We start from the raw sequence: 113,658 nt of genomic DNA, 5'->3' as shown, positions 1-113,658 counted from the left end.
GGAACAGAGGGAAACTCTGGATGGTACAGCTTTGGGCAATCTCTGGAACTCTTCTAAGATATGCAATTATATCCACCAACACGTAGGAACAAAGTCTCAATTCACTTCACCTTCACCAGTAGGTAGGTTTCAATGGTAGCCATGTTAGTCTGTATCAACAAAAACAACGAGGAATCCAACGAGAAACTGCAGAACTGGAATTAATTTGCAAACTGGACACCATCAAATTAGGCCTGAATAAAGACTGGGAGTGGATGGTCACTACAAAAAGTAATTTTCCCCTCTGCTGATACTCACACCTTCTTGTCAACTGTTGAAAATAGGCCACTTCCACCTTAATTGAATTGGCCTTGTTAGCACTGACCCCCCACTTGGTAAGGCTACTCCCATCTTTTCATGTGCTGCAATATTTATACTGCATTCTGTATTTTTCACTCCATGCGTCTGATGAAGTGGGTTTTAGCCTACAAAAGCTTATGCCCAAATAAATGTGTTAGTCTCTAAGGTGCCACAAGCACTCCTCATTGTTTTCACCTGTAGAGGGAACCAAAGAGCTCTCATTCCAACAGCATTGCTAGCTCAAGGACAATACACTCATCTGTTAGCGTTGGTTTAAAAAAAATCCTATTTTATAGCAGAGAAAATTTTGAAACAAAACAATTTTGTTAATAAAATCTTCCAGACAATCTTGATTTTTCAACAAAAAAATTAAATGAAAATTTTCATCTCATTTCAAATTGAAATGTTTGTTGTTTTGTTTTTCAAAAAATAAACTGAAATGAAAATTTACATGAAAAACTAAATTACAGATTTTGTTTCGTTTCGGTTTGAGTATTTTTCACTGAAATACTGAAAATATAGTTGAAATCGAACTGTTTTTACCAAACATTTCAATGAAACTGCATTCTTCAATGCAAAATCATTTTAACCAGCTCTCTATTCTAATCTATCTGTGCGTACTATTTATAGGGTGTCAAGCTGAGCCTTCCAGTGACCACTCTATGAAAGCAGCAGCTCTCCTTCTCCCTCCAAAGACAATGTACAAACATGTCCCACAAACTGCAGAGACAGAGATATCATGAAATCATAACTGGACTCCTAGCAGCTATTAATGGAGGAGCTGTGCAGAGCAGAGGGTAAGGGAAGGTAATTGAAAACACGCTGCATTCTTGAGCCCAGAGGGGAGAGCTCTGTGGATTGTCAGCACCTAACAGACAGGGCTGTTTTTTACCCTGACATGTTTTAACACCTGGCTGTTTGGAGTGGGGAGGAGAAGACTGGATTGTCTAATAATCATATGCACTTCTGGCCTTTGAAAGTTACAGGGGCACTGTTCTCCTTTCTCAGAGATGATCTTTGAGTTTATAGCTTCCTTTCTTAATTCTAAAATTGTGCAGGGGCTAGGCTAGAGCCTGGGGAACTTACCTCCCCTTCTGCAGTGACTTCTGCAGGTAGGTTGGGGGGCCAGCGTGGGATCGACCCTGACATCACTAGCACAGCCTGGCTCAATGTGATTAACGAAGCAGTGCTTTTCCAGATCAGTAACCAGAGTTCCATTCCAGTCTGAGCTCCCATTAGACAGGAGTTTGATGGGGAGGGTGCCAGCGGGGAAGGGGATAGCACGGACAATGAGCAATGCCCCATACACGCAGGGAGCCATCACTGAATCTCGGCAGAGAACATCACTTAGTTTCAAGCCTGACTGTTTCACTACTGTGAAATGCAAACCCAACACATATAAGGGTAGGAACCCGATACATAGAATGGCTAGTGGTGACCACCATTATGGCTCCGGGGATCCTGTCCCTGCTCAGAGGCAATTCAGGGAAAGAGGGGTCTGAAAGAGAGGAAAACCTCTAGGTCACACTAATGACCAGTAGCGGTAACCAGCCAGTGGTTGGGTTTGGGCCAATAGGAATGAGTTCATGGGCTCAGTTTTTCCTAATGGAGCGCTGTTCATGTGGCTCCGTAATACCCAGCACGGCTGGCGCTCGCAGGCGAGGATACAACCGGTCTGGAAACTGAACAACTCTCTCAGCCCACCAAGCAGCTCAGCACGGTTCTGGAGCAGTGAGGGGAGGAGCTTAGATTGCCACTGCCTCTAGGCTGTGCCCTTTCCGTGAGCACAGGATTTCTCAAGTCCAGCACAAAACCCACTTTTTAACCACGAAACATGGAAAAGGAGAAGAAATTCAGGGTAAGCCAGAGGGAGTGACAGCAGCATCCTGGACACAGGCTTTCCTGTGAGTAAAGGATCAGCCTTGGACTTTGGATTTCCGACTAGTCCTTGTTTACCCAGCTCCAGTTCTGAAAGTGCCTGTTCATCGTACAAACATCAAGAGTGCTGGCAAGGCCGAGGGGAAGCAAAGTTCAGCTGCAGGGAATGCGAGAGGAAGGGCGGTCCTGCAGCTCCCCTGGCAGCAGCTCAGGTCGTTAAAGCAAACGGTTCTGATCTGCAGCAGGGCGGGAAGGAAAATGGTGGGGGAATCCATCACCTAAAGCCTGGGTCGCTATGTGCTCCTGGCCTGGCCATAAAAACTGGGGCTGGGCAGAAATCCGAGCCCTCCCCACCAGCCACGTTAAAAGCTGCTGACTGACCCCCAGCAGTGCACATTCACTACAGCACGTCCAGGGTTGCAGGACCATCGGGGAGATTATTGTGTCACCAGGTTATACTACAACCGTCTTCCCACAGCGCCACACGAGAAGAGACTCAGCAACGGCCTCGCTGAAGGCTCCAAAGCCCCTGCACTCTGGGGCCTAGCCCAGCAGCGCAGGCTGGAGGAGGATGGGTTCAGGTTCAGTGTGCTCTGTGGTCGACAGCGAAGCACTCATTTCCCTGGATCCACTCGCCCCTCCTAAAAACAGTACCTGCAGTGTGTGCTCGGTTAACTCCCTCCTGTTGACTCATTTACGGAAGTCAGGTTTCAGACACAACCCACTACGATGTGCTCCTAACAGAGGGGTTTGTTTCAGAGAGCTCCACTGTGTTGTGGACCATCTTTGGGTTTGGCACACAAGCAATATATTTCATCCGTAGATCAGGCCAGTTTTCTATTGCTTTTTCCCATCTGAACCATGCTAACTCTGGTGCTGTTCCTCTGAGGAGCTCCAAGCACCTTACAAACATTGGTCAAACATCACACCACCCCTGTAAGGCAGGTAGGATTATCCCCATTTTACAAAGGGGGAAACTGAGACTCGGTTACCCAGAGTCACACAACACACCAATGACAAAGCCAGGAAGAGAACTCAGGTTTCCTGACTCCTCATCTCCCCACTTTAATCACTAGACTACACTCTCTTTCTTCAGAAACACTAATTCTGTTTTCTGATGCTAATTTAAAAGGGCTTTATTCTATTGCTCTAGATTAAATTCCTTAAGCAGATCTCTCCCTCAGAGAGCTGTTTTTCAAAAGTCCGCTCCGATGCACTTGAATGTTTCCATCATGCAGCCTTTATTGTCCCCCTTTCAGCTGTGAAATAGCACTAATCTCACACAAGCAAACTCACAAATCAAGCAAGTTCAGACACTGTCATCCAGAAGTCCCCCTGTACTAAAATTAGGAAACCATAAGTGGCTGCCTCTTCTTATAGGAGGGTGTGACCAAGCAACTCCCCAGCCAATCAGAGCCAAATTAATTCTGCAGGCATGAAGCAACTGAACTTGTTTATCATTTTGACATCTGGCACCAGAGCAAAAACTTGCAAATCTTAAACTGCCTTCACACAAGGAACTTGTGACACAGACAGCTGCAGCCTCACAGCCCACAGGCTGGGACTACCTACTCTCCCTACAAAGGGTACGGAGCCTGGATTGGAAGAGAACACAGTAGAAGGGCCATGTTGGGTTTTCAACGTGCATTCAGGTTGCTTAATGCAACAGTGAGGAAGCAGATTGTTCCCAGAGCAAATATTGTTTCTGGACCACCAGAGGAGATTGTCACTCCAGCTGTGAGTAACCTTTTGTTTAAGGGAATAGTGATAATCTGTTATAGTAAATGTAGCAGTTTATTGTGTTCTGGGCACTCAAAACTGATTACAAATATAGCTGATAGCATTGGGATCTCCTAAAATGACAAGTATCTCCTGTGTGTGATAGCAAAAAGGGGCTTTGCTGGAAAGGAAAATATAAATAATGCAGGGAGAAAGTAAAATACTGACACATTTTTTTAAGAAAAGGAGAAACTTAAGTGAGTGTTCCTTGGGGTGGGGATAGGAGAAGCTGCGACTCATGTTTTTCCATTTGTTGAATTTCATTTGGACATGAAAGTAAAAGTATAAAGAAAGAGGGAAATGATGAGTTTCACTCAGGAATAAAACCAATCCTTTTCTTACAAATGGCCAATCAAGTCACATGATGGATCAAATTCTGCTCTCAGTGACCGCTCTGAAGTCAATGGGGCTGCATGGCTGTAACTGAGGTTGACTCTCTTTGATTCCCAGGGATTATTTTTCTTTATACTCTACTTTCTTCTCTCATCAATCAAATGACAGAAAAGGCCTCTTTTCATCTTGTGCTTACAACAGTGGGCAGGGCAGAGACGTTCAGCTTTGGGTGCGAATGCCCAGCAGGCCTGAGTCTATAACAGGCCAAACCACAATCCCACTTCTAATCGCAGGGAGAGTGGGGTCCAGACCTGCACTGTATGGCTTGGGCCCATCTCTGCTCCACTCAGGGCCATCACAGAAGCTAGTGCTGCTCCTGATTTTGATAGGAAATGTTCTTTCCCTGCAGAGACAATTCCCTGCTTTGTGAACTGCTTTGCATAGTTGGTAAGGTGAAGGCCCCAAACAAAGGCCTCTGATCCTGTAGAGATCTCCATGTGTGATACTAAAATCAATGGAACATTGCACAGATGCAGGGATCTGCCTACATGGAGCTCACTGAGGGATCGGGGACAAACTGTGTGAACGGACACAAAAATCTCTCTCTACTTTTTACTCAACTTGAACCTGTCTGGCATCTACCGGGTTAAAAAAAGAACCCTCTTTGGAGGCTGTGACAGTGGTTAAGTCAGAATCCATTGTTGGTCAGATTGGTTACACGTACCAGGAAACAGGGGGGATCAGTCACCTGCAGGCAGACTTATGGCGTCACTTTAAACAGACAGTGGCAGAAACTAAACTCTGTTCCTTCCATTAAAATAACCCAGCTCCCTGGTTTGCGGAGCCTGCCAGGAGTGCCATGTTCAGAGGTGAACCTGGGCGCCTCTTTCTCGACGGGCCAATAATAAAAAGAAAGTTTAAAAAAAAAAAGTGTTATGGAAAGACGCTGTCTCATTCTGGCTATAAAAAACATTCCCCTTGTTGGGGGCGGGGCAAGGAGGGGGCATACTGCAACCACCTACTGAGATCTAGTGACAGGGCATCTGTGTGTCTCATAAGAGCTTGTGTCGCAGTTTGCTTCACTCTACTCGTTTTGTTTTTATTTGTATAGATACCATCTAACCCCTCCCTCTCTCTGTCAGATTGCCTCTCTTTGCTTCCAAACCAACCCCCATTTTAGTCAAGCCTTTAAAATGGGAATTTCCCCAGTTGAAATTGAATCGGCTACCGTCAACGTGTAGCTATGCAGAATCCCCTGTTGTTTTCCTGCTTTCTTCTCCTTTTCCAAGAGATTATGTGTGAGCAGGGGGGTACGGGCCTATACTAAACTCAAGAGAGTCCAATCCTGAGGCGCTGACTTGCTACTCAGTTCCCCATTCCTTACTCAGGAGCCTCCGAGAAGCTTTGCCAGAGTAAGGTCTAAATAAAAATGGAATAAGAGCCTCAGACTTTGATCCGAAGTTTTAGTTTATTAATATGCTTTGCTTTCAGGAACAGAGCACAAGGGCTTAATGTATGACAGCTGTATGTACAGTTAACTTAAGACTGTTTGCAGCCAGCGCAGATAACTTGTTACTAGGTGAAACTTTGTCCAGGCCATTGCTACTGTTCTGGGCACCTCAAAGTGATTTGAAAGTCAGACTGATTGTCACTGTGCCCTTCGGGAATGCATTATGTGCAGGCCGTGACCTTCTTGCTGAATTTGAGGAGCTGGCGGGCTCATGGCACTGATCAGTGACCTTGGAAGGCTGAGAGTGAGCAGTTATTGCTGGGTTGTTTTGAATACGTCCTACACCTGGAACCTTGCGGAGACATTAGACCGAGCCCTGCCTGCGTGGGATGAATTTTATGGCCTGGGATTTCTTGAACTATGGGAACTAACCAAACCAGAACAGGGAAGCTCGGCTCTATGCCAGCAGGGGGAGCTGGGAGGAGCCCTGTTTTTCAAAGCAGGTGCTTACGAGCCATGTTGTTCCAAACCAGGTCCCAGCTAATGGCAGGATCTGGACTAGGGAGCTGGGTTACTTTGATTTTCATGCCCAAACCGAGATGCAGAAATACACAAACATGCAGTGACAGAAATAAATTGACGTATCAAACCACATTTAGTCTCGATCTAGTGGGAATGAGTGCATTTACCCATAGCTCCTCCTCCCCTCCCCATCTCTCTAGTAGGCCGAGGCTGCGAACCTGTTCCCACGTTCCCTGCACACCCAAACTTCTGACTGAAGTCAGTAGGAGTTTGGGGTGCACACAGAATGTAGACCCACTGGAACCAGCTACACAGGCTTGTTACAGTTTGAACCCCTAAATCCCAATAAGATGATGTCCCATCTCTATACTGATCCATGACACATGGGCGGCTGCAGAAGACCCTATATGACCTCTGGTTTCTCTCCCATTGGCAGGATCAAGCCATTGCGCTGATTGTGATGTTTGCAACCGTCCTGATCCCATCGGGCTGGATTCTGGCACACATGGAGGACTACAAGCACAAGCCTAGCGAGTGAGAGACAGGGGGAAGCTGCATGCAGCCTAGTTTAGGAGAATGGGAAGAGAAGACTATTGAACAAACTCCTTCATGGCAATCTGACCTTTGAGGATTTTATAATTAAAACACCATGAAAAAACATAATGGGCTGAGCAGGTCTTTGTTTGGGTAGAAGAATTGGATTGTATCTGCTGGTTAGGGTAGACCCTAATCTGTACTACACCCAGCACAACAGGACCCAGTCCTGATGGAGGCCTATAGGTGCTATTGCAATACAAATTTTCTCCTCTTACAGCAAACTCTGACTAGGGAGCTTTTGATTTTCCTCTTAAGCCGGACATTTCATGCATCCCCACTCACCAACTTTACAGTGTAGTCTTAAGTCAAGTCCATGATGAACAAGGTTAGGAAGCAACTTACTACGCTCAAGTGCACTCAAGGTGCAGGCCCAGTCATGGAACTGCAACAGAGCAGAGATACTGGCAAGAATATGCTACATGGCCACTCACGGTTCAGGGGGACTGGAAAGCTGTTAAGCAGGGGCTGCTTCTCAGGGGTGCTGCACATCCATAGTTCGCAGACTTTAGCTGTTGTAGATGCTCTGCATACCTGAAAAATCAGGCCCAGATCCACAACGTTATGTAGGATCCTAACTTGCACTGATATCAGTGGAAGTTAGGAGTCTAAATACTTTTGTGGATATAAGCCACGTCATTTCTCCCCCACTCCCCCAAAATAGCTAACGGGGAACTGGGAGAATTAGTGCCAAGCAAACACAGCCAAGGCTGTTCCAGGGAAGCCGATTGCAAGGGTAATTCAAAAAGGGGGCAGTAACGCTTCTATCATTACACCTAATCACATTCAAACAGGGATTAGTTTCTTTAGTGAATATCATGTCTACGGAGCCTACCAGTTATTTGAAAAGGTTAATACAATAAAAGCCCATGGCTCACTAGGATAGGGGAAACTCCCTAACCCACTTCTGTGGTTTCCCCTGCATCCCTATCTCACACCAAACCTAGCCCTCTCTCCACACTATTGAAAGGGCTGTAATGAGGTCTCCTGAGCTCAATAGGTTCCTAATTCTCTCTTGAAGCAATGAAGTATTGCAATTAAATCTAAACTGCCAAGTGATACATTAACTCTGCTTTATGATGGTTGCTCCATTACTCTCTACTTTGCAGTGGCTCTTTGTCAGCATCAACTAGTGCGGTTCTACCTTATTTTTAAAAGCCCTCTACTTAGCCCAACCCTGAAATATGATAGAAAATATATTCCTAAGCATGGTTATTTGCTCCTTACCTGTACATCATAGACTAAATCATGAGAAGTGGCAGTACATAGTGAGGGTGTCTTCGGAATGAGGTTTGGGAGAAGTCTTAGGTACATTAATGACTTGGAGCATAAATAGGGGAAATTCTCAGATGGCACAAGGTTGCGAGGAGGAAATGGACTATGATATTTGCAAACATCACAGAATTATTTCAGTTGCTAAAACAAGGGAGGATTCACAGACTCTCCAAATAGAGTTTGACAGAATGGGGTGGCTAGGGAACATGATGGTAGATGTGAAAACAAGGGGCCACATGCTGAAATTAAATAATTTAGAACCTATAACAAAGGAAATGCTATTTATGCAGGAATTCCCTGCCAGGAAAGGTCATTGAACTAAACAGAGGTCAGAGTAAAAAGGATTAAGTCATTTTATGACCAAACTACAAACTCCACAGGAGAAACTGGTATAGGCTGACATCTAATCAAGTCTCTCACCTTCAGATCTTCTCTACCTCTGTTCACCATTGTTGCACTGACATGCACCCTATATTGTGGTGCGCTTGTCACGAGTGTGAGGAAAGACTTGAAGACCATATGCAGAGCTACAACCGTAGGAAATCCCACTGTGCTGGCTGGAGCCTTTGCGTGGTGAAGAAATCTGACGTATATACTTTGATGAAATACAGGCACAAGCACTGGTGAATAGCATGCCAGCTTTCAGAATAAGCCAGTCCTAGGATACTGTCCCAAGCACATGGTGCAAGAATATAAGTATTGGATCTTACTGTTTAAAGCTAACTTTATAAAGCTTTCTGGAAGTTTATCACTACCATTTATTTTTCATTTGACACCATCTGTTCAACTGATGGGTGGAAAAGGGGCTCAGCTGCTGTCTGCAGCAGCAACCACTGATGTCAGTGCCGCACCCAAAAGAGCACCAACCACCTAGCGGAGATTAAAGACCTGCTTGGGTATCAGCCTGACTAGTGTTTATGCTCACATGCCACATACTTTGGCGCTTGTACTATCATAGCCAAGGGCAGCAGGCAACCATCTCCTTGATGTGGAACCTGTACCCCACCCCCACAATTGCGCTGTTCATTCCCCCAGCTGAAGTAGCTGACTCTTGGTCTTCTCCAACTCCTCCCAAGAAAGGTGTTTTTTCAAATAGACTGGTCATGGGCCCCTTTACCAGCTCTCTCTCCTGGCTGTATGAAAAATCCACCACTCTCATGAAAGACCCAAGCCTGCCATACTACTAGGAATACTATGGAAAAGTGACTCACTAAACACTAGTCTAATAGCAATGGACAGTGCCAGAATACACAGGCAGACTAAACCAAAGCAATGAAGCTTAAAGCTGTATTAGAAAAACGTTCATTACCTGCAGCCTGGTTCTGTCACCTTTCCTCACAGAAAGTTGCTACTCCACGGGAGTACGGGTGACAGAGTCAGAGATGTTGAGAAACGTGTCAGAAACACAGCTCCTAACAAGACAGGACCTTGGATGCTGCTCTTGGCAGTCACCAATGTTTCAATTCATTGTTCAGATGTATTGATCTGTAATGAAGACTACACCTGGCATGCTGTGTACGATCTTACGTTATTCAGTTAGATTGTAAAGTTCCCCCTTAAACAGGACACAACCCAAGAGTTAGCACAAGAGCACGTGAACAGAACTGTAGAAGAGGGAAGGCAGAGAAGTTTATTCCAGCAATACTGCTGCACCACACTTCATAATAAAGTGTTCATGAAAGACGAGAATAAACCCAAAAAGGATATAAAACCAAATGCACTAAATTAATGATTTTATTCCTGGCAAACCCACTGATGGGGTGAGCAGCTCCCTTTACTGCCAACTGTGGAGGTGGGGTGTCTTGGTAATGCTGCCTTTGGGCTGCTGGGAGGAGGGGCTACTGGTGAGAAAGTCTTGCTCCCCCAAGTCCAATCACCACATCAGCAATGCCTGATAGTGGGAATATGGCATCTCTCTCTCTAGCACAGTTTAGGACAGAAGCACCCATCTACTGGGCTAATGACTCTACCATGTAGCTACCACCAGCACCCTCCAGTGCAATAGTTTGACACTAAGACTGATTCAACCACCATTACGGAGCCCTTATCCCCCTTGGTGACAGTAGGACAGGAGCTCCTATGGTCAGTGCCAGCAGACCGTTGGCGCACAGGGAATTCCTGACTTAAGCACCAAAGGGTTACACAGTAAAGGCCACTTACTCCTCTGTACAAGCATCAAAAAGTAGTTCTTCCCAACCTCCCCTAGCCCCCCCTTTAATATAATTCTGTACAGAGTCAGTGGTCTGAGCACCACCAGTTTCAGCAGCAGCAAGAGTTATTCGCTCAGGCAGTGCAAAGTCTTCTATGTTAGGATATCGTGGGCTTGGTGCTCCACCAGCATTTCCATGCTCCTCACATCTGTGCACCAGAACTCCAGACGGTCCTTCATCCCCTTGATCTGGAAAGCAAATCCACAACAGCTTTAGGAGCCTGGACATAGAAGGGGAAAAGCAATTGCACCTGCCCAGGAATGGGCACTAGAGTGAGACCAGGCATGCTGCACACTGAATTCAACTAATTTGGAGCAGAAGATTTTTCACCACATCCATTGCATTTAAAGATGGAACATGAAAGCTAAGGGGACTGATTACAGGCAGGGCCCCAGGAAAAGCACTATCAAGAGTGAAACCAATTCAACATGGGTAATTCAACAAAATTACCAATTCAACAAAATGGACTGTGAATTTGGTAGGGCCCTAAACATGGGACATTAAGATCCCAAACTTGACTTCAAGATATGGTGTGACAGGACCCCAAGATTCTAAGTATGTGGGTTTCTGAGAAAGCTTTTAGAAAATGAAGGGAGGAAATTTTAAGGGAGAATAATTTTAAGTTTTGTAAAATGAAGCAGTCCATCAGCTGTGATAGTGTGTCATTAGGACAGCAGTGTGCATTTCAGTTTCACTCAAAGCAAAGTCCAACATTATTTCCCTCTCCCCAGCCAAGTGTTTTTCATGGTTTAAAGGTTTTTAATATCTGGGAGAAGCTATTCAAAGAGTTCTTAACACCTTCTTGTTACATGTTTGTTATGGGAAAAACTAATTAATCATGGAAGTGAGGGATGGTACAGACATAAGGTCTTCTAGCCCATCCCCCTCTTCAGGCAGTGTTGTTATCTATAGCATTTACTAATAGGTCATAGGCCCCAAAATGATGAGGTACCAACCCTGGGAGACTATTTAGCTCTTAACCTTTCTTCCAAAGTCATTCCCTGTTAGATGCAAGGTCTCAGGTATAGAGAATGTGCAACAATGGCATAGTTATTAATCTGAAACCTTAAATTTAATGAAGCAAAAACTTTACGTTAACCCAAGTTTCTGTCAATTTATATACACAAGTGCGCATGTGTGATGTGCTTATTGTTTGCATGGCCCTATTCTCAGAATCTCAAAGACACTTATTCCATCCATCATGTTCCCAAGGAAGGCTTGCGAGTACAACTGCAAAGCTTAGTTATGGATATCTGGGTTGAAATCAAGGTCTTGTTATTTTGTGAAGGTTAAGCACTACAGGAGAACTTTTCAAATAGTGTTTTCCTCTGGAGGGGGAACCTTTGCTAACTCTCTTCTCCAAACCACTGCAAGAAATGGGCAGAGTCAAGGTCTGAGAACTACAATCTTATTAACAGCTCTCATGTCAGTATTCAGGCCAATCACAGATCGAAAGGAAGGTGAGTTAACGTTGGTTAAGTATTTCAGCTGACATTACCTGCTGTAAATCCAGCACACGCGGTTGGACCCAAGTCATGTGCACTTTCTTATCCACTTCATCAATACTGCCCTTTACTAACCCTACTGAGAGCGCCTTCATCACCAGCAGTTCCACCTGAAGAGAAGAAAAAGGGATTAAGAACCAGTCACTTTTCCCAGACTCCCAATTCTTTTAAATTGAGTTATCTTATAAACAGTCAGACTACTGTTCGCCACATGACAAAACTAAACTGAAGAGTGGCGCAAGGCAACTATCTCCACGACAGATCACTCTGACCAAGCTGGGCAGCATTCTATACAAACATCTGGAACCACAGGAATTAAAACTGTGCAAGCTTGTTCTACTAAGGAACGCAAGGGCCACCTGTATCTGAGACAGAGGGCAGGAGATGGCAATTCATTCTTCCTCTACAGCCAGAGGATTCTTCGCAGTTAATTTGTGAACATTAATGCGGTGAATTTCTTTTCCTCACTATTTACAACATATAGAAATGAACCTGTTCAGCGGATACTGTTAGGAATTTCACATGCAAGTTACTTATTGTCATCATTAGCATTAACACAACTCACCTCATTCACGGTGACTTTGGCACTTTTAGCAATCTCTTCAAAAGTGAGCTGTCTGTGATTGGCTGGTCGGGTGAAAGTCATCTAAAGGCAAGCAGAAATTCAGCACTCTTCAGACTTCTTCTCCGAAGATGTATGGCGTCTCCCTAGTACTGTCCTCCAGAAGCCACAGGGTATGCCACAGGGTATGCCAACACAGCAATTAAACATGGCGGGCCCAGGTCAGCTGACTTTAGCTTCGGGGGCTCAGGCTGCAGAGGCGTAAAATTGCTCTGCAGATGTTTGGGCTGGGGTCCGAGCTCTGGGACCCTGCAAGGGGGAGGGTCCTAGAGCCCAGACTCCATCCCAAGCCTAAACACCTACACAGCTGTTTTTAACCTCGAAGCCCAAGCTAGCTGACCTGGGCTGGCCGCAGTCATACCGCAGGTCTTTTATTCCAGTGTAGATGTACCTGCAGACTCAAACCTCATCTCTACCTGTGAAAATCAGAGGCTCTGATAACAAAGGGCCAACAGCAGCTAGCTCTCCCTCTATTTTTAGAAAAAGACTGCTTTATTAAAGACGGTAAAGTAAGTAGCAGTCAGTTTCCCGCATCTACCTCTCCAAACAGTAGGCTCCCTAGGAAACAATTGCTCAAAGAAAGATTCTAATCCTGAAGATGGAAATTCTCCATCCACATCACGTTATTGGCACAACTGCAAGTGCTTAAGGACCGCTAGATCAGTGGTTTTCAAACTCTTTCTGGGGACCCAGTTGAAGAAAATTGTTGATGCCCGCGACCCAATGGAGCTGGGGATGAGGGGTTTGAGGTGTGGGAAGGCCTCAGGGCTGGGGCAGGGGGTTGGGGTGCGGGCTCTGGGCTGGGGGTGCAGGAAGGGGTTCCAGGAGCTCAAGGCTGAGGCAAGGGATTGGGGCGCAGATTTACCACCAGTGGCTCCCAGTCAGCGGTGCAGCCGGGGTGCAGAGGCAGGCTTCCCGCCTGTCCTGGCACCGCAAACTGCGCTGCGCCCTGGAAGTGGCCAGCAGTACATCTGGCTCCGTGGGACTCTCGCCTGCAGGCACATCTCCCCCACCACCAGTTCCCATTGGCTGGGAGTGCGGAGCCGATGACCGGGGAAGGAGCCCCATGCCTAGAAGCCAGACCAGCTGCTGGCTGCTTCCAGTGCACAGTGTGGTGTTGGAACAGGTAGGGACTAGCTTGCCTTAGCTGGGCAGCACCGTCGACGGGACGTTTAACAGCCAGGTCGGCGGTGCTGAGCAGAGCAAGGCGACCCAGTGCCTTGCACGTCGCAACCCACGGTTTGAGAAACACTGCACTAGACTCTCTCATAATGAAGCACTTCATGTGTAAAACAATTAACTAAGCTCCATCTGTCTGAAGTATAAGTCAGCCTGTCAAAACTGCAGCTTTTGAGAGTGAGTCAGAGATTGTGTCATAAGACTCCGCATACCCATTGGTGACAATGAAACCAGGCCTTGTACATGGACGGAATGCCAGGACAAGAATTTCTGTGTCTTAGATGTTAAAGGATTTCCTTGCATGAGGCGGGTTTTCAACCCTTATCCATTTCAGGCGAGAATTTGGGCTGTTCTTTAGGCAGCTCTAAAGTTATGTTGGGACATGCTTTAAGAACCATCCCTTCAGATGCTGTCTTTGAAAACAATCTTTTTGGCTCTTGCTGTTTCTTACTAGTATTCACTGGCACTTTCTTCCAACAGTACTTGTCTTTGAGCACCACCAATAGGCAAAATCATGTAATGCTGCCATTAGTGATTTACATCTAAAGAGCAACTATATAAGAGAGCAGTAGACTGAAAGCACCATGCACACAGCTCTCAACTCACAAACAATCTACTTGGACACTACAGGGAAGTTAATCATGGGGCTGCCTTCCAGACCCATCCAACTGACAAGGGGGGTGCCCTATCAGGGTCTCAGCTTGCAGCTTACCTCCATGAGGCACAGCAGCTGGATCTTCTTCAGGAGAAGTGCTTCATTTGCAGCCAGGTCTGGCTGTGAGATAACAAAAACATTAAGCAGCTGTCTATGAATAAAAGTTAATTTTTCTTCTTGTTTCTTCTTCTTCTTCTTAAGTTACATCTTATGTACTAGAAACGAATCACACAGAAGGTAAATACTCTCTCCTATGTCTTGCTTCTGTGCTAAAAAGCCCCGGATTCAAACCCAGTGCTGGCTGACCATTCCATATAGTGGTAACAAGGAGATGGTGTACTGTTAAATGCTATCCTCTGCATGATATGCAAAATCATGGTCCTTAACTAAGGGCTGTCTAGATGGACAATAAAGATCTCTGGGAGCTATTGCCATATTGACAGCTTCCTCCATAATCACTGAAATATTAGTATTTGACAATCATTATTTTGCAGGTGTTCCGGGAATGTGAGAGGCACTCTTTAGTGTTTTCCATAGCACCTTCATAATGATATTTAAGTGTGCCAGGTAAGTTAGATTGGCACAGCAAGAGCCTCAGGAGACCCCATGAAATCTGCTCGTTTCCTTGGTTACAAAAGACACTTCTCTTTCTTCCATCCTTTATATCTACCTTCATATATTTATTCTAATCAATCTAGTTATGATGGGAAGGTGCTGTTAGAAACGTTATGGAGATTTTACATGGACGGAAGTCAGGAAAACTAGAGTTTTGGGTTGTATATTATCCTTATCTGTCCCTTTGTACTCCCACATTATTTTATTATTCTAGCAGATGTCTATGCATTTATCAGGGCACTATGAAGTTGTGTTGTTTCCCACATCACTCACTCACCTGCTGGCCCCAGGCTGTCTTCTGAGCCTGGAATTTCTCTACATTACCACTATTGAAGGCATAAAGTGTGTCAATCAGCCACTGTCTGTCAGTGGTTCTCAAGGACTCCAGTACAGGGTGCATGAGCTGTGATAAATAAGGCAGGACAGCATTATTGACAGACTATAACCAATTTCCACCATTCAACAGCTGAGACAACCCAGAGTCTACTTACCAGCTCCCCAAAGTTATAAACTCCTTCTCCTAGGAGTCCTGCCAGCCCCAAGGTAAAGGCTCTCTCCTGCTGCTCTGACACTGCAAGGAAGAATAGTGTGTGTAAAGCGACAGCTTCAACCCTATTGCTCCTTCCCTCTTTCAGTATGTGTATATGATCTCTTTCAGATTTTTTAGTCATCATCAACTCCACATTTACTCAAGACTGCAAACATGATCAAATCTAATCTTAATCCATGTGAAATGCAGTTCCATGCCAATACTGGAGGCTGCAGGAATTAGTGTGTGACAGAAATCCACTCCAGTGCAGCCTGAGGGTCTGAACTACTTGAGGTCACTGACCACCTCAGTGATCTGCTTGCAGCAGAGGCCCCCCCGGTTGGAAATTCAGAGGAATACCATCACGTACCATACCAGTGACGCAAAGGAGATCAGAAGAGTTGGGAAACGGTCATTTACTCTCCCCTACCTTACTGACAGTCTCCCCACCCCCCATACATCTTGGGTACAGTAGCCCTGAGATGAATGAGCAAGCAGAATTCATCTCTCTGGGTGGACTCTAGTAGGTTAATGATGGAGTTATATAATGCAGCAATGTTGAGGAAAGCTGGACTTCCCTGCATGTCTACAGCTGGACTACACTGGTGGAATAGACCAGGACTGAATGAACATGGAAACTACAGTTCCCTATATCTGGCACAAGGAGGCAGACTTACCTGGCAGATCCTTGACATCAATACAGCCCAGGAACCGCAGTGCATCCTTATAGTAAGAGGCATGATTCCCAATTGTCTGGTAGTATTTGCTGGAAAGGTCGTAGAAACGGCTGTGAACAGATGTCACCCCAGGGAGATTGTTCAGCATCTCCTCAACATCCTCTATGGTCTCCTAAAGAAAGGAGAAAGTCCAACTCTTGACACACAGACATTTTATACACACCTGTACCTTTCACCTCCACCACTCACTATTTTAGTTAGTCTTGAAATTTACAGCTTATCACAAATTATATTCACATGTTTGGTACAGAAATCCCATCCAGAGTGAATAAGATGAGAGTGCAGCTGAGAACATTAGTAACAGCATTTGGAACAAAGCAAACAACTCCCTTTCTCCCAAAAAGTTTCATTCATATTTACAAACACTGGTCAGTGAGTGTAATTCCTAACTCTTGAAACTTCATATTTCTATTGATACTAAAGCATGAACAACTGAGGGATCCCCATTCAGCTCACGTTGGTGAAAATAATGTATCGTAACTTTGCCTAATAATCATAGAAATGTAGGGCTGGAAGGGTCCTCGAGAAGTCATCGAGTCCAGCCCTCCACGCTGACAGGATCAAGTAAACTTAGACCATCACTGACAGCGTTTGTGCAACCTGTTCTTAAACACCTCCAATGATGGGGATTCCACAACTTCCCTTGGAAAAAACCATCTGTTCAAGTGGGTTCCCTCTTACCCAAATACTCCAATCCCCACTTATTATAAGGTCAGTAAGCCCCCCAAAAAAGTTCAACCAAGAAGCTAAATAGAGATATACTGTACTTCTTAGCTATTTGCCAAACCACATTCATGATGCTAAATTCGTAGAACCAGCCCTAAGTTGCACTCGGAGACACAGAAGGGTTAATTCAAGGGTTTTTCTAGCACTTCGCAGAGGCAGTTGCTGATTCACACCAGCTGAGGATCTGGCTCCATATGGGTCATTAGTGGTGATAGTCATACACTAGAAGTATATGTCACTAGCATCTCAGCTAAAGGAATAACACTGGCTATTACTTCTAGTGTTATCAGAACTACACAAACACTTTCCAGTCTTCCAAATAGAGCTGGATTTCCAAGACACCTGCCCATGCTGCCTAAGAGAGGTTACAGAAACTTAAATTCACAAAATTCAACAACAGACACAGAAAGAGAGGGGCTGCCTCTAAAGGCTAAGCAAGTGCTGAAATAATGGGTATCCAGAGGAACTGAGTACACTCAAATGGACAGAACCTAAACGCCAACATAATCTCACCTTTGTGACCTGTAGGTCGCCAATGTTTAACTTCAGAGCCCCGATGGCTGTTTTACATAAAATCACAGCCTCATCACTGCTTTTCACCTGCAACCACAACACAGTTACACATCAGAAAAACATAACTGTTCCAGCCACACAGGCAACTACGGACAGTTAAAGCACAACAAGTGCTAATTTACTTAGGTTGTGTTTCTTGCTGTGTTCCCAAATCCATGTTGGCTTGTTCACAGTGAATTGTATGAACTGAAGAATATGCCTTCTCCAATATATACACAGACGTAAACATATCTACCAGCACAGACCTACATATACATGCAAAATGCAGCAGCTATTTTACTTAACTGTGCCAAATAGGAAAAAACTTGGATTTCACGAATACCTTTTCTCGAGTCTTTTCCAGGAAAGTAAGGGCCACGTTAGGATCTAACATGGAGGAAGGAGGAAACCATATTAAGGATCCAAACAGCAGAATATTTTAACCTACCACAAGAAAGTACCTTGACTGGCTGCACAGAACTCAGAGCCAGATTCTCAGCCAGTAAAAGCCATTATACTTCCACTGAAGTAAACGAACTATGCTGATTCACACCAGCTGAGGATCTGGCTCCATATGCATCAGCCCTCTCTCCAGCAAGGTCCCTTCTGCAGCAGTAATTTCAACATTAGTTGTAAAATTCTATGAGTTTATGCTTTTTACTTTCAATATTGTGCAAACCGGTTGCCTCATTTTCACATTGAAGCTTTGGCTGTTGCCATCAGCCAGTTAAATTGTAGGCCTAATAGTCCTAAAAAGTCACCATTAATACTAGAAAAGTTACTCACCTGTCATCTGTCTAACTACATGAAGAATGATCTCTACCAAGGACAAAGGATTCACCCTGAAATGAACAACACAGCATCAGAACAGTTAAAATTAAGAGTGCACACGCTACAAACATATGTACAAGTAGTCAATCTCACCTGTGTTCAAACTCACTGATGAAGTTCTCATAAAGCTGTAGGCGGTTAAAAAAAAATTGTGACAGCCAGTTAGTGACAGAATATTTCATTCTAGTGAAATAGGCAACTTGCCCATTATTGCATATAAACTCCTCCCTCAAAGTAGTTTTGTACCCATAGGTGGAGAAATTTAAAATGTACTGACAATAGATTACAGAAGCCAAAAATTGCTCATCTTATGAAGACCAGTCTCCAGGATCTCCTCCCAACTGTGGAGAGTGATTCACCAGTTAATAGATTCATGAGACAAGACTAGTCTCTACCAAGAGGGGGTTACCTAGGTCTGTTTACACCTCTTTGTTGTGAGGGGTCGCTATCCACTAAGTAGCCATATAGTCAATAAAAGCCTAGCTATTTCAGGCTTCTCTACACACCCCACTTGAAACATGCAGAGCATGTCCAAACTCTCTGGGCTTTCCTCGCAGATGTCAATGTCTTTTTAGTGAATCATAATTTGTTATAAAAATGCAAAGAAGAGGGAAATGAGCAGAAATGAATCACAGGAGTACCTAGGTTCATGTAAGTTCAGATATTTGTGTGTTGCATTCTTAAAGATGACATGCCTAAATTGGAAGAGAGGAATGAAATCTGCACTGATACCTGAGTTTGTGAACTCTCAGGAAAACCACTCTGCGCACACACACTGTTAATCCCTTTGTTGCCAAGACTGAAGAAAAGCCTTTTTAAAAAAACACAGGTGAACCAAACTAAGACCTGTGAAGACCTGAAACTCATCTCATTCCATTCCTCACGTTACAGCGCCATTATTTAAATCTAACCCATTTCAAGCTTTAGAATGTTTGTAAAACATGGTCAAATTATGCCCAAAGCCTGCATATAAGATCCAATCCATAAACTTCTAATACTAATAAACTGTATCTATTTGTTGACATTTTAATACATATTCAGACCCTCCCAAATAGATGGGGTGCGGTTAGGAAGTTTTAAAGCATATTTTCCGATTCCACAATATTTAGGCAGGCCTTTGCACACCTATTTTATATCAGCCCAAGAATGTTCACACTGTCATCTTTGCACTGACACTTGCTTAAGAATCAACCTATTCACCTTGATGAGTCCATCTCCTTTAGCAAAGCAGGGGTCCTGCACAAAGTCCAACACCTGCAGAGTCAGCTGGTGCCAGAGTCTGAAAATACAAAAACAAAGAGGCCCCTGGCATCAGCAAACATCAGTACAATAAGCAAAATTATCAGACGGCCACCTACTGAAATACAGAGACAAACGTTATAAAACGTTATAAAACTAATTTCAATTAATCCATAAGGACCAATATAAAGGATCATTTATGACTCAATTCAGCACTAGTTCTGAAAAAGTTAAAGACCTCAACTGGCCAGGACCAGCAGCCTGGTGCTAATAACTATTCTAGACTAGACTTCAGTTAAAAAATGTGTGTTCAACCTTTTCCTCATGTATAGTTCAGAGGGATAGTAAAAATTGAGTGCAGCTTTCTTCAAAAGCTCTCATAGCACATAAGTAGTATGGATCAACCCTCAAAACATCCTCCAAGGGAAAATATTACTTTCCTCATGTTGCACATGAAGAAACAGGCAGCAAGAAGTCACAGGGAAACACCAATCTCTTGCCTATTTCAAAAACCTGTCAATTATTTTTAAAAAGTTCAAGTATGGTTTCATGTTCTACATGCATTTCTCAATCTGTGACAATTTTTGTAATTTCAACAATCATATTTTCCTATATTTCTCTGTTGTTGCTGTGAGCAAGGCCACAGAGAAACAAATCACTAACAGAGAAACAATGAAACTGACTATGCATAAAGTGCGGTCAAACAAAATAAAACTGAAAAAGCATCTCAAATTGGCTATAATTATCCTAGGTGTTTTTTGTAGCTACTATAGGTTAAAAGGTATCAGATAAGTGTAGCTTTTAAGTTAAAGGTGTCTCTTCAATAAGACATTAACTAAAGAGTACTGGATGGCATTACTACGAGGGGGACTGTATTTCTTGAGTACCACCATTTCATGTAACCCAGCGGTTCTCAAACTTCATTGCACCGTGACCCCCTTCTGACAACAAAAGTTATTACACGATCCCAGGAGGGGGAACTGGAGCCCGAGTCCTCAGCAAGTCTAACTACCAGCCCTAGCGACCCCATTAAATTGGGGTCACGACCCACTTTGGGGTCCCAATCCTCAGTCTGGGAACCCCCACAGCGTAACCCATTTCCAGGGGAGATGTCGGAGCAAAGGTGCACGTCTGAGGCTGCACTCAACCCCCCAAGTACGTGCACAGGGGCGTGGGGTGGGTCTGCACAGAGGTGCAGGATTTGCTCCCCCGGGGGGGGGTCAGACCCGCCCCCCCCGCAACACCAGCTCATGGGAGCAGCGCTCCAGCCTCCCAGCACCGGAGCAGAGCGTGATCCCTGCACCCAGCGGCCGCCAGGCCCCATCCCACCCCAGGCGGCCACCCTACACCAGGGAGCCGCCCTCCCCCCCAGTGCCGGGGCCCCCCGGCCGGCTTCCCTTGGCCCGCGGCGCCCCGGCCCGCTCACTTCTTGGTGTAGAGCTCCTCCAGGCGGTGCCACACGGCGGCCTGGCCCGGCCCGGAGCTCTGGCTCTGCTGCAGGAAGCCCGGCACGTCCTTCATGATGGCGGCGGGCGGGGCGGGGGGTGAGACCGGGGCGGGGGGGGGAACGAGACGAAAGGACCCCAAGGAGCAGGCGTCCAGGCCACCCCGCCACTACCGCCGGAAATGCACACTCACTTCCGGTAACGAACCCCCGTCGCGTGCGTGCGCGCGCGCGCGGCATGGTGGGTACCGTATGGCCCCGCGTAGTGCAGCCCCGAAACCCCGCCCCCCACGGGGGGGAGCCGCTGCGCGGCCTGGGCCTGATGGCTTGGTGCGAGCGTAGGGGTGCTGGCCGGTAGCCATGGCAACGGGCGCGGCCTAGGCCTAGGCCCTGCAGCGCGGAGCCGTGATGGAGCTGCGTGGAGCGGCTCTGACCCCACCCCGCCCCCCAGACCCAGGGAACATGCCGCGGGCTCGGGGGGACACAGGCAGCCCAAGCCAAGGGGGTGGGTGTTTCCATCCCCCCAGCCTATCTCCCCTCCCAGCACCATCACGGTCAGCAGCTCCTCCACGTGCCGCCATGGCAGGGCCTTGCGCCAACTGCTCTTGGCCAACGCTAACTCGTGGCCCGTCCGCCCAGCGCGGTGCATCGGGGCGCCATGGCATGGGGATGCCATGTGTGTCCCAGCGCCCTGACCTTTCGGAGATCTCCAGACCAGCCGGGACCATCTCACTGCACGGGTTTGGGGCTCTCGGCACTGTATCGGTTTGGAGCCCCCATTGGTTCTGTTTAGGGTAGCAATGTTTCTCAGAAGCCCCTGAAGGACGGTGCACCCACCAGTGCAAACAGACAAGGGGTCACAGACCTGCCCCCCTAAAAAAAATAAAGCTGAGCTGCTGTGGGCGGCCCTGTATGTGCAGCCTTACCAAAGCTGCTGCTTCCAGATAATGCTAGAGCCCCACTTTTTTCAGACCACTTTAAGCACATCACTAAAGGACCACATTCTCATCTTCTATCCCTGCCCCCTGCTGTGAAGGCCAACCATTACCATGAAGATAATTGAAAGTCATACTAAAATAAACAAATTACACTGTTTTACTTGAAATTCCAATTTCCCCCAGCTTTTGGGGAGATGACCACACAGAGACAGTTAGTTGATTTGTCCTCTGTCCCTTCCTTTGCTAAAAAGGAGGAAATCCTAGTGCATTTATTAACAACTCAATGGACGAAGGGGAGAATACACTAATGACAGCCGTGGACAAATACAAAGATGCTTGAAAGGGCAGCAAATACTGTTGTATGACCGAATTAAAATAGAGTAAGAGCTAAATAAATTTTAAAAATGGCATAAAATCAGTAAAATGTGGTGCAGCAATTTCACATAGGAATAATCAAATACACAGGTTTACAGTGGGAAAATGATGGCTCAGCAGTAGAATTGCAGGTGGGGATCTCTGACTAATTTCAGTGGATGATAAAATAGATGGGAACCAATGCAAGGGGAGCTATTGGGGCACTGATAAATGGATCAATAGGCTGGCTAATTTCAGGCCTAAATTAGGAATGGTAACACTGATATCTGAATGGTAGGAACAGTGCCCAATTGCTGGAGCTGTCTCCTTTTAGATTAGATAACATCAAGGTTCAGCGCACGCATTATCGTGAAAGATCCATGGCACATTTTGAAAGATTTGGTGTGAATTACAATGTCCTGGACACTTTCCTCTTCAGGATATCGCCTCTTGCTGGACCTATATTCGGTATTGCCAACTGTACATGTTCAAAAATCATAAGCTGGGCCCCCAAAATCATGAGATTGAAAACACACCATTTTGGTTCTTTTTAGTTGCCTTCTGCTTTTGGGGCCTTTAGGGTGCTCTCAGGTCAGATTTTCAAGCCTTTCTCCACTACCATGAGGGCTAGAAATGTGTTTGTCTGTTTGATTGATTTTAAAGCTGAATTTTCCCCTCATCACTTGTCTCCAGCAGCTGGGACTGCTGAAATACCCCAAGACTCGCAATAAAATCATAGTCATTCCTTGACCTAAAAACACTGTTGTATAGTGTAGCTAGAGATGAAGCTTGCTGTGCTCTACTCCATTTCAGTGGATGATCCCTCTATACACAGTTTGTACAAGGGACAGCTAAGTGACAGCAACTATGAAAATACAGGTTTCAGAGGAACAGCCGTGTTAGTCTGTATTCGCAAAAAGAAAAGGAGTACTTGTGGCACCTTAGAGACTAACCAATTTATTTGAGCATGAGCTCACGAAAGCTCATGCTCAAATAAATTGGTTAGTCTCTAAGGTGCCACAAGTACTCCTTTTCTTTTTATGAAAATACAAGCTCTGGTTATGCTCCTGTGAGCTGCGGTGTGCTCTTCTATTACGGACATTGTGGTAAAGCCTTTCAGCTGTTTTGCCTGGCTCCGGACCACCTTAAGCAAACAGGTGCTTTGCCCTGTGCCCTAGATCCCCCTTCTCCAGCCTCCAGGTCACCAGTGCAGCCAGTCCCGGGGCGACACAGGAGACAGTGACCGGAGGGCCCTGCGCCCGGCAACTAGACAGTCGCTTATCCAGTCGCCGGGGGCTGTAAAGGGAAAAGCAGGGAAGCAGCCACAGCAGCCTCCCTCGTTCGCATCCACATCGCCCAAGCCTCCACTTTCTGCGACAGGGCCCGGGCAGGGGCATGAGCCTGGGGACGGGGTTACGGTTCAGAGTCGCGGCTCGTAGAAATGTGTTTCCTGCGGCGAGTCCTCAGGGATTCACAGGTAAGCAGCATATTCCGGGGGGGGGGCAGGCGGATTTGGGAAGACTTCCGAGGAGAGGGAGGGGAAGGGCAGGGTGAGTTGGCTGGCAAAGTTCAGAGGTGCCTGGGGGAGAGCGGAGTGGATTGGGCAGCAGAGTTCAGAGGGGATTGGGGAGAGCCAAGTGCAGTAAATGAGCTTGGAGTGTGTGGGGCGGGGAGCTTGCTGGCAGTTTGGGGGAGATCAGTGTCAATGACATACTGTGTATGGCAGAGTGGATGTTAAATCTGTAGCCGTACCTGGCTGGTCTCAGGCTTTTCACCTGAGACTCAGGCTTTTCAGGGGGTTCTCAGTGATAGAGCCAGGCGCTGACTTTGCATGGCATGCCAAGCTACCAGCTTTGCTTGTACCAAGTGTGGTGTTAGGAGTGATGTTGGAGGTGCCCTCTTTTAGATGAGATGTAAGAGTGATAGAGAGACAAGGTGAGGGAGGTAATATCTTTTACTGGACCAACTTCTGTTGGTGAAAGAGACAAGCTTTTGAGCCACATTGAGCTCCTCTTCAGGTCTCTCTCACCAACAGAAGTTGGTATCACCTCACCCACCATGTCTCTTTAATGTCCTGAAACCAACATGGCGACAGCTACACTGCATGTAAGAGGGATGTCACTCGTAATGCCATAATTCTTGGTAAATGCACAGAGCTGACTGTTCTTGCTATAACTCTGGATAGATTTCTTTAAATCGGTCACCCCTGGCTCTGCCTTTCTAAGGGACCATTGTCAGCTGGTCTAGGTTGTTATCTTTTGTTTCAGCCTGGAGGAATCTCTGGATATGCAGTCAGAGAAATCATCCCAGGAGGCCCGTTGGCTCCATGGGGGGCAGAAATCTTCCCTTAGCTTCCTTGGGATCTGGCTTCATCCCCACAAGTGGAACTTCCCTGCAGAGGGAGCCTCTGGAATGCCATGGAGAGATGGCAATTGCCTGTGGAGCGAGGTACGACTGTTTTCTCATTTCATGCTGTTCCCTGTTACTCTCGAGCACAATCCTGATAATTCTCCACAAACCAAGGCTCTGTTATCTCATGGACTCATCAAACTCTCTCACTGTCTCAGAAATACCCACTCCCAGGAAGGAGGAGATGAGGCTGTTATAATTAAATTCACCAGATACTGTAGAGAATGCTGAGAGCCTGAAGATGAGAACAGTGTTTACCATCTAAATGCACAGGCTCTCTGTCTCTGCGAGCCACACTGGTGTAGTATCTGCTGCCCTGGGAACTCTTTGTGAGTGGATCAAACAGCAAAGAGGCTTTGAAGAGAAATATCGGCCACTGCTAGAGATGGGACATGTAGTCTTGTGCTGAAAAGCCCATGCTCTTGTGAAGACAGTGTCCAACCCATGGAGGCCACATTCAGTGATTCTGTGACCTAATAATTGCCACCACGAGGAGTCACCAAGAACTTCTGGGCTCTGGTCTCATGTCTGGATTTTGCCCTGATCAGAGTCAGTGCCCTAAGTGACGGGTTGGGTCACAGAGATCCTCTTGGGACTGCCACCTGATGTGCTGAGACTATCTCTGAGCCCGTTTTCCTTGCCAGCGTGGGACTCCAGAACCCTGTCTTGGTGAGCCGGACATGCCAGCCTGCTGCAAACCCAGACCCAGACCTGAACCACGTCCCCCAAAAGCTGCTGACTTAACTGAAAACAGCTTAAGAAGCGCTCCTGTCTCTAGCACCCAGACACCCAGCTCCCAATGGGATCCAAACCCCAAATAAATCCGTTTTACTCTGTATAAAGCATATACAGGGTAAACTCATAATTGTCCGCCCTCTATAACACTGATAGAGAGATATGCACAGCTGTTTGCTCCCCCAGGTATTAGTCACTAACTCTGGGTTCAATAATAAGCAAAAGTGATTGTATTAAGTGTAAAAAGTAAGATTTAAGTGGTTCCAAGTAATAACAGACAGAACAAAATAAGTTATCAAGCAAAATAAAGCAAAACACGCAAGGCTAAGCCTAATACATTTAAGAAACTGGTTACAGATGAAATCTCACCCTCAGAGATGTTCCAATAAGCTCTTTTTCACAGACTGGACTCCTTCCTAGTCTGGGCCCGATCCTTTCCCTTGGTACAGTCCTTGTTCCCGCTCAGGTGGTAGCTAGGGGATTTTTTATGACTACAGCTCCCTTTCTTCTGTTCCACCCCTTTTTATAGCTTTGGCACAAGGCGGGAATCTTTTGTCTCTCTGAGTCCCCACCCCTCCTTCTAAATGGAAAAGCACCAAGTTTAAGATGGATTCCAGTACCAGGTGACACAGTCACATGTCCTGTGAGACCCCAAGCCTTCATTCTTCCTGGCTTGACTCACAGGAAGGCTTGCAAGTAAACAGAGCCATCCACAGTCAATTGTCCTGGTTAATGGGAGCCATCAAGATTCCAAACCACCATTAATGGTCCACACTTTGCATAATTATAATAGGACCTCAGAGTTATATTTCATATTTCTAGTTTCAGATACAAGAATGATACATTCATACAAATAGGATGACCACACTCAGTAGATCATTAACATATTTTAATAAAATCATATGGACTGCAGCGTCACACCCTGGATGAGCAAACATCACTTAGGTTGTTTGGGGTAATAGTCTTCTCATGTGATGGATTGTAGATTCTCATTTCCTCTTCCGCACTTAAGGCTGAGCAGTGATTCAGTTAGGTGTCTGCCATCTGCACATGGACTCTACTAAGCGGGGGATCCTGGATGGGATTCAGGGAGGGCCGAGGTTTCTTCAGTCCTTAAAGTGGGCAGCCCTGTCAGAGCAGCATGAAAACACAATCCTAAGTGCTTTCTGGTTGCCAATCAGGATACAAAAGGGGCTCCCGTGTGCATTAGCCAAGGGGAATCGTATACTAATTTGGAGATTCAAAGATCCTTTAACGCCAGAGCCTTGTCTATAATCCACCCAAATACACCCATGATTGTGCTGTGAGGCTTAATGTCTTATTTAGGTTGAAAACATCTTTGGGGTAGAGACTGACATTTTGTTCTGCATTTGTACAGCACCTAGCACAATGGGGTCCTGGTCCAGGACTGGGTGCTAGCACAATAAAACAATAGATAATAAATGTCTGTTAAGTGCCTTGATATCCTCGTATGAAAGGGGCTGTAAGTGCAAAGGAATATATTGTGCTGCTGGGGGCTTCATACTAACTGGTACTATGTTTTCTCGTCTCAATTACCGAACAATAGCACATGAACCTGCAATTGAAAGATCAGCTCCTGGCTTCCTAGGAAACACTTGGGATGTTTTTCTCCATCTGAGCAGCTTGAGTCCTTTTGTTACCTGCTGCATTTCCTTTCTGCTCCTAGCAGGATCCAGGGAGCCAGACCGGTCTCCTTATCCACTGCTGCCACAGGCTTTTTTGGGATCGGCAGAGGAGGAGACGGCAGTGGGAACCGGAAGCTCACTCTGCAGGACGTGGCAGAATTAATTCAGAAGAAGGAGTGTCACCGGATGGTAGTGATGGCTGGAGCTGGGATCAGTACCCCCAGCGGCATCCCAGATTTTAGGTAACACCTCACCCCTCTCACAGATGCCTATTGGAGCCATGCCAGAGCTGGAATTGATGATATTCCAAACCTAGGTAACACCGGGGTCTGCCACTCACCATTCCTCTCCCTCTCACTAGTACTGGGGGTACTGATCCCAGCTCCAGGCATCACCACCACCCTCTCATTAGTGCTAGTTTGTGGCATGCCAGCAGCATTCCAGACTTCATTCAAAAATCACCATGTCTGCTGCTTCTCCTTCCCTGGCCTGCTTGGACAATGCCACAGTTAAGATTAGTGCTCCCTTCAGCAGCTCCAACTCCATATGACACCTTGATCCAGATCCTCAGGCCCAGCTGAGCTGTGCTTATTGCTTGGTTTCGCCTCTGCACTTCCCCAGGTCTGGGGCTGTCCAGGAGCCAGTATGGTCATGGCGTAAGCTAGAGTTGAAACAGGGGCCACTCCAGCAGCCCAGGATCACTGCAGCACAGTGCACTTGCTGTGGCCCTTCCCATCCTCAGCAGATCCTGAACATGCCTCATATATCAGGGGGTCTGGAGTTGGGTGGTGTAGAGCCAGCGATGCCAGTTTGACATCACCTGAGGGGCTCCTCTTACATGCAAGGGAAATCCTCAGCTGCCCACTTAAGGCTCCTTTGCCCTGCCTCAGCTGCAGAAAGCAACTAGATAGGGCTCAAGAATCTGGTCATTCTCTCTCTGAGAGGTGTCATATGTCACGCTCTAGCGGTCGGTTTCTTTAGAAACATCTGTGCTTGCATCCGATGAAGTGAGCTGTAGCTCACGAAAGCTTATGCTCAAATAAATTGGTTAGTCTCTAAGGTGCCACAAGTACTCCTTTTCTTTTTGCGAATACAGACTAACACGGCTGCTACTCTGAAACCTGTGCTGGGTTTGTTTTCTGTGGCATTCTGACTGATAGGCCCCTTTGTCCCCTCTGCAGGTCTCCTGGGAGTGGCCTGTACAGTAACCTTCAGCAGTACAACATTCCCTATCCAGAAGCCATCTTTGAAATTGCCTACTTCTTCCACAATCCTAAGCCCTTTTTCACGTTGGCCAAGGAGTTGTACCCTGGCAATTACAGGCCCAACTACTCCCATTACTTCTTGCGACTCCTGCATGACAAGGGGCTCCTTCTGCGTCTGTACACCCAGAACATCGATGGGCTGGAAAGAGGTGAGTGTTCTCTTCCTGGCTCTCCTTGATGGACTGCAGGGAAAAGACAAGGGGGGGGTGGAATACGAGAATGGGGCTGTTGAAACATGTGATGAATTTGGGGCCAGTAGGTTCAATTTCCTTGTACTGAGTTGATCTTCTCTCCATCTTGTGTTCAAGTTGCTGGGATCCCTCTTGATAAGTTGGTGGAAGCTCATGGCACCTTCGCCACTGCGACATGTACTGTCTGTCGGAGATCCTACCCGGGTGAGGACTTCAGGGTGAGTAGCAATTATGGGGGCATCAACACAGAGACAACAGAAGCAAATTCAAAGGGGGTTTGCAGGCCAGTTACCTTGTCCTCATGGCCAAGAGACAAGGTTCCTGTTCCAGAACAAATTTTGTTTTGTTACAATGTGATATGATGGCAAACCCATGTGTGCTTGTGGGATGGATGGAAGATGTGATGGTGGAGTTGCCGTGTTGCCTGGTAAAGCATGTGGCTGCTGATGGGTTTTCTTCTTTCAGGGAGATGTGATGGCAGACAAAATCCCCCACTGCCCAGTCTGCACTGGACTCATCAAACCTGACATTGTTTTCTTTGGAGAGGAGCTCCCACGCCGGTTCTTCCTGCATGTGACAGATTTCCCCATGGCAGACGTGCTCTTTATCATTGGAACCTCCCTCGAGGTCTGTGACATAGATCATGAGAGGGCTACAGGGATTCAGCACTTCGGGACTTGGGGAAATAGTACAAAATTGAACAGGGCATTGGGGGGAATGGGGTGGGGGTGATTCAGGCATCAGGAAAATGAAGAGAGGAATTTGAGGACACAGGGTGAGAAGCAGAGTGCTCAGACTCTGTGTGTGGGTATATGGAAACAGAAGGCAGCTAGACAAGGTCCATGGAGCTCAGGGTAAGGATGTGGGGATGGACCTCTGTGGGTGGAAGAGATGAGTTTTGTGGATACTTGAGGAGGTATCAGTAATAACTGGGGTGGACTCTGCTGGAGGGATGCCCTCTGCCAATTCAATGATGTGCCAGCAGGGGGTACAGTAGATAATAGCTTTTGTCTGGGATATTCCTCTCAGTCAGCTTGTCCAGGTTATGAGATGCCGTGTAAACTTTGGTATTAAATGGAGGGTCTGTGTAGTATGGAAAAGTCAGGCTGCGAGGTTTTGGGCCCCCTGGTGTGGTAGAGCCTTCTGAGACCCTGCATTTTGAGTCCCTAAGGTTCAGTTTGTGGAGTGCAGTGAATTCATTTTGTGTGGGGTATGGACTCCCCTGCTGCCTCCACTCCTGGGATGAAGCTCTCTGTTTCTTTGCTCCTTGGGGGGGGATTTTTTAGGTGCAGCCCTTTGCCAGTCTGGCAGATGCAGTCCGCAGCTCTATTCCTCGTGTGCTGATCAATCGAGACCTGGTGGGACCATTTGCGTACCAGCCGCAGTACAATGATGTGGCCCTGCTGGGAGATGTGATCAGTGGGGTGGAGACGTTTGTGGAGCTGATGGGCTGGAAGGAGGAGATGCAGGAGCTAATCCGGAGGGAAACAGAAAAGGTATGAATGGCTCATGGAGGCCTCCCTCAACCTCGTCATGTTTTGTGTCAAAAAAAGATTCCAGTGCCAACAGGTACTAGGAATTGTGGTGACCAGAAAGTTACATAGAAGCCATCTTCATGTCTACACTCTGTACCCGGGAGGGAGGAAGGGAGAACACATTCCAAAGGATAAAATAAACCACTAGGGCATTTAGCAACGAACGCAGAGGGTTTATATCGGAAGATAAGGAAGTAGCCGGGGTTGTTAAATACATTTTCAGCCAACATCAGACTTGTCTCAACCAAGCAAAGAAAAGACCAAGACTGTGAAGTATAGTTCCCTAATGATGGAATGGTTTAATGTTATTTAGCTGAATATCTAGGTCATCCTGATCTAGAATTATGTTGATATTTAAAAAGTACAAGCTGTTTTAAGGGAAGCCTGTTCTATTTATTTACTGATGCATATCCAAATAGACTTTTCAACCCCTAAAGGAGTGAATAGGGTGATGGAGACTTGCCTAAGCCAGAAATCAATTTACCAGAGACAACAGCTGTGCAGCTAGGAAGCATACAAAAACCAGAAAGGGTTAGGGTTAGATGCATTTAAAAGTCAAATCATCAAAAGCCTGATCCAAAGCCTAGTGAAATCAATGTGAAGACTCCCATTGACTTCAACAGACTTTTGATCAGATGCCAAGTCCAGGATAACATGCACTCTGGGGCGCAGACTGCAAAAGTTCCATAGTGATTCTGAAGGACTGGAAAGTTACCAGTATGACTCTCCATGCCAAGAGAAATACCCCTGACGTGTGCCAAACTAATTTGCACACATTATAAACACACAAAAGTGGTGGCTTTTTTCCTCCTCTCAGTTTTCAGAGCAGAGGCTGTCATGAAGTCTCACAGTATTAAACTTCATTCATTTTACAGAATATTCACTGTGGGTCAGATCCTCAGCTGGTGTGAATTGACATCGCTCTCTTGATTTCAATGGAGATTCAGTAGAGCTAAGCTGCTTTGTGCCAGCAGAGGATCTGGCTCTGTAATTGTATTGATTCCTTCTGAAGTCTTACCATAAATAAAATTAACCTATAAATGCCAAAACGTATTCTCTTTGCTTTTTCGTGGGTTTGTTCTCTTATTTGCTGCTTTACAGAATCAGTTCATTCGCAATGGCTCTCCCAGTCATCCCTATTACTAACAGAAGTAAAAGCATTCGTCTAGTCTGGTAGTAATGAAATGTTTTAAGCGCTTAATGCTGCAAACCCTTACTCCTCTGAGAAGTCCCATTGACACAGGTGATCCTTTGAGACCTTCAGAAGAGAGATTATAAAAGAGCAAGCTATTATTTTATTTTACACTAACATTAATTAGGGACCATTAGGAGGAGTCGTTTATTTTAATCTAGTGGAGCATTTAACTCCATGGATCAAACTCTGCTGGTATAAATGGGTGCAGCTTCATTGGTGTCAGTACAGTTTTGCCCATTTGCACCAGCAGAGAATTTGGCCCTGTATTTTTAAACAAAGTGCAGTGAGGGGGCATGATGTAGTATGGAGATCCCAGACCCGATTTTAACATTGCTGACAATCATTATCAGATTATGGGTTGTCTACAGAAAGGATGATTAGTCATTTGTCAGGATTTTTTTCATGGTAAGCCATTTGAGGGTAACATGAGAGCACACAGCCACAGCTGCTGTAACTCAGTGAAGCAAATCCAGTTAATTGTGGCATGCACGCTCTTTCTCTTCACCCTGGGCTTTTGGCCTGAGTGTCACCAGCTGAGCTGATGAACGCTGGAACACGTGAATCACGTTGACGAGACATGAACGTTCTTTCTATTTTTAGCTGGATGCAAAAGACAACTAGGACAACTGCCCTCCTGCTACTGGAAAATGATGTTCACCTTGAAAAGGGTTAGGTGTCATCCCCAGTGAGCTGTGGAGAGGTTACAGAAGAGAGCTGGGGAAAATGCTCTCCAGCTTTGCAGTGGCTACTGAGGATCTTTTTGGCTGTATCAGGGTGCCCTGCTGCAATACAGGAAAGACCATCACACAAGACTCTTAGCAAGTGAAGACCGAATGACAGGCTGTGGGCTGGCTATTGCAGGAGACTTTCCCAATCTGACACCTCAGCCTGGCACATGTGCCCACTGAACGCTGTGACCTCTACCTTTTCCTGTCTTCCATTCTCCCAGATCACGCATTTGGAGAGACTTTGCCTCTCCTTTTGTGTCATGTAGATCCTTATAAACTATCATCCAACTTTGTGATGTTCACTATTAGACTGGGCCAGAGTCTCATTTCCCTCCCACCAGGCATTCTGGACTCTACCCAGAAATTCAGGATCAAATTTTCATACGTGTCTTGTGAGTCTGGGTGTCCCAAATTTTTCGGTGCCCTACCTGAAATACCCTGGAACGGCCTGACTGTCAGAGGGTGAGCGCTCAGAATGTCCTGAAAATCAGGCTAATTTATAGTATTTCAAGTTGGGCACCCAAAAGTCACTAGTCCACTTTTGAAAATGCTAGTTGATCTGTCTAATTCTAATGCTGCTGGGACAAGTACCCAGCTTCATCAGACAGGTTCATAGAAATTGTCCGGCTCCCTGAACCAGCTCTTCAAAAGAGCAGGTTTTGGATGCAAGCAGGCTTTTTTCAATTATTTATTTGTTGCCAATTTGTAGCGTTTATTATATGGGTGAAATCACTGCTAATCAGGAGGGGAAAGGTGTCAATGTGTCTAGAGATGATGCCTGGAAACCCCACTCCTGTTGAGCAAACAACCCTATGGGCCAGTTTAAGCTGCTGTTTGAATGGAACGTGGGTTGATATCTGCACAGCAATAATAATTATTAACACTAATAAGTGTTAATGCCTTTGTGGATGTCTACACATGGTATTTCAATGTCTGTTTCACACATTTCCCAGGGTCAATGCTTTGATTGCTCTTACCCCAATTTGGTTCATATGCCCTTTGTTATCCTTCATTTCTCTTAATTATTCACTTAGCAGCTGTTCACCCTTTAAATGCTGGCTCAGTTCCTTGCACAGATTTACAGCTCACCGAATGCTCCAGTCATGTGGAGCAGTAAAGGGTCTACTGTTTATTCACTGAGCCTTCTAGGGAGGGAATGTTGGCCCGGACACCAGGGTTATTTCCTCCTCTTTTCAAAAAGTGCCATGGGATATTTAATTTGCACATCTCAGATGGACAGAAGGGATCCATGTTTAATGTCTCATCAGAGAGCACTACTAACAGTAAGAGGCCCCTTCCCCTCTCACACTAGAGAGCTATCATTGCGGCTGAGCCCAAGGCCCAGTGCAGGATTTGAACTCACTACCCTTCTGGCCTAGAGGCAAATGCAGCAATAATTAGCTAGTCTATTACAATGATTTTTCTGGATGTGACCTTTGACCAATACTATGTCTAAAGAAGCACAATAAAGAGGAGATGCAAAACACCTTGCATCAGTGTGGTTCTGGTTAATATTTTGAAATGCACAAAAGTCAAGGAATTTGAATGTTAAGGCTTCCACAGCTACTGTAACTCTGAGTCTTTGTACATTTGTATGCCTGTATATTGTGTTAACTGTTTTGCCTTAATATGTATGTGCAATGTGGCTAACTTACAGTTGCGGTATGAAACCTAGCTTTGGATTATCTGTCTTCTATGCATTTAGAAACTTCAAGCCAAATCCTCAGCTGGTGTAACTCAACAGCACTCCATTGACTTCGATGGATGTATGCTGATTTACACTAGCTGAGGATCTGTCCCTGTCATTCCTACCATTGCAGTAACAGTTTTTTGCCCTTGGACTTCTTTTAAATGAGGTCTGTGATTGAGCTCACATTCAGATGAACAGAGTTGTTTATCTGAATGTGTGATTCAAATATATTTGAATGTTCTTACACGGCTGTGGGATCAGCCATTGAAATAAATGTCATTTGAATATATAGCCTAAATAAAAGCAGAAGTGTTTCTTTCACTTTGCAGCGCACCAGACATGTAGCCCAGCTGGAGTTCTGCCCATTTCTACACAGTTAACATTTTACTACAAAACAGCATATGTTGCTTCTCAACCATATTTCGTTATACACGTCAAAGGTGCTTGTCCTGACTTGAGCCTCAATTCTGCAAACCCTTATGCACAAGATTTACACATATAGGCAGCCCTATTAAAATCAGTGGGATCGTTCATATGTTTAATGTTAAGCACATGTGTGGAGCTTTTGCTGGATCAGTGCCTAAGCCATTGCAAGCTTGAGTTTTAAACATGGCCTATTTCTGAGGAACTTGAACACAAGGAAATGGGCGAGGGGTGAGTAAAATACACCATGTTTTTCTTTAATTTCTTGAGCGGGCGAGGTTTCTGCCAGATCTAACACTTTGAAAAAGATCAGAGGTTTGCACTGAAAGTTTACTATTATTTTTTGCCAACTTCTATCTTAGAAAAATAAAATAGAATGGCTTGACCCAGAATCTCCACACTTGATTTCTCCTGTTCTCCTCAGGGAGCTTGCTGTCTATTTGTGAAGTTGAGTGGGTTAAATTTTGAGTTATTCAATTTTTCCCCCTCTTTTTAAACTCCTTGGAGTTTAAAAACGTCCACAAAGTTCTTCACTAAGTGAAGAACTAAACTTGCATTTTTAAAGAAGTAAATCTCTAGCCTTTTTCTCTTGCAGAGACAGCCTTTAAAATGTAAACCAATTGCAAAGTATATTTAGAATTAAAATTTCACAGTGGGAGACATTTTTAGGAACAATCCCCAATTCTCCAATCCCCCCAACCGCCCCCAACAGCTGCACTTCTGGCCACCAGGGCTCCCACCACACCTTGATTTCCTGGACCACAACTGTTCAGTGATAAGCCACAAGCCCAACCCTTCCTGTCCATCCTGTCTGTACAGAAGAGAAACACCGCTATGCTTAACCTACTCTTTCGTTCAATACGGGTCAGAAACCCCACTATCTACATACAAGCAGGTAACTATTTAGCCCAGATCCACTCTACAAACACTAGCTGAAAACCTCATTCTGCAATTCTGGATATGCCCGTAGATATTCTACACAGAGCAGAAAAGAGGACTAATATGCTTGGACTGTATTACTTATTTTTAATAATTACAACCATTTAAAAAGTAATTGGAATACTTATCATGCTCCTATAGCTACAGTACATGAGGCGAGGTACAGAGGGCAGAGTTAAGGGTGTTAGTGGAATCTTAACTTAAAATTTCCTGAATCTCAGGTCCTTAGATGTTTCAAATTAAAACATTCAGTGATGTGTTTGTTTTTTTTGGTTAAGGTCTAGAGATAGTTTCTGCCTTAACTGTCTCTTAATATAGCCTATTATTTGGGAATAAAACTAATGTTCGGAATGATCATGGCTATATGACAGACCCCCAGAAACACTGGCCGTTTTCTAATTGCTTAGAGTTGTGACACCACTCAGACGAATCGTTGACACAAAATCATCTGTCAGAAGGTTTCCTTTATTCTAGTGTAGTTCTTTCTATTTGTGGTAATATGTTCTGAAACTCTTGGTACAGGAGACAAATTGGAAGATAGTTTCTCTTCTTTAAACAGAAAAGTCTACGCAGGAGGGGATTTGATACCAGCCTGGGAGTGCAAAGAGCTGGGGATTTGTAGGAGCTGAAGCACATGATTCAGCAAGAAACTACGCAAGGGGTCCCTGCCTTTCATTCAGAAAGCAGAATGGGAGCAGTTAGTCCAGAAAACTGAATGTGGTGGAAACAGGATCACTGCACAGTACTAGAGACTACAAATCAGAGCATTGCTGGCAAACAGTCACCTGCAAATGTCAACCCTGCAGTCAGTGTGAGTGCTGAAAGAGCTACACTCCCATACCTCCACATGTGTTCCCCACACAGAATGAGCACACGTATCCTAACATGAGTCCCGACCGGCACATGTGCTTAAACATTACACTCACATCCCCACCTGTACACTCCACAGCCATTCATGTATACACTCCTTACATGCCCACAAACGTCTATATGTACATGTGCCCATCTGTACATATACAATTGCATACCCCCCATATAACCAGGCTCACCCATACGAGCACGTACCATCAGTATGCAGACATGTAACGCCCACACTCTTCTAATCACTACACATATGTCCAAGGCATGTACTCCACTTGTACATACACATTCACGCACATCTCATGTTCCCAAATTCCCACATATGTTCTCTGTCATAGGCACACCTTTGTGTGCCCTTACAAATGCATGCATGCTGCACAAGTGCCTCACATCCCATGAACACACCCACACCCCATAAAAACACCCAGATGCGCACACAGTCATGTGCCCACACAGCAGTCAGCACACACAATGCTCCACGTGCTACTGGACCCCGGTGGTGTAAGAAGATATTCCCTCGTCCCCCTTCCCAATCTTTCTTTATAAAAATCCTACTGGACAATCCTGGGTTTGGGATGGAGTGTGAGGTCCTCAGGGACACTGAGGGAAAGAGACCAAGATGAAACCAAGCTGTGGCGAGCTCTTTGGGAAAGGAGAGGTGGTTATGGGACCAGAGAGGAGGTGGTTGTTATCCGTCTGGTCAGTGGACTCCAGCCCTGATTCAGATCCCACTGGGAGAGTCCTCACCCAGTACTATCCTCTGGATGCAGCACCAGTTCTGGAGGGAGAGTGGAGAGCCCACAGTCCTTGGGGGGGGGGGTGGAGAGGTGTGAATCAGTCCAACCCCAAGTCAGAGTCAGACGATGACCTCTCCTCCGCCAGCTCATGCACAGCGTTCTCCAGAGAGGTGAGATTGCCCCCTGGAGTCATCCCCATCGGCTGGATGACTTGCTGTCTGCAATACAGAGGGAAAGAGCAGAGTTAGTTTGGCAAAGCGAGTTCCCAGGAGAAAGCACATAATGTCACTGGAGGAGCTACAGAACTGGGAGACTGGGGAACGCTCAGATCGCTGAGCACTCGTGTCCAACCCCTGAGGGACCTGTGGACACCTCCAGATGGCAGCCAGGGAGAATGCTTTGCGGAATACCAGCACAATAGAGGCCCCCCAGTTAAAGCAACAGGCTTGGTTCCAGCAACAACATTCCTATGCACCTAAGGAAGGAATAAACCCGTGAAAAGAACAAGGGGCTGATTTTCAGAAGTTCTGGGCATTCACAACTCACACTGAATTCCCCACCTCTGAATATTGGGCTCTGCACTTCCACTTGCAAAGCTCCAAAAGGCAGCAGAGAGAATCCCACAGCCCCCAAATCCAGTCCAAGGAACGGATTGATGCCTCTTCTCAAGCAACCCAAAGAGTACAGCCCCTGCGGCAGGGTGGGCTAGGGGCCCAGAACCCCAGTCATGTTGGAATTAGCGTTGGAGGTCCCAGGAGCTGCCACGCTAAGCTCCTGCTACATTGGTTGGATACTAGAATCTCCTGGGCGTTCCTGGCACAGTCCGGAGTGGCACTGGTCAGAGGCAGGCAGTGCTAGCTGAGCTACCGTAGTGTAACTTTAGGACTGGCACCAGGATGAGTTTCTCTCTCTCTGACACACATGGGCTAAGAGCATTAAATGAGCTGCCCTGCTGCCCTTTTCCTTCCCATCTCGGTGCCTTCTGAACTCTCTAGGTAGATCCCAGACCCCTGTCTGCAGTGCCCCCGAGGGACGTGATCGTTCCCCTCTATTCGACATTGGTGAAGCCTCATCTGGAGTACTGTGTCCAGTTTTGGGCCCCGCACTACAAGAAGGATGTGGATAAATTGGAGAGAGTCCAGCGAAGGGCAACAAAAATGATTAGGGGTCTGGAACACATGACTTATGAGGAGAGACTGAGGGAACTGGGATTGTTTAGCCTGCAGAAGAGAAGAATGAGGGGAGATTTGATAGCTGCTTTCAACTACCTGAAAGGGGGTTCCAAAGAGGATGGCTCTAGACTGTTCTCAATTGTAGCAGATGACAGAACGAGGAGTAATGGTCTCAAGCTGCAGTGCGGGAGGTTTAGATTGGATATTAGGAAAAACTTTTTCACTAAGAGGGTGGTGAAACACTGGAATGCGTTACCTAGGGAGGTGGTAGAATCTCCTTCCTTAGAGGTTTTTAAGGTCAGGCTTGACAAAGCCCTGGCTGGGATGATTTAACTGGGAATTGGTCCTGCTTCGAGCAGGGGGTTGGACTAGATGACCTTCTGGGGTCCCTTCCAACCCTTATATTCTATGATTCTATGATTCTATGAATGATGGATGAGCGCCTACTGGAGAAGGCTCTCCTGTGGGGAAGGAGAATTGGTGCCATTGGCTGCCATCTGTGTCTGAAATGCTACTTCCTACCAGCAGCCACCCAGGGGCAATGCCACCATCTGCTAGAGAACTCCCAGGCTGAACTCTGGTGAGGTGACAACTCCCAATGCACTGGGAGGTGGAGAACACATCTATGTGGTAGTCTGCTGCTGTCTCAACGAGGCTTGGCTAAGGCCCCTGAACTCCTTTTGCTGGGGTAACAGAATCCAGCTCTGTTAATTTATTCCTGTGTTAAATCTTCCCAGCAATCACCCCGAGTCCATCCCCTATGATCTTCCAGGGCCCTGGACTGCTACCAAACACTCACTGCACTGAGCTGGGATTCCCCTCCTCCTCAAGGCATATACGTAGTTGTGTGCCCATCAAGACACTCCTACAGCACTGACCTGCCATAGTCATGATTCTGTGACAAACCTGGGTCCCCCCAGTCTCAGTGTCTGACCTATATTAGCCAGGACTCTTTCTCCTAGTGCATTCCCACTGCATCCCCAAACCACAACTGCGCACGCTTCGTTCTCTCTTCTGATACCTGGACAGCTTGTCAAACATGTTAACCAGCTTCATGGCTTCATACTCCTTCTGCTCCTCAGTCATCCCTTCCATGGGGTTGGGGAGCTTCTCCTCCACACGCCCTGTCACTGGGTTAATGCTGAATGCAATTAACAGGAGGTAGAAAGAGAAAAAGAGGGAGATAGAAGAGAGAAACAGGTTCATTGAAAAGCAGGCTGCATCTATGAGTCTACAATAGCATGAGAGCAGAGCTGGCCACAGAGCACATGCTCTCTCCTCTCCTTGGGATACTAGCGCTGGTGGCATCACAGGGGACAGCAAGGTGCTTCTAGCACTTGCCCATGCTCCACTGCATCACCCCCTACTCTCCTTAGGTAGGAGAGTCCTGCCAAGCCCTCCCCTCCTTCCCTGGCCACCGGAGTGGGAATTCACCCTCTCCTCGTCACTTCCTTCCAGTGGCCTCCATCTGTAGAGACTTCACCTCCCTCCTCTTCCATATACATGTGGTCCATGTGATTCCAGAATTGGTGGACTAACGGCCTGATTTGACATGGCCAATCCTACGTTCAATCAGAGCTCGGTAGGACTGGAGAGTCCCCTTTGTCCACCCCATCACAGGGTCACGGCTAAGCACTGCCGAGGAGAGAGAGGAACACGTTCACTTTGGCTGCAGATAGGAACCCAGCAGTTGGAGGTGGGTAGGACCCAACCCTCATCACACACGCTGCCCCATTTCCACGCCTCTCCGGAGAGGCACAATAAGGGAATCTGTTCCACTGTAGATGATGTGCCCTACTGCCAGTGAGTGGATACAGGCACTCTAGCAGCTGTCACACAAGGGGAGCCATTCCCCTGGTGGGGATGGGTGGGGCACTGGAGTAGGAAGTAGGTAATTTTTGGATGAAATGCCATCAAATGAAATGAGTAGTGAGGAGGAGAAAGTGGGCGAAGCCCTGGGCAGGAGGATGCAGGGAGAGGATGGGGAAGAATAGGAATAGGGTGAGAAAAGTGGGTAATGGGGTAGGTGAGGGCGCAGGGACAGGATGGGGAAGGGAGCTCGTGAGCACAGGCCGGGCATGGAGAAAAGGATTTGTGAGTATGTAAGGACAGAGGGACAGTGGTGGGAAGTGGTGGAGGGAAAGGGGTCCTTACTTGGGCTTAGCTTCCTTGTATTCCTCTGTGTCCGTGTCTTCATCCTCAGAATACTCTCCCTCTGCCCGCCCTCCTGCCATGAGGCCTCGTGCTGCCAGGAGCCCAGCTGCATTGCCATACCCTGTGTACTTCACAAATCGCGACACTGACAGGGAGAGAGACACAAGAGTCAGCACATCCCCTTGCTGCCCACCGGCCCTCCTGGGGACAGACTGGGCTGACTGAGAGAAAGTGACCACTTTTAAACAAGAGGCACCAGCCAGCATGGACATCCACTGGATAAATCCTCATATGGAAGAGACAGGTGGGAAATGCAGACTGTGGCACTGATAGTCAATACACCGCTCCTGAGTGCTCAAGCAGCACGTTCAGTTCCGGGTCCTCCTCCCTCAGACAAAATCCCCAAGAACCAGTTCTTCCCCTGGACTTTGTGACAGCAGAGCGGAGGGTAAAGCAAACAATATCAGATTTATCATCTGACTCCCCACACTGGGGGGGCTGGACAATGGATCAGTGGAGCTGCATCCGCTGACAGCAGGTCTGAATGTCGCCCAGTGTGTCTGTGAGGTAGGAAGGAGCTGTCTCCTTGCAGAGTGTTTCACTGACCACTGGCACTGCTCATCTATATGGTGTGTCTATGAGGTGGGAAGGCAACTCTGCCTTCCCACAGTGCACTCCTGTACTACCTGCCCCAAGCACCGAATGCCTGGACAGCGTGTCTGAGGGGTGGCAAGGTGTGTCCTCTAGCCTCGGAAGGTCTGATGTGGTGTAAGCTCTAATTGGCTTTGACCAGAAATTGGATTCCATGCCCTGTCTCCCTGGCACTAAGATCCCAGAGGATCTCATCCATCCTGTGATGTTTTCGTTACTCACCGCTCTCCTTGCAGAGCACAAAGAGGAACTCGGCCGCGCAGTGTTTCACGTCGGTATCAATGTGCGTCATCAGGCGCACAAGCTTGTTCCGCAGCAAGTTCCCCACCTCGGGGCGATTCTTCACGTCCCGCAGCGGAGGCAGCACCTGCAAAGCCACAGCAAGAGAGACGAGGCTGGAACGGCACTGGGATTTCCAGAAAACCTTTGTGCCACAATGCAATTTACAGATCAATTAAATGAATAAACTACTGGGAGCACGGCAAACGTGGCAGGTATTGTGGGGCTCAGAGTCTTGGATAGCAGAATCTGTATACGGAAGGAGAGGGGTATCTGTTTGGAGGCTGGTGGAATCCATAAATTTTGTGTTATTCTTCTCCCACCTCAGAGGAATCAGGAATGAGCGTTGGATTCTCCCTACACCAACATGGTACCTTAGCTTTGAGGAACTTCCTCGTCTGGCGGTGAACACGGGCACTCTCTGTCAGCAGGTTCAGCACAGGGGTTAGGGTCTCCTTCAGTTTGTGACCCTGTGAAAGAGCCCAGAAGAAACAACAACAGGTCATCACAAGCTCAAGTAGTTCTCATTGTCCAGTTCCTAGCAGAGACAGATCCCGAGAGCACAGGCCAGAGATGAGGACGGAAGATTCCAGTTCTGTACCACAGCAGCTTTCCCACTGTGTCAGTGCTCAGAGCTGGCAGCCTCTCTGCATTCGCTGTATGGCACAGGGCTGCCAGAAACACACTGGAACACAGGAGTGACAGCAGAGCGCACTGGGAAGTCACGCAGCCACGCACAGAAAAGCTCTCAGAGTATTTCTAGAGCCTGAAGACCACACCCAATGTTCTGCTGAGTTGGTGATATTTTTAACAGGTTTGCTTCATATAACACCTTTCTGTCAAAAATGAACTGAGAACTTAAAAACAATTTTATTTTTGGATTCAGGAAAAACTCAGATTAAGTTGCTGGAGTAGTAAATCCAGGAATTTGAGGGGTGGGGATGGGGGTGGGTGTTAATCCCCATGATCTGCCTTAATGAAGCCCACAAAAACTCCACTGGCCCTTCACCTCAAAGTGGGATTGGTGACAATCAGTCCTCAGACCTCCTGAGTTAGTCACGGGAAAGAAACAGCTAACCAATCAATCAACTGCCTACTGTACAGCAATTTACACTGTCATATCCAAACAGCTGACCAACACACCCGGTAACTAACCAGTTCCAGGGTTTCCGATTCAGTCAGTCAGTCAGTTAACCAACTCCCATCCAACCAATCTTGCCATGCAAACAGCCAATAAATCTATTACTTTTTAATCAACAAGTTAATCACCCTACTGTCCAGTCAACCAGTGAATCTACTCAAACACCAACCATAATTGTTTGCCTCTGTCTGGAAAATATTCACTTCTATTAAAGGTATAGCTACCAACTACTCTGGTGAATTCTAAACCAGCCATCATTTGCTGACATTCCTGTGGTCTCCTCGTGAGGTGATCTGGGTTTTTTTTAATGGAGAAAGTAGCACTGCTGGGCAGGGATGGAGGGCCAAATCTGCATGGAAAGATGGCACAATGAAAAACTGCACAGCATCTCCTCTACCTACCCTGTCAAGTCGTCGCTCTAAGAAATCCAGCAGGACACTCACTGCGTCCATGTTGACGCCCATGTACTCAAGTGAGCCTGGCCGCACCTTCGGGGTCAACAGGACATCCAGACACATGAGAGGCAGGTTGCCCAAGAGGTTAACTGTGTGGCTGAACATACAGGGAGAGGAGGAACAAAGAGACATCCAAGGCTCTGTGTTAATGTAAATTCTTTTACTCTCCAAGGAGCAAGTTAATTTCTAAATTCTAGCAATATGAGGAGCTGGAGGGTAAGATCAAAAACCATCGTTTGCTGGGACCTGCAAGTGGACTCTTCTACAACCAAACTAATCAAAGGGTGTGCACACAAAGGTCAAACATGACCTGATTTTGGGAGGTCTCAGCTCTCTCTCAAATGACAACTGTCAATGTCAATTGCACAACATATGGCAACTGCTCAGTATGACTCAGGATATGGTTAGATATTTACGGCCAGATTGTGAAGACCTTTTTCAAGTTGGTGAGCGATTCTTGCTCTGGCAAGTAGTCCCATTCCCTTCAGCAGGACTACTTGTAGAGAAAGGTACCATTCAGCATGAATCAGGGTATCAGAATCTGATCCTTAGTGTCAGGATGGCTTATATAGTAGCACCTTCTGATCTGGGTAAGAAGATAATATGGGTTCAAGTCTTATGGCAGGACAATGATCTTCACCTATGAAATTCTTCTGTCCGGTCCTCTCCATCAGCTGAAATCATCAGGCAGTGACGCAGGAGAGCGCCCAGGCGTCGGTACAGAGCAGCATCTTCCTGGCCCCAAAACAGAAAACAAAAAACCTGATTATGAAAGGGAAGCACATCTCTGCAGTTCCTGAAATCCCAGAGTCTGTTTGCCCTTCTGCCTCTCTACTGCTGTTCTGGGAACAGAACACTTCTGTACATGGATACCAAGAACAACCAAATCTTGGTAAAGTGGAGTAAGAGGAGTAACATAAAAATCATGGCAATGTCCCCAGAACTCTCTTTCTGCTTCCTGCCCCGCCCACGCACTTGCTCGTCCTTTTTCTTGCTCCATATCCCTTCCGAGTCCTCCAACACACCACATGGTTAATCCAGGGACCAGCAGAGGCCACAGACATTCCCAAAAGTTAGCCATCTGCAACCTCCATCACTAATATAGAAGGTGGAAAAGGGCTATGCTTTGGCCATTTCAATGGCAAGTTACATGAGCGTTTTGCCCTCGTCTGGCACAAAAATTATTTTTAAAGTCCTAAGAAAGTTTACAAAATGCTACAATTTGTTAAGTGTTAACAGTGTATAGGGCAGAGACAGCAGAGTTGTCATCAAACTGTTCTAGAAGTGAAGTCCCCATGGGTTGCTTCTGTTCCTACATGTGCATATGTAACCGTGAGTCCCCAGACTGGAGGATGCATCAACATCACACGCAACAGGGAGGAATTGCTCAGCGGAGGTGGAAAACCACTATCGGATCAAGGCATGGGCAGTGACTTCTGGGAAACTTACCTCATCCACCTCCCTCTTGCTGGAGTCAAATGTGATGTTGAAGAGCACCTTAAGGATCTCCATGGCACGCTCTGTCTCCTGCCGTGGCAGGGGTAGGGGAGGGCTCCCCTCAGTGGCTACCTCATGGGGGTCCAGCCATTTCACACCTAGCGTCAGCTCCAGGGTGTCTGTCATCAGGCTGATGCCCCTAAGCTCCTGGGCCAGCTGCTGCCGGATGTCCACCCTCAGTGCTGTCAGCAGGAACAGAAGACGCAGGTCAAAAAACTTGACCTCATGGGGGAGATTCTTCTCATTGTAGAGTTTGATGCGCTCCGTAAGACCCACCACGAGCCGGGCCTCAGCCGTCAGCTCTTGTGCCCGGGGACTGCTGAAGACGATGTTGCAGAGGCATTTGAGGGCCTCCAGGATCACATCTAGGTCTGGGACTTCCCGAATGAGCTCCTCTGAGTAATCAATGCCAGCGTGTCTGGCCAAGGTCTGCAGGCCTTCCCTGGTGGCAAAGGGGTCAAGGCAGCTTTTGTCCCGGGACAGGATGCGGATGCTTTCCAAACATGTGACTTGGCAGGAGGGCTGGAGCTCTCTCTCCAGGAACTTGATCAGCAGCTGGGCCATTTTCTGGGGAGTTAGAAGGGAAAAATGAAGACACGGCAAACAGTGCCTTAGCTCGGACATTTCAACAGCTGTTCTCACGCATGGGCACTGAGTAATGCACCGCGCTGAGACAGATAAGCAGTATCTAAAGATGGGCCTACCATAAAGTTCAGATCAAGACGTGAACTTTCCAAAGCTCAAGGGCGTTTGTCTCCAGAGTGTGGGTTCTGACCCACATCTAGCAATAATGCATGGAAAGGAGTATCATAGAATCATAGAATCTCAGGGTTGGAAGGGACCTCAGGAGATCATCTAGTCCAACCCCCTGCTCAAAGCAGGACCAATCCCCAACTAAATCAAATACAGAGTACAGAATGGGGGAGTGGCGGGGAGAGATGTAATGGGAGTCCCAAGGTCAGAGAGAAGGTGATACTGGGGATGGGGGAGCAGGCTGAAGGAACTGAGAGGAGGATAAGATAAGGTTAAGGGAAGGATGGAGGATCTAGCTGGGTTGAGAACAGGGTGGGAAGAAGGGAAATGATCTCAGAAGGTTTAGATATAGTAGAATGTCACTAATTCTCACTAATAAATAGGAGACTCATTGGCCCAGACTCCCTGATGGGGTAAATTGGGATAGTTCCATGAATACTGATTTACACCGGCTGAGGCTCTGTCCCATTGTGAACTGCTGATATCTTGCAGATCAGTGAATAAGAAAACAAAACAGCAATAAGAGTAAAGGTAATGCATCTCACAACCCTGCACAGTTTTGTTTCAACGTATAACAACACTTCATATGACACTAGTAAATGTTCTGCATATGTTGCATAAGTAATGATGCCACAGCAAGAGAAGACCTTACTACAGCTCGCATTGAGGAATAACGTGCCTGGCCTTGGGGAGCAAGAAGAGCAACACCAGACGTGGCATCATGCCATGTAGAAGCTGCCCCTGGATCAGGAATGGATATGCTGACAAACCGACTCAGGAGACCACTGTTCTAACCCAATGCTCCTCCATCGGTAACCCAATGCTCCTCCATCGGTGACCCAATCCCAGTGAGAGAGCACTAGCTTCTCTCTGGGATTGCCATCTCTCACCAAGCCTTTTGGCATTCACTACTCTGCATTCAAGTACCTCTGCATGGCCACAGTAAGAAACAAAAGACATACCTTCCTCTCCTCCCGCTCTTCATCTTCAAAGGTGAAACACTGAGACTTCTGTGAAAACAAACCAGAAACTATCAGCCTCAAGAGGCAAAAAACAAACAGAGAAAATAAATTTGCTCTATAGTATACAATAAATGGTTCAGGGACAGCCATTGGGCTGCTTCTACCCAGCAAGCCACAAAATGAGAGAGCTACGAGCCAGTCATTGAACTGAAAGGCAGCAATGAAAAAGGAAATAGTTCTTCTTGCAGAGTAGAGCCAATCCATGGAACTCACTGCTGCAGGAAATCAATATCCTCCGATAAACATTGCCATACTAAAGGGGTTTAAGATATTTACATAAACAAGTAGAACATAAGTAGCTGAAGTCACTAAGAAACCAGGCAAAAAGTTAACAGAGAAATCAGGATTGCTTGCAAAGTTCAGAAATCTATTTCCCCCACGGTATAGCACAGTTGACTAGACTCATTATGGAGAGTTTCACCTTTCTCTGAAGTATCACATAAGAGCCACTGAAAGAGGCAAGATACTAACCTAGATGGGTCAATGGTCTGATCCAGTATGGTGGATCCCTTGTTCTTATATGCCCAGGAGACAATTCTGCTAGCACTCTGTTGCAAAACAGTTACCCAGTGTTATATAGGTTCAAGGAGCCAACCTGCAGGCACTCCACAAGGCATGTTTCCACCCAAATTAAGAAACAACAGAGGAGGAGCAGGAGTCACATGAACTGGATATACCATTACATCCTTTATACGTGGTTGCAATTAGGGTCTGACCCATAAGCTGCTGAAGTAAATGGAAAGACTCCCACTGACTTCAATGCACTTTGGATCAGGCTCCTACTTCCTGGAGTTTGCATTACATTTTAAATGACCACTTACACACCCAGACTGTTCTCCAGACACTCTTCTGCTCCTCGTCATCTGTCCTCCTTCTGCTTCCCGCCATCCATCCCATTAAGCCTCCTCCCACTCCATGTTCCCACCATTCCTTCAACGGTTTTGTCATAAATATAAAGGGAAGGGTAAACCCCTTTAAAATCCCTCCTGGCCAGAGGAAAAATCCTCTCACCTGTAAAGGGTTAAGAAGCTAAAGGTAACCTCGCTGGCACCTGACCAAAATGACCAATGAGGAGACAAGATACTTTCAAAAGCTGGGAGGAGGGAGAAAAACAAAGGGTCTGTGTCTGTCTGTGTGATGCTTTTGCCGGAGACAGAACAGGAATAAAGTCTTAGAACTTAGTAAGTAATCTAGCTAGGTATGTGTTCGATTATGATTTCTTGAAATGGCTGAGAAAATAGCTGGGCTGAATAGAATGAATATTTCTGTCTGTGTGTCTCTTTTGTAACTTAAGGTTTTGCCTAGAGGGATTCTCTATGTTTTGAATCTAATTACCCTGTAAGGTATTCACCATCCTGATTTTACAGAGGTGATTCTTTTTTACTTCTATTAAAAGTCTTCTTCTAAGGAAACTGAATGCTTTTTCATTGTTCTAAGATCCAAGGGTTTGGGTCTGTGGTCACCTATGCAAATTGGTGAGGATTTTTACCAAACCTTCCCCAGGAAGTGGGGTGCAAGGTTTGGGAGGATTTGGGGGGGAAAGATGTGTCCAAACTCCGTTTTTTCAGGAACCCAGATAAAGTTTGGTGGTGGCAGTGGAAGTCCAAGGGCAAAGGGCAAAGGGCAAAATAGTTTGTACCTTGGGGAAGTTTTAACCTAAGCTGGTAAAAGTAAGCTTAGGAGGTTTTCATGCAGGTCCTCACATCTGTACCCTAGAGTTCAGAGTGGGGAAGGAACCTTGACAGGTTTTGTGTGACTTCCTTCTTCTTCTTCTTAAATCTAAGCCTCATTATATCACATTTCTCTCCATTGCCCTGTGCCCTGATCTCGCTCCTTGTCTGTCCAAGCCATTCAGAGATTTATTAACAGGCATCTTTGTACCGATCAGCCCCCGATCTCCTACAGTTCATCAACAAGTTTCATCCCTTCACTGCATGTTCCTTCTTTTAGGTCACTGCGATGGAAATAGGATGATACTTCAAAAATGGATTTTTCTTTTGTTCTCTGGAGTTTTAAGATCCCTTAGCAATTTGTATATGCAGGTGGTTCCTGTATCATGTCTGCTTTACAAGGTACTGGGCTTGATCCTCTGTGGAACCCGCAGCTCCCCATTTAGCTTGCTAACTTACAGCATGGGATTCTTAGGTTGAAGGCCATGGGTTTCTGACTTGTATTGGGTTCAAATATTTCCACACATTGCTAAATTTGATGTAGGAATCACTGTGTGAAATTCTGTGGTTTGTGTTACACAGGCGATCAGGCAGATGATCACAATGATCCCTTCTGGCCTTAAAACGTATGACTCTATAAAACAACATGAAGAGTTATGGAAAGAACAGATGAGTAGGGATGAGAGCTGTCATGTAGGAGAGGCTTGTGTCCAGCTTTGCCCATAAATCCATTCTTTTCTAAAGACTATTGTGATACCTGTGTGTCTCCCACTGCTGTATGGTTGTTTATGAGCACCTCCCAAGCACTTAAATATAGAAACAACAATAAACTCTTTCTCTCCTTTTCTTCTTTCCAGGCCTGGGTGAAACACAGCTTGATTCCCTGATTGTTTGTTTTTTATTTGCTTGTGTGGGTGGGTGTGTTGAGTGTCTAGTGCCTTGATTAAAGTAGAGAAATGTTATTTCTTGTGAGAATAAGCTGCTTCTGGCTCTTTATTCTGTGGTCTATGAGGCCATCCTGGATGTGAGTGATTGTCTTGGTGAACTAAGAGGATAATTCTTTGCAGTGAGAGCGGCTGTGTTCTGGGGTTGAGTGATGACCATCTGAGTTTGCAGTCTAGAAAAAATTCTGCAGGGCATTGCTTTGCTACCTCCATAGCCAGGGAGAGGCAGGCTCTCTATCTCCCTCATAGCAGTGGCAGAAGTTGGTACTGGAAGCTGGCTGTTTCAGAACACATTTTCCACCACTTGCCTGAGTTTCTTCTTGCTTCTTCCATCCTAGGCTATCCGAGGACCATAGTGATCCGGGGTGGATCATGGGGTTTCAGTGCTAATATCTACAGTCATAATCAGGAAGTGCTTAGCACTAGTGCTAGTTCTCCTCCTCCTTGGCCTCTCAGTTGGTTCAGGTTTTAATAAGCAAGTTTAGGAATTTGCCAGCGTCCAAGAGAGTCTCAGGATTGACCACATGCTCCAGTTTCTTAGTCTAACAGCAAAGCTTCTGCTACTCTGTAGCCCAGTTCCCTCCATCCCACAGGGCATCAGCTGACAAGGACGGCTCCATGCTTTCAATACCCAAGCAAACAACTAGCCCAGGACTTTGATAAGTTACCTTGTTATTTGCAACCCTGAACAAAGACCACACCCAGATTGTACAGCACCTTCCCGCTTCACGAGGCTGCTTCACACTGGATCAGAAATGTCTGAGATCTGTCTAAAAGGGTATTTTTAACAATTGCAAGTGACATGGGCATTTAGACGGTGGCTGCACTAGAAGTGCCTTACCAGTACAGGAATGCCAGCACACTACACTGGCAAAGTGCTGCTAGTGTGGACGCAACTTATACTGGCAAAGCTCCACTTTGTACCAATACAGTAAAAACACTCCCCACGAGAAAAACACCAGTAAAAGTGCAGTTTTGTTGGCAAAGCTGCGTCTACATGAGGGGCTTCTGCTATGTCAGTCAGGGATCAAACCTCTTCATGTGCCTGACCAATGTAGCAATGCCAGCTGAAGACTGTAATGTAGACATAATCTTACTCTGCTCTCTTTATCCAGCTCTATAGGCCCCATTGATGCACGTGGACTGGCTGCAAAACATGTCAGGAGCTGAGCAGGCTTCGATTTTGCACATCTTTCTTTGAAGAGACCTCTCCCAAGAAAGATCCTATTTCTACAATTTTTAAAAAGATGTGAAGGATCATCTCCCCAAACTGGGAAGGCAAGAGATATATCTCACAACTAATACAGAAGACTTCTTGGCAGCTAGGTGAAGGCTTTTGGTCTTAAGGCACCTAAGGTGGACACCAGTCACTTAGGAATGTACACACCCTCTTGCATCTTAAATATTCTAGGTATTGGTCCTACTCCCTCTCCTTGGTAACCATTTCTATTATCTTCTCCACAGCCATGTCCTATAGTTTCCTCGATCTGCTCTGGATTCCTTAATATAGCTGTTACACTAGCCTCTCTCCAGCCCCTTTATTTTCAAAAGGTTTAAAATACAGAAGCATAAATTGGCCTGTCTCATTTCCTTCGTTATCCTCATATTGATCCTGTCCGCATGCTTTGGTTTGCTCAGCTTTCAGATCTTCTAATTTCTGATTAGCTATTCTGGACATGATCTTGATTTTCAATATAATTTTATATGTATCCTTCATCCCAAAGTCTTAACAAAAGATGCAGCATCACAGCAGGGTAAAAGAAGAATGCCAGGCAAACAATCAGCACACTGCACAAAAGTGGGAGGAGGCTGGGTGATGTCTAAGGACTTCAAAATGGGATTCCTTAGATCACTGAGCCATTCCTTCAGCATGCCATCTTCTTCCCTCGGATCCCAGGCAATTCAGATACGATCAATAAAGCGTATAGGTCTGTGTCTTGCTCTTGGTTCTCAATGCTATGATTTAGGGAACTCCCCATTCTTCTGGAACACAAAGAGCCATCCCTGAGGCCCCCCAGTCTCCTTCATCTGCCTCTCATCCTTCACTCCGAAAACATCTGTGATTGAGCTTGCCTCTGCTTTTCATCCCTCTGGTTTCCGTTTTCATGGCAATTTTAATGCACAATTAACCCCTTCACGGTTGAACTCTGGTGCCACTTCTGTATGGCAGCTGAATGCAGCAGCATTATTTTAAGTGCTTGAATGGGCACTGGAACATCAGAATTTCAGCGATGGCACACCTGCTGCCACTTCCGCGGCATCCCTGGAGGCGCATGGTCACCAGGTACGTCAGGCAGCACTGAAGCAGCTGATTCCATTCTACCGCCTTTCCATTCTTCTCCTAACCCTGATACGTTATCTCTCAAAAGTGCCTCCTCCTTCTTACCTCTGAGGAGTCTGTTTTTTTTTCTGAACAGTCAAACTGGACCTTTTTTATTTATTTTTACTTTTGCGTGGCAGGCACAGAGAATTTGTCCATTTTATTCTCCATCAGGATCCTTTCCGTCACATTCAAGTTGTGTCTTGCTCCTCCATTGCTTCAACCTTATCAATTAACCCCAGTTTTACACACTCTTCCACATCTGGCTCTGTGAAATTTATTGTCCCTACAATCCTTCACAATCAGATTAACTTCATTTACACACCAAACTAGAATTACTGGCAATGTTGCTTTGATGTTTCCCCACCTCTATGGCTCCAGTCAAATCCTCTACGCTACTCAAAACTAAGTCAAGACATTCCTTTCTTCTCAGCTCACTCTTTTATAAAGTGTGCAAGGAAGCCATGTATTTACATTTCATCTCTTTGAAGCTGGGGCACTGGGCCAGATCCTTAGGTGTTATGAAATGGGGTGATGACACAAGTGGCTTTCCACCTCTACCTCTACTCCTGGAGGCAGAAGGGGACTGTTTTGGTCTCCAGGGCAAATTAGAACAGCTCCAGAGCTGCTCTAAAGCCATTTCAGTCAGTCCAAAATTGCCATGCCTCCTCCCCCCGGCACACCCACTGCATCCGGAAGGTGGTACCAGGAACACGTGATGTGGTAGAGCTGCCAACGCTGACTTTATGCCACCCAAGGATTCCCCTATGCAAAGGGAATCCTCAGCTACCCTGTTAGCACAACTCTGTGTTCCCTTTGCACTCCAGGAGGTACAGAGGGGATGAAGCAAGGGCTGAGAATTGGGCCTTCTTCTAATTGTCCGTAAAGGACAACATAAAGGTATGGTGCTGCATGATAATAAAGAATAATAATAATGTCCATAAAATTCTGATTTATTCTTTTTGCTTGTTGTCTACATATGTGTATAAACTTGATTTTCAAACTATGGGTAAGTCATTTTAGCCTAGTACTGTGTATAACACACACCTAACTGCCTGTCTGACCAGCTGACTTATTTTAGAAGACTACAGTGCAATAGCAGAGAACTCTATATTTGTGATCGAGGTATACTGTATGTCCATGCATATCAGTACTCCGTTACGCCCCAAATCATGCATTTTTTCTTCTTGATATGTAGTGCTCACCAGTGCACTGTTTCATCCATTCATTCTCTCTAGTCTATCTGTCTAGGTATTATGAGGTCCTCGTTATCATCGTATCTGAGCTTGTCAGTTATTTATCACGTGTTCTTTAAACACAGTTGATTAGCATATGTAATCACACCCTCTCTATAGCTTATTGCAGCCTGTACTTGCTACTGTTGAGTCACTTTGTAATACAGATCATTTTAAATTACGTAACAACTATCAACTAGTAGATCATGTCAACTTTATGATTTACTGCAGACTTTCAGGGTGCATTGTCTAGAAAATGTTTTCATCTAGTCTTTGGCACATTTCACGTAGTCTCAATAATACAGGGCCAAATCTAAGGGTCTTATTCAGATTTTACTCAGTTATTTTCCAGTGAAGTTCTGCTGAAATCAAAAGGAGTGTTAAACAAGTAAGGAAGGTATAACAGTTGAGGAAGGATCAGAGGGTTTGGCCCATTGCTCACCATGGCAGACGGATTAGTGGAATCCCTCTCCAACATCCAAAGCATGGCATTTCAAATCCAATCTTTTAAAGCACTAAACAATTTTCATACCTCGACATGATGCGTCTTTCAAAGGTTTGAGCCAGGTATCAATCTATGTAACTCCAAGGTCTCAAAACATATTATCCTATTAAAATCAGGCAGAGGTTGCTGAAGTAGCTAAAGGAAAATACTACAGCACCTAACTGTGGCTGCACCCTGTGCAAATGGGCAAGGGGTGGAGGATGCGAGTAGCCTTTCCTCGTTCCCCACCACCTTTGCCATACTGGATCAGACCAGCACTCTGGAAGCTCCTGCTTCCAACAGTGGCCAATGCCAGATGTTTCAGAGGAAGGGGTAAAATGGACAATTATAAACTAACATTTCCATGGGGGAAGTTATGATTTATGCCCCAACAGAAGAGGGTTTAAAGACCTTTATAAATGTTTTATCCTATCTAATGTAACTGCAGATATCCTTGTTAGGTATGTAAATGTCCAATCCTTGTACCCTCTTCAGCTACTTGTCTGAATTATACCTTGTGGCAGTGAGTTCCACAGGTTAATTATGCAATGTGTGTGTGTGTGTGTGTGTGTGTGTGTAAAAAGCATTTCCTTTCACCGGTTTTAAAGGTATTACCTTTTAATTTCACTGGATCAAAAAGTCATAGATTGTAAGGCCAGAAGGGACTATTATGATCATCCAGTCTAACCTGCATAAAACAGGCCAGAGAACTTCACCCCTTGTGCCTTTATGACAAGAAAAGGTAAGGATGTGCTCCTGACTGATCTTTCCTATATCACTCATTATTTTATATACAGGACCACTCTCCCATCCCCTTTCCAAATTAAATAGTCCTATCCTCTCTTCATATGGAACCACTTCCATGCTCCTAATCACTTTTGTTGTCCTTCTCTGGACCTTTGCCATTTCTGTTATATCCTTTGGCGATGCAGTAACCAGCACAGATTATAATGGGCCCTGAATTCTCTGCACAGCTCCATTGCAATTAATGGAACTATCCCAATTTACACCAACAGAGAATTTGATCCACTGCTTAAGGCAAGGATGTCTCATCAATTTACATAACAGTATTATCATATTTTTGTTATTAATCTCCACCACATTGTTAATACTCCCTAACATCTTTTTTGACCAACACTGTGTATTGCCCAGATGGTTCTATTGTGCTGCCTGCAAATGGGACCTAGGATTTTTTCCAGTGTGATTATACTTAAATTTAGACCCTATCAACATGTATGAATAGTTCAAATGGTTCCTTCCAATGTACCTCACTTTGCACCAATCCACAGTGAATTTTTATTGCCCCGTGTTGCTCAATTGCCTATTGGCATCTGATCCAGCACCCACTGAAGTCAGTGATAGTCTTGCCATTTACTTCAATTGGCTTTGGGGATCCAGTCTGTTGTAGGGTCCCTCAGGAATTCCTGACGTTCTTTTGCAGTCTTGAGAGATTTACACAATTTTCTGTCAACTGCAAATTTGGCCTCCTCCACTGTTCACAACGTCTTTCAGATCCTTTATAAAAGTATTAAACAGCCTGACATGAATTCTTCAGGCACCCTAATGTTAACTTCCTTTCACGCCCTCTGTTGAAAAGAATATATCTGGGGCAGGAATCTCCCATCATCTTCTGTGGTGAAGACTGACACAAAGACATTGCCTTAGGTTCTCTGCAATGTCTTATCCTCCTTTATTGCTCCCTTTACTCCCCGACAGTCTAGCTGACTTGTTAACTCTCTCCCAGGCTTCCTGTGTCCGATATACTCTCAAAAAACATCTTGGTGTTTGTTCTGCTATGTTTAGCTATTTGCTCTTCAAATTTCCTCTTAGCATCTTAATTCCTCTTATATTTCATCTGCCACGGTTTGTGTTATTTCTGCTGTATGTCACTTTTATGGGGTCCTACTGTTTCTTAGTTGAGACTTTGACTGGATTAAAACTGCCCGGTTGGAACAGATGTAGCATGTACAATTTTTCCCTGGAAAATGACACTTGTGCAACAATATTTGCAGCTTTCTCTGCTCGCTTTCCACCTACTTCAGTGTGATGCAGCATGAGTCATGTAGGATCTGACGGGCCACATTCATTCCTAAGGTGACTCCTTTGAAGTAAATTTCACCTGCACTTGCATATTGGTTCCTGAGTTGAAAACGTCATGTGTGCCTATTCTGAAGGGGCAACCCCTTCGTGTAATGTTTTGAAACATTTCCAAGCTGGTAGCGGCAATCACTCATTCCTACCAGTTTGTTGTTTTCACGTGCTATTTTTGATTTCTCTTATCAACTTTCAGATGAAGCATATGTGGCAAATCCCTACTGTTAATGTGCTTCCTTAATTATCTTTAATTGTGAACCATAATAATTCTACTCCATCCATAGCTTCCTCCTTAGGCCTCATATGTTACCTCCAAACCTTCCTTTGCCATAAAGGGCTCCTCCTTTCTACCTCACTATTTAGCCCCCACATGGGCATTCATTTCCCTGCCATGTTTCCCTTGCACCCTTGATGCTAAAAATCCAGCCTGAGTGCTTTACTTCCAGTACATAAGGGAAGCAGGAAGGGGAGAGGTTTACTAGATGCTCGGGAACAGTCACTGTCAAAACATACATGCAGGAACCACTAATGCTACAAACAAAAGATTTACCCGCTAAGCAGGTTAATGGCAGTTTTATTGAAGTGACGCACAGACAGATGTAGGTAGAGGAGACAAACGGGGACAGCTGGGTGGCACAGAAATCCCACAGCACGGCTTCTCCAGCCAACCTGCTCCCAGACACGTAAACAGGGAAAGCTGAGGACTGGCACAGGCCAAGCACAAACACAATACTCACCTCCTGATTGTAGATCTGCAGCACCTTGAGGATAGCGTCTTGTTCCCCGCTTTCCACAGTCTCCACCACATTCTTGAGATCCATTGCCCCAGTAGCTTGGATATGGATTGGAACGCTATGGGGTGGGGTGGGCGGCCTTGTAGCGTTGCCGGATAATTACCCGGATAATTACAGATGCACAGGGACCTTGATACACAGACAACTGGGAGGGAGCAGGGAGGAACAGAGAGAGAAAAGCAAGTGAAATGGCTCACTCTGTTACATCCAAAGGGCAGAGCAGATGGATGACCCCCATAAAACCAGGCGCAGACTCCCTCTCTTTCTCTCGCCCTTTAATCCTCTTCCTCCTCTCTCTGCTTTCCAATGTTTAATAAATGCCCTCCCACCAACGCACTTAGGAAACCTCCCTCCCTTTCCCAGCCGGAAGATTAACACAGAACAGACAACTGCAGCTCCCTGCAGCCCTCCTCCTCCACCCACTGTCCTGATTTCTGTTACCACATAGCAAAATCCCAGAAATGACCCTGTGGAGTAAAAGAGATGCACAATAGACAGACAAGCACCATCCAGGCTGGGTTAAGGTGGCGCTGTCCTTTAAGGTGGCATGAAGAAGTTCCTCAATTAAAAGCACTGGGATTTTGCTTCGTTGGTTCAACAAAGAATCTAGAATACTGAGGAATCTAGAATACTGAGGTGCCTGTGTAGCTCTGTAATTGGGGAAGATGGGAGGATATACTGAACGCACTATAAAAACGCCTGTCCTGATGATGGATAAAAGGCCTCTATAGGCCAAAGCGACAGTAGGCTTGTATCATCCAGGAAACCAATGTGTTTTACAAGTATATTAAATAATTAGATGTGTATTTATATGCAAATAATACTCATAGATTCTTTGGGGCTAGGCCTGTGTTTAAGGTTGTTTGTAAAGCACTGTGTTGATGTATAGTGCTGAGAGAGATAGTTAATAAATAATGAATATATAAATTACTGAGTATGATTCCATACGTTTATGGACGTTTATCTTTTCTATAGCTAGATGTCAATTCGGCACTAAATAGTGGTAGTGTAAAATTACACAGTAAGGTCATGATCCTGCGATGAGTCTCCTGCAAACCTCTGGCCCCCCACCCCCGACTTCAGTGGGGCTCCATCCAGAGCTCATTGCAAGGGTGTGCACCAATTCTATGGCATTACCACAATAAAGTTGAAGGGTGCCTGCTGACCGCCCACCATGATGCGCACCCTGAAGTTTGAGAGCTACTAATAGGGCCATTTAGGAAGACAGAGAGGAACTCAGCTCTCAAGATGCACCAACCACCCCCCCGAAAAAAAATTAAAAGAAATTGCATACAGTTGGAGACATTAAAACTGGAAAAGGCAGCTCATCTAATCCACCCCCTTTGGGCCAGTACAGAATTGTTCCCTACAGTGTATTCTCCAGCTTTTTGTCCAGGCTAGCGTGATGGAGCTTCCACCACTTTCCATTTAGACCTCACTATTTGGAATTTTCATCCTGTTTTTCATCTTGCATTTTTCTGTTTAACTCATGAGGAACTCATCCCATTAGTCTTAATTCCACACCCAGTACCATTCTCTCTTTGATGCCCACACCCACCAAATATGTATAGAAGCTGGTCTTTGTGCTCCTCCCCCTGGTTCTGGTTCTGCAAACATTTACACATGTGCTTAACTTTAGTTCTGTGAGCAGTCCCTTGAAATCAGTGAAACTACTCCTGGTAGTAAAGTTCAGCATGTGTGTAAGGTCTTTGCAGAATCTTAGTCTTTGTTTAGCCGAACTACACATGTACATATCTTTTAATCTTTCATAATAAATCAATCTTTTAAGAAATCCTGATCACTTTGGAGGGACAGAATGGGACCAATGGTAACTATTTTACTAAAAGTAGGGACTGGGACTCCTTAGTAGAGACAGAGGGCATAGAAGCAAAATGTCTGCAACAATTAACAATAACCATTATAATAATTATTGGGTTAGCTTTATTTTAAAAGATAAAATGTTGCTAAATCAGTTACAACAACTCCACCTTCCAGATCAATGAAAAAGAGTATAAACAAACATTAGGAGCTACTCTATGTTAAATAATATACATATAAAGCACATTACCTTTACTTGCTCAGGTTTCCTGCCTTATTTCCTGAATACAGCAGCTGTCCCCCCTCCAATGCAGCGTTTAGTGAGGGCACCTGCTTTGTTTTAAAGAAAAACTTGTTTTTTTTCAAGCTCGGACACCGGCGGCAGGGTGGAATGTGGGGTCATCCGCCCGGCTGGGCTGCTGTTCCTAGGGCAGGGTAGCGGGGAAGAGAAGGTCTTTCTCTCTTCCCCCTCCCCGCTGTCCAAGGCGAGCGGGAGAGCGAGGGTGTGTGTGTGTGTGTGTGACTCATACGGAAGTTGCGACCCGTGCTGGTAACGCAGCATCCGATAACCGATTCGGAAGGGGTGGGTGGCAACACCTCGGGTAGGGAAGAAGAAACAGACAAAAGAAAAGCTGCATTATTGGAAGTCTGGGATCGGGGGAGGGGCAGAGTTAACTTCCCGGGATCCGCCAGAAGAATGTTAAACAATGGATGCAATCTGGGAATACTGTAGGTGCTGAACACCTTTTTCTGGAAAAAGAAAAGGAGGACTTGTGGCACCTTAGAGACTAACCAATTTATTTGAGCATGAGCTTTCGTGAGCTACAGCTCACTCACGAAAGCTCATGCTCAAATAAATTGGTTAGTCTCTAAGGTGCCACAAGTCCTCCTTTTCTTTTTGCGAATACAGACTAACACGGCTGTTCCTCTGAAACCTTTTTCTGGGAGGATTAATGACAAACAATGAAAAATCCTCTCTTCCATTGTGTTTGAGACGGAGGGTCAGATGGAAAAAAAAAACCCCTAAAGTAAATAAGCAGGGCTGGGCAAACCTGTTCTTTCTCTGTTTTTCGCCTATTCGTTGTTTTTTTTTTTAAATATTTATGATGCAGTATTTAAAGCTATGGAATATAAAACAGCAAACATTATGAAACTAACAAGGCATGTGCTAAATATCACTGCCCAGGCGCTGTTTTTCTGTTCCATCCCATCTCCCTTCGTTCTCGGTGTCCCAATGGTGGAAAGACTTACTGCCAGGCAGAAAGAAAAGGAGGACTTGTGGCACCTTAGAGACTAACCAATTTATTTGAGCATGAGCTTTCGTGAGCTACAGCTCACTTCATCAGATGTTTACCGTGGAAACTGCAGCAGACTTTATATACACACAGAGAATATGAAACAATACCTACCTCACGAAAGCTCATGCTCAAATAAATTGGTTAGTCTCTAAGGTGCCACAAGTCCTCCTTTTCTTTTTGCGAATACAGACTAACACGGCTGTTCCTCTGAAACCTGCCAGGCAGAGTGGCTCCCTCCCTGCGTGGTCCCGCGGATGGAGCTCTCTAAAGCCTGGGTCCTACCCGCTGTTCCCCGTCGCTGGAATCCTGCACCTCTCGGGGGCTCTGGGCAGGCGCACGCGTCTGCTCACATGGATCACATTGCAGGCTCGGGGATTAAATTAATAATAACATTTTGTCAGTGTGAGAAGGAGACAGAGGAAGTTTAGGCCAGGATATTAGGCTTTGTTAATTAAAATAAACTATAGAAATCTTTTCCACGCCGCTCAAAGCTTATTTTTGTACATGTAAATATTCCTACGTTTCCCATGTCACAACAAGCCGAAACAAAACAGCACTGCGGTACGAGCACTCAGGTTTAGAAACGGAGCCCGGGGGGAATGGTTTGCAGGACTGAGGCCTACCACCAGGAGTGGCACTGTCTAATCTCCAAACCCTAAACAAAGGGGAGCAGCCAATCGGGATGTCGGACTGCCTCCAGGATTGTCCTGGAGTCTCCAGGAGGTAAAGATTAATCTGAAATCAAAGCCTATCATGTCATGTGATGAAACCTCCAGGAACACCTGGCACCAAAACTGGCAACCCTAAGCTTGACTGACCCAAAGGGGTGAGAGGCTGGGGTGGGTTATAGCCCTACAGAGACCCACACCTCACACAGGTGTATTACTGCTGTAGACCTCCACCCAGTCCGGCGTGGGGCCCCACTGCAATGGGTCTAACACAACTAGTATTCAGCCATCAGACAGAAGGGGCGCATCTAGGGTGACCAGATGGCCAATGTGAAAAATCAGGACAAGGGGTGGGGGGAGGTAATCGGTGCCTATATAAGGAAAAGCCCCAAATATCAGGACTTTCCCTATAATATCACAAAAAGAAAAGGAGTACTTGTGGCACCTTAGAGACTAACCAATTTATTTGAGCATGAGCTTTCGTGAGCTACAGCTCACTTCATCGGATGCATACCGTGGAAACTGCAGCAGACTTTATATACACACAGAGTCAAATAAATTGGTTAGTCTCTAAGGTGCCACAAGTCCTCCTTTTCTTTTTGCCAATACAGACTAACAGGCTGTTACTCTGAAACCTATAATATCGGGACATCTGGTCACCCTAGGCTAATCCACCTTCTTGCCCGTGGGTCCCCAGCCGGTGGGACACGGCCCCCTACCCTGCCCAGCATGGGCAAGCCCGGCCACCCTGCCCGGCCAGCCGAGGGGCAGCAGCGGGGGGGCTGGATCGGAACCGAGTGTCCAGGGCCGGCTGCGAACGGGACTGTCCGGGCGCGGGGGGGGGGCAATGGGCGAGGGGACGGGCCCAGCTGCCCGGTCGGGGGGAGGGGGCGAGGGCCAGGCTGCTGGGCGGGACGCTCCCGGGCCGGTGTCTCCCCCGCAGCAGCCGCCGGGGCTCGGTGGCAGGGGAGGCCCCGCCCCGGGAGGCGGAGTCACTGCGGCTCCCCGCCCCCGCCAACCGGAGCCGCCCGCCCGCGGCCGAAGCCGGATACGGAGGCGCCGAGGCCGGACGCGGCCATGGCGGACTGGGGCCGAGGTGAGCCCGGGCCGGGCTTCGCGCGCTGCCGCCTCCTGCCCCGGGGCGACCGGCAGCCCCGGGCCCAACTGCGGGCCGCCGCCGCCGCCATTTGTCCGGGCCCGGGCGCCCGCCTGGGGAGAGGGAACGGCGGGGCGGGGCCTGGCAGTGGGGAGGGGGCCTGGCTATGGGGTGGGGGCCTGGCAGTGGGGTGGGGGCCTGGCACTAAGAGATGGGAGCAGGGAGTTGCTGTGGTTTGGGGGCGGCTGAGGGGACAATGAGGCCCATGGCACGGTGGCAGTAAGGTATGGGGTGGAGGGTGGGCGTGGGGAGGTGCCTGTCAGTAAGATATTGGGATGGGAGGACAATGGGGCCCGTGTTGGTAAGATATGGGGTGGGTAGTTGGTTAGGTGTGGGTCTGTGGGGCAGCGAGGGGCACGTCAGTGCAAAATAGGTGTGGATGGGGTTGGTTTGGTTTGCTGGTAGTTTTGAATTTACGATCACTTTGGTTTGTTGTTTAAGCACCTTGTGATTGTGGGGTTTTCTAAATAGTAATTTCGTAAAACAAATTTAAAGTTTTGAGCTTGAATTAATATGCAAACTTGATACCATTAACTTGGGTTTGAATAGAGACTGGGAGTAGCTGGGTCCTTACACATATTGAATCTATTTCCTTAAGCGAAGTATCCTCATACCTTCTTGTCAACTAAGTGAGCTATCTTGATTATCACTACACACGTTTTTTTCTCCTGCTGATAATAGCTCATCTTAACTAATTAGCCTCTCACAGTTTGTATGGTGACTTCCAACTTATCTGTGTATAGATACACACACACACACAATCTTATTCTATGTTCCATTCTATGCATCCGATAAAGTGAGCTGTAGCTCACGAAAGCTTATGCTCAAATGAATTGGTTAGTCTCTAAGGTGCCACAGGTACTCCTTTTCTTTTTACAAGTACTCTTGTTCTTTTTAAATTTAAAGTCCACCTTCTGGAAGGTGGGTTACTCCTCCGCCTCCCTCCCTCCTGCAACCACTGCCATGGAGGTTTCTCCAATGGGCTCTTCTAGATCAATGGGGGCTGTGAGCAGGTTTCAGGGGGTCCCCCTAGCATGGCCAGCGTTAGACTTGTTAGGGCCCAGGGCAGAAAGCCAAAGCCCTGTCATGCAGGACTGCGGCCCGGGACCCTGAGCCCCAACACTCCGGGGATGAAGCTGAAGCTTGAGCAACTTAGCTTTGCTGGGGTCCCTGTGGCATCGGGCCCCAGGCAATTACCCTGCTTGCTACCCCTTAATGCCGGACCTGACTTTCATATGGAGAAAACCAGTTGTTGTGGCACAGCTGGGCCATGGAGTTTTTATAGCATGTTGGGGGGCAGGGAGGAGCTCAGAAACAACAAAGTTGAGAACCCCGTTCTAGATTCCTCTTCTCCCTAGTCATTGCCCTCATGTGAGGACACACAATGCTCCCTCTGTCTCATGTGACTGCAGGTGCCTGTTAGTCACTTTGCTTGCCTCCATTTGGGCAGTAGGGGTTCAGAGTATTTAATGCTAAACAGATACTGCCTGCATCCCCATAGTTTGAAGTGTAGCTGTGTGATGGACTGAGGATTGGTGGGGGATGTTTTGGACTCGTGTGCATGCTCATTATGAACTGCAGGCTCCTCTGCTGCCCCAAGTGTTCAGCAGTGGGTCCTCCATTTAAGTAATACTCCTTTTGAGGCATGGTTTAGTTGGCACCAATATCTGCAGTGGCTCAGAAGCTACTTGTACAGGTGTCTTGTTAGGTAAGCTAGTGTACAGTTTCTTATATACAGGTTGCGAGGCGCAAATCATCAAAGTTCTTAGACATCCTCAGATGGAAGTTGTTGCAGAAGAACAAACCACTATTATTTATTATTGCATATCACATGCAAACTCTTAAGCCCAAGCTTTTCCAAAATATGCACCTCTGCAGCTAAGGGCAGAATTAGGCATTTTTTAAGAGCAGGGACTCAGATGTAGAAAGTTTGTTTGTCTGTCAAATGCCTGGTGAATTTGCTATTCACTTCAGACCAGTGATACCTGGCACAGTAGTTCAGGGCTGAAACAGTTTCCTGAAATAATATTGCTCATAGTTGCATAACCTTCCGTTTAGCATTTGTCTGAAAAGCAGCCTTAAAAAGAAGGCATTTTCTCAAAAGCTTTGGTGTTGTGTTTTCCGTAGTTCCTTGTAAATGACTCTTAAAAGCTCCATAAAGTTTTAGTAGTAATGCTTTGCAATTCTGTAGTACCTTTTCATCATAGGATTTCAAAGTTCTTCATGGGCATTGATCTTTACAATACCTACACAAAGTAGGTAAGCGTTATTATCCCCATTTTACGACTGTGCAAATGGAGGCATAGAAAAGTTAAGTGACTTGCCCAAGGTGTCACAGCAAGTCTGTGGTAGAACTGAAAATAGAAATCTGAAATCCTGACGCCATTCCTCCATTTTAACCAGTAAATACACTGCCATTTGTTGTATCATAACCGATAGGATTTTTTCAGGTCAGAGTCCAAGTGCTGTGGATGATATGCTAGATGTGGAGAACAAGCGCATGGCGGACAATCTAGCCACCAAGGTCACCAGGCTGAAATCGGTTAGTTGCTAACTTCACATCATACATTTTCTTTACTGTCTGACGTCGTGAATGTTGAGAGCACATAGTAGGTTACATGGCGCTGTCTTATTTATGAAGCTTTTAAGTATATCACTGTCTATGACTGGTCAGGTAGCTAACTTTTGCTATTGGAATGTCCTGGGGCATTTTATTGAAATCCTCATCCCTTATTTGGGATTTAACTATGTTCCAGGGTACAAAATTTTCTGGTTTTAGTGGCATCCAGAGAAGGAATTAGGTTTGGTAAGTGATTGGGGGGTGGGGGCAAGATATACAAAGATATATTGTTAAGGATGCCTTCTTTGGAAGGTCTCAATAAAGCCATATTAAAAATATTCATATTCATTATATTCATATAATAATTCTGGGACTAAATCAGTTCCATTGGCTTGAAAAACCTTGATTTATGTACACTTCTTAATGCAGAGACCACAGAGTTAGCAGAATACTGGAGTCTGTTTTCCATTTTCACTTTCCCAGTATTTGCATGGTGACTTCATATAAAAAAGTTTGTCTGTGGTTGGTTGTAGAGCTGAATTTCTGATTCTGGAGATCTCAGGAATTTCTACTGCAACTATTGGTGTGTACATTGGACTCAACAAACACATTGTGTGTATGTGTGGGAGGTGGTAGGAGTGATGAGCCACTCTTGTATGTGTGCTTGGAATTTCACCAGCTTCTAGTATGTTAGGAGTTGATTGTTTCACTTGGAGATGCTGACACTTTCTTCTGTCTTGAGTAGCTGGCACTGGATATCGACAAAGATGCTGAGGATCAAAACCGCTATCTGGATGGCACGGTAAGAAACTGATAGAAGTCCATAAGGGGTGAAAACCTCTGTCCTGAATCTCAAGAGTTGTCTTAATTGTTTGCTTCATAGAACCCCCATAAACGGCACCAAATTAAATTCTAGCAATTGGAATTGGCAGCGTCTCAAATGCTGGGTGATAAATGTGAAGCTATTTTGTATGGGCTTTTTGGTACATAGTCCAACAGAAGCCTACCAGCTGCTAATATCATTGTGTCTGATCAGACTAACACAGCTAGCAACTAGTAACAGGAACCATTGGAACAGGACAATGTATTTTAGAAATACAGATGGAGATTATCTACTTATTGGGATTAAAACCTCTGCCTCAAGCTAATATTCAGATATAGGCCTTTCTTGGTCATTTTTGTTTGTAACTTTGGAAGTGTTTATAAATATGTCAAGATTACTTTCCATAATCTCTGAAACCCATAGAATTAATCAGGGCTTTGTATTCACTACTCTTTTTGGAAGTGCTGAGGCTGGGACTCTGTGCAAATGGGTATCTGCTCATGTTATCAAGTATCTTATTCCTTCCACTTACCACCTTAACTTCTACAGGTATTATGAAAAACAAATATAATTTATAAAACAAAAATAAAATCTGGTTATGTATTCTAAACACTGGCTGCTGATGGAAGATCCAGGAACTTCAGGAAAGGCTGAAATTGCTATACATTGTGTGGGCTAGCAGATGCCCTAATTTAGCATTCTAGGGAAAAAGACCTTACTTTTTAACCTCCATATTTTTTATTTCAATTTATTTCCCCTTAATTTCACCCCCCACTGCAGTCTTAAATTGATATATACAAATTGTATAGTAGCAACAGAGAGAGAAGATCTGTAACATAGAGCTTACCCACTGAGGGTTTTGGAAAAATTCTGAAAGGAAGAGAATCCAGTGCAGATGTTTGAGGATGGGACTAAGGTGGTCATGCTGTTACTTGATGAGCAAGATCAGGCAGTTGCTTTTCTGTACATGTTGGAGTCTGGAGAAGCTGCAACATGGAGGCCATAGAGAAGGTAACTGCAGGATTGAAAGCAAGATGGGATGAAGATGTATATGAAGTCTTCAAGAGGGATGGGATCCATACAGTCACATACAAAGTCAGAATTGGGAAGGAGAGGAGAATGGAGGTTGATGGTAAAGGTTAGCAGCAAGATTATGGGCAAAAGGTCTTCATCTGACTCTAAATCAACAAGGTATGTTCAGGAGATTAATTTGTGTTTTTATCTGAGAAGCATTTCAAATAAATGTCTTGGAGGAAAGTTGAGTGGAAGCCACAAATTACGTATAATTAAGGAAGACTCGAGGGAAGGATGCAGCATTAAAGTTATTGGATAACATGTTCACCTGAGTGTGGCTGAAAAACTATAGCAGAGGATAAAAATGGGAGCGATAAGATCATAATGGAGAGGGAGAAAGTAGATGTAAGAAAGCATATGGCCAATAACTGAGCCCTGGTAAGTTCTGTATAGGAGGGTTCTTGATGCAGAAGAGAAACCACTACTAGAGATGAACAGCAATTTTGGTAAACAAGGGAACTGGAGATGCCTATGCGTCTATGGAGGTAGCGTAGCAGGAAAGAACGGTCCAAAGTCTGCATTGAAGTCAAAGGTGAAGAGGAAAAAAGAAATAGCTATCATGAGAAAGGAGAACTAATCAAGGAAAAGTACATTCTGTGCTATATCCAGAGTCGCACTTTAGACTGCCGGACTTCAAGAATATGGTTCTCCGAGAGGTGACTGAAAAAATCGCCTTCTCTCCAAGCACTTGGAGAAAGGGAAGGTTGGAGGTTAGGAGAAGCTTTAATTAGAAGAGTGAACAGCAGTAGATTTTAGAGCTTTGAGTAAGGAAAAGAAACTGCTGACAATGGTAATTATGTGAGAAGACCGAAACAAAAGACAGGAGAAGAAAAGGGGGGCTTGAGAGGAGAGAATTTGCATTACAGTATGGTCTGATGACACAGCACTGAGCAATGTGGTGTTCTAGTCTGCAAATAACATTATAATCTGATGGCAAGAAACTGCACCTTTTTCTAAACCTTTGGGCTTGTCTATGCATGGAGTTATCCCCAATTAACTGCATGTATAGGAAGTCTTAATCCAGAGTAAGAGTTTCCACACCTGGAATCAGGAATAACTCCATGTATAGACAAGCCCTTAAAGATAGATAAGTAGCATTCTGTATTACTAGCTATACTGTGTGTGGTGTGTAGTATGACATAATTGAGGACCCTGTCGTAATGCATACGTAGAATAGGACAAAACTAAGGTTGCTCTGAGGACCTTTAATTCTGCATTTTCTGGTTTGTGTGCAATTAAGATACCAAAAGTTGCATTGACATAGGTTGGCGTTATATTTTGGGGGTGTGCATTGCATTTAATAGAACTTTATTTGACCTTCAAATATCTAACTGCATTGAATGAACTGAAGGCAATATTCTGTCCGTGGAGCCTGAGTGTGGGAGTACCGGACACTGATTTCTTAAAGACTGATTGCTGCTTGTATTTTTCTTTTCCTTTTTTGATTCTAGACTTAGGAGTTAGTCAGTTCCACAGGCAACTAGAAACTGAAATGGTTCTGCTTTAAAAAGTAGCACTCTCTAGAGAGAGCCCCATTTGTTTTATAATTTCTCCATTTCACCATTCTGTCTCCCTCAGGACTCCGATTTCATGAGCGTGACAGGCCTGCTGACGGGAAGTGTGAAGCGTTTCTCCACCATGACACGCTCAGGAAGGGATAATCGCAAACTGCTTTGTTACGTTTCTGCTGGACTGGTGGTTGTGTTTTTCATCCTCTATTATCTCGTGTCAAAAGCACGGACTTGAGTAGGGTCCTCATCCTGGAATTTTTATGGAAAGAAAAACTGTGGCCATGATAGACAGAGACTTGCTCAAAGCTATCCTCAAGTCTACCCTGTCAAGGATTGTTGGGATATTCCTGGAGGACCATAACGTCTCTGGACTCCAAGTTACTGTCATTTTTCTAATCAGTCTTGGACATATTCATCAGATTTTTTCATAAAATGAATATAGTTCGTTCTGATCTTTTTAAATGTATGTATACCACAACTTGATCTCCTTGTTGACACTTAGCCTTCATTTATTGCTTTGTCCATGACCTTTAGCCTTCATCTATTACCTGGCTCATAACCATGTCATGCCCACCTTAGGGACGTGCAGTGTTGTTTATGTGAAAGTGTCTGACTCAACCCATAGTAGCAATGTGCCTGTACTCCATTCATAAATGAGCAGAGCTGGGGAGTCTGAGAAGTCTAAATGTGGGCCTGGGAGGCAGGAGCTGTTGAGTTCTAATCCAGCTCTGTCAGTGGCTTACTTTGTGCTCTTGGGAAGTCAGTTAATCTCATTTTATGTTTTGAAATACATTAATACCAACAGCTTCTCACTAGGCTAGAATTGTTGTACAATGCTCTGAAGAACTAAATCGTGTGGTAGGTACTGAGTTGAGTAGTTACTACTTGTTATCATGAATGGTTGATGGAGTTTTGTATCAGAGCAGGCTTTTACCACCATGATAGCTTGGTTCTACTGACCTGCTTGTCTCATAGCTGAGGATGGGGAAAGGCAGTAAAGAGATGGCTGGTGGCAGTAATTTTTCTGTAGCACAAATATCATGGCTCTTGTGACAAGTACATACGTGCTCAGTTGCAACCATAGAAGACATGAGAGAGTTGAAAAACTGAAGAGGGAAAAAAACATTACTTTACAAAAGGCTTGGAAACTATTGTGTAAATAATCTAGAGGGGGAAGTTGTTCGTATAGTTGGTACTGGCATTCCCATAATACGACACTTTGGTATTGTTGGGAAGACATTTCCACTCCATAGGTAAAGATGGAGTTTAGATCTGTCGTCTTAAGTGGGCTGATCATAGGGATGATTTAAAATAAGAGGTAACCTTAGAATTCTCAATTCTTTGTCCCCCCCACATCACCTGGTAGGTACGCTGCATGTCACTGTGCAACTGTCTGGAATACATACCTGAGCAAGTATTGTCTATTGTTTGTGAAGCCATCACTCCAGAGCTTGCAGCACTTTGAGATACAGTATGCACCCTGTTCTATGATGATTCTACATAATTCTGTGCGTTAGAATGCTGTGTGGATGAAGGTTGTTTATGATCTTTCAGCACTACATCTTTATTCTGTATTGTACCCTGATTCAGAATGCTCATCCCAAATCACCCTTCTCTCTCTCACCTTTCATTGATCTTGTCATTTCCCCTCTCATTCCAACCCATGTATGTTCTCCCATCTGAATTATTTATATCTGCCTCCAGTTATAATAAACCATTCTAAAAATACTACTGTTATTTTAAAAAAACACCCAAAACGCTATACATTATTTTAAAAGGCTTTTATGGTACAAAACAACTCTACCATAATTGTTTTGTAGTGTGTGTATATTTGTTCCAAGGGTTCCTCTGGATTTTCCTGTAAGTATTCCTTGCTTGATGATTGGCTATCTCTTATTCCTCTTGATATAACCACCTCTCTAAGACCAAAGAATATATCCTCTATACAGTTTATTTTTCTCCCCGAACAAACCCATATCCCCTAATCCCTGTGTATATTGCCTCACCCTGACAAATGACACTGTGTGACATTGAGGAATTTCCCTCTTACAAGCCACAGAACGTTGATCCTTCTGCAGATTTAGATCCAGTTTTCTTAATCTGCTTCTTACCTTGAATATTGATCTTCTCATGTATTAGCTGATGTACTGTAACTTGTGTCCTTATCCTGTTCCAAAGATAGAATGTGCAATAGGGATAGAGGGAGAAGGATGCAGTGATGATCCACTCTGGCTCTTGGCTCAGTTGACTCAGTCCTGTTTGAATCTTGTTTTTGGTAAGACTTGGCTCTTCTGAGCTCATTTTACATGCCTAAAAAATTTGGGTGGCTCACTTGAGTGTTCCGTCTGCTTCCCTCAAGCAAATCTTTCCTGACCAAAGAACTCCAAAGCACTCTAATTCTTGCCAGAGCAATTATCTCTTTATTTTGCTTTTTATGGTGTGAATAAAGTTGTACTGCCTTAAGATGCTGCACCAGTAATTATATGTGTATATTCTTATCGTGGTCCAAAGCTGTATTATACTAGCCAGTTTCCAAACATATACATGGTTCACTTTTTATAGGACCTATTGCCTTGGAACCTGCATTGATGCACAACATTAAATACATCAGTAATACCATACTCACTACAGTGGACAGTGAAGATTACATCTAAGCTCTAAGATGCATTAGACCAGAAGGTGTGACAAGATAGCACCCTATGGGATCTGCATGTATCCATAAAGAAGAAGATAAATTGTCCCCCACTGACTTTGGGATGAAGAGGAAAAATGATCACTAAAGTACAAGTCGCCCATCTTGCTCAGGAGTCAATAATAGAGCTGGTCAGGAACTTTTAAACCATTTTTGTTGGAAAATGCTGATTTGTCAAAACCAAAACTTCCCATGGGTTTCAACGGATTGTTTGACACTTGTCCCAATTGTTTTCATTTTTGGAATGAAGTACTTTGATTTTTGATTCAAAATGACTTCTTGTTTTGAAATTTTATTTTAAAAATATTTTTAAAATAAAGGTCAACAGTGTCCTCTGCAGTCCAACAGTTCGCTTCCCCATCACCACCTTCACACTAACCTTGCCCTGAAAGGCTAAGTAAAACTTTGAGAGACCAATAAATGCAGGGGAGGGACTGTTGGTGTTCCCAGCTTGGTTAAGTGGGGGAGACCATTTGTCCTTAGCAATAATTGTGTTAACCTTCTTTGGGCTTGGCTGTGGCACTTAAGCACTGCTCATAGCAAGGGATGGTGCAGAGTTGCACCATTTCTGCATGGAACTTGGGGAGGAAGCCTCACAGAGACAGAATTGTCCCCTGTAATTCAGAAGGAGAATATCTACTTCTATACCACTTCAACAGGAGCAACTTCCCTCCTCTGCTGTGTCAGGCCTGCTCCAAATGGTGATGTGCAGCTGCAGTGTGTCCATAGCTTCACCTCTTCCTCTTTAGGGCAGTATGCTCCTCTGGGGGAGTATGAAGGGAATAGGTCCTGAATGCAGCCTGCAGTCATGGTTGGCCTGCAGGTGGACCTTGCAAGGCGCTGCATATTCACAGCCATCCGGCATACAGCAGCTGAGAGAGCAAGAACAGTGCTTCTCCTAGGTTAAGGGGATGTTGTTTGGCAATCTAGGCTTACTTTGGTTTTTAAAAATTCTAATGAAACTTTTTTCTTAAATTTAATGAAAAGGTTTTTTGAATTTAGGATTTTAACGTTTTCCAGCAATTCTAAACTGGCAATATTTTGCAAAGGCATGAGAACCAGAAGTGGAAATTCACTAATCATCATTCCCCTTCTCCCCCCTGTCCCCCTCCCCATTATCCAAGATTAGTGAAGAGGAAAATGTAAACTAGGAATGAGTGGTGAAGAGCCCATTTAAATTTTTAAAGTTTTGTTTTAATAATTTAAAGATGTAACACATGTAAGAACTTGTTTTAACCACACACTATCCCTTTAAACTTTAGTCTGTAGCCCCAATCTAAAGGTAGATTGAGGTATTCAGCTACTTTGACATGATAAATACTGACTCCCTGATTTATTTTCTTTACATGCTGATACTGCAATAGAACACAATAAAAGGGATAAATGACACACACAGTGAGGGTCATCACAGGAGTAAACAAACAACAAAATAGCTCAGTAGTACAAAATTGAGTGACTATGTATACAGTTGTGAATTTCTGGGTTCTGGAACACAGGATCCAGATGTGGCAATGCACTAGTGCCAGGGTTCAGACTCTCAGCAGGTAGATACAGAAAGATCCACACGCCAAGGTAATACTGCTAGCTTCAGCATGTCCTCTTCATTAAGGGGGGATATGGAAAATTCCTTCATAGCCAGAGGCAAGTTAAAATATTGCAAGTGATTATTTTCTGAATATTTGTCATCCTTTAGTGCTAGAACTTGTAGAAACTTATTACTTGTTTGAAGATAGATGATTGTTAATTGTAAGATAACTTGAATAAAAACTGGCAGCTTTAAAATATAAAGCAACATGATATAGAAAAATAAGTTTAGTTTCTGTAAGGCGGCTTGTGTGAAGGTCAATAGACATCCACTGTCAAAGGCATTGTATACTCAGAGTGTCGGATTCCGAAGGTAACAACTGGGGCACAAGGCTTGGTCAGTGTTACCTGGAGAAGGAAAAGGAAATACAACAAATCAGGTTTCAGAGTAACAGCCGTGTTAGTCTGTATTCGCAAAAAGAAAAGGAGTACTTGTGGCACCTTGGAGACTAACCAATTTATTTGAGCATAAGCTTTCGTGAGCTACAGCTCACTTCATTGGATGCATACCGTGGAAACAGTATGCATCCGATGAAGTGAGCTGTAGCTCACAAAAGCTTATGCTCAAATAAATTGGTTAGTCTCTAAGGTGCCACAAGTACTCCTTTACAACAAATCAGGATATTCACCATTAACTAGCATCAGGTTAATTAGTTTCTACTTTCTACGCTACATGCCCTCCCCAATCAAGTACAAGATCTGGACAGTCCAGGTCACCTATTATCACACACGTGCCCCTTTTACTAGATTCTTGTCAGTGAAAAGTTTGTAACTGAAGGGGCAGGTTGGTGCACAGACAGTCTAGATCACACAACCAGATTAGAATGGTGGAAGAGCAATCAGCTTCTCTGAACGCCGGGTGAAATGTTGCAAAATTTCCTAACAAGATGAGGCGTGTCTGGTGTTTAACCTTTGATGTTGGCTGTCTGAAAATGCAGCTGCTTTCCTTAGATAAGTAGCCTTGTTGCTTCTGGATGCACCACACCCAGCGTCAGTTCCTTGATGAAATAGATTTCTCATAAATGATAATAGTTTGTGAGACTGTCTTCATGAGTTCTGTCTTCATGAACAAGGTCAGCTCCCAGACTGCTGCACCAGCACTCTGTGAAGAAAGAAGTGGTTCAGGACTATTTAGAAAACCTGGATGAGCACAAGTCTATGGGGTCGGATGCGCTGCATCCGAGAGTGCTAAAGGAGTTGGCAGATGTGATTGCAGAGCCATTGGCCATTATCTTTAAAAACTCATGGCAATCGGGGGAGGTCCCAGAAGACTGGAGAAAGGCTAATGTAGTGCCCATCTTTAAAAAAGGGAAGGAGGAGGATCCTGGGAACTACAGGCCAGTCAGCCTCACCTCAGTTCCTGGAAACATCATGGAGCAGGTCCTCAAGGAATCAATTCTGAAGCACTTAGAGGAGAGAAAAGTGATCAGGAACAGTCAGCATGAATTCACCAAGGGCAAGTCATGCCTCACTAATCTAATTGCCTTCTATGACGAAATAACTGGCTCTGTGGATGAGGGGAAAGCGGTGGACGTGTTATTCCTTGACTTTAGCAAAGCTTTTGACACTGTCTCCCACAGTATTCTTGCCAGCAAGTTAAAGAAGTATGGGCTGGATGAATGGACTATAAGGTGGATAGAAAGCTGGCTAGATTGTCGCGCTCAACAGGTAGTAATCAATGGCTCCATGTCTAGTTGGCAGCCGGTATCAAGTGGCGTGCCCCAAGGGTTGGTCCTGGAGCCAGTTTTGTTCAATATCTTCATTAATGATCTGGAGGATTGTGTGGATTGCACCCTCAGCAAGTTTGCAGATGACACTACACTGGGAGGAGAGGTAGATACACTGGAGGTTAGGGATAGGATACAAAGGGACCTAGACAAATTGGAGGATTGGGCCAAAAGAAATCTGATGAGATTCAACAAGGACAAGTGCAGAGTCCTGCACTTAGGACGGAAGAATCCCATGCACCGCTACAGACTAGGGACCGAATGGCTAGGCAGCAGTTCTGCAGAAAAGGACCTAGGGGTTACAGTGGACGAGAAGCTGGATATGAGTCAACAGTGTGCCCTTGTTGCCAAGAAAGCCAATGGAATTTTGGGATGTATAAGTAGGGGCATTGCCGGCAAATCGAGGGACGTGATCGTTCCCCTCTATTCGACATTGGTGAGGCCTCATCTGGAGTACTGTGTCCAGTTTTGGGCCCCACACTACAAGAAGGATGTGGAAAAATTGGAAAGCATCCAGAGGAGGGCAACAAAAATGATTAGGGGACTGGAACACATGACTTATGAGGAGAGGCTGAGGGAACTGGGATTGTTTAGTCTGCGGAAGAGAAGAATGAGGGGGGATTTGATAGCTGCTTTGAACTACCTGAAAGGGGGTTCCAAAGAGGATGGATCTAGACTGTTCTCAGTGGTATCAGATGACAAAACGAGGACTAATGGTCTCAAGTTGCAGTGCGGGAGGTTTAGGTTGGATATTAGAAAAAACTTTTTCACTAGGAGGGTGGTGAAACACTGGAATGCATTACCTAGGGAGGTGGTGGAATCTCCTTCCTTAGAAGTTTTTATGGTCAGGCTTGACAAAGCCCTGGCTGGGATGATTTAGTTGGGGTTGGTCCTGCTTTGAGCAGGGGGTTGGACTAGATGACCTCCTGATGTCCCTTCCAACTCTGATATTCTATGATTCTATAGGTTTACTTATACAGATACTCCTATATATCCCACCTTGTCCAGTTTATGCCTCTCTCCTTTTATTGTTGCTAGAATACATTTAACTGTTCCCATTAAGTTGGTATTTTTATTCCAACCCCCTCTAATCAGTTGTTTCTATAATAACTTTTGAGAGTGCAGCCATTTGGGTTGAGAGTTCCTGGGCTTTTTTCTTAGACCAGAGAGGAGTATTTTAGGAATATTTGTGTAAAATCTATTCAATCTTTCTTATTTCAGTGGTCCCTTTAAAAACAGTTTTATTTTTTATTTAACACCCCGCCACACAATTAGCGTTAGGGATGAGCTGTGAAGTTGTCTGTATCGGTACTTACCCAAATTTCAAAATGCTTTCAATCCTATATTCCAGCTTTAGCTGGCTTCTAACTGAAATATTTGTAAGTATTCTTAATTATGTCCCCTTGTACATATAAATTGCATTACTGAAAGAAAGGGTTGTGTGTGTGTGTGTGTGTGTATGGTGATGATGACACAACACAGTGCAGAGTGACACAGTAATTGCCAAGTGTGTCTTTCATGTGAAACTTAAACTAGGGCTTTTCTCTGTGTGGTTATTAAAAATCCCACTGGCACCTTATGAAACAGTTCGCAATTTGCAGTATCTTGGCCACATTTCCAACTGGGATAATTCTGCCTTCCTCCTTGCAGTTTCAATGGGGTACAGTATCTCTGACTTCCTTTTCTAAACTGTGCATTCTTACAATATTATATGCTGTAAAAAGAGTTGCTACATTTCATCACTGAGGGGACAGCAGTGGCAGATTAAAATGATCCCCAAACTAGTTTGTAAATTTCTAAAACTGCCACTTTAGGATACTTCAGGTACTTCTATATATAAGCAAATGTGATTTATAATTGTAAAAAATCAATACAGGTGAAAGAGGCTGCACTAATTTTGATGCTGCTCTTCAAATGTATTTGTGTAAATAAACTTGTGCATTTGTTGAAGTAAATCAAATCTATTTATTCATGTCTGAATATTGGTGACATCACAGCAGACTTTTCAGAAGCCTTCTCAATCCATCACTAGCTTTGAACACTTAGAAGGTGTCCATCTCCTTCCCAGTCATCCCCTATTATGAAGACCTGCCACCATTCCACCCAGGATAACTTTATCAAGATTATTTCCATCTCTGTGCCTGATGTGACCAAAGGACATAAATTTACACCTGTTGATTTCCAACAACATGGTCTGCTTCTTTCCAATAATGCTGCTAATTTAAGCATTTGTCGTATTTTCCATCCAGGAGATATGCAGGAATCTTTGCCAGCATCACATCTTAAAGGCTTCAGTTTTCATCTACTTACCAACATTCATTACCCATAATTCACATCTATAGGTTGCTCTTGAGAAAATTAAGCTTTTCACCAATCAAACCTTCATACATTTTGAGATATCATGTTTTTTCTAAACTTTAGTGAAGGGAGGTCATGGCTGAGCAATCCATTCCTAATCTTCTTCCACTTTCTTTTGAACAGCCTTCTTGGTTGGATATGTATGATCCCAGATAACCAAATTCATCTATTACCTCTACAATTTGACTATTAATCGTGATGTCCGCTTTCATCCTGTTTTTGTTAATCATGTCAACATACATGCACTTCATTTTTACAGTATTCAGGGATAGTCCACATTCCTCAGTCACTTTTTACAAATTCCAACATTCATTGCATTCCACCAGTGGTTGTAGCAACAGGTGTTGTCACTGGCATGTCTAAGGTCAGTTAAGAGGGGGTCCACCAATGGAAATCCCAGCTCCTTCCACTTTATCAAAATCTTCCAGGGTTTGTTCCATTCTGCATACCTCTTGAAAAAGTTTGGGACAGAATACACCCTTGTCTCACGCACAGCCCAGTGGAAAACCACTAGCTATTGCCTGCAGCAGTGTGCACTGTGGTCTGTTGTTGAGGGTAGAAACTTGCAAAGCTGCCATTATCCTCCAAAGATGATCAAGTTGGACAGTATTGAACACTTTTGAGTAGTCCATGAAACACATGATCAGCAGGTGGTCGTACTCCCTGCATTTTTCAGTGATGTGACTGACTGACTGTTCACAGTTTGATCACGCATCTTGTTCCTCTCTGAAAACAACTGGTGGTGGCAGTAGCTCTGCTTCTGTCATTTGCTTCATTCAATCCTGGATTGCGTGGGGCAAAACGTTGGTCAATTGTGATATCAGGCAGAGGATACAATTGTTGTTCTCTGTTATGTCTCCTTTCTTTGGTAATGGCAGGCTACCTTTCATCTAGTTGTCTGGCCAATTTCTAGTCATCCATACATGGTTGGAAAATTTCCCCATGAGATCAATTCTGCAGGCATGAGTCACTTTAAATAGTTCTGCTGGTACTTTACCTTTCCATGGTGTTTTCCATGGCTTCATTTTCATAATAGTACACACTACTTCCTCTTGTGGGATTGATGGCTCTGGTTCTGTACTCTCCTTTCTGTTGCCCTATATTCTGAGTGGTTCTAATGAAGCATAAAGATTGGCAGAGTAATCTCTCCTTCAGAATTTGATATCACTTTCAGTGACGATTCTGCCATCATGATCTTTTGTTATGTTCAATTGCAGGGAAAACTTTTTGTTAAGAAGTCTAACTACTGTGAACAAACTTTTTGTATTATTACTCTTTGTGGTTCGCAAGTTCCATGCATTTTGCCCTGATGTATTTGCTGTTGTCTCATCTAATCTGCCTTTGGGTCAGTTTAGTTCCTTGTAGTCTCTCTTTCATTCTGAAGTCTCTAAGCCATTCTTTTCCATTCTGCATTATTGTGCCACCTGCTCAAGCCCTTTCTCAGTCATGTGTGGTGCACTGTGACACTGACTTTTCAGAATGTATAATTTGGCAGCTTTCAGCATGATAGTTTTCATTTTATTCCGAAGTTTATTCAGGTTGTTCTTTTACCTGTGACAACGCCTCAAACCCATTTTGGACAGAAGTCATGTAGTTTTTGTTGATTCTGGACCGATCCAAATGTAGCAGACCTGCCGAACATCTTACCTTTTTCCGTTTTCAGTTTATTTTTGAGGCTAACAGTTGGTGGTCTGACCCACAGTCTGCGCTTGGGAAAGTCTCTGTATCCATTGGATGCTCGATCTCCAACATTGCTATATCATTACATAGACAATTTGGTTCTTTGACGTACTATCAGGTGACTTCTATGTGTTTAAATGTTTAGGGTGATGGGTGCAGATGGTGTTTGTAAAGACCCAGGTGATGAAAGCAGCAGAATTCAACTAAACGCCCTTTTTCTCATTTTGTAAACCAAAACCAGTTTCAGTAAGCTTCGGAAGAACTTATACTTCCAACTTCAGCGTTCATAGAACCCTTCCTTGGCATTGCACCTTGGCATAGAGAAGGCTTACATATTCCAATGAGCTTGATAGCTATGCCAGCAAGAGCTTTATCTCCTGATAGGGCCACCCAAGCTGTACAAGTCAAAGGGTAGGGACCAGACAAAAAGTAGTCCAACTGGCTGATGCTGGGTGCAGAGTGGCATTCAAGTAACTTGGCACACTTCATGTCAGTGTTTTGGCTGGATGAGGGCCTGGGGAGGGTAATGGGACTCTGATGGAGGAAGGGCCATCAAAAGGTGGAAAAGTTCAATCAAGTATTTAATCAACAGCAGCTAAAAACCAGAGGGGAGTCAACAGGAAACAACCTTCTGTACTTCCATGCTAGAACAAAGGCGAAACATTAATCTCCGTGTGGTGCTGGATGGCAAGACCCCCAGGTTAGAAAGCACAACAAACTATACTGGGGAGGAGGTTCTGGCCGTTAAGAGTACCAGTTGCAGCTATGATGGTGCTGTACCCAATCCTTCAGGATGAACCTGATGTTTGCACCAAGGAAGAGTGACTTGAACCTTTTGTAAAGGAATGATCAGAGTAGACACGTGGAATGTGAAGAGTATGGGTGAAGGGAATCTCTCCCTGGAGACCAAAGAATTGGAAAGATATAAGAAATATGTGGAATCTCAGAGCTGTGATTAAATGGTAGGGGCTGTTCCATTACAATGGATGGATACGCAGCATACTACTCAGGATCTGAGAAAATGGGGTCGCAGTTATCCAAGGAAACATCAAAGTGTGTGCTTGGATATAACTCAATCAGCAATAGAATCATTACGGTTTGTCTTTGAGTCCACATATCAATCATACAAGTTTATGCTCCTACAACAGCGGCTGATAGTGAAATGATTGAGTTCTATTTGTTTAAACAATATCTTTTTTCTTTAATCCCAGGTGCACAAATATAATATTTTGTATTTTTGTACATGTGCTCATGTAGGCTCAGATATCTGATGAATACATACCTAGACAGAAAGAATGAAAGATCCCGCCGGCATTGATATGCACAAGGATTTCTCAAAGAAACCTGTCCAGTTTCTTGACTCTCTGCAATTAATCTGTCTCAATAATGCATTAATATTGTGGCATGTGGTTTTTTTTGTTTTTGTTTTTTTAAATTTAACTTTGACTTGTTCAAACATGGCCTCTTCAGGGCAGTAATGTAAAACATTAATTGTAGCTCTTCCATGCAGATTGATGTCCCTTCTTGCCAATACTCATCTTAATGCACTGATATATTGAAGGATTTTGTCCTTGCTATATGAATCTGGATTTTTATATGCTGAACTCTCCTGGAAAAAGCAAGTTTTCGTGATAGCTCTAAATCAAGTCTTGTCAATGCAAGGAGTTTAAATACAAACCAGCCCTGTAGCCTACGACTCTTTGTTCTCTGACTCAAGTAAATTACCCTCTAGATCTTTCTGCCTTACCTTTCCGGGGTAATAGTCTCCTGGTCCAGGATGTCTAACAGTTCCTGCAGGCTTAGTCCGCGAGCTCATGCTGTACTTGGGGGCTCTCTTCTTGTACACATCAGTGTCTGTCTTTTTATATGCAGCTGGACCTGGGGTCTGTAAGAGAGTCAATGGAATCTTCCGTTGAAAATGGCTACATTCAATATCCCCAGTTTCCTATGAGAGCTGCATAGGTTTATCTGCAACAACTAATTTCAACAATTTTTTTTTTTTTGCAGAAGGGTTCCCTCTCAACAGTGTCATGTCCTTTAGAAGTTTACATTAGATGTCTGAAGTCTTATTAGCCTGAGCCATTTCCCTTTTAACACACTGCAGGGAGACAGTGGCTCAAACTGAAATGAAAGTGCCATTGTTCTGTCTCTGCAAGCGTTAGGTACCTGTCACCTTCACTGGCTTTTATATGTGGCTTACAGTAAAAGATTTGTTTAAAAGCCCAATGTTTTCAGAAGGTTTTAGATAATTAGCAAGAATCGGCACATGATCATTTTTCATCTAATACAAAAATAATCATTTTGTAAATATGTAACGTTCCATGGTATTCAGCTACACAGCCTTATTTCACTTAGTATGATGTTATCATAGGCATGAAATCTGACCATTAGTTTGGTAGGTGGCACTAGGAATGTTGCTCCAGCCTTCTACCTAGAGGGATCATTATCTCCAGAAAATACGCTTGAGCAAGGTATCCGTTTTGCTTTCCCACCTCCCTCATTGTTACACACAATGCTAATCATTTAAAAAAAAATCTGGTTCCAACTCTTACCACACAGCAGCATCTGAGACCCGACAGTTATTTCCTATTGTAAGAAAGCTGTGGGCCTTCAGATGCTGCTGTGTTTACCGCAGGGAACTGATGACCTTTTAATGACGGTGACGACAGGGTATTTTAAAAAGACTTTTTACACATACTTATTGTCTGGGAACATGGATCACGGTAGGTATTTCAGTACGAAAAATTCTTTGGAGATGGCAGAGAAATTTGAGTTTGAAATGTTGCTACTGAATATGCTGCACAATAAGATGTCAGAATACTCAGTAACCATAACACTGGAGCAAAAGACTTTTCCTCTGGAACATAAATGATATATTGCAGCTTTGAGCAGGGGGTTGGACTAAATGACCTCCTGAGGTCCCCCAACCCTGATATTCTATGTGTGTCCTGATGTGAAATTTCATATCTGCATTTCTGTCGCTTAACACATTTCTTGTCCTCATCCCAATTCCTTTTCGAGATGCATTTCAGGCAACATGGTGCTTAGGCATAGCACAAGAACTAGGCCTAATCTGAAAACTATGGTAGTCATTGGAAAGATTCCCATTGATTTTGATGGGTTTTGGATCAAGCCCTTAGACAGGTACTTGCTGCAGATACAGTTTGAGTCCTGACTTGCCAATGATGCAGTTACTAAGAACAGCCATGTTTGCTGCCAGTCTTCGGCTGCAGCATTTGTATCTGTTCATGCTGCAGAACACTTGTATCTCTTCAAGTACTAGGAAAGAACCCACCAGTGCTTAGAGGCCTTCAGTCCTGGAGGCAGTGACTGATCACTGGTTGTCAATGAGAGCAGCTGGAGAGGAAATGGAAAAGCAGCTTACCTTATGGAGATCCTCATCAAAGCGACCAAGCTTACTCTTCCATTTCATGGAATAACAAGGGCTAGCAGTTTTGTCCACTGTGTTGGGTCCCATCACCCGAGGGATAGTGTATGCGCCAGGACCTGGAGAGAGAAACCATGACAGTTATGTACAGTGTGAATCCCCATGGATTAGAGGGAGCATCATATTTGAGAGAGCCTTTCAACAAAGGCTGGAGAGAAGGAGGGATATTTCTTTTTCACATTCCCTGGCCCTTTTCTGTCCTGGAATAAGGGTCGGCAGCTGGAGTCTGAACTGCTGGTGCTCATGGCTGGTAAGGCTGGTATGCTGAATGAAACAAATAGAAAAGAACAGTTACTTGCCTTACACTAACTGCAGTTCTTCAAGATGTGTCGTCATAATCAACTGCGTCTTGCCTGAACTTTCTCAGAGCCCTTGGTATCTTAGGAATTGGCAGAAAGGTATATGTTCATCTCAGTGTCAAGGAGCCTAGGCTTGAACCGCCTCAGGAGCAAAATGCCTGATGTTTTGTTGTTCTGGTCTGTAGCAAACACGTCTATTTCTGGGAATCACCAAGTGTGAAAGATGTTCTGCAGAACTGAGTCTTTGACAGACCACTCCTGGTTGTTTGAGAACTACCTGCTAAGTCAATCTGCCAAGCTGTTTTGAGGGCCAGGAAGGTGCAGTGCCGCTGGTGTGATTTGATCTGGAATGCACCAACTCCAGAGTGGAGACAGTCTTGCTCCCCCTGTCTGTTGACATTGCTGTGGGGTTGTCGGTCAGTGCTTGGATCATGGATTCCCGGAGCAGCGGTAGGTGTGCTTTGCATGCCAGGCAGATAGCTCTGAGCTCTGGGATATTTATGTGAAGATGAGCTTCCTGGGGGGCTCATAGGTCCTGAATTTGAGTTTAATTTAGATGAGTCCTCCATCCCCAAGTGAAGGTTTTTAATCGCTAATCTCTTGGTAGGTAGAGGTGCAGAACAGAGTACTCCCTTGCATACCTGAATTGGGTCTTTTCACCAGTTTAATGGGGAGAGGACTTCTTGTGGGATCATGTGGTGTCTACTGGGTAGATACTTTTTCATGGAGCACAAGAGAAGTCTGGCAGACTGAGGCATATATTCTACCCCACCCCTTCCAGGTGTCCAGTAGAACCAGGGCAGATATGAGTATAGGTACTGGGGAAGGTGGCACCAGAAAGGATTTTCCCTATGACATTTCCTGCTGTCCCTTACACATACTTCCTTAGAGTACTTTGTGGCTCCTGTGGCATTTCCTAAGCAGGGTAAGGTGCATAGGAGAGGAGTCCCTGTTATGCCCTGATGGGGATGAAGTAAAGGAGTACATTTCTTTCAAGGGAGGGACTGTCAGGAGCATCCTGGCTCCGTTGTGCTCTCCTCAGCTGGATAGGGGGTGAGGTCGGTACTGGAGCTGTCTCCTTTACCTGCTGTACTGATGTGTCAGAATCCTCAACCGCTCAAGGAGAGGAGACTAGTACTGAGCCACAGATAAATCACTCAGTACTATATATGCCTTGAGTACCAACACACTAGGGACCAGTCTGGGCACTGAGGAACATGGTTTCAAGGTTGCCTGTACAGAAGCACCAGTTGCTGAAGGATCATTACTAAGAGAGATGCTGTCTGCAGGTTTAATGGCTAACATTGGTGCTCTCTTAACAGTCAGTACAGGGGTGCCTAAAAACCAGAATCTGACTGAAATCAGAACTTTTGTGTGTGTTGCCAATGAGCAACAAAACAAACACGAAGCCGCAGAGAAGCGGGTGGACACAGTGGGGGTTCATTCTCACCGCCACAGATGTTAAGAAGGAAATGAGAGACTGCTAGACTTGGTCCACTGCTTATGACTTATGCCCTTGGGTTAGGGGCACAAGGGAACTCGGGCGCATGTGCGGCTCCAACAAATACTGCTGGGCACAATAATGTGAGATCATGCACAACGGGTGCATGTGCACCAAGAGTAGAATCAATGTGGACAATCACTCAAAGAACAATGGAAGAGAAAAGCCTTCTGCTCCATCCAAGGATACAGCTTGAAATTTAGACCCCAGGTTGAGTTTATGGGGCTGGCAGTTTAAAACAAAACAAAAACAAAACAAAAATATCACATCTTTTAATCGTTGGCTGATCTAATTTACACTGGAGTCCCTGGGACATTAGAGTGACTTTTGAGAGTAAAGTGGCACTTTTAAAGCTGCCCCCGATAACTATTCTGGGTATAAAAGGACGTACTTCACATAACATTGAAAAATAATAAACATTTTACAGTTTAAAGAGAAGTTATTACAAATGTTATGCAATCATTACAAATTGTTCTACCATAAATCTCTGGTCCCATCTACACAACAATCCCAACTATGTTGGGGCAGCAAATGACAAACCTGCTGTGGCTTAATGGGGCTGTGATGTGGTCTGGTTTTTGCCTCTGTGAACAGGACTTATTTTGATCTTTTCAAGGTTGTAACATAGTTCACATAACATGATCATAATGTTTTGCTATTGCACAGATCATTTTCCTGGCTTTGTCCAGGCCACCTCTCTCTTTTCATCTGTCCTCTTGCTCCCCCTTCTCCATCACATGAAACATGAACTACTTGTCTTCACTTTTAAGGCTGTTTGTGGCTTTTCTCCATGCTACCTATCATCTCTCATACGTTATTGAGATGTCTAACGATGCCCACCTCTGCTCTGCCAATTACAGCAGCCTTTATTGATCACTTGTTACATTTTCAAAGAAGCACTTGTGTGTTTTCTACCTGTCTGCCCATCGTGCCTGAGGAGATCCCTGTAAATATCTTCCAAGCCACCTCTTTGTCCTTCTTCAAATCCATCCTTAAAACTCTCCTTTACTGTTATGTCCACACAGAAAAATGTGACAACAGATGGCAGCTGGTGTGCTGAGGTGATAAGTCTCATACCAACTAATGTTTCCTTGTGCTCCTCATTCTGTCTGTGTCCACCTGTTGTCTCTTGTCTTATACTTAGATTGTCAGCTTTTTGGGGAAGCGACAACCTTTTTGTTCTGTGTTTGTACAGCACTTAGCACAAGGGGGTCCTGTTCCATGACTGGGGCTCCTAGGTGCTATCCTAGTAACATTTGGGTTCTGTCTATGCAAAGAAAACCAAACTGTATTATACAAGGTTTGGGCACATCCATTTTGCAGTTAGCACACAAACATTGTTGTGATTGTAGACAAGGTGTTAGCTGTCAGAGAGAACCAAAAGTAGTAGAGAAACAGTTGCATAGTGGTGATATGTAGATGTGGTACAGCATTATGTTGTTTTGGATCTGTCTAAATGATTGATCCATGGCAGTTATTTTTGATCAACCTGTATCTCTTCTGTCTCATCTCTGCATGTTTGATACTTTTCTTTCTGATGAAGTAAACCTAACCCATCTGTAGTGACCTGGGTTTTCCAGACATTTTTTCATACAAGAACACTGAAACCATTTTTCTAAAACTATACTCATATAATGGGACATTTTTTCAAGACATATTATGGAGTTTGTCGTGTGATGACCCCTATTGATTTTGATAGTTATGCTGCTAATTATTTGCTGATATTCAAACTGTAGGTAAAAGGAATTGCATATGTATTTCAAACAGACATAGGAAGATAAAGTTAGGTCATATTTTGGCCTACTAATCTTGATGAGAGTATGTCTCAAACTCTGGGTGTAACACTGACTTCTATCAAGGCCTTAGGTATATTCCTGACTTCTAGTGAGCTTTTATACCTCTGTGCCAAAGGCGTTCCTCTCAATTTTGAGACATAAGCTGCCTGGCTGTGTTGTCACATGAGCATTGAGTGTTTTCAGTATTTTTGTTTTCCTCCCCTGGAAATATTCCTGTTGGTTTCTGTCCCCCATTGCCCCTTGTTAATTGAGAGGAAGAATTTGGTTTCTTCAACTTTCACCTCTTTTGACACTGAATCAGTTACATTGTCTCTAAGAGCCCATCTCCACTACAAATACAAATGGGATACAGTCTTCTTATAACATGGATGTCCATTGACTCATTTAAGACATGATTTCTGTTTTAGTGTAGACAGGGCTGTCCTTAACCATGTACTGTAACTGTGCAAAAGCTTTGGATGTGAGCAAGTCTTAGCCCAGTTGCAGAACACAGTTAAGGTTCTATTTGCACTACAAATTGGAACTATATCGTAACCAGTGTAGAGGACAACCACGTTAAACTCAGGACCATCTCTAGTTCATGGCTTTTAAGAGCCCCAAGTTCAAACTACACATGCTATTACCAAGGCTTTCTTCCTTCATTATAATACTTGGCTGTGGAGCCAGGCTCAGGAATTTCACTTTCTTTCTGGCTTTTAGGCCAGGTGGCAACTACAGGACTCATAGATGGGTTTCATTTATTAGTTGTTGGATTTTACCTGGAGTGCTGTCTACTCTGAAGCTCCCAGTCCTGAATGACATGGAGTGCACAGGAGCAGATTCATAAACATGCTTTTTTGACTTCTCTGTTGAATAATCACCTAGACAAGAGGTGAGCAAAGCAAAAACAATGATCCTTTCATGCCGAACAGGTGGCTGAACCTACAGACCAAGTCTGTGCAACCACATCATGCTGCACTGCCATTTCCCCCTACATCCCAGCCCCATCGTCCTGTTTTGCCAGTTCTCTTCCATCCTGCTCCCAACACCCTGCACTGCTGTTCCTCTCTTTCCAGCCCTGTGACACTGCACTGCCCTTCCTTGAATCCTGAGCCTACCATCCATGTTGTTGTTCCTCCCACATCCTACTCCCAAATGCTGGAGCTGTTACTTTCCATTTGAAAACCTCCATACCTCATTCTGGTGTGGTTTATATTCCCCTAACATAGGACACCCATAGGCACATTATCCTCACCTTGAATAAACTGTTGAAAGAAATACTACTCACTTGGGCCAGGTGTGACCTCAGTTTTCACCTTGGGGCGCCCACACATGGTATAAGCTGGGGCAACTTCCTTTCCCTTCCTGGTCATTGCGGGTTCCACATAGTAACGAGGACCCGGAGAACAGGCTTCACGGAGCGAGGGCCTTGCCCCCTTAAAAGTGTAGGCAGGGGCTTTCCTTTTGGTGGGGTTGTGCTTCAGGTAACCTAGGAAGAAGGGCTACAGTTCATATGCATGTGTCAGGTTTTATTTTAATTCCCCTTTGGGTCTTGTTGCTAAAGTCGTTTTAGAGCCTTTGGACCATGAGATTAATTTCTAAGTCCTGGTCGACACTAGGAGTTGAGGTCGAATTTAGCAGCGTTAAATCGATTTAACCTTGCACCCATCCACACGACCTAGCCCTTTTTTTTTGACTTAAAGGGCTCTTAAAATCAATTTCCTTACTCCACCCCCAACAAGGGGATTAGCGCTGAAATCGGCCTTGCTGGGTCGAATTTGGGGTACTGTGGACGCAATTGGACGGTATTGGCCTCCGGGAGCTATCCCAGAGTGCTCCATTGTGACTGCTCTGGACAGCACTCTCAACTCAGATGCACTGGCCAGGTAGACAGGAAAAGGCCCACGAACTTTTGAATCTCATTTCCTGTTTGGCCAGCATGGCGAGCTGCAGGTGAGTGCAGAGCTCATCAGCAGAGGTGACCATGATGGCGTCCCAGAATTGCAAAAGAGCTCCAGCATGGACCAAATGGGAGGTATGGGACCTGATCACAGCATGAATTCCTCTCCTCATACAATCAGAACTATGTTCCAGTTTTCAAAATGCCAAAACATTTGTCAAAATCTCCCAGGGCATGAAGGACAGAGGCCATAACAGGGACCTGAAGCAGTGCCGCGTGAAACTTAAGGACCTGAGGCAAGCCTACCAGAAAACCAGAGAGGCAAATGGCTGCTCCGGGTCAGAGCCCCAAACATGCCGCATCTATGATGAGCTGTATGCCATTTTAGGGGGTTCAGCCACCACTACCCCAACCGTGTGCTTTGACTCTGCCAGTGGAGAGAGAGGCAACACGAAAGCAGGTTTTGGGGACGAGGAAGATGATGATGATGAAGTTGTAGATAGTGCACAGCAAGCAAGCGGAGAAACCGGTTTTTCCGACGGCCAGGAACTGTTTCTCACCCTGGACCTGAAGCCAGTACCCCCTGAACCCACCCAAGGCTGCCTCCCCGACCCGCCAGGCGGAGAAAGGACCTCTGGTGAGTGTACCTTTTTAAATAGTATACATGGTTTAAAAGCAAGCGTGTTTAATGATTATTTTGCCCTGGCATTTGTGGCCAGTACAGCTACTGGAAAACTCTGTTAACATGTCTGGGGATGGAGCGGAAATCCTCCAGGGACATCTCCATAAAGCTCTCCTGGATGTATTCCCAAAGCCTTTGGAAAAGGTTTCTGGGGAGGGCAGCCTTATTCCGTCCACCATGGTAGGACACTTTACCATGCCAGGCCAGTAGCACGTAGTTGGGAATCATTGCAGAACAAAACGTTGCAGTGTATGTTTGCTGGCGTTCAAACAACATCTGTTCTTTCTCTCTCTGTGTTATCCTCAGGAGAGTGATATCATTCGTGGTCACCTGGTTGAAATAGGGTGCTTTTCTTAAGGGGACATTCAGAGGTGCCCATTCCTGCTGGGCTGTTTGCCTGTGGCTGAACAGAAATGTTCCCCTCTGTTAGCCACGGGGAGGGGGTAGGGGTTAGCCGCTCGGTGGGGGGAGGCAAAATGCGACCTTGGAACGAAAGCACATGTGCTATGTATGTGATGTTAACAGCAAGGTTTACCATGAAAGAGTGTACCCTTTTCTATAAAATCTGTCTTTAAGTACCACTGTCCCTTTTTTAACTCCACCAGCTGCATGTGTTTCAAGGATCACAGGATCTTCTCCTTCCCAGAGGCTAGCGAAGATTAGAAGGGGAAAAAAACGCACTCGCAATGAAATGTTCTCTGAGCTCATGCTGTCCTCCCACACTGACAGAGCACAGACAAATGCGTGGAGGCAAACAATGTCAGAGTGCAGGAAAGCACAAAATGACCAGGAGGAGAGGTGGCGGGCTGAAGAGAGTAAGTGCCGGGCTGAAGACAGGGCTGAAGCTGAAAGGTGGCGGCAGCGTGATGAGAGGAGGCAGAATTCAATGCTGAGGCTTCTGGAGGATCAAACTCATATGCTCCAACGTATGGTTGAGCTGCAGGAAAGGCGGCAGCAGCAGCACAGACTGCTGCTACAGCCCCTGTGTAACCAACCGCCCTCCTCCCCAAGTTCCATAGCCTCCTCACCCAGACAGTCAAGAACGCGGTGGGGGGGCCTCCAGCCAACCAGACACTCCACCCCAGAGGATTGCCCAAGCAACAGAAGGCTGGCATTCAATAAGTTTTAAAGTGCTGTGTGGCCTTGTCCTTCCCTCCTCCACCACCCCTCCCGGTGCTTCCCTCCTCCACCACCCTTCCCAGGCTACCTTGGCAGTTATCCCCCTATTTATGTGATGAATTAATAAAGAATGCATGAATGTGAAGCAACAATGACTTTATTGCCTCTGCAAGTGGTGATTGAAGGGAGGAGGGGAGGGTGGTTAGCTTACAGGGAAGAAGAGTGAACCAAGAGGTGGGGGGGGTTCATCAAGGAGAAACAAACAGAACTTTCACACCGTAGCCTCGCCATTCCTGAAACTGGTTTTCAAAGCTTCTCTGATGCGCACTGCACCCTCCTGTGCTCTTCTAACTGCCCTAGTGTCTGGCTGTGCGTAACCAACGGCCAGGTGATTTGCCTCAACCTCCCACCCTGCCATAAACATCTCCCCCTTACTCTCACAGATATAGTGGAGCACACAGCAAGCAGTAATAACAGTGGAAATATTGGTTTTGCTGAGGTCTAAGCGAGTCAGTAAACTGCACCAGCGTGCTTTTAAACATCCAAATGCATATTCTACCACCATTCTGCACTTGCTCAGCCTATAGTTGAACAGCTCCTGACTACTGTCCAGGCTGCATGTGTATGGCTTCATGAGCCATGGCATTAAGGGGTAGGCTGGTTCCCCAAGGATAACTATAGGCATTTCAACATCCCCAATGGTTATTTTCTGATCTGGGAAGAAAGTCCCTTCCTGCAGCTTTTGAAACAGACCAGAGTTCCTGAAGATGTGAGCGTCTGTACCTTTCCCAGCCATCCCACGTTGATGTTGGTGAAACGTCCCTTGTGATCCACCAGTGCTTGCAGCACTATTGAAAAGTACCCCTTGCGGTTTATGTACTCGGCAGCTTGGTGCTCCGGTGCCAAGATAGTGATATGGGTTCCGTCTATGGCCCCACCACAGTTAGGGAGTCCCATTGCAGCAAAGCTGTCCACTATGACCTGCACATTTCCCAGGGTCACTACCCTTGATAGCAGCAGCTCAGTGACTGTGTTGGCTACTTGCATCACAGCAGCCCCCACAGTAGATGTGCCCACTCCAAATTCATTCCCGACTGATCGGTAGCTGTCTGGCATTGCAAGCTTCCACAGGGCTATTGCCACTCACTTCTCAACTGTGACGGCTGCTCTCATCTTGGTAGTCTTGCGCTTCAGGGCAGGGAAAAGCAAGTCACAAAGTTCTATGAAAGTGCCCTTACATGTACGAAAGTTTCTCAGCCACTGGGAATCGTCCCAGACCCGCAATACTATGCAGTCCCACCAGTCTGTGCTTGTTTCCTGGGCCCAGAATCGGCATTCCAACGTGTGAACCTGCCCCATTAGCACCATCATGCCCACATTGCCAGGGCCTATGCTTTGAGAGAAGTCTGTGTCCATGTCCTCATCACTCTCGTCACCGCACTGACGTCGCCTACTTGCCCGGTTTCGCTTTGCCAGGTTCTGGTGCTGCATATACTGCTGGATAATGCGCATGGTGTTTAATGTGCTCCTAATTGCCAAAGTGATCTGAGCAGGCTCCATGCTTGCAGTGGTATGGAGTCTGCATGGAAAAAAGGCGCGGAACGATTGTCTGCTGTTGCTCTGACGTAGGGAGGGGCGACTGATGACATGGCTTATAGGGTTGGCTTACAGGGAATTAAAATCAACAAAGGGGGTGGCTTTACATCAAGGAGAAACAAAAGCAACTGTCACACAGAATGGCGCCCTCAAGGATTGAGCTCAAAACCCTGGGTTTAGCAGGCCAATGCTCAACCCACTGAGCTATCCCTCCTTCTGGTATTCCAGACAAGACTGAATCTCCATTAAACTTTTCAAGGTGCCCCTGACAGACCTCACTGAAACAATTGTCAGCCATTGATTTCACGGAGGGAGGGAGGGGGGAGCAAATGAATACAAAACAAATCTGGTCTATTTCTTGTTTTGATCCACTCCATCTATCTTTTACATCTTTGGCTGGCAGCAGACAGTGCAGTAGGACTTCTAGCCATCCTCATCTCCTGCCAGCTTGTCAGAAGATGGTGCAATAAGACTGCCAGCAGGACTAAAGAGAATGACCTAGTCAAGTCACTCCTCTCTCAGTCCTTGCGCCCATGTCTGCCGAGGCGCTCCTGACTGACCTTACCAAGGCGGCCAAGAGCACCTCGGACACGATGATGATGGTTATCAGGCCTATTGCACCGTCTGCTGCCACAAGGCAATGAACTACTGCTGTGTAGCAATGCAGTACCACGTCTGCCAGCACCCAGGAGACATACGGTGACAGTGAGCTGAGCGGGCTCCATGCTTGCCATGGTATGGCATCTGCACAGGTAACCCAGGAAAAAAGGCACGAAACGATTGTCTGCCATTGCTTTTACAGAGGGAGGGAGGGCCTGACGACATGAACCCAGAACCACCTGCGACAATGTTTTTGCCCCATTTGGCATTGGGATCTCAACCCAGAATTCCAATGGGCAGCGGAGACTGCAGGAACTGTGGGATAGCTGTACTCAGTGCAACACTCCAGAAGTCGATTCTAGCCTCGGTACTGTGGAAGCACTCCGCCGAGTTAATGCACTTAGAGCATTTTGTGTGGGGGACACACACAATTGATTATATAAAAACGATTTCTAAAAAACCGACTTATATAAATTCGAGCTAATTTCATAGCGTAGACATACCCTTTGACATTGGCTTTACTTTTGGTTTGTAGGATGGACATATGGTCATTATTATTGCTCATTCATCTCAGTTTATGGGTACGTCAGAGGTTTCTCTCTTTTAACTACGCCTAAACTGTCACCTTCTGAGCAGTTCTGTCACTGGACAAAAGGGGTGAATCACTAACAAATGGCAAAACTCATTGATTTCAGTGGGGCCAGGATTTCACCCAAGGATTGCAAAAGTGAGCTGTACTATCCTGTTCTTATGATAGAGAACTAAGGCTTGTTTACCTCAGAAAACTTACCAAAATAGCTATTCAGGTAATAATTATTCCAATAGTTCTTTCAGTATAAGCCGTCATGTGGACGCTCTTATTCTGGAGCTTATACTGAAATAACTATCCCTGGATAATTACTCTGGAATAGCTATTTTGGTATGTTTCCCAGCATAGACATACCCTAAAACCAAGAGAATTTTCCTGGAAACTCCCATGTAATATAAGAGTTTATAAAAATTACTTCCAATTACACAGAAGAGTAACTCCTAAACAAAATTTGTTTGAAATACTAGTTTTAAATAATTTGGGATTAAAGAAGAAAACTCAGTCCTGGCAATGTCATGCCTAGTACAACTGAAAACATTGACTTTTCCATGTGAAAACACTGGTGATTAGAGTATGCCAAAGTTGTTGTAAAGCAAATTCTGGAACTACAAAATACTTTGGTTATTTAACAACCAGCTGTTAAAATAATCAAAATAATAAAAAACACCCAAACTTAAATATAAAGAATACGGATTACTTACCACTAATTTTAAACCTTGTTTTCCAATGCATTCTAATGGGGATGCTACCTACCAGGTGTCCTGCTGCTGGGAAGTACAATACCGTTATTCAAATGGCAGCTTCCCAGTGAGAGTGACGACAACCTCTTAGGGTATGTCTTCACTACCCACCAGATCGGTGGGCAGTGACTGATCCAGCAGGGATTGATTTATCGTGTCTAGTCTAGATGCAATAAATCAACACCCACCCCCCCGAGCCCTTTCCCGTTGACTCCTGTACTTCTGCGCCACAGAGTCGACAGGGGAGCAGCAGCAGTCGACTCACCACGGTGAAGACACCACAGTACGTTGATCTAAGTACGTCGACTTCAGCTACGTTATTCATGTAGCTGAAGTTGCGTAGCTTAGATCGATCCCCTCCTAGTGTAGACCAGGCCTTAGTGACATTATTTCTAAAAATCTATATTGAAAATTCCTTCTGAATTTAGATTCTTATTGTTCAACGCCTTAAAAATGTGTATAACACAAATAGTTTAGATAGTTATACAATTCCTAAGCTAAATATTGACACTTTATTATGAGGAAGATAAAAGGTATGCAGCAGCAGAAGTGAGAGGTGATGTAAGAGTCAAGCTGCCTCTTACAAATGTCTGACTGTCATTTGCATCACAGTCAGACATCTAACACCTTGCTCTAACTTTCGGTGGAGCTACAGCCATAGGTGGTTGGCAGTGAGGTTAATCACAGCAGGGATATTCTTTATGTATTTCCCAACTTCCCCTTTTTGTAATTTCTGCTCCAAGAAAATGTGTTTCTAGTTCAGCTTTGTGAGGTTGTCGTGAAAATTTACCAGCCTACCGACAAAATCTACTCGCCACAGAGAGATTGAAAATAACGATTGATGGTAAAGAAAACACCATCTGAAACGGTTCAGCATAAGTCTGTACTAAGCAGAGTCACCCTGTCCTATTTCCTAGGTTATAATGGAAATTAATAGAGACATCCCATATGTAAGTGGGGGAATGGTCCCGCTATTGTGGGGAACTTTCCTGGCTTCTGCACTACCCCGATGAAATGGGCTAGCAAAAGGATCTGAGTCCTTGCTCCCACTTCCTTTACCCAGAGGCCTCCCTGCCCTTGAGGACTCCCCTTTCACTCTCCTGTCTGGCAGAGTCCTCGTAACCCCGACAAGGCTGGGCCCAGGATTCCTGGGGGGCTCAACCCCCAACCTTGCTGTGGTCACCTAGGACAGGGGCTAGGGTGTCCCCACTCCGGGGTGCTCTCTCTGCACTGGGCACTTGCCTGACCCACTGATCATTACATACAATTTAAAGCAAATACAATTTATTTAATCAGCAATTAGTTTTAAAAGGAACAAGGAAAAATGGGAAAGGCTAAAGGAAAACACATCACCCTGCTCTGTGGCAGGGAACATCACAAACAGTGTTTCTGGAATGTCAGGGCAGTTCACAGTCTGTTCCTTGTAAGTCCCAGGCCTCCTCCTCAGGCCCTGGCTGTGCTGCAGGGATGCTGTGGGTTGGACACTTGCTCTGGCGGCGGCTACACACGCTCAGGCTCTAGGTGGCAGGACCCTTCTTCCCAGCGTTGCCCCCGCCCCATCGCGGTTACGATCCCCCTCCAAGTTTGGCCTGCAGAGCCTCTTGACTGAGGCATCTCCCTGTGCTGGGCCCACTGCACAGGGTCCCCCTCGCTCTTCCCATCTGCTCACCGCACCCAGCTCCGGACTGCTCCAGCCCCAGCCCCACCACTCTGCCTCAGCACTGCTGCTGCTCTGCCTCCAGCTCCCTGGGCTGCTTCTCTGGCCCCTCTGCCTCTGGTTGCTGCAGCTCTGCTCCCAGGACAGGTCTGCTCTGCTGGCTGCTTCTGTGACTCTGCTCCCAGCACTGACCTGCTTCCTGGGCTGCTTTTCTGGCCCCTCTGGCTCTGGTTGCTGCAGCTCTGCTCCCAGGGCAAGTCTGCTCTCTCTGGGCTGTGCCTCTGGCTTTGGGGCTGCAACTCTGCTCCCAGGACAGGGTCTGCTCTCTCTGGGCTGCTTTTCTGGTCCCTCTGGCTCTGGTTGCTGCAGCTCTCCTCCCAGGGCAAGTCTGCTCTCTCTGGGCTGTGCCTCTGGCTTTGGGGCTGCAGCTCTGCTCCCAGGACAGGGTCTGCTCTCTCTGGGCTGCTTTTCTGGTCCCTCTGGATCTGTCCCAGCTCTGCTCCCCAGCTCAGCTTGCACCCCTCCTTCCTCCTTAGCTCGGCCCCACTCTGTCTGACCCAGGCAAAAATCCAGCTCACATATAGGACCGGCCCCACCCTGGCCTCCTGACTCCTTGATTAGCCTGCCCACCCTGTCAATCAGACTGACCTGGAGCATTGGCCTCTCCCCATTGCTCCTGGGGACTGTCAGTCTCAGGGTCCTGATTTCTCATTGACCCTTCCCCTTTCTTTTAGTACTGGGAGCTAGCCAACCAAAACACCCCCACTGAATGTTAGTAAGGGGGCAACAGTCCTCTTTCACATAGGAGGATTTTATTAACTGTCACATCAGAGACAGTGGAATTATATTTTAATAGAATATGTGAGAGTTTGTACTAAATGAATCGTTTGAACTGATCTGGATTTAGTGTGTTTAACTCGTGAGATCAACTGTGTTTCTTGAAACTCTGTATCTTTCTGTCCTTTTACCTGTTGTTCCCTGTATTGCGTACTTTGGTCCTGGGCTGGTAAAGTGGGCCATTATTGGGCCCCTTGGACGATGAGGCCTCCAGGTCCCCACCCAAGCGCTGTCATCCATGGTGGGAGCTGGTTACAAAGCCTAAAGGGAGAGTAGAAAGGTTAATAGCGGATTCTCTTAAAGAAGCAAGTTCTATTTCTTTTTTGCATTTCAGTGAAAAATTCTCAGTCTGGCCCTGTACGTGTACTACACCTGAAGCCTCATCCTCTGAATCCAGTCTCCATGTTAACGGAACTGTGAGACATGATGTTATAGATTGCATTGTATCAGGAATAAAGGACCCCTGCTCATATGGTACATACCTAGTTTGATATCTGCTTCTTTAGGCCATTGATACTAACACATTCAAACTCAGTCGTCTACTTGTTTTGCTAATCTGCGTTTTCTTTTATACTCGTTACCCTGTTTATGGTATGATGAGGAGCAGAGAGACATCAAGATGTGGAGCATTCTATCAGGACCACCTCCATCTGCACAGGCTAATATGGGGGGAGGGTGTGCATTCTTGTGAAGCATCAGGTGCTAGCCCTGATGGAGGCAAGATATTCAGCTGAAAGCACTGGACCAACAATCTGATCCAGCATATCAACTCCAATGTATAAGCAAACCCATTGAGACAATGGATATAGGGCAGTGAGTACTGATGGCAAGTGTTGACGAAGTTACTAGCATATCAGTATTGTACTAGGAGTATCTTGGAAACCTCTTGGTATCTGGGTGTCTGCTGCCAGTAGCATGGTGGTACTGAAGCACTAAAACAGCTGTTGGAAGGGAAATTGTAGGTGTTTTCCATCAGTGTGACTCCTCGTGTTTATCAGAGGGAGAATCTGCTAGGGAATAGGAACAGGACACCTGACTCCTGTGATATTAAGAATCTTTTCAATGCAATAGACAGGGCAAATCCCTGCATCCAGAACAAGGACTCCTCTGACATTTCAGAGAGGTCTGTTTTTCTCCCCTATCAGAGAATTGTTATAAAGCAGACCCTGCTTTTATTTGGGGAACTGCTAGTGACCTTCACATCCTGTATCCACAGCAATTGTAGGATCCTCCCTCACAGTGTCTTTGCCACTAAGATTTTTCTTGTCAGAGTTTGAACTTAATAAAAATCTCCAATCTCCTGCAGGTTGTTCATTAGCCAGTATCTCAGCAGAGCCCAGAATCCCTCAGGCTGCAGTTCTGTTCTAGACGAACAGGAAATATTTTCTGCTATGGGCCTAACCCTAAACTTGTACACGTACTAGGGGTGAATTCCTGTCCTTAGTGAAGTCAATGGGACTTTTGCCATTGTCTTCAATGGGGCCAGGATTTCACTCCCATTCACTAGTATGCACACTTAACCCTCTGCCTCCATTCCTTTAGCTTTATATCTTCCTATCTCTCATGGTGTAATAGGACTTTTTAGATTACCCCGCTCTCATCTGCAGGACACTTTTTGAATAACTGGGCTGTCAGGCCCTCAGGTAAGCTACCTTATTATCCCTGTTCAAATTAGTCTGTATTACTCTCCTTTGCCTTGATGCTTACAAAAAATTGACAGCAGTTAGCCCACCAGTGTGCTGAGACCACTGCCTATTCATGCTGACCAGTATTGTCGCATAATTTCCTTGTACTCTTCTCTGCCTGTCTGTATCTATCTGTTGTCTCTTGTCTTTTTGTTCTCTGTACAGCTTCTCGCACAATGAGGTCCTGGGCTCCTAGGCGTTATGGTAAGAAGGAATTGCTAGAAAACAGCTCACTCCACCTCTTTTTTCTGCAGTCATTATTGCACCTGCTGGTATCTCTCTCATCGGACACTGTGTGCTCACCTGAGCTTCACCTGTACTTGCTGCTTTGCTGCTTTAAGCATCAGCTGTGTGGCTCTATTTTCTCTGTATCTGCAGCAAAACTTGCTGTCCTTTGAGTCTTGAACCACCCCGTCTACTGCTGTTCCTTTTAAAATATGCTACGACTCAGGAAATTTATTTTAAAACAGTTCCTGGTCTGGCCTGACACAGGTGCCTGAAACCCAAAACATAAGAGTTCTTCAGCAAGCTGGCTACAAGAATGAAAAACGAAGAAATAACATTGGCATAACAATGTACTTGCAGACTTAAAATAAGGAATTAACCAAACAAACCTGGAGGTTCAGCTGTTCTCTGTAAGAACTGCAATTTTCCTCTTCTGTATAGGTCTGAGAGGGTTAAATGTGCCTCACATTATTACACACTTTAAAATGTGGTTACAGAAAAAACAGTGACAATGTAAAAATGACACTCTTTGCTAACTGTCCATCTTTGATTTTTATTTCCTGGTATTCTAGGAAATGCAGATTTTTAACTACAGCTGGCATCTCCGAGCCAGTATAGGTACAGAGGAGGGAGCTGAATGTTATCCTGCCTCTCCAACTCAGCTAAGTTCCTACTGCAGAATCTTTTGTTACTGGCGATGATGTACAGGAAGAGACAGATCCTAGGTTCAATTTGCAGCATTGGATGTTAGAAAAATAATTTTTCTTTGGGTTTGTAAACTGAGCTGATATGCTGTGAAAGCCACTGGATATAATGGCCCCATCCTGCCAGTGCTGTGCTCATAGAACTCCCATTGATTTCAGTTGGACTCCTGTGAGAAGAGTAATTGAAGGATCAGGCCTTAAACACAGAAGACCATGATGCCATTTTCCATTCACTTTTCAAAATGTAATATACTAAAGTTCAGGGGTCGGCAACCTTTCAGAAGCGGTGTGCGGAGTCTTCGTTTGTTCACTCTAATTTAAGGTTTCGCGTGCCAGTAATACATTTTAACGTTTTAGAAGGTCTCTTTCTATAAGTCTATAATATATAACTAAACTATTGTTGTATGTAAAGTAAATACGGTTTTTAAAATGTTTAAGAAGCTTCATTTAATATTAAATTAAAATGCAGAGCCCCCAAACTGGTGGCCAGGACCCGGGCAGTGTGAGTGCCACTGAAAATCAGCTCGCGTGCCGCCTTTGGCACGCATGCCATAGGTAGCCTACCCCTGTACTAAAATATTCCATGATAACCTATAACCCTGATGCTATACACAGTGGAATTCAACCTGCAGGAGAAACAAAGCTAGTTTTGGCTTATTGCTTCTGTAGGGAACGCTCAGCAGGTTGAGCCTGAGGGAAGTGCACTTCTTCCTAGCAATTCCAAATTCCATTTAAAGCCATCTCGCTATTGGCACACCAGCAGTCCACAAAAAATGCTCAGCATGTCAGTTGCAATGTTAGCCTGTCTGGTAGAGTTTTGAAGACTTGCAAAGAGTGTTTTTTTGTGGACCACAAATGTTTTACAACTATGTTATAAAGCTACTTCTCTGGCACAGACGGTGTCCTAAATAAAAATAATTCTGAGTCTGCACAATGAAGTGTCAGAGGTTAGCAGACTGTGTTTGGAATTTGGTGGGTTTGAACTTAACTGTGTTTTCTTGCGTACCTGCCTAGCAAATTACAGCAGTTTACTACTGGACAGCTGACAGGTGTGTGAGTGTAGCATTTTTACCCCTTTTCTGTGCTTTGTTCCTTCTGCGACACCTTTTTTTGTTATTACCATTCTATATTGAAAAGAAAATATATTAGTGCATTATTTAACGAAAACAGTTTTAAATATACCAGCTTGGAAATATTAAACCATTTATGGTTTAGAGAGAAAATGATTTGTTACCATTATCCCATTAAGCTCAATTTGCAGTGAAGGGCAAAGACTGGATTCAGTCCTGCTCCTATAGTGACAAAACATGAGTTTCTGAATTAAATCAGACTCAATAAAGCTAACTATAGAACTGGAAGCTGTACAGAAATGAAGATGCTGTGAAATCTCCAACTAGATAAATAGGAAAAAATTCACCTTTCTTGTCCTTTGAAGCCTAATTATCTGTAAATAAACCCTGTCCTCTCTGCTGCTCTTCTCACCTTTCTTTCCGTAATAGAACTGCAGAGTTTTAGGAGAAGGTGGAATGCTGGCAGGGCAGGCTTAGGTTTCTCCCTCCATGTGGACTTGGGAAGAACTTTCATGAAATTGTCAGAGAAACTCACAATTACTTGTACAGTGGCTCAAGAGGTTCTAGAACACTGTCCAGCATTAGGATTCTAGCCCCTGGTGTATGTGTTTTATGAATCATTCCTGTAGCTTTGGCATCATGGTGCTACTTCTTGAGTAGCTCATAATGAGGCAACAGGACCTTCAGATCGGCACAAGGACTTCGTGCCCACAGGGTAGTCCAGTTCAAACCCCAGTGATGAGTCTTTCTGCCCACTTCTCTATCATCAGTGCTGATCCATCTCTTCAAGTGATATTAGTTAAATAGTCAAATCCTGCTTACCTAGTGCTTGCATCTGGCTGCTTTGTGTATACATTGAGCTCTTCCTGTGAAATTCCAAAATGAGTTCATTGGGTTTTGTAGGTTAGGGGCAAATCTTTCAGTCACCTGAATGAATCGGAGCCTAACCCATGGTTTCGAGAGTGACATAGACACTTAAAGCAGATTTTCAAAGGAAAAGATGCAGATAGGTGCCTTGTGAGATTTTCAAAATTGCCAAATCAGGTTATATGCCTTATTCAAATAGATTTCAAAGGAAAAGTCAACAGATAAGTGCATGTGTCACCTTTGAAAATGGGACTTAGGCTCCTAGGCCACTTAAGTGCTTTTGAAAATTTTACCGTTAAGATGTAAAACCCAGTGAACTTGCTTTGGAAGTTACAAGAACAGAACAAATCATACAAAGCAGCCAGATTTGCTCCTTCCATAGGATTACATGACGGGTCCCATGGCCTCAGCATTGAATCCAGGCCAGGTCTGTCCAGAGATAGACGAAAAACGTGAATTACCTCGCTCCTTTTTCCTAATGATTTCAGTTGGAATGGTACAATGAAGCATTAAACTTCTATAGCAGTGGTGGGCAAACCACCGCTCGCGAGCTGTATGTGGCTCTTTTACAGTTAAAGTGCAGCTCGTGGAGCCCCCCAAGACACCCCCTCCCTCCATTCTCCATCTACCAGACAGGGGGAGCTCAGGGCTCCTGCCCTGCAGTGAGCTGGTGGGGCTGGGGTAGGGTTGCCAACTTTCTAATCACACACAAATGAACACCCCTGCCCTGCCCCTTCTCCAAGACCCTGCCCCCACTTGCTCCATCCCCCCCCTCCCTCCGTCACTCACTTTCCCCACCCTCACTCACTTTCACCAGGCTGGGGCAGGGGTTTGGGGTGCGGGAGGGGGGCAGGGCTCTGGGGTGGGGCTAGGGATGAGGGGTTTGGGGTATGGGAGTGGAGTCTGGGTTGGGGCTGGGGTAGGGGGCAGGGCTGGGGGGGGTTAGGGCTCCAGCGGAGGGGGTGCTGGGGATGAGGGGTTTGGGGTGTGGGAGAGGAGTCTGGGCTGGGGCAGGGAGTTGGGGTGCAGGGGGGGTGAGGCTTCGGCTGGGGGTAGGGCCAGGGGTGAGGAGTTTGGGGTGCAGGAGGGGGCTCGGGCAGCGACAAAAGCTTTACTGAAGTCAAGACCTGTCTTGAATGCTTCCCACCATCCACTAGGCTGGTTACCCCATCAAAGAAGGAAATTAGATTAGTTTGGTGTGATTTGTTCTTGGCAGGTCTATGTTGGCTATTACTTATCCCCTTATTATCCTCTAGATATTTACAAACCGATTGTTTAATAATTTGTTCCAGGATCTTTCTGGGTATCAAAAGTTAGGCTACCTGGTCTATAGTTCCCCAGGTACTCATTTCCCCCCTTTTTAAAGATAGTTACTATGTTTGCCATTCTCCAGTACTCTGGGACCTCATCCATCTTCTGAGAGTTCTTGAAGATAATTGCTAATGTTCAGAGATTGCTTCACCTAGTTTCAAGATGTACAGAAACAGCAGGACAAATATGGATGCCAGACAGTTCTAGGTTGAGTGTGTGCAGTATTCTTTTGTGAAATATTTTGTCCCATTGCCATGATTCTCAGCTTTTCCTCCATTTTATTATGTTATGGGGACTATCCTCTGTTTAATTTGTGTGTGTGTGTGTGTGTGTGTGTGTGATTTGTGAAGTTTCATTTTTGAAATGGGAGAGAAGTTTGTGTGCAAAAAATCCACCAGTAGTGAGTATAGTGAGTAAATTGTGCTTGGAAACATGAAGGCCCTTTTAACCAGCCCCAGTGTTTGCTTTTATGAAAGTAATTAAACACTTTGGTGCATCTCTGCTGGAACTGTGGCTGCATCATTTCCAGGATACTGTCCGCAGGCATGTTCCAACCCTAGGGTTCAAAGTAACTATTTTGTATGATCTTTTTCAGGTTTAATTATGTGGTTTAAAGGAAACTCTGAGGAACTTAGTAAATGTTGCCAGTTTGACATAGATTTGCCTCAGTTATTATCATAACAAAATCTGGCATTTTCCTTTCCTACCTACTGTATGGTAGCGATACACGGACTTCTTCTTTGTAATATTGAATGATCAGTGTAAATGAATGACTTGTGCATTGATATAGCGGTTGTCATCCTGTGATCTCTAAGCAATTTACCATGTAACCTTAGTTATTTTTCAGTAATGTATCAATTATAAATTTCAATAGCTGATTAGATCCTTTTCCAAATCAAGCCCTCTGTCTCCTGCACTAATAAAACAGGACGTGAACAAAGAACTGAACTGCTTTTGGTTTATTGGAATAAAAAGTTTAAGTGAATCTAAAACATCATCTGTGGCTTATTTGTGCATTAGAGATTAAAAACTCTCTTGAGCAAAGAATCAGGAAGAAAAGAAAATAAGAGAGAGGGTATCAACAAGAAGCAATCAGCAGGTAGGATTATGATGAGTTCTTCATTGGTGCAGATCCCTGGAGTTATGGTTCCTCTTAACACTTTGCCAGGATATTTTTCTGAAACAGAGATTAACAACAGTGAATGGAGAGGGCTTGACTCTGCTAAGAAGATAATGCAGGTAAAGTGCCATACAACCAGCTAAATTGAATATTTTGGAGCATAAGAGCACGTTGACTGGCTGCACACTCACTTTTGTCACGGTAGTATTAAATCTGGGTGTTTTAAAACCATGAGATTTCATCTTTGTAACAGAAGGTTTTGACAAGCAAATTTGATTTTAAATATATCTAAGCAAAACTGAACGGCATCTAAACAATGACTTGTCATGATAAGCAAGTCAGGAGCTATTTCTTACTCTAGAAAGAGCAGTAAAATCTCTTAAAGTGATTTTTTTCACCAGTGTAACCTTTTGGACCTGAATATGCTTCACAGTAGGGCCTGATACAAAACCCAGTGAAGTCAGTGAGAGGCAACTGACTTCAGTTTGTTTTGGATTAGGCCCTTACATTGCTTTTACAGAGGGGTATTTATTTTGACTTCAGTGAAGTTATTCCTGATTTACACTGGTACTCTTTATTTAATTATAATAATAATAATAATTAATAAATGAAATTACCATCAATTCCCCTATGGCTTCTGAATGTTCCTGTGAAAGTTTAAGCACACTTTCCTTGAGCTCATAAGCAGCAGTCTTCATAACATCACTGGTTACAAAAGGAGCAATTGACTCCATGTATTTTGGACAAGAGCCAAAGAGGGACTTGTTAAGAATGTTAATGAGAACTGGACACGTATCAGCAGTAACTGGAATGCAAACATGAAATAGAGTTAAGCAGGATAATATCAAAATATTTTAAACTATTTATTGCTCAAATATTTAGTGCAATTTCTCTACTGTGTCTTAAAACTCATGGTGTTGATGCCATAGTGGAGGTTGTGATGGCTATTCCGTTCTAGATATCTGTGCTCTTGTGCTTATACCTCTATCACTGTGTTCGTAAGGCTGAAATTTTTCCTCGTTTTCGTTGAATGGGGAATACTTGTAGAATAAGGTACTCAATGAGAGTAAGGGTATTAGAATTTGTCCTGTTGTGGATGATTTCTTGCCTGGCAATTGTTAGAGGGCTTATTCCTTCACCCACTTACTTCCCTGGTCCTTCTCGCATGAACAGAGAGCAACAATACCCGAAGTCCAAAGGTGCAAACAATTTTTGGGGTGAACTTCCAGCAAGCATGATTCCAGTTTCCTTCCTTAGTGTCCCCCTTCCCAGCTCTGACACCACAGAGCCTTACACCTGTGTCCCTGTTCCCATTCCCCCCCTTAACAAAACATGATTCCAATTTCCCTGTTCCCATTTCCCCCCCCCACTTCCTGATTGACTGCAGACTATATAATAAAACTTGAGTTCTGCTTAGCTATACCTTAACCAATCATTTTACTTAAATTTAACTAACCAATCCTAACATATTGTAACATGATTAGCCAACCAATTATATCCCACCACCTTAATGAGTTGACACCCAGCAAAATTAATTATCCAGCAGACAGAAACAATCACAGAATCAGACAGAGATTATACAGACAAACAATTGGGAAATGGGGACTATAGTGATAGAACAACACAGAAATGAGGAAAAAAGAAAAGGAGTACTAGTGGCACCTTAGAGACTAACCAATTTATTTGAGCATAAGCTTTCGTGAGCTACAGCTCACTTCATCGGATGCAACTCAGAAATGAGGATTTCACATCCCAGCTATTGATAAGTGAGTTCTTGCCAGATAGGATGCTATCAAACTAAGTTTCCTTTTACATCTTCTAGGCACTTCCCTTTCTCTGGAGGCGATAGGCACGATCAGGACAGGATTGTATTCCTAACAGCCCAATAGCACCTTCTTTCAATGTGACTAGTTTGGAATGTGAGGAGGTGACCGGTCGCTTCCCAGCTTATGGCTGCCTCTGCTGCTTCGCCAGAGGCCTTAGACTAAGCACAGGGCCTCAGACTGTCACAGTAAGAGAAGGCCGTTACACCGGCAGACAATGATTTTGATTCTTTTATACCTCTATAACTAGCTAAGTGATAAGAATACACCTAAATTCTTAAAGTACAGGCCTTTGCAGACAGGCCTGAATATCTATATCCTAACCACGATAACTCCAAATCAGATTATATTTTGAAAATCAAACAGACCATGGAGGTATTTCTTTTCCTCAATAAGGCCAAGAGCCTTGGATATTTTTGAAGAAATTTGGTTGAGTACAGCACAGTGGGCATGTCTACTATATTACTGTTTTACGCAAGACATGGGTGTAGATGTCTCAATGTACACAAGTGGGATATACACATTCAAATACCATAAAAATGGACATTACTTAAATGGTCAGCCTTTCCCCAGCCTCCCCACTTCTCGCGGAGGGGGAACAATGAAAAGATAGAATGACAATGAGTGAGCAGACAGACTGAAATGCAAATACAGAGAGAGAGACTGAAAAATGGAGATGAGATTGGGAATAAAAACTGTTCATAATTTCTTAGAATCAGTTAAACTATACTTAGGACACCCACTCATCCCAACCAAACGTCTGAGAGCGTCTGCTCTCTCTAGGACCTGGGTTGGGGTCCTAGTACATAGTATAGGCTTTCTTCTACCAAATCACCCTGCCATTCAGTTTTTTAAAACTGAATCTCATTGGGAAAGTGGGGAAACCACCTTGGTTTTAGTTTGCAGAGCAAAATGTTTTGTATATTCAAACTAATTTTGTGAACCTCAAGAAACAAAACAAAGCAATGCATGAAAATCCCTTAACCTCTTAAATTCCCCCTAAGTTCACTGATCCCTATTTTAATCAAACTCTAATGAATAGCCCTTGCTAACCCAAATTCATAATATGTAAGGTAGTGTTACACGTTAGGCTACAATACCAAGTTGACACTAATGCCCATCTTTTTATCAACACTGCTTTGAATCCCATATATACTTAAGTCAGTGGACCTGATTCTGCTCCCTGTTTACCTGATGTAAATCAGGAGCAGCTCCAATGAAGTCAGTGGAGTTACATCAATCTAAAGCCAATGTTAGATCAGAATTATATCCTGCTGCTTCTTAATCAAAGGTGGTAGAACTTATGCACCGGTCAAAATGCAGGTGCATGTCAGATGGTCAGAATACAGGTGTAGGTAGATTAAATTGCACAGCTGTGTAGCTTCCACTATGTGACCTTCAGGGCCAGATTCCACCACTATCATTAGTGTTGAGTAGTAGCTTACTCCTTGAGTACCCTATTGATTTCATAGACTAAGGTGGCAGAATCTGGTCCTCAGTGAGTGCAAAATAAGTGGTTTCAGAGCAGCAGCCATGTTAGTCTGTATCCGTAAAAAGAAAAGAAGTACTTGTGGCACCTTAGGGACTAACAAATTTATTAGAGCATAAGCTTTCGTGAGCTACAGCTCTCTTCATCGGATGCAAAATAAGTGTAACTGACCTGAATTGTTTCTTTCCAGTCTAGAAACTGGAATGCATTTGCTGTGGGAACCTTATAAACTCCTTAATGCGGATTTCAAAGAGCTTGATGCTTGAGGCTTCAAGAATTTGAGGTTTCATATAAAGAGGGGCCAATTATGTAAGGCTCCATTGTGAAACCCCTACTCACACTGGGGAGCACCTACTCATACAAATCATCCCATTGACTTCAGTCAGAAAATGTTCTACAGTCTGGCCTGTAAGTAATACTCACCAGAGTAGCAGCACAGTGTCAGGCTGATCAGCAGAAGAGCAACTGGCAGCTTCATGGTGAAGATGATGATTTATCGCGTATCACGCCTCAAATGGCAAGAGCCAATGAACTCGCTTAGGAGCTTTGCATGCAGAGATCCAATATATAAGCACAGCAGCGACACCTGTTCCTGCCAGCAGAGTCCGTGCCACACCACATGGCCTCATTAACACTGGAATCTATCCCATGTTTGCCAATGGAGTGGAAATAAGAAAAAAAATGTAAAAGTTACCCTTTTTCATTGTTCTCTTGGGAATGGAATGGTCTGAAGAGTTAAACGTCTCCAGTTCTTGTTATGTAAAGGTGCACTAGAGATCAAGAAAAGGGCAAGAAAGAGTCACATGTTACGTAAAGGACAGCATGTAAAGGACAGTTCTGATGGACGAGGTGACCCCACATAATTGGTCTCCTCCATCTGTAATTTCTACGAGTCTGCAGTATTTGTGTTTAATATTTGGTTTAATACAAATAAACATCCCCTTGAGTTACTTGTGCTGACCTCCCCTAACTTAGTCTGATGACAGAGCAAACAGCATGTGCAAACCGAATAGACTTTTACACTTTCAGAGAGACAGGTGGTCTCTTAAGATACCATCTGCCTAGATTCTCACTCTTGGATCTTAACTCCTTAGCAGGGGACCAGTGGAACTCCTATGGTTGTTAAAAAATGTTTGCCTCCTAAGCATAGCTGAAGCATGGTGAGCCGCTGCCCTCCACTCCCTAGAGGTGTAAATGCTGCCTCTGAACATTCCAAATAGTTCCTTCTTGTTGGTGGAGGAGTTCCCAGTTTGCTGTGCTTCTGCATTGCTCCAGCTCTTTCTACTTCTCTATCCTTTACATGATTTATGCATCCTTCCAGGCAGTTTGGTAGGTTGCATGACTTCTGATACCTTAGCCTCAGCAATCCTATATATTTTTGTAGCACTTCAGTGCTTGTTTTGCCTGGTGCTCTGGATTCCACGCCAGAACATCCACTCCCACGCTTTCTTCTTCCTCTTAGAGCACTGCTTCCTTCTCTGCATTTTTGGTATGTGCCTCAGTCTCTCTTGGTGCTTGTACACTTTTACGATTGAGTTGCCAGTTGCCTTTCTGTTTTCCTCACCAGGATTTGACTTCCAACTTGTAAAGGATACCTTTTTGTCTCTAACCACCTATTTTACTCTATTTAGCCACGTTGGCATTTGTTTGGTCCTCTTACTGTTGGGTTTGTTTTTTTTTAATTTGGGGTATACATTTATTTTGAGCCTCTATTATGGTGTTTATAGGTAGTTTTCAGGCATTTAATCCTTGTGACTTGCTACAATGAGTTTTCTGTTTGTTTGTTTTTTTTTACAGATTAGACCACTCATGTTCAGACTGGACTCACGACATCCATGGAAGCAGATCTGTATCAGGAGAGGACAAATGCTCACAATCTCCGGTTGAAGTTCATGATGTTCTGATGGAGGTTTGAGCAGTTACTGGTAAGCTGGATCTGTGACTCTCCTGGCTGTTCAAATTGAGTGGATAGGTATTGTCAGCTGTTGACAATGACTGCCTCAAGAAGAGTATGCTTCTAGCAACCCTCAAACAAGCCTTTGCTAGCCCCTTGCTCAAAAGGTGCATCTTGGGCTTTACACAAAGACTGACTTGGTTGTGTTGGCAGATGGTGGTGGATAAAGACCAGGTGTCAGCTACCAGCTGCATTTGATACTCTTGATCATGAGGTGTTGGCTGTCATGTGGCCCCTGGAAGGATTAAATGGAGCTGTGTTAATGTAGCTCTGTTCTTCTTTTCTTGGAGAGTCATGTTGAGTAGTTGTTGGCAATTGCTCTGCTTTCCCAAGGGCCCTTAGATATGGGATGCTGCAGGCAGTCATTCTGTTTCCTATCTTATTTAATATGTAAATGGAGCTGTTAGGCTGGTTAATGACGAGGCATGGGCTTCAGTCTATATGCAGTATGCTGATGACACTCGGCTTTATGTGTCTCTTTAATCTGACCAGGACAGTGCAGTTAAGCTCCTCAGCAAATGTCTGGTTGAGATTTGGGCATGGAAAGGGGCAGGGTGACCAAGACTTAATCCAGATGAGTGTGAGGTGATAGTGGGAAAATGGGGGAAGCAGCTGAAGGACGAGGCAGAGGTAACACTGTCCCCATTGTTCTGTGGGTGTTGACTGTTGACATTGACTGTGGGTGTTCGTCCTCCACTGATCACCTGAGTTCACCGTTTTGAGGTGGTGTTAGATCCCCATGGACATATTAAAGCAATGCCCAGGAATATGTATTTTCATCTACATCTGGCCAGCAGGCTGTGACCTTTACTCTCTTCTTTCTATTGTTGTGCAAGCCTTTCTCACCCCAAGAAAAGACTAAACTTGCATGAATTTTCAACCTGGGGGTTGCAAACCCTGAGAAGTTTCAGAGTAACAGCCGTGTTAGTCTGTATTCGCAAAAAGAAAAGGAGTACTTGTGGCACCTTAGAGACTAACCAATTTATTTGAGCATGAGCTTTCGTGAGCTACAGCTCACTTCATCGGATGCATACCGTGGAAACTGCACAGGAAGTTTCTTGAGCAAATGCTGTAGTTGCTTTTGGTAACTCTCAGTGGGATCATAGGGTAATGGCTTGTAGAAACTCGTGTTGGAGAGCTGCCGAGCAGCCTCTTGTTCATATTCCGACCTATTCATGATGACAACAGCACCTTCTTTGTCAGCCTTTTTGATTATGATGTCAGAGTTGTTTCTGAGGCTGTGGATGGCATTGTGTTCCGCATGGCTGAGGTTATGGGGCAAGTGATGCTGCTTTTCCACAATTTCAGCCCGTGCACGTCGGCGGAAGCACTCTATGTAGAAGTCCAGTCTGCTGTTTCGACCTTCAGGAGGAGTCCATCTAGAATCCCTCTTTCTGTAGTGTTGGTAGGGAGACCTCTGTGGATTAGTATGTTGTTCAGAGGTATTTTGGAAATATTCCTTGAGTCGGAGACGTCGAAAATAGGATTCTAGGTCACCACAGAACTGTATCATGTTCGTGGGGGTGGAGGGGCAGAAGGAGAGGCCCCGAGATAGAACAGCTGCTTCTGCTGGGCTGAGAGTATAGTTGGATAGGTTAACAATATTGCTAGGTGGGTTGAGGGAACCATTGCTGTGGCCCCTTGTAGCATGTAGTAGTTTAGAAAGTTTAGTGTCCTTTTTCTTTTGTAGAGAAGCAAAGTGTGCGTTGTAAATGGCTTGTCTAGTTTTAGTAAAATCCAGCCACGAGGAAGTTTGTGTGGAAGGTTGGTTTTTTATGAGAGTATCCATTTTTGAGAGCTCATTCTTAATCTTTCCCTGTTTGCTGTAGAGGATGTTGATCAGGTGATTCCGCAGTTTCTTTGAGAGCGTGTGGCACAAGCTGTCAGCATAGTCTGTGTGGTATGTAGATTGTAATGGATTTTTTACCTTCAGTCCTTTTGGTACGATGTCCATCTGTTTGCATTTGGAAAGGAAGATGATGTCTGTCTGTATCTGTACAAGTTTTTTCATGCAGTTGATAGATTTCCACTCCATACGGCTAAATGCAGTGCCTTGCATAATGACAGGTTTCAGAGTAACAGCCGTGTTAGTCTGTATTCGCAAAAAGAAAAGGAGTACTTGTGGCACCTTAGAGACTAACCAATTTATTTGAGCATGAGCTTTCGTGAGCTACAGCTCACTTCCACGGTATGCATCCGATGAAGTGAGCTGTAGCTCACGAAAGCTCATGCTCAAATAAATTGGTTAGTCTCTAAGGTGCCACAAGTACTCCTTTTCTTTTTGCAAACCCTGAGAAGTTCGCAAACAGCTTACAGAAGACCATGACCACCTTCTCTTTCTTTATGGCATAACTCAAACTTGGGGGGAAAAATAATGATACCCACCCATGGTCCTCCCCCAGGCCAGGCTCCACCCACTTGAGGTGCCAAAAATAGATTAAAGGCTTTATGAATCATGCAATATCACAAATATCGTATGTCACATTTCACATCACAATACTGCCCTTGCAGTGAAAAAGCTTCCATTGCCACCGGGAGAAGTGTTAATGACAGGCCCATGAGCTCTGTCTGAAAACTAAGCACCACCCTTCTCTACAGTAGCTCATGCTCACAGCTAACTCAGACAAATTCTGCTGCCCTTTCTCTCATTCAGCATGGTCTTACTCCACAAATAGTTCTATTTAAATCAGTACTCAGCATAAGGTGGCAGAATCTGGTCCTTGGTGAGGAAAAGACATGCAAGAGTGTGTTACTATGTCCACATCAAAGATAGTAAAATGTGAGATTTTCCTCTCTGCTTGTCTGAGAATGTGGTATACTTGATCGCTGAGCTTCCATACACATAAAACTTAGCTGTGGTAGAGAATTTCCTTCCTGAATGGAACTGTGTGGCTCAGTAGGCCAACAAGCCTCTGGATGCCATTATCCTCCATAGTGCAGTATATGGCTGCAGGGATAGACAGGTGTTTCTGTTAATTTCCACCTCCCTGATGGTATTGGATGATGGGAGGACTATTTCCCTTCTCCTTTAAACCACATATAAGATAAGTTGTCTTTTCCCATCTCATGATAAATCTTTCTTAGCGGTGAGGCTCTGGGTGGAGTCATGTCCATACTTGTTCCGATGCTTCATGCTAGCAACCTATTAGCAGAAGATTGCAAAGCAGGACTGGCTCCATCCTCAGTCTCCTCTTCTCTTGCAGCTCAAGCTCACCTGGGCTGCATTACAGCCATCCTGCGGGTGTAGAAGCAAGCTCAGTGTTTGGTCTGGATCACGTGGAGGGCCTTCAGCCTATGTACAATGAAAACAAACTACACAGCATGGATCTTCACCCTTGTGGTACCAGTGAGCCCACAGAGCTGAGGGCCTCCTTTGGGGAGAACTCCCTGATGCTGAGGAATACAATAGGGAATACAATAGGGACTAACTAAACATGATTTAGTTCTTGTTCACATAGGTCAAATGGAACAAAGATGTGCTCCTCAGTCCCCAAACACAGCATGACAGGTTTTTTGTTTGACTTGGATTCAGAACTGTTGGGACAGATCTTCTCTTGTCTACATAGTGTAAATCTGAAGTAACTTCATTAAAGACAGTGACGTTCTCTGGTCTTGCATTCGTTTAGCAGAGCAGCATTTAGCCTACTGGAGTACTGGCTGTGTTTTTGGCCCTTTCCCTGCATGGTGCTCGCTTCTGAGTGATCTTTGCAGGTTTGGGGAGCACCATGGTGTCATTGCTGAACCAAATTACTTCAGAGTTCCCAACAAAGGGGTAATATAGTCCTTCTTCAGTATGAGATTGTGCCAAAGTTACTTCAGTCCAGTGTTTTGGGGTATGATTCTTCTCTCATTTACATTGCTGTACATTCAGCTAAGTGCAATGGAGTTGATTCTGATTTACACTGGGTTACGTGAGAGGAGAATCAGGCCCTTTGCATTTTTTCTTGCTCTTTTTTTCTAGCTGGTTTATAGAGTTTACAGATGTCAGCAGCCTGTTACAGAGACAGGCCTGAGCAACTGTTTGGATCTGGATCCAGATTTGAATGTCTCCAGAGTTCCGGTGAGCTCTGGTGTTCTGGCTCAGGCTCATCTCTACCTTACAGCACTTGATAACTTACACCAATTGATAAATAAGAGGAAAGGATAGAATGTGTGACACTGACGAAGTGTGCTGCAGCAGCTGGAAAGGTACAGCGCTTGGCAGAGTTAATGTAGCTACAAAGGCCTGCCAGACCCTGCATTGAGCACAGGGTTACTGTTACAGATACAAATACCTGTGAAACACTTCATACATTATTCACTCCTGCTCTTTCTTGGCCTCCTTGGGAGCTTTAATCACACTCTATCAAGCCGCCAATGAGGTACGTGTTGGGTTGAACAATCTCAGTATAAAGTTGCTTGTTTTTCTCTGCTTGTCTCACAAAATCTGAATAACACCCTTTCCATGGGCCTGATCCAAAGCCTACTGATTGTAAATCTTTCTATAAACTTCAGTGGGCTTTGGATCCGGTCTCAAGTCCTTGCTGCTTGGTTTAACGCTGCTCAGAGTATGTAGAAAAGTCTCTCTGTCACAAATCAACTTTAGGATTCATTCATAGAATCATAGAATATCAGGGTTGGAAGGGACCTCAGGAGGTCATCTAGTCCAAACCCTTGCTCAAAAGCAGGACCAATCCCCAATTAAATCATCCCAGCCAGGGCTTTGTCAAGCCTGACCTTAAAAACGTCTAAGGAAGGAGATTCTACCACCTCCCTAGGTAACGCATTCCAGTGTTTCACCACCCTCCTAGTGAAAAAGTTTTTCCTAATATCCAACCTAAACCTCCCCCACTGCAACTTGAGACCATTACTCCTTGTCCTGTCATCTTCTACCACTGAGAATAGTCTAGAACCAACCTCTTTGGAACCACCTTTCAGGTAGTTGAAAGCAGCTATCAAATCCCCCCTCATTCTTCTCTTCTGCAGACTAAACAATCCCAGTTCCCTCAGCCTCTCCTCATAAGTCATGTGTTCCAGATCCCTAATCATTTTTGTTGCCCTCCGCTGGACTCTCTCCAATTTATCCACATCCTTCTTGTAGTGTGGGGCCCAAAACTGGACACAGTACTCCAGATGAGGCTTCACCAATGTCGAATAGAGGGGGACGATCACTTTCCTCGATCTGCTGGCTATGCCCCTACTTATACAGCCCAAAATGCCATTGGCCTTCTTGGCAACAAGGGCACACTGTTGACTCATATCCAGCTTCTTGTCCACTGTCACCCCTAGGTCCTTTTCCGCAGAACTGCTGCCGAGCCATTCGGTCCCTAGTCTGTAGCAGTGCATTGGATTCTTCCGTCCTAAGTGCAGGACTCTGCACTTATCCTTGTTGAACCTCATCAGATTTCTTTTGGCCCAATCCTCCAATCTGTCTAGGTCCCTCTGTATCCTATCCCTACCTGCCACCGTATCTACCACTCCTCCTAGTTTAGTATCATCCGCAAATTTGCTGAGAGTGCAATCCACACCATCCTCCAGATCATTTATGAAGATATTGAACAAAACCGGCCCCAGGACCGACCCTTGGGGCACTCCGCTTGATACCGGCTGCCAACTAGACATGGAACCATTGATCACTACCCGTTGAGCCCGACAATCTAGCCAACTTTCTAACCACCTTATAGTGCATTCATCCAGCCCATACTTCTTTAACTTGCTGACAAGAATACTGTGGGAGACCGTGTCAAAAGCTTTGCTAAAGTCAAGAAACAATACATCCACTGCTTTCCCTTCATCCACAGAACCAGTAATCTCATCATAGAAGGCAATTAGATTAGTCAGGCATGACCTTCCCTTGGTGAATCCATGCTGACTGTTCCTGATCACTTTCCTCTCGTGTAAGTGCTTCAGGATTGATTCTTTGAGGACCTGCTCCATGATTTTTCCAGGGACTGAGGTGAGGCTGACTGGCCTGTAGTTCCCAGGATCCTCCTTCTTCCCTTTTTTAAAGATTGGCACTACATTAGCCTTTTTCCAGTCGTCCGGGACTTCCCCTGATCACCATGAGTTTTCAGAGATAATGGCCAATGGCTCTACAATCACATCCGCCAACTCCTTTAGCACTCTCGGATGCAACGCATCCAGCCCCATGGACTTGTGCACGTCCAGCTTTTCTAAATAGTCCCTAACCACTTCTTTCTCCACAGAGGGCTGGCCTGCAAAAGAAAATCAAACATGGATTCTCCCCTCACTGAGTCCCTGTGCTGGGATGACAGAAAGGTACAATTCAGTATGTGAATGGGAATAGCCTGTGGCTGAATTTGCTTTGGATAAAACCCCAGAAGAAGTGAAAAATAAATGACACAAAACGTACAGCAAGGGAAATGTTTTAGAGACTGGAGGAAAACTGCTACCATAGAATGTGATAAAAATGTCTAACCCAAATCATTCAGGTTGTTTTAGGGCAAAGGGTGGAAAAGCCATTCAGAAAATACAAGAAAAGTCTGATTGAGGGCCTGATCCAAACCCTGCTGAAGTCATTGGGAGTTTTTCCATTGACTTCAGTGGGGTTTGGATCTGGCTCTTAGCAAGTGCCTAACTCTGTCTTGCAAGAAACAGCTCAGGCACCTAGGCTGCTTCACTCCAGGAGAGGGATTCCTGGCTGTGAATTGCAACTAGAGAGCGTCGCCTCCCTGCAGCCCAACGCAGACACCTAACTCTGTAAGAAGAGCATGGCTCAGCACACCCCCCTGTCATCAGCATCTCCCATTGGCTAGCTTAGGCAGGGATCCATCTAGCCTTCTGCCGCTTATGGATCCTATTCTTAGGCACCTGTCTCTCCCCATTCATTGAACAGGGAGCCAGGTCGCCTAACTCAGGCTTTGTGGAACCGTTCATTCTTCCAGTGAATTTCTAGGTGCCTAAAAGTTAGCCATTGCGATGCTCAGCATCGCAACACCTACGTTTCTTTGTGGACCCCGGCCAGAGAGACCTGCTCCTCTGTGAGGTTCTGTCGCAAGCTGTCTGGCCCTTTCAGGGCAGTCGGGCTCAGCCTTGCCTGTGATTTAGCAGTTCACCACCACCAGACCCAGGGACTGAATTATAGCTGGTGATCCCTGCTGTAAAAGTGTCAGAGAGTCTGAATGGGGGAGAAAAGAAGTTGGAGGAGATGACCCAGGAAGCGAAAAGGGCCTGGTGAAGGCAGCCTAAAGAAGGCCTACAGGGAGCAGGATAGGCTGCTGTGGGGGCTCTGAAGTAGGGCCTGTTGGAAGCAGGGAGGTGCCTTGGAGAAGCTGCTGGAGTTCTCAGGGCATGGGAAGCAGTTGGGGAAACCTGCAGGGAAGAAGGGCCTCAAGTGAAAAAGCCCTGGGAGGCAGGACTCTGCTTAAAGAAGCAAAGAAGAACTCTGCAGGGCCCAGAAGGAGGGGTGAAGAGCAGATCTGAGATGACAGAATCAGGACCCAAGGATCTTTTATACAATTTCATGTCTTTTGACAAGTTGGAATTCCTCAGGGAACAAAAGGTCAATAGGATGACTTTGAAGGAGGTCCATCACCGGTACTTAGCTATACGAATTAACATAAGGCAATTTGCTTGTTCCTCCACCAGTCACAGTATATTTCAAGGAGAGATGAATACTGAGATATCCCGTGTTTACAATTAATTTAAATGCTAGGATGTTCTTTTGATCTCTGAACTATCAGAATACAGCATAGACAGGGACTGTTGATTACATTGTCGACTCTATGCATACATATGTAAATACACAAAAACACAAACATTATCTCCCCACACGTCTTTTGAGGGTTATTTATTTTGCAGGATTGTTTAACCCTTTCTGGCCATGCATCACCTCTGGGAAAACCAGGGCAGGTGGCAACCCTAAGCGTTGCCTGGATCCTGCAGTTAGGCTGACCAGATAGCAAGTGTCAAACATTGGGACAGGAGGTGGGGGGTAATAGTTACCTATGTGAGAAAAAGACCCAAAAATCGGGACTGTCCCTATAAAATCGGGACATCTGGTCACCCTACCTGCAGTACTCACTCCCCAGCAACAAGAGAGAAGTCCTATGGCCACAGAGCGCTATTTCAGAAGTAGCCTCCAGGGAGCAGCTCTGCAACCACACCACAGTCTGGGTGGGAGGATTCCTTCACTTGACCTCAAGTATCTGCCCGGTGTCCGGCCCAGATCCTAGGTGGGCACAAATCTGAGAATTTGGCCCTGTGGAGCCAATTCTGTTCTTACTGAAATCAATGAGATTTGCCATTGACTTAACTGAGAAAAGGATCACTCCCTTTGAGCCTACTGGGCAGTTTATCTGTGCTGGTGATGAAGCCTGGATGAAGAATCCTGTTCTATAACTCAGATTTTGCTTATTTTTTCTGCTTTTATCTGCTAAATATGTAACAATCAC

At 45.0% G+C, this 113,658-nt stretch overlaps 5 protein-coding genes and 2 long non-coding RNA genes across 12 annotated transcripts; 3 read left to right on the top strand and 4 right to left on the bottom strand.

Annotated features, from left to right (window-relative positions):
* Positions 1 to 3,513: 3,513 nt before the first annotated feature.
* Positions 3,514 to 6,964, top strand: LOC125638090 (uncharacterized). Its single transcript, XR_007357150.2, has 2 exons — positions 3,514 to 3,954; positions 6,738 to 6,964. It is a non-coding gene; the product is annotated as an uncharacterized LOC125638090 (long non-coding RNA).
* A 2,811-nt stretch (positions 6,965 to 9,775) lies between these two features.
* PSMD13 (proteasome 26S subunit, non-ATPase 13) lies at positions 9,776 to 21,168 on the bottom strand. Its single transcript, XM_048853382.2, has 13 exons — positions 20,997 to 21,168; positions 19,532 to 19,610; positions 18,425 to 18,459; positions 18,287 to 18,342; positions 17,844 to 17,887; positions 17,462 to 17,548; positions 16,163 to 16,334; positions 15,448 to 15,527; positions 15,234 to 15,359; positions 14,399 to 14,461; positions 12,451 to 12,531; positions 11,879 to 11,995; positions 9,776 to 10,568 (listed from the first exon to the last, which is right to left on the bottom strand). The coding sequence occupies exons 1-13, from the start codon at positions 21,089 to 21,091 to the stop codon at positions 10,473 to 10,475; spliced, it is 1,131 nt and encodes a 376-aa protein (XP_048709339.1). The 5' UTR covers positions 21,092 to 21,168; the 3' UTR covers positions 9,776 to 10,472.
* Positions 21,169 to 23,402: 2,234 nt separating this feature from the next.
* SIRT3 (sirtuin 3) lies at positions 23,403 to 34,003 on the top strand. Of its 4 annotated transcripts, none has more exons than XM_075129278.1 (8): positions 23,403 to 23,783; positions 24,574 to 24,754; positions 27,138 to 27,338; positions 28,278 to 28,510; positions 28,670 to 28,770; positions 29,018 to 29,179; positions 29,839 to 30,048; positions 30,963 to 31,136. In XM_075129278.1, the coding sequence occupies exons 1-8, from the start codon at positions 23,702 to 23,704 to the stop codon at positions 30,996 to 30,998; spliced, it is 1,206 nt and encodes a 401-aa protein (XP_074985379.1). In that variant the 5' UTR covers positions 23,403 to 23,701; the 3' UTR covers positions 30,999 to 31,136. The 4 variants fall into 4 exon arrangements, with proteins under 4 accessions (XP_074985379.1, XP_074985380.1, XP_048709698.1 ...); XM_075129279.1 differs by having other exon boundaries at positions 23,404 to 23,783; positions 27,141 to 27,338; XM_048853741.2 differs by lacking the exon at positions 30,963 to 31,136 and adding an exon at positions 31,883 to 34,003 and having other exon boundaries at positions 23,405 to 23,783.
* A 1,503-nt stretch (positions 34,004 to 35,506) lies between these two features.
* Positions 35,507 to 57,749, bottom strand: RIC8A (RIC8 guanine nucleotide exchange factor A). Of its 2 annotated transcripts, XM_048853737.2 has the most exons (11): positions 57,394 to 57,749; positions 55,269 to 55,470; positions 45,725 to 45,772; positions 43,962 to 44,576; positions 43,153 to 43,247; positions 42,459 to 42,609; positions 41,291 to 41,386; positions 40,860 to 41,004; positions 39,987 to 40,131; positions 38,854 to 38,973; positions 35,507 to 36,878 (listed from the first exon to the last, which is right to left on the bottom strand). In XM_048853737.2, the coding sequence occupies exons 2-11, from the start codon at positions 55,350 to 55,352 to the stop codon at positions 36,758 to 36,760; spliced, it is 1,620 nt and encodes a 539-aa protein (XP_048709694.1). In that variant the 5' UTR covers positions 55,353 to 55,470; positions 57,394 to 57,749; the 3' UTR covers positions 35,507 to 36,757. The 2 variants fall into 2 exon arrangements, with proteins under 2 accessions (XP_048709694.1, XP_048709697.1); XM_048853740.2 differs by lacking the exon at positions 57,394 to 57,749 and having other exon boundaries at positions 55,269 to 55,740.
* A 2,324-nt stretch (positions 57,750 to 60,073) lies between these two features.
* BET1L (Bet1 golgi vesicular membrane trafficking protein like) lies at positions 60,074 to 68,696 on the top strand. Its single transcript, XM_048854553.2, has 4 exons — positions 60,074 to 60,205; positions 62,716 to 62,807; positions 63,571 to 63,627; positions 66,301 to 68,696. The coding sequence occupies exons 1-4, from the start codon at positions 60,187 to 60,189 to the stop codon at positions 66,466 to 66,468; spliced, it is 336 nt and encodes a 111-aa protein (XP_048710510.1). The 5' UTR covers positions 60,074 to 60,186; the 3' UTR covers positions 66,469 to 68,696.
* A 1,453-nt stretch (positions 68,697 to 70,149) lies between these two features.
* Positions 70,150 to 93,257, bottom strand: CIMAP1A (ciliary microtubule associated protein 1A). Of its 2 annotated transcripts, XM_048854551.2 has the most exons (6): positions 93,149 to 93,257; positions 84,586 to 84,786; positions 84,077 to 84,178; positions 79,660 to 79,781; positions 78,022 to 78,159; positions 70,150 to 70,857 (listed from the first exon to the last, which is right to left on the bottom strand). In XM_048854551.2, the coding sequence occupies exons 1-6, from the start codon at positions 93,255 to 93,257 to the stop codon at positions 70,768 to 70,770; spliced, it is 762 nt and encodes a 253-aa protein (XP_048710508.1). In that variant the 3' UTR covers positions 70,150 to 70,767. The 2 variants fall into 2 exon arrangements, with proteins under 2 accessions (XP_048710508.1, XP_048710509.1); XM_048854552.2 differs by lacking the exon at positions 78,022 to 78,159.
* A 6,638-nt stretch (positions 93,258 to 99,895) lies between these two features.
* LOC142072321 (uncharacterized) lies at positions 99,896 to 103,818 on the bottom strand. The gene is made up of 3 exons (XR_012668714.1): positions 103,735 to 103,818; positions 100,617 to 100,804; positions 99,896 to 100,056 (listed from the first exon to the last, which is right to left on the bottom strand). It is a non-coding gene; the product is annotated as an uncharacterized LOC142072321 (long non-coding RNA).
* Positions 103,819 to 113,658: the final 9,840 nt, after the last annotated feature.

The sequence above is a fragment of the Caretta caretta genome, chromosome 6 (assembly GCF_965140235.1).
Source record: "Caretta caretta isolate rCarCar2 chromosome 6, rCarCar1.hap1, whole genome shotgun sequence".
In the NCBI taxonomy this organism is placed as follows: Eukaryota; Metazoa; Chordata; order Testudines; family Cheloniidae; genus Caretta; species Caretta caretta.
The sequence above is the reverse complement of the archived record's forward strand: the minus strand, read 5'-3'. Positions and strand labels throughout refer to the sequence as shown.

Excerpts from the sequence above, each read along its gene's own strand:
- PSMD13 (XM_048853382.2), bottom strand. The coding sequence starts at position 21,091 with ATGAAGGACGTGCCGGGCTTCCTGCAGCAGAGCCAGAGCTCCGGGCCG. Across the intron at positions 17,888-18,286 it reads TGTAGTTAGACAGATGACAG|ATCCTAACGTGGCCCTTACT; the intron begins GTGAGTAACTTT and ends CCTCCATGTTAG. Across the intron at positions 11,996-12,450 it reads CCAAAGTCACCGTGAATGAG|GTGGAACTGCTGGTGATGAA; the intron begins GTGAGTTGTGTT and ends TCTTCTCTTCAG.
- SIRT3 (XM_075129278.1), top strand. The coding sequence starts at position 23,702 with ATGAGCCTGGGGACGGGGTTACGGTTCAGAGTCGCGGCTCGTAGAAAT. Across the intron at positions 24,755-27,137 it reads GCAATTGCCTGTGGAGCGAG|CAGGATCCAGGGAGCCAGAC; the intron begins GTACGACTGTTT and ends TTCTGCTCCTAG. Across the intron at positions 30,049-30,962 it reads TCCGGAGGGAAACAGAAAAG|AATATTCACTGTGGGTCAGA; the intron begins GTATGAATGGCT and ends TTCATTTTACAG.
- RIC8A (XM_048853737.2), bottom strand. The coding sequence starts at position 55,352 with ATGGATCTCAAGAATGTGGTGGAGACTGTGGAAAGCGGGGAACAAGAC. Across the intron at positions 41,387-42,458 it reads TAGAGCGACGACTTGACAGG|GGTCACAAACTGAAGGAGAC; the intron begins GTAGGTAGAGGA and ends GCTCTTTCACAG. Across the intron at positions 38,974-39,986 it reads TACAAGGAAGCTAAGCCCAA|CATTAACCCAGTGACAGGGC; the intron begins GTAAGGACCCCT and ends AATTGCATTCAG.
- BET1L (XM_048854553.2), top strand. Across the intron at positions 62,808-63,570 it reads AGGTCACCAGGCTGAAATCG|CTGGCACTGGATATCGACAA; the intron begins GTTAGTTGCTAA and ends TGTCTTGAGTAG. Across the intron at positions 63,628-66,300 it reads ACCGCTATCTGGATGGCACG|GACTCCGATTTCATGAGCGT; the intron begins GTAAGAAACTGA and ends TGTCTCCCTCAG.
- CIMAP1A (XM_048854551.2), bottom strand. The coding sequence starts at position 93,257 with ATGGATGACAGCGCTTGGGTGGGGACCTGGAGGCCTCATCGTCCAAGG. Across the intron at positions 84,787-93,148 it reads CGCAATACAGGGAACAACAG|GTTACCTGAAGCACAACCCC; the intron begins GTAAAAGGACAG and ends CCTTCTTCCTAG. Across the intron at positions 79,782-84,076 it reads CAGAGTAGACAGCACTCCAG|GTCCTGGCGCATACACTATC; the intron begins GTAAAATCCAAC and ends TTCTCTCTCCAG.